This window comes from Periophthalmus magnuspinnatus, chromosome 9, assembly GCF_009829125.3.
Source record: "Periophthalmus magnuspinnatus isolate fPerMag1 chromosome 9, fPerMag1.2.pri, whole genome shotgun sequence".
NCBI classification, from domain to species: Eukaryota; Metazoa; Chordata; class Actinopteri; order Gobiiformes; family Gobiidae; genus Periophthalmus; species Periophthalmus magnuspinnatus.
Window position 1 is genome coordinate 11,188,972 of NC_047134.1, and position 119,308 is coordinate 11,308,279.

Sequence of the window (119,308 nt, forward strand, 5' to 3'; positions counted from 1 at the left end):
TTTTGAATCGGGACAAAGCGTCAGTCAAAGAAAAGAAAACAATTTAGATGCCTTCCCTCAAATGGCTGGACTCTCCCCTTTTTATAATGCTAGAGGAGGGGGGGGGGTCTTCTTTGTTCCAAAAGATGTTGTTTTAGAAACACAACTTTGAAAGCACATACCTATGTCTTGTAATTAGGTTAGCCATTCAGTGCAGTCTGGGGAGTTTCCGAGCCACTCCTCCACTGGGGAGCACATCTCTGCACAAAAATGCAAGTTAAAATGGTTTGTTTAAAGATATCTACTCATTTTTGAGACCATGAATCCCATGAATGCTGTAATCAAGGGCTTTTAGAACAATGGTGTTTGGACGAAATCATTACAATTATTTGTGGTGTCACTTTTGTTTTTCTTTGAAATATCTGACTTTCTTTGAAACAGAACAGCCCATTAGATGAAGAAGAAATCGACTTGGGTTTTGGAGTATTTTTAGTAATGATGTAATGTCACCAGTGCTTGTGAGTTCAGCATGAGTTGACCTTTCAGACGCCCTGTACCTGCTGCATGTGTATGGACATGTATGTTCCATCTTTCAGGGCCGGGTTGCGGGGGCAGCAGACTCCCAGATTTCCCTCACCCTGGATATTTTCTCCAGCTCCTCCAGGACCCAAGGCGTTCCCGGGCCAGCTGAGAGACAGTGTCCTGGGTCTTCTCCAGGGACTCCTTCCAGTGGGACATGCCTGGAACACCTCCCCAGGGAGGCACAGGGAGGCATCCTGCACAGATGCCCGAACCACCTCAGCTGTTCCTCTCGCCGTGGAGGAGCAGCGGCTCTACTCCAAGCTCCTCCTGTGTGACTGAGTTCCTCATCCTGTCTCTAAGTGAGGCCCAGTCATACTGTGGAAGAAATTCATTTCAACCGTGTCTTGTTCTTTTGGTAATTACCCAAAGCTCATGACCATAGGTGAGGGTAGGACTGTAGATTGACGGCAAATTGAGAGCCTTGCATTTTGACTCAGCTCCTTCTTAAACACAAGGTTCGATACTCTTGACTGCATCACTGCAGAAGCTGCACCGATCCAGCTGTCAGTCACACGCTCCATCCGTCCCTCACCCGTGAACAAGACCCCGAGATACTTAAACTCCTCCACTTGAGGCAGGGACTCTCCATCACCTGGAGAGGGCGCCTTTTTCCAGCCGAGGGCCATGGCCTCTGATTTGGAGCAGCTGATTTTCATCCCAACAGCTTCACACTCAGCTACAAACTGACTCTGCCTAGAAATTCTGTCCATAAATTCAATGAACAAAGGGCAGCCCTGGCAGAGTCCAACATGCACTGGGAACAAGTCTGACTTACTCCCGGCAATGAACACAGCTCCTGCTCCGGTCATAGAAGGACCAGACAGCCCTTAGCAAAGGGCCCCGGACCCCATAGTCCCACATGAACCCCCAAAGGACACCACGAGGGACATGGTCAAATGCCTTCTCCAGATCCACAAAGTGTCAGCTGGTTGGGCAAAGTTCCATGTATCCTTGAGCACTCGATGTGTGCTTTTTGACTTAAAACAGTGCTACATGTCACACACAAGAAGAGACTTTTCTAACTGTGAAATTTTGCCCTTAACCAAGAAAAGACTGACCCATTGTGCAGTCCAGTCACAGTAGAACATTTCAAACAATAGTGTGCTAGAATTGTAATAATTGGTTTTACTGTCGTCTTAATCAAAAGTTTTGCCATTTGAAATGAAACGCTACCACATAACAAAAGTATCCCAGACACAGACTGTTTTTGTCTGTTCTACAGCATTTTGAGGCTGAGATTTGAAAGCTCCACAAATGAAAAAGCATGTTAGAGTAGGATGCTGAGAGTTTTACAAGAAATGCTGAAAAAAACAGGAAATGAGTGCCCACTGCTAGCTTTATTGTCCAAGTAAAAAGTTGTAACAAAAACTTGCGTTATGAAAACAAGGAACACAATTAAAGAGTTGGGAATATTTAATTGATCTAGATTGAAATAAATAAAATAAAATCACACATACTCACCATGTGCACATATAGTCATTTATGGTGTAATGCTGTCTAAGCAAATGTTTTTTTTTGTTTTGTTTTTATTGCAGGTCTGTTTGTAATTAGCTGTGTGTGTTGCAGATTTGTCTGGATGTGAGCGGCGGAGGAAGTCCAGATGTTGTACTGAGAGATGAAGGGCGTCCATGTCTACAGCTGCTCAGGAACCAACAGGAAGTCAATATACTAACAAACCAGGAAACCATCAGTCCTGCTACACCTACATGGGCCTTGTACCTTCGTCACTCTGAACCTCTAACAATTATTTAGCAATTTCAGAGCTTTTCATGTCCTAACAAAGCGACTCTGGGACTTGTGCTTCTCCTTTGAGAGTTTGAAGAAGGGCTAATCTGTTCATTAAGGATTTTACCATTTCTGTTTTACTTCACCCTCTTTTCTGTTTTTCACACAGTCCTCCTAGAGTTCAGCAGAAACTGTCAAACAAATATAGACACCCACAGCAAACCCGGCCTCCCTGTGCCCTGCCTCTTATCAGATCTGTTTAACAAGCACTGCACACTTGTCCCCGCGCAGACTGGCAGACAGCGATACTGGACAGATGTGAGTGAACAAAATGTCTTGGCATAGAGCTCTTTGGTTGTGCCCAATACGGAGGTGATGTATGGCCACGCGCCTCCACAGCCAAAGTGTAGCTGCAGTACTGCGTCTCAGTGCTCCATCTAAGTGGCAGGGGATCAATGTGGGCCTTCAGCCACATTGTTTTGTTTACAAGCCTGTGCACAGTGAAGGCTATACACTTAACATCAACGTCTATAGGTCAACAAGATATTGGAAGGTCTTGAGAGGTTTTACAGAAATATAACTTGTGTTTTTTGCCAGTTTGGATTGCGTGCCATTTCGTTCAAATTTGGATCAATGGATCTCTAAGCCGCAAATGTTCAAATAGTGGACTTCATACCGGCTTTCCCCTGGTCGTACCTCTCCAAGGTTTCTGCAACACAAGCTGCCTGGAGACTACAATCGGCTGTGTGGTCTGTGCAGGTCGTGAAACCTTATTAATCTTGCAATACCAGTATAAAAATATTGAAAAGACCCGGTGTCGTGTCTGAAATGCACAAGAAACAAGGATCCAAACCCACGCTGCAGTGTTTTTTTACAGCATAAATCATACAGCTGACACTTTCCTAAAAGCAAAAAGAGGGTGATAGATCATGTTTTTCATCAACAACACCGTATATCTACTCAAGTAATGTGCAAAGTGAGAAAAGGCTTGAGCTAATTAACGATGCTGTTTTGAATTTTGGTTATATAATAAAATAATGTAATACAAATGTTCCCACAATGAGCGGACCAAAGAAAAGCATTTTTTTTTTTTTTGTACTGTGGTCCTGAACTCAAGATTTATAATGACTTGTAATTAGAGTGTAGATATTCCTGTCCAACCAAAACTAATAGATGTGTCCTAATTGAATCTTCCCACTCCAGAACCAAATGAACACCAGGGAAGAGAAGTGCTACAGAAAAAAGACAATTCATTAAAAGTTTTTTCGTAAAGAGACTTTATTATTTACTCCGCCAGCACCTGGAGCAAATTCAACTTTCTACGGTTCGACTTTATTCTTTAATTTGTAGAAATGACTCATTGTTAGAGAGTTATGGACCCTGCCTGTGCCATTCACGTACTCTAATTTCAGTAAGATTATATCATCTTGACTCTTGAGAATGCACTTGTTGGTCTGTACATTAATATGCAAATATCCCAGCAGTCTCCTGTTTTATGGCCAGGCGTTTATTGAGACGGAGCGGTGCAGAGATTGAAGGAAAGAGTCACTTGTACAGTCTGTAATGAGGCATAGAACAGTGGATGTTTTTGTAAATGCTGCCACCATAACTCCATGTTTCACTGCACAGCGCTCTTAAGCTCCGTGGGGAACTTTACGCTTTCAAAAAAGAAAAACATTCATGGGAAACAAATTCAGATGATTGAATATTTGTGAATATTAATGCAGAGTTATGACACAGATGTATCCATTGAGTGTATGGAGAGTAGAACCACCGCAACACTAAACTAATCATTGCATGTTTTTTTCAGGATTTGATTTACAGACGAAATCAAAGCGAGTAAATAACTGTATCATGCAATTCTTGGCTTTAATTGGGCTTTGCAGGTTGGATAAAGCCTACATCAGACACAAGTGGCGTACGTTGCACAACTTGGGCAGTGGAAAGTGGAACAAATGCATTCATTGAATTGTTAAGTTAAGGCAAAAGAAGCAGCACCAACCTGCACTCGCAAGTTAAAACGAGACTCGACGTAAGGCAAAGATGCACAAGTCTTTCATATAAATCATCCTCTCGTTTCTGCTCCACCCCTCCTCCAGTGTAGCAGCAAAATCAGAGCCTCCACAGCCATCTAAAACGCACCCACCTCCTCACTCGAGTCTAAGGGGAGACATCACCATCACCATCATCACGATCATGTATTCCATCACTGAAAAACAACCTACCAAGGTAACACGCCTGTGCGCAACTGTGAGACCAATGCTAATAAGTTTGCATTAATAATACATTAGCAATCATCACCTGCCTCACATTTTTCATGATTTTCTAGTTGTTGTTACTAGAGACCCATTTATGTTTCCATTAGTGCGCACAGGATGCAGATGCTGATGGAAATACGTTTTTAATCAGGAGACACACGCAGAGAACCCAAGCAGGCAGGTAAAGGTGACTTGGGGGGTATTTCCAAGTCATAATTGCGGCCCCCTCCTCTTTTATTCCAGGTGAGAAAAGACAGTTAAGTGCGTATTTCTATTCCTGTTGCTGTAATCTGTGCGCGTTGTTATTAATTAAACGGGAAATCATATGCTACTGCGGTTATTAGTCTATCTATGAGTCTGTCTCCATGTATCGCCACATTCTACATGTCTTTTTCTTTTTGTTCAGTTTCAGGCCGTCACTATAGGCACAGATAACGTCCCTTTACTCGTGACGTCTTACGCTGCTGTTATGATTTTCATTCGATTTCCACAGTGCAAAGAAGAGACAAAGCTGTGTCATCCTGAAACCAACCGGACAGAGCGGCGTTAAAGAAATGAGAGCTGTTCGTCCGGTGGGTCTGGGTCCCCCCGTCCTCACCCCCCTACCCTCTCCTTCCCTACTCAGGCTCCCTCTCCTCCTGTCCCCTCCCCTCCCCTGTCCTCTCACCCTCTCCCTTCTTCCAGTCCCCTCTCCCCCTCCTCTCCCCCCTCTCCTCTCCTATTCCCTTTCCTCCTCTCCTCTCTCCTCCCCTCTCCTCCTCCTGTCCCCCCTCTTCCTTCCTTCTCCTCTCCTCCTCCTGTCCCCTCTCTTCCTCCCCTCTCCTCCTCCCTTCTCCTCCTCTCCTCCCATCCCCTCTCCTCCTCCTGTCCCCTCTCCTTGCTTCCTGTCCCCTCTCTCTTTCTCTCCTCCTGTCCCCTCTCCACCTCCCCTCTTCTCCTCCTCCTGTCCCCTCTCTCCCTCGCCTCTTCTCCTCCTCCTCCTGTCCCCTCTCTCCTCCTCCCCTCTTCTCCTCCTCCTCCTGTCTCCTCTCCTCTCTTCCTGTCCCCTCTCTCTCCCTCTCCTCCTCCCCTCTCCTCCTGTCCCCTCTCTCTCCCTCTCCTCCTTCCCTTTCTCCTCCTCCTGTCCCCTCTCCTCTCTTCCTGTCCCCTCTCTCTCCCTCTTCTCCTCCTCCTGTCTGCTATCTCTCCCTGTCCTCCTCCTCCTGTCCCCTCTCCTCTCTTCCTGTCCCCTCTCTCTCCCTCTCCTCCTCCCCTCTCTCCTCCTCCTGTCCCCTCTCTTCCTGTCCCCTATCTCTTCCTCTCCTCCTCCCCTCTCTCCTCCTCCTGTCCCCTCTCCTCTCTTTCTGTCCCCTCTCTCTCCCTCTCCTCCTCCCCTCTTCTCCTCCTCCTCTTGTCCCACCAACTTCTTCAAACTTGGGCTAAGGGCCAGTGTGACGTCAGGCAGGGCTGGTCTTGCACTTTATTAGACAGGGCAGCCCAGTGCCAGGTTTCACGAGCTCCACACTGCAGCTCTGTCCGGCGGCGGCAGAGAGGGGATGACTGGGACTGACTTACCTCAAAGTAGCAACTCTATGAACCAAACTCCCCGCGGGTCACAGAGACGCCAGGTCTCCTCCTGAATCACACTTTACGCGCCTCGCTGCGTCTGGAGAGCTGCGTCTGGAGACTACACGGGGCACAGTGCACATCCACTCTCAACTTGGAAAACTTTTTTTGAATGAACCGGGTCACGCTTGCGTACAGAGCGCTTCTCCCTGGTGAACTTCTTCTTGATTTGAACTTTGTGTCGTTATTTAACGTTGGGATACAGTTTTCCTCTAAGAATAAAACTCGTGATGGCTCTCCTGTCACTAGCGTTTCTACTTTTAGGATTTAGTCTGACCACAGCTGCCAAGGTAAGGCTCTGTTTAAGTCTCTTTTGCCTTCAGAACACTTCTCATTAGGGGAATAACGGGCCGGTTTACGTTCACTGGACACGTTTAAACTGACTTCTGCCGCTAAAGTTTCCCAAATGCAAACGTTTGACTGAAGCCTTCTCTGCCTGTTACATAAGACGCGAAAAGAGAGACATTTTGTAAGCTCCTGTGCGTCTCCAGATGAGTAGGCGCTGCACATCACCGGGTCGACTCATAGCCTACAGCATAACGTTATTACTGGCACCAAATGAGCATGCATCGTGCGTAACGCGTCTCTTCTTCCTCTTTTGCAGGCTGGAGAAGTAGATAGAGAGGGTAAGTCCTGTTTAATTATTCTTTACACGTATTCAATGCTGCGCCTTGTTGGAGATTTTCCTCTTTGCGTTTGGAAACTAAAGAGGACAGCTTGGGCGCTCACTCAGATCAAAGTGGGAGGAGAGTTCGCGCTGGGCCTGTCTCTCCTCCTCGCGCCCTCCCCCCCTCTCTCCACAAACACACATACACACGGTTCTATTACATGAGTGAAGTGCATCAAGAGCTTTGTACCACCGGAAAGACGGGCTCTGAGCTAAATCTCACACATCTGGGCCCTATTGTGCTGCAGACACAAGAGAGCAGCTCAAGTCCCCACCGAGGAGCTCTCCTTTACGCACGACGTTATTCAGTGGACACCTCTGAGGCCTCGTGCATCAGCCTGAGGATTGACTTGGCTGTGGCTGTAGAGAGCACTGTGTGAAGGCTGTCTTTATGCTGTGTCACTGGTGCATTTTATAGGTTTATTTGACTGAACTTGTACATTATAGACTTATTGATCCATTCACTTTTGCGAATAGACACAATTTCTGCTATAATCGTGTCAAAAGCAGCAACACACAGAGACTAATCAATACCAAAACTAATATCACAACAAAATACTCAGTCTTTTAGAAAGGTCCTGATCTATATGAGACAATATTAAAGGTGCACTATGTCACTTTTCTGATGGAGGATCTGCTACGCGCTCGTCTCCATCAGATGTTATTGCTTTACCTCCATTGTTCCACAGCAATTGAGACAGATGCAATATAAATTTATCGTCGTACTGTGAAACATTCCGGGCAAAGCAATCATTAAAACTCCATAGAAACAAGCAGCGCCTAAATGTTACTTTGTGCACCTTTAAAAGAAGTTATTATTCATCATCGCGTCCAAATCAGTATCGAGACTTTTGTTTCGTGTCAAAAAAAAGATTTTGAAATATTAGCGTCCTGACAACACTAATATTTTCAGGACCAAAAGTGTTTCTCGTCCCCGCTTGTTCACTGTAGATTGGCTAAACCCTTAGAGATTCATGTACTGTATCTCTCTCCAAACTGCAATAGACCCAGGTTCATTTTGTTGAGGGCCAAATCTCATTTCAGCCTTGGTCCTTTTGGGGTTTCACAAATGAAAACGGCTCTATTATCATGAAACAACACATGTTGCAGAATGTGCAGAGAGAGCGTGCATTACTATATGGTTTACTTCTACATATGCCTCAGAAAGTGAAAACAAACCTCTTCAGATAGCGAAACGCATCTGTAGCTCTCTGCCAGACATCTTTGAAGCCCACCCTTTCCATTGTGCTTGCTACTTTAAATCATCGCGTGTATTCTTTCACTCTCAATCATACATCTATCAAGCGTAGCCACTCTGGACACAGTAAACACGCTATCTTCCCCTTGCTCTTTTAATAGCGTACAACGTATAGTTCGCTCTTCCATATTTATAAGATCTAACCACAGTCAAGAGGCAGAGAGTGCAGCTGGCTCTCGAACATCCAAGCGTCACGCAGATAGAGCGGTCTTTGTCCAGTGTTGTTTCTTTCTGACTTAACTCAACTTCAACTGAAGATATGAGAAAAAAAACAACTGTGCTTCTATTGTCTATACAAAATAACTGTGTTGCCCCTGTGAATTAGACCCGGAACTTCAATCCATAGTCCAGCAAACATTAAAAGCAGCTAAAATAAATCAAAAAAGAAAACTTCATCAAAGTTTTAGTAACAACCAGCTTGATTTGACGTACTTCCGCTACTATTTTGACGTCACACAGCGCACCTTTCAGCTACTGCTACCACTATTTCTGGTCCTCATTAACACCTTTCTGTATATTAACAGATATAGTGACTTTTTGTTTGTTTTACACATATGCATGAACTCATTTTTATGTGTCATGACTCTCTGAAAGCTGTTTGTGTACCTCTTTCATCAGTCACTTTACACCTGCCAACCCCTCACTCTTGTTGCTAATGTTGCAAACCCTTTTATTAAATTATTTGTAATACTCATATAAAAGAAAAGCTGTATGTTTATGGCTCAGTGGTTAGAGCTTTCACTCTCCTACCTGAAGGTTCATAGTGTGACTGCTCTATTTTTGTGTTTTTGGGCGATACAATTAAGTCGCCTTCCCTCTCTGCAGCTCTGGTGTGTGAGCGAGTGGGTTGGAGAGGCCAACGGTGCAGATTGGCGCTTCTGTCAGTTTTCCCTGTGTGTGCTACTACTTCTAGGCTACTGCTTCTTATTATTAAAATACAAAACCACCTTAACTTTACTTAGATGTGTTTATTTTATTCTAGATTTAAAGCAGCGGTGTCCAAACTTTTCTCATGAAGGGCCACACATAAAAACACACACAAAGCTGAGGGCCAAATTAGGGCCATAGACTGGTCGCCGGTACAGTGAATACTTCAAATTTGTGTTATTATTACAAGTTAGACTGAATCACTAGATCAGGCATGCCCAAACTGTGGCCCGGGGGTCAAATGCGGCCCTCAGACCAATTTTTCTTGGCCCATATTACCTTAAACAGTACTTTTTACTGTATATTTTGAAAAGTCTACTTTAACAAGCCCATATCAAATATTTAATGTGTCCCATTGACGATGTAAACGTGAATAAAGGTCTAGTGGTGAGAAAAGTTTGGACACGCCTGCAATCTTTTTTCACGCTTACATCCTCAGTGGGACACTTTAAATATTTGATATGGGCTTTGTAAAGTAGAATTTCGGAAATATACAGTAAAAAGCACTGTTTAAAATAATATGGGCCAATTCACCGGGAAGCTTGAGGCCCAAGAAATATTGGTCTGAGGGCCACATTTGGCCCCAGGGCCACAGTTTGGGCATGCCTGATTTAAAGGTGCACTATGTCAGTATCCAGTGGAGGGTCTGCAACCTGCATGTCTGCAAAGTATGGGATTAAAGTTATCCCTGTCCATAGAGACAAGCAGCATTAGATTTTTAATGTATTTTCGCAATAAAAAACACCTGTAATTGAATAATAGATACAGTGAAGCAGTTGGCAGATCCCCCAACAGAAAAGTTACATAATGCACTTTTAAATAATTCAGACTAGGGTTGCACCGATCCAGTTTTTTCTGTTCTGATGTCGATACATTGGCTTTAAGTATAATATGAGACATTTTGGACCAACATTGCCCAGTAAATTCTCTTATTACAGCAGTTTAAATGGCAAATCGACTGAACTGATATCTTGAAAAGGCACAGGTGCATTCCTACTGCAGACAAATTACCAAAAGATTATTTTTAGGTCAAATCATATACCATAACACAGAGATACCTTCCCTGTCTCTGTAGAGAGCTGCAGAATGGCTCTTTAAGATTAGTCATGGATGGGGCCCCCTGAGGATTAGGTGCCCAAAGCTCCGCGTTTACACTAAAGCTACTCACTCAGGCCTGTTCTTCTTCTTTTGGCTTTAATGATTTGTCACACAGCACCTTTTCCCTTTCTGCTCTCTGTGGGGAGCTGCTGTAGACCTTGGTAATACACGCTTATCTAAAATTACATCATTATTACGTGTTGTACAATCTCTCAAAGTGCGGCTCTCTCTGCATACGCACAGTCCCTTTTGCACAGCCTCAACAGTGACACATTTGACACCTTTCTGGGTATTTTGTAAATAGCAAAGCACAGTTCTATTTACAGAATCTCAACTGCTTACTAAGAGTACGCCAGAGATTCTAGATAGCACAAAATATGACCATAATTCAGGACTGAGTTTCTGTCTGGCATCAAGTGAAATGTATGAGTTGTTCTGTAATCACGAGATAAGATTTGATAAACTAGAGATTTGTTCGTGTGGGATGCCAATAGTTTAGAACCCAGAGCTGCTGATGGCCAATAAGATTTATATATTATCCGTCTCTGCCCTAGTATCGGTTGGTATCGGGTATCAGTGGACACTCAAAACCAGTATCGACATCGGTATCAGAACAGAAAGCTGAATCGGTGCAACTCTAGTCTGAATTTTCTTTAAAACTTTCCTGGTGGGGGATCTGTCAACTGCTTCACTAAATCTTTTATTCAATCACCAGTGTGAATTTGAAGGACTACAGACTCTATATACTCTATACACAGCGCACTGCTCAACATGATGAAGTATAATGGGGAAAAATAATATCCATTCTTCTGAGACAGCCCTGTTTTACTACTCACCTGAAGGGAGTTGTGTAATCACATTTTTTGCTCTGCGCACAAAGATATTGGAATAAATCACTGCTTATTTATTATACTTTACCGTTGAAAATTCAGCTAACAAGGAGAACAAAACTTTCCGAAATATAAATCTAAACCACAGTCAAATTATCACCAAATGACGATGTAGTGTTGCAGAATATTCTTAGGCTTTGTTTCCCCGTTCTCATAAAATTGCAAATGAGTTTTTCATCCAGTTCAAACACTTTATGACTAACCTTTTATTGTGAGAGGATATGGTCGAAGAAATGAGCAGACCTTTGCATGCCGTTTTTATTTACCTTATAAATAATGTCCCCGCTTGTTCAGTGCGGTGCTCCTTGAATAGAGGGCTTGTCTCAGAAGTATTACCAAAGCACATATTTCAGGTCACGTGTTCGCTTTATGCACACTGTGATTTTAAAACCATGTCATTTCCTCTGACTTGTAATTTCACTATTGACACCTGTTTGACTTTTGAAAATACACAGGGAAATGACATGCTTTTAAAGTCTTGTAACCAATGCATTTTAACCATCTCTGGTATTTTAAATATTATGTAAAGTAAAGCAATTCCGGGAAGAGAATTTCCTTGTACATTTGCGTTTGACCACAGATCTGTAGTTCATGCAGCGAGGACGAAGGAGCGTGCCGTGACCACTTTCTCCAGCACTTACCACAGGTCACAATATAAAGACGAGGTTTTCAAGTGCACACAGGTGTATTATAGGCCAGACTCTTATGAATGCCCTTCACACTGCCACTGTTAGTCCTTTCAGTTTGCTACTGCTTCTAGTTTAAAGGTGCACTTTGTAACTTTTCTAGTGGAGGGTCGGTCACCCACTTGTCTCCCTGGAGAAGTTATTGCTTTGCCACCTCACAAAACGTGTCTCTCCTGCAACGCTTCAATTACAGGTGTCATTACGGGGAACAGTCCAGGCGGTACCAAACCCTACGCCAGATACGTGTCGTGATGGATGGAACGCAATTCTCAGAAACACAACAAATATCCTTAGGGTTTGTACACTTTGGTAGCGCTCATTAATCTGAATCCAAAACAAAATAAACAGTATGTAATTGATTTATTATACAGAAAACAAAGAAATCATTTGGAACATTCATTCATTAATTTTACCACACGTTTGCTTTCACGCTGAGGCAAGGACTTAAATCTATTCCTGTCGGCTGCTGGCGTGATGCACTGCACAGGTTGGACAATCATCAGCTAATCGCATTGTTGACACACAGAGGCAGAGATAATCCTCTAAAGCCCAAACTAATGCATGTCTATGGACCGCAGAGTAGCCGGAGTACCACGTTTAAACTATCAAAGCGATTTAACGGGACAGAATCTATGTTGTAATTTGTGTAGAATCAGGATTTATCTAGTAACGACTGTAGCTCAATCTCTACATTGACTTGTCATTAAGAAACGTGCTTTGATTATCGGCATTAGCAGATGAGTTTATTGTGGTGCATTGATTGACGAGACGGGGATGTGGTCTTATCTTATCTGTGTTTGCTGTTGGGGCGACAGTCGCTCAGTGATTGAAGCAGTGATTCCCCAACCGGAAAGTTTGAAGACTGATTCTCGCTTGGACCAAGTTCTGTTGTTGTGTCCTTTCTTTCTTTCTTTCTTTCTTCTTTATCTGTCAAGGACCATGTACAAATTCATTAATCTTACAAAAGAAAAGATGATTTGTACCAGATTTAGCTCCTGCTGTTTTCTTTCTGCAGTCCCTGAGCAGGTGAGCACACGTTAAAACACACATTTCAATACGATTACATTATAAAACAGTTCATCACTAAAATTAGCAGGAAAATACAATAAAATGTCTCCATGTCCTATACGTGATGTTTCCTTCAGCCCAAACCAATATAAAAAAATCAATTAAGTGCAAGTTTTTACATTGAATACAGAACATTACAAATAAACTAGACTGACATTTGATGATCTAAAATGTGCTTTTTCACATTTCTAGTAAAATTATTCAAATCTACAGCCAATTTCAGACTGTTTAGAGCTGATTCCAGTGTCTGATGGTGTGAAATTAAATGCGACTGAGCAAAGGACGAGGATCTTTTTGGAATGATGCATTTTCAGAGGATGGGATAGTTTGTTCGGATGAAAGTTTAATACATTTTTTCAGTATAGGTGGAGCTGCATTATTGATAATTTTGAGTACATTTCTTAGGCAAGACACTTTCCTAGCATTGCCTAGTATGAATATGATGTGTGCATGAGGGATTGACGGTGATCAGATGGGCCGATGGTGCAGATTGTCAGCCTTAATAGCGTTCGTACCAACACTTTTTGCATGTTATCTATACAGTAACCCGCAATAGCAGGCGCAAATCTAAACAGCTACAACCACTACAACAACGCCTGGCAGGTTGTTCATGAATATATTAATCCGTGAATGGGATACGAGCTAAAATTTACCCAAATCTTCCTGCACAAATGTACTAAAATTCAACACGAGCACGTTCATTTGATGGGCGCGCCACTAAACCACACATTTTTTGTTTAGCTGTAAGTCTAGGGATTAATTAGGGCTGGTCATTTTATCAAATTTTAATTGAAATTGAGATGCATTTCGGTCTAATTGTTGTTTTTTTTAACTGAGATGTCTATTCCCAAGGCTTTTTTAGTAAAAGCATGTGACTTGGAGCAGTTCTGACTCAGTATAAAGAGGAATAGATGGGAAAAAGCTGTTATTTTGCCATATTGCTCATCCTGAATTGCATGTATTATATTGCACTAGCACTTTTCACGTACAGGTCCATTTGAAAGCTATTATTGACTGTTTACGTAGTCTTTATCTCACTATATCTTCTCTATTTCACAGACCAACTGAAGAAGCGGCTGAAGGAATACGGCCTTGTAACTCCGTTTAGCACAGACTCTCATGGACACTACCTCTCTCACCTGCTGTCTTCTATGCACAAACATCGCTATAAGAGAGACACAGAAACAGAACAGAACATTTTCTTCAACATTTCTGCCTTCGGGAAAGAGTTTCACCTGCGTCTGCGACCTAACCATCGCCTCGTTGCTCCGGGGGCCGTGGTAGAGTGGCACGAAGAGGAGGACGTTGGAAGCTTAACAACAGATTTGGAGCCCGGCGCGAACCAAACTGAACTCCGACGGGAACTACTGAAGACTGACTGCACATTCGTAGGCGACATCACCGACGTCCCCGGAGCCTCGGTTGCCATTAACAACTGCGATGGACTGGTGAGTGCATTGTGCTATTTTCTTTACATCCCTCTTTTTTTTCTCAAATCTTTGAATCTGAAGTGCCGTGACCTTACAACAAATGCTTTTTAGTCGTTGTAAATGTTGCCTCTGACCAAGTTTTACGTCAGCAAGCAGCAGTTTTATAGCGCTTTGTCACTTAAATATCTTTAGGCTGACAGTTTGAGGAGCTTTTTGTCACGGGTGAGTGGTCGTTCATTGGACCTGACCAGCGTAATGTCTTCACCCAAACTTCTTCCCAACATAAAACATTAGCCGCTATTGTGTGCTACAAAAGTGTCCGCACTGGTCCTCCCCATTACCCCTCATAAAACACTTCAGCAGTAATAAGGACTGACCTGAGCCAAAATGCGCTCTGAAAGCCAGCTCACATTCATCTTAGAGAGAATTAAACTAATGCTTGTGTGTTTTGTGTCTAACATAATCAAATATAAACTCAAAATGCGCTGATGTTGGGTTGCGAAAAAATGCATCTGACTTGATTGAAAACTCATCCTTTGTGATACAGTGGTCCATCGTTTTTCACGTGGGTTACGTTCTAAAAATAATCCGCTTTATTTTTTACAGTTATTCTATATGTTTTGCAGCTGTAAAACCCCTCACCACACACTTTATACACTTTTCTCACACTGGCTCTTGTTTAATTAAAAAAGCACGCAAAATTACACAAAAAAAATCCGCGAAACAGCGAGAATGCGAAAGGTTAACCACGTCATAGCGAAGGACAACTGTATACGTAAGTTCGTTATTGGATTTTTTAAACGGCGGTAATAAATGTGTGAAGGATGTATAATTTAATCTTAATCGAGGTTGAGATTTAGTCATGTCTAATCGTCTTGGGGCTCAATAAATTTGTATAAATCTAGATATTTCTTTAGATCTTTTTAAAGAGGACAAGCCTGTGTTTCCGAGAAATTTAACACGTTCACGGAATTAACACTAAACGCCATTTTAATTGTTTGAATCAGGACAAAAAAGTCTATCCCGAGCTCGTTGGAGTGGACTTTCAGCAATCACATCGTCAAACTGAAATGGTAACTTTGAAAAACAGATGGATGTGATCTTTGGAAGAATCATCCAGCTACAGCAAACAGATGCTTGGGAAAAGGAAATGACTAAATAAACTTTGTAAAGCTTTTGCAAATTATATCGAAAAAATATGGCTTTAAAATGACTCACTTCCAACAGAGACATGTTTTTGTGATTATAATTTTTACTTCATGTCCAAAAAAACAATTTGCCTTCCAGCTTTTCCTTAAATTGGCACTGTAAAAGTTTGACCCAGTTCTTCATGGTTCTCTATTAGTACCTGTGCAGCGGTTCTGTCTGGGCCCTGTGTAAAGAGGCACACGGAGAGGGGATGGTAATGACTGCCTCAGGGATTGGCACATCTGTGGCACCCAGCAGCGAGCAGCGTTAACCTTGTACCAGTGTGGTCCTTGTTAAGTGCGGTCGATAGCTCTGAGGCAAATCGTAAGGCTTCAGTTTCTTCTATCGTGTTTCAGCACATCACAGACACGAGGAGATGTAAAGGTGATGAACGTTGCAATTGTGATTAGTCGTAGGATTCTGTTCAGTGTTCACTTTTTAACCCTTGTGTCGTCCCGGGGTAATTTATGACCCCCCAAAAAATAACTCACTCACAGCAGAACTTGGACATTTCTTTATCAAATAGGTTGAAAATTGGGCCACTTGAAAAAATGTTGATTGTATAATAAGAACTGTCTGAAAAACAAGTTACGTTAAAGTCCAATTTGACCCTAATTTGTTTCTCTTATAACTCAAATCAACTTAATTTCCACCACTGTACTTGACAAACACAGTGCGGTGATGGAAATTAAGAGTTGCAGGAGATTTTGAAGTATGTTATGTTATGGCTGAATTATAAGAAAAATAAATTGGAGTCAAATTGAGCCCAGAGGAACTCTGGGCTCAATAACATAACTCTACTGGGAAGGGTTAAATGCATTTAGATAAAAAAAATAAAAATAAAAATTGAAGTATGAGCTGATGGACTAACACCAAAATCACATTTCAAAACATGTTTCTGCAGATTGAAATTACAGCGTTAACAGTTTTTATACAGTTAATGTTTGTGGTGGAAATGATGGTACTGCAAAAAAATCCCAGTCTTTTAATTATGTCCATTCAAACTGCAATTTCGCTTTGATTGGGCTTTTTCTTTCAGTCCAACTAGTTACCAGACGTGGATGTGCATAGGGTGCAAGTGGTTTTAATCTAGTTCACATGATAAATTCTGTTCAAACTGTGTGACATGCGGGGAGCCTTCTAATTAAGGAAAACATGGCCTTACAAAACAGAACTCCACCGCTTGACATTTTAAAAGATGAAACACTGCTCTTCAAGAATGCGTTTGTGTCTCTGTGAGGACATTTCACCAGCCGTGCTTTAGTCACAGTATGTCTGTGGCTGATTGTGACAGGAAGGGCATCCAGGGCACGGACCTGCCAAATTACTGTGGAAATATGGAGCGACTTTGGCAATGCAATTAAAGTTTGTGGTAGCTAAATGTTGTGGTGTTTAACCTGTACTTTTGATATTGTATTATTTTAAAATGACCTTTGTTTTCAGAATTGTAACTTATATATCTTGCGTTTATTCAATGACATTTTAAATACTTGATTAAAAACAGGCTTTTATTACTGTGGTTGGGCTTTTCTCAAAACCTCAACATTCCAGACAAGCTGATGGCAAACTCTACACTAGAAAAAAGTTACATAGTGCATCTTTAAATGATATACTTATTAACCAGTGTCCGTTCTTACTTTGTTGGCTTGGTGGCTCATGTTCTGTTCGTCATGTACGTCAATTGTTTGGAAAGGAACTCTATAACAGTGAAGACATACTGACGATTAATCAAAAGCTGCTCAGGTCGAGGTGTCTTTACTCCTAAAATAATTTTCAGGACAATGACAAGACAATGGTTGTGAATTGTGCCTTCTAAACAAAGACTGTGCACATCTGATCTGAGGGACAGTGCTTTCAGCTCAGGCCTTGGTCACTTCCTTTTATTGGAGTAGGAGGAAGCAGTTCATCATCAGGGAGGATTCAGCTGCTCCAAGAGACATTTATAGTTGTTGTTTGGAGGAGATTGAAGCACACGAGGGGGCCACACAGGATGTGAGCATTTTGCTTTCTAAATACTGTTGTGGCAGGATGTCATTTTCAAGACGCCAAGAGAAGGTCAGGCTGTGGCTCTAATGAGTGAGCGAAAAAGACCTTTTCTGCTGCCTACACTTCCATTTCAGACATATTTTTCCCTTTTAGACATCCACGAGGTATTGAAATGTGCTTTAAAATGTGTGGAGGCAGCCATGGGTAAAAAAATAATGGCATGTTTTTTGAAATAGGGTTGTTTTTTTGTAAAATGACAGTGTTTTTGACTACAAAGGACTTCAAAGATGTTTCAGTCTAAGACAAAAATAAGACATTGTTCATTTATCACAAGACTCGCAGACGCTAAAAGTTATGAGGCAATCTTCACTTGTTGATCGTTATCTAGTTCTTTCAAACTTAGAACGACAGAATAATTGACGAAAGTGGTTGTAATCTGTTCTGATATTGAGTTTTAATAAATAAAATGAGATGAGCCTAAAGGGAGCGCAGCAGGACATGGAGCAGTAGCTAAGGCAGAGGTTGGAGGTGGCAGATGAAAAAGGCACCTCTCTTTGATCTGGAGCGCTCGCACAAGCCCAGGGTAGGTGTGTGTTTTACTGTTGCTTAATTATAGCCACGCGGGCTGTCTGGAAGTCTTTACTGCACTCGGCAGGCGGGCAGCATCCACTGCTAAATGCTTATGAAGCACAACACCCCATCACCAGGAGCCCTGTGGAGAGGTGGGGGTTGAGTCCTGGCTTGTGTTCAAGATGCACTGAATGTCAAAGCAGCAGTCAGAAACAAGGAGTGAAACTTTTGAACGAATGTAATTTTATGATTTAATATCGTCATGATGGGGAAGGTCAAAAAAGAGCATCTCTAATGTTTTCCTCTCAGTTGTAATATCAAAAGTTGTCTACTAAAACATAATTACGTTTTTCATTTCATTCATTTTCGGTCAAAAGGGTCAACTTTCGATGCCATTACCATCTGTAACACAGTTTTGCTACGTAAATGAGAAATGTTCAGGGTTATTGTGAAACGTGGCAAAAATACTCATCACAACCCAAGAAAAAATAAGCTAAAATGTTGTAAAGTAGGAACACATCACTGGTACGAGACTATATCTGCAGCCATGGATATCAGAATAATGAAAATTAGAGCTGTTGCCATGGTGTTTAACAATTTATAATGAAAAAGTCCTTAAACAGGAAGCTGAAACTCAGAATCGTTCAAGTTCCAGACTGGACGACAGCTCGGGATACACATTTGACACTCCACAGAATTACATAAGAGAAGTCAATGACAAAATAACTGTTCGTGTTATGTGCGTATTTTTGCACATTTTTAGAGGCTCCATTGAAGTTTCCGGTCAAGGAATAATGACAGCATTCCCATAGCGTATACACCTGGACACAGCTGTTTTACTGTAGTTTAACAAGAGCAGCACATGCACAGTGAAGCAGATGACTAGGTACAGGCTGCAGTTAGGGACATTATTGTGTTTTTGCCATGTGGGTGAAGCCGGCAGCACGTGGCCTGGATGGAAATGAATTATGGGAGTAGTGTGACTGACCTTGATTACCTGTTTTTACTAAGAAGAACTGCAGCCTCACAATGGACTGAATTATGAATTTTATTTATGAAGGTATAAGGATCGCAGCAGATGGGGTGATGTTGAAAGGCGTTTTAAGGCGGTGATTGGCTCTCAGGCTTTGTGTCCTCCTTTCCCCTGAAACAATGGAGGGATGATAAAGGAGGGGTGGACAGAGGGGTCACGGAGACAAGAGGACCGAGAAGAAAGAGCGGGGTATGACTAGTATTTGGTGCAAGTGAGGTGTGAGGTGTGAGGCGTTGTCACAAACCAGTGACATTCAAACGTGTCTTAATTTGCCTTGAAAAAAATCACCCTGACTGTTCTAAATTTAATAAAACTAAACCGTAGAGACTTATTTATTAGTGCTACAAGGACAATACATGATGACCTAAATATAATGTAATGCACTGTAATGTTACATCGACCTAAATATGTCCTTAAAGCATCGCTGAAATATATTTCCTAGACCAAATTGGCTTGAATAGAACATTTTCCAGCTGCTTGTTCAGTGGAGTTGGTCTGACAAGTGAAACTAAAGCAAACATAAATTAAAATATACAAAAAATACCTGGTAGATTTATGTTTAATATAATAATATAAGAGATTGACTGATCCACAGCCCTTGTTTTTTACCACAAACCTTTGGTGCAGTCGTTTTGTCGTATTAAAGTGTTAAAATAAAGCTTTATGTGTATATTCTAAGCAGAAAATTGACCAAAATCAAATAACAGCCTGTGCTGGAGAGCCGACTGACATATATCTATCTCTTAATGTAAGTTTTAGTACGTTTGAAGACTTATGACATTACTCAGGGTTACTGAAGGACAGAGAGCGACATTATTTTGATTTTATTCTAGAAAAACAAATACACTCCGCTCTATTTCCTGTCTGCTGGCCATGTTTATCATTGTGTGGTTATTAAAATGATCACCGAAATGTTAAAGCGGCCAAATGATGCAATTTCAAAATACGCACAACAGAGAGATGTGATTGGTTAAAAGATCAAACCATGAATGGCATGCAGTGACTTCTGTTCTGGCCTCTACCCCAGATGACTTACTGACAGATTTAATTTGAGTCTGGGCTCTGACATGTCTTTGATATTCTTCCCTGCACGTAGAGCTCAAGTGAACGTCGGTTTTTCCATTTCTCGCTGATTATGGAACTTTCAGATCCGAAGACAAACAAGTCATATCCGTCTTCCTGATGTAAGTCCATGCACTAAAGAGGTATTTATTTCAGCACATCATGCAAACATACACAATATCTGGAGATGTCCAAAAGCAGCCATGAAATACTAGTAAAGTGTTCTCTTTTTTATATTAAACATTTAGAGAGGTTATTACATATTTATTTATTTATTTAATTACTTTTACCTGGGAGATATTTCCATTTGTATCCGCTGGTGCAAACAGATATGGTTTAACCTTTACCTCTGCAGGCTCTCAAGTCAGAAGTCATCCTGCTCCTTATATGTGTCATGTTGCATAATGGATTTTGCCAAACGGGTGAGGCCGTGCTGAGTGCTGCTGTAAGAGCAGGGAGTGTAAACTCAAGCTGATGGTTACTGCTTGACTTATGATCCTTTCAGAGCTAAATCCACCAGCTCCACAGTCATTTTACTCTGTCAGTCTTAGCAGAGTTTGAATGCACTGTCTTCTCATCCTGTTAGCATCACCACAGAGGAAACACTTACAAAGCTAATATTCATGAGAGGCACTGAAAAAGAAAATCAGATATGCTAATTATAAGCCAAAATGCCAATGTGCTCAGTCGATTCAACTTTTGGCCTTTAGGGTATAAAAAAAAAGAGTGTTTTGGAGATGCCGAGCCTCCGACATTTCTGGAGCAGATGTGCAGCAAAAATGCAAACAAAATATCCTTTTTGATTAGGGCAGGAACGTGAGCCAGCTGGGTCTGCCACGCTCTGCACACGGCACAAGAGTTTGATTCACTAATAGTTGTTAATGTTCCTTGTTGACTTAGCCAAGGCTTGTTGCAGCGCTGACCCCAGAGCTGTTTGGGTATATGGTTTGAGGCGCACCAACACGCAGCGTCCAAGTTTTCTGTGTGCACTTGAACATTCAGCTTTTATTGATATTTATGCGTTCAGACATTTTTAATCCTGACCTATATAAACCCAATAGAGTACTTTACAGACACATTGAGAGTTATTCAGGTTTTATTTTAGGCTGAGCAGAGACCGCTCAGTGCAGACGGTAAAGACTGTACACTGTGTTTGAGTGCCATTTACCAAAATAACTGCTGTATTGTTCTCAGGCTGATCACAAGCTATTGTATACATAACTCTCCATCTGTAAACTTTATAGTTTGATCCTTATGGAGTTTAAATCTGCTTATTGCTGAGATAATCACTTATTGGTTTCATAATAAAAAGTGGATCATGCTCCTGTCTGATATCTCATTAATCTGAATTATCATTAAATATCTGGATCTGTGTTTTTACTCTTGATTCTAAAAATGTTTTGGCTTGAAAATGCCTTTAAATGTTGGAGATGAAAATGGCAGGTAATGATGACGAAGGTTTGCTCACATTTTGAAAGCAAACACACCTTTGAACAACACACAGGGTGAAAGGTGGCAGTGTCCACGCTGAATCCAGACCTTTACTGCAGTACCTCAAGATTTTTTTTTCGAAGCGAAAGGACGTTCATAGCGACCTCCTTAAGAAGTTTAGACTGAAAGAGGCTGTTTTTGAAAAACTGGAGCCCTTCAGCTGAATCCCATATGTTTTCTTTGGCAGCACGCTGCTGTCTGCTTGGCCGTGCTGATGCGGGATATTAAACTGATGGAACACAGGACTCTTGATCCCTTTTGGAGGGTCGAACTCAGGTACCTCCTGGCTCTCTCTGTTTCCAACACCTGCCCACCATTGTCTTTTTAGTATCAGATAACTGCAGAACTCAACTGTGCTGTCTCATGAATCGGCTTTACCCAGGCTGAAGGTGGCAGAAAGGACGCTCAGAGCTTTTGGTCTTGCATAATACGACTGTGGCTTCTAGAGCCCTTGTTTCCACACTAATTATAGCAGAGTTGTGAAGCAGACATTCATCAGGCATGCCATCTCTGCAGCTTTGGATGTGTTTTTCTCATACTTGCTTTTCTTCATGGAGATGCTGAGAGAATAATTGGTGAACATATGAAAACAGTTCAAATGCAGCTCACTTTATAAAAACACTTCATATATTATTATCCTACTTCTAATGTACTAATCAATTCTATTCTCCATCAGTGTCACTTATATGAAAGCGAAGAGATTAAAAGTAAAACAGCCGTAAGGCAATAAAAACTAGAGCTTATTACATAAAATAAATTCAGATATATGTAGAAAATTCAAGCCAATAGAACAAACACAAATGATTATGTCAGCTTTACATTTGCACAGCATCTCCATGTATGATATACTAGGACAGCTCAGTAATTTATACACTGCAAAGAATAGATGTGCTGATTGAAGAACTGTGAAGGTATTCATCATTAAAATTGCAGGACATCATTGATTAAATAAGATCTGGAGCTGGAGAGAGAAGATAACACTGTCCTTAGTGTGAAGTATAGTGTAAAATTATTCATTTCATACATGTAAAGGATCTGAAACACTTCAGTCTTATTATGTCCTCATGTTGGAGTGCCCAATCTTTTAAAAAAATGGTTTAATGACATTTATTTCAATAGTTTATTAAAAAATATAGATTAAATACGTTGTAAGTGACCCCTGTCCCTCACTGTGGGGCCCTGAGCTGTCGTCATTCAGTCATTTAGTTGATTATCGGTCAATGGTGTCTTGGTTAACCACATTTTGTATTTGTCAGCTAATACGTGGCACATACAGAGTTTGTGCCAGCGCCAAGTCCCTTTTATTGGATTAATTGATGCAATATGCAGGTCTTTAGTCAACCAAGAATTTCATTTCATAGTCAGCTACAGCCCTGCCATGTTCTTATGATTCATAAACTAATATAAATCATTTTCTGAAATAAAATTGTGTTAGTATGCATGTAAATTGAAATAAAAAGAAGTAACATACAATAATTTACTTATAGAATAGTTTTTTGTTTTTTTTTTGTAATTATCTTTTCCATTACCACTGCTGTTTTCCTCTTAATACGTCCAACATGTGTAACCCTGAAATGTGCGGGTCAATAATCAGTCCATATCCCAAGGTCAGAGATGCACCTCATTATATAAAAGGCAGAGATAGTGTATAATTACAGCCCCATAGGTCAAAATAATTGTGTCTTTGTGATGCGAGCGACCTAAAATATGGAGAATATGATTGTCGGTGTGGGTTAAGTCTTAAGCTCTTAATCCTAAAGTCTTATACACGGTGCACGGTGGGGCTGACCATTGGGGGAGCAGTCCCATGAAATGAGAGGGAGATCGATATTTTCATGCTTATGTAGCTCTCTTTGTGCGCTGGGTGAAGGTCATTGTTGTTTGGTGAAAAAATCATGTGGCTAAATAATGGAGGTGCTATTGTGGTGTTGTACTGGCTCTGAGCTCAGTGTCTCTACAGTGTGACTGATCAAACTGGCAAATGAATATACGGCATATATGTGTGATATGACAAAACGTTATCACAATATTTCATCATTGATCGTTCACAGTTTTGTAAATGTAAATTAATGGCCAGTATTATTAAGAAAATATGTTTAAATCCTTCAGTTATGTTAATTCATATTTTAAAACATATTACTAGGCTGTAGATGTCCAGTTATAACTCAAAACAAATGTGCAAATGACCCAGAAAGCACAGCTGATCCTCACGTGGACTCATGTGCACTTAAGTTTCACTTAAGTTGCACTTTTGTTTTCTTTGTACAGGGCACTTTAGCTCAGAAGCAGCGTTTCAGAGCACATGATTTTTGTTTATGCTTTTATTACACGGTTACCTGAGCAGAGGACTGTGGCAGATTTTAGACAGACTTGCATGGACACATCTTTATGCACACGCTCTGGATATATTTACTACACTACATTTACTTGGATGATTTTTGTGGAGTTTGGTTCATAGTATCTGTTTAGCTTCAGCTTTATGTGGACACTGCAGACTGCAGATTTATTGTCACTTTGACTTTGTGGCACTGTAATGTCTCACTGTGCTTAAGTTAAGTGTTTGTGTGATTTGTTTGTGCAGAGCACATTCGTGACACGTGAGCTCTACTGATAAATCTGTGCAGTGTATGTACTGGCTCATTGACTCTAAAATTCAAAGCTGGTCATTTTACCAGTACTTACCAAACCTTTTTGGTCGGTTTTTAGTTTGAACCGAGTTTGGGTGCTGAGCTCTATGTGTGAGTCCATGGACTGGCCTTTGCCTCTGTCAGTCTGCTCCAAGGCAGGTTTAGCTCCCATCTGTAAGTGAAGGGAGTGGATAAATAATGACATTCACTTTAAGAGTCTAAGTTGTTTAACCATGTTTGAACAGACTTGAAACAGGCTGAAGATCATTGGAGATTCTACATGTTCAACCCCTTATGGCTGGAAAGATAGAAAGAATTCTCTTATGTAAATCCAGGCAAAAAATGTGCTTACAGGTGCATGTGTGTCAGGCCTGAGTGATAATATTTATGTAATATACGTTTAAATGTCTTGTTTGTTATCTTATCTTATGTCATGTCCTGTTTCTGTAATGCCACTGACCTCTGCTCCAAGCCAAATTTTTCTGTTACAAGACAATAAAAGAAACATGAACCTTAAAATGCAACTTAAACGCAGGGCATATATTATTTTCCCTTAAGCACAAAGATGAGTAAAGACCCCCACCGACTAATTACCAAACTTGCACTGAAAAAGAACCTTTATCCTGTTTTACTTGTGCCCCCTGCCATTGTTAAGAATGCACTAAAACTAGTCTTATGTTCATTTACTGACCTCTAATGGCCGGATTTGTAAAGGGAAAGTGCCTTGGGGATTTCAGATGCTCAGAAAAACGTTTTGTGAGTGCTGGAGGCTGGAGGCTGTGTTATCGGAGGCTGTGTTATTGTTAAGCCACCTTTTCAACCATGACTTTGAAACAAGAGAACTGCTCCTCTGCATACTGAAGTGAAGAGGAACGTAAGTGCAATTTACAGTCTTCAGGCACTACTAAAATAAAACCACGATTAAGAATTAGAGATTGATGTTTTTGTCGATACCGACTGTGTAAAATCCAGATCAACCGATGTCTGATATTTCTGAGCCAATATGTATATATAATTTTACTACAAACTCACCTACAGCTCTTTTTTAACCATAAATCCAGTCTACCTCTACTAAAGATGTGTAGATAAGTATACAGCTGTAAGATTTTATCAACCAGCTGCTCACATTTCTTCTTTATTGATGAAAAATCAGGGTTTTCTAAGAGTCACTTAACTGTAATTGGTCAAGTCTGTCTGTCTCTCATTCAGAGCATTTCTACAGAGCAGTAGGACGAGTAGATGGGGAAACGTGGCTTTGTTAGAGCTGTATTAAATATATAATGATATCAACAAATGTATCGCCACAGGATTCAGATCATAACAGGTGTTTTATTGCCATATCACCAGCGTAAATCAGAGCTGAAATGACAAACCAGCAGCACAGTTAGCACAGTTAGGGCGATCGTCCTTTAGCTGTTTAGTTGGTTTGACTAATTGTATCATATGAGTTTAAGGATTTTATTTTTTCTAATGGACAAAAGCAGAAAGGCGCAATCATTAAGTGAGTCAGCTGGAGTTTTGGGAGTGACTCAACGGTTTAATCTGCCTTTTTTCTTATGAAGATGCTGTTTACTCGTGCTTCATTTTATTGTATTTTTTGAGCAAGATTCTAATAATTGTGGGAGCGTTTTCCCAGCACCGTGTCACACCCCCTTTCAGTTGACTAATTGAAACACAGAGCATGTCTTCAATGGACAGTCTTACAGATGGAGTGAGGATTGAACCTGCCCCTGTGCTGAAGCTTTGTATTTAAAGCAGTAGTGTAGTACTGAACTACTGCAGCAGCCTCATGTGTTGAAAACATGGCAAGGACAGTGTCTCTCAAGTGCTTGTCTTTCTATCAGCTTGTGGTAAAGGATGCCCCGTGTGTCACTGAAATGTTAATAATCATGTATCATGTAATGAAGGACACGCACATGTCAGTAAAGACGATACTTCATGGTTAGAATGAATCACTGAGGCAGAGAAATAATTATCTGTTTTAACTCCAGTTAAGTGTATATATTATTAAAGACAGATTATGCTTTTCCCCCAGATATTATTACCCAGATAGTGTTGAACTTTACCATATATAGATCATTATTTTATATTTTTGCTCATTGTAAACAGTGTCACTGTTCAGAAAATAACTTCATAATGATCTTTCACCAAAGCAGCAGATTGTCATTTATGTGGTTTTATTTTAAAAGTGTGACATGTTAGAACCCTATGCCTCTTCATTTTCCTAAATATTCACAAAGAGAGCGTTATAGTTATGGCTTAAAGCTTATAAGAGTTGATTTAGCATAATACGTCCACCATATAACAATCCATTAAAAAAAAAGTGTGAATTATTATGACCTCCATGATTTTTTGCCAAATGATTTTCATTTACACAAATGCAACACTGCGTGATAATGTGAATAGCCTCTAAATTAGGATGTCATTGTTGTTTTGTTGTGTTCATCTTGTTTGGAGTATTGCCTGTTTATGGAGACTTCAAGAAACTGTTGTTCATTTACTGGAGCTTGTCAGCTTTGAAAACAGCATTAGAGACAAAGAGATAGGAGATTTTCTTACAGAGATCCAACAAGAACGACATAAAAGCTCGTGGCTTTGCATAGCCAAGTAGGGTAAAATAAGAGGTTTCCTTTTGCCTTCCTCATAAAGCCTCCTTCCGTCACTGTGGATCGGCTCAGAGGCCAAATTTCATCTGTTGTATTGCTGTTGTATTGATTTCATTTTGTTCTCCATTTTAGGGTTGTTATTGTTCTGGTTTTGGTTCAAAATCCATCAGACCGACTTCTATAAAGAGAAATCTCTAACAGTTGAGAGCAGCGTGTGATGAGGCGCTGTGATCAATATGAAAATGTCAGCTCTGTCTCATTATGGCCTGACAGGAGGTATTCTCTTCTCTGCTTCAAAGAAAGTGGCACTTCCAGCCCCTTAAGTTAAAAAACTGTGTACTCTACTCCCTCATTTCATGGTTCATACTCATCACAAAATCCCTGTTGTTGTTGTTTTAAATCATCTGTAGATGGGCAGTATCCAATTATTGACAACATTGTGAAAGTTGTTTTGAATTTGTGTAAAAAAAAAAGTGAATATAGGGCATTTCATGTATAATACAAAAATCTGATTAATATAAATAGAACCTGTGGGTACTTTTACAGCCATTTTACATTGGTTTGATACTGAAATATGAACTAATTTAACATTTAAAGGCACATTTTGGTGTTTTGGATTATCTTATATCAACGATATGCCAAAGTTTTAAGATGTTGTTTGCTGAACTTTCATAATTGATCAACTTTTACTTAATGACTGGGGTGTTATTTCCTTGTCTTTCTCTCTCTCTTTCACCATCTTATTTGTAGTAGACACTGAACTTAATGTCTGATGGAACAGCTGTGGTTGTTGTTCACAGACACATTATCTGTACGGAAAAGAAAACGTGAGAAAGCTCAGTGACTTCTAACATTTAAACAGGATGCAGTTTTGACACAATTCGCACCTGTCCTCATTCTCTCAGCAGTACGGTTTGATTATTAAGAGTAGTGTCGTTATTTCACAGAGTAAATGAAAATGATGTTATGTATTTGTGTTTTCATGGCTGGACCTTCAGTATTTAATAACTTTTTGATTGCTCTTTCGTATCAGTGAATATTGGACATGTTTACTTAGGATGACTTGTCTGCGTTTAAATGTCATCTGTTGTGTGAACCTGTAATTACTTAAAATTAAGGACTTTGAAACAGCTATAATTAATACAGCATACTTTCTGACATGTTTGAGCAGAGACTAATGAGCTGCTACCACAACACGTGCATGATAAGTATCACTTTGACTATTATGCAGATTCAATAATTGGCTCAAATCAAGTGGAATAATTGGGTGTGATGACTTTTTTGATACAAACCTTTTTTGCCACATTGAAACAAACAGCAAACTTGCCTTAGACATGATTTCTGCCTCATAATCATAAGGTGAGAGCTGCATCGGAGCTTACATTGATAGACAAAAAAACAGACCAAAAAGTGCAATGTTGTGATTTGGGGTGTGACGGCAGACTCACTCCAGGCCGGATAATCCATCGACCTTGGTGCTGAATAGTTGTGCAGAGGAGGCATTGACGTTGGCATTGGAAATGGCAAGACAACGTGACATTGTGTGCATAAGCATAGTGTTTACTGTTTAAGTGTCTAAGCTGGGCCTGCAGGAGCTAGATAAATACATTTGCACGGAATAAGCTGAAGAGCAAATCCAAGTTTGACAACCATTTTTAAGGATATTAAAAATAAGCCAGACAACAAGTGCAACAGCCATAGCGCCCATATCATGCATAATATTACGATGTTTTAATAGGTTTTGTGCGTAATGAACATCCGCTCTGAGTACTGGCCAACATATTACTCCATACAGGTACAGGTAGTGTTTTATGCTACAGAACTGCAATAACTTTTGATACTGACCACTGCCGACAATTATAATAATTGGCCGACCTAGTCTCTATCACATACTTATTCTTGACTTTTCCTCCTCCTCTAATACAGTAGCTTGATGCCTAATACTTCTCACATATGCTGTTGTAAGATAGTGTGTAATTATGTGAGGCCACTCCTGATTGGTGTCAGACAATCATCTGTCTATAAAATGCAAAACATGTCAAAGATCAGAATACTCATTTCATATTCTTCACACGCTGAATCTCAGGCTGTAAGACTGGCACCAGCTGTCACCCGCATGTCCTTTTGAATGTTCACATATACTATATAACACACCCACATGACTCACATGACCTTTTGATTATCTACACTGTGTGCACTCATATCACACATGCACATATATTAAAGCACAGGGCATGTCTCTCTGTCCACTCACACTGATGCTTCATTTGGGATTCATGCTCACTTTGCTTTATTGTACAAAATACAAATACATGGGTCAACTGGTATTTTTATGAATGCATTTATGTAGTATGTCTGTAAATGCATTCAAATTTGCTGTTTATTTAAGATCCGAAGTAGTGTCTGTATTTGCACACTGAGCTGTAAAAGCTCTTCTTATGTGAAAAAGAACGGTGTCTAGTCAGTATTAATTCATCGCTGAGGTCTTTTCATCCAGCACCTTTTCGTAAACAGTCTTCAGACTCATGCCTTTAGACAGATTTCATACCATGCTTCAAATACAAAATAGCATTTTTGCACCTCAGATGTCTTTATCATTATGCCAAAAACATGTGTGCACATTTCAAGTTAAAGCCTGTTTAGAGCGTGCTTCAGTGCATCAGCTAAGAAGCAGCTCTTTATGCTTGCCTGAATGCCACACGAGCCTCTCCAATGAATAAACATAATTGGAAATAAAATTACTGATGTCGCTTTAGCCATTTCCTGGAATAGCGTGACACACGTTGAGAATGCATCATTACATGGATAAGAGCACGTATAATTACATATATCTCCGTTTACATTCATATGTCAAGGATCGTCGGTATAGAAAAGGCGCTGGGTTAAAGTGAGAGGTTAGCTTCAGTACATGTTCCAATATCGTGGTGCTTGATACACCATATTGTTATTTTTGCCTTTGCACATGCCACCAGGCCATGCTCCATCATTTGCCGGAGATGAAATCCACAGTTAGTGACTTATTGTGTTACCTGGTCTTTTATCCGGTCTGAGGTAGACATGGCTATCCAGTGATTGCACAAAATCTGTGAGTTGCAGGTAGCCTTCAGAAAGCAATTTAGTTTCAGTGTATTGTTAACATTGTGAAGATATGGCCATTACCTCTTGTGGTTTGTCGGGAAATAGGCTTGTAATGGGCAAAATGGGCAAGAGTTTTGGTGGAAATGTGATGTTTTGTTACAATATTATCAATTTTTTTCCTCAGTGACAATGAAAAATGATATAATATGGGGACAAAGTAAAGGAAATCAAAGAAATCAAATGTGTTTTAATAAGGAAATAAGGTTGTCTGACTTGCATAGTAATGACTAAATGGAATGTAGCTTCATAACAAAGGAAATGCTAATGAAGCTACATGTGTATTTTGACCTCATCCTTGTGTAGAAATCATATGATGCCATGAATTTAATTAGCCTGAGGTTGTATAGACAGTTCCTTTCACTAACATGAGACCGTTGAATGAATATTTACAAAGAGCTTCTTATGTATAATAACTAGAATCAGACTGTATACGTGCAGATTTTGGGATCTGTTTGCAGTGTGGATGAAACAGGATTATGAGAAGAAAGAGACTCAAACTCAGGCATCTTACTCTGCATGTGTGCTGTGACCTAACCACAAGGCCACTCGGCAATATTCACCTCCAAATTTGATATTTCCTTTGGTTTTTTGAGTCAGAAACCTTCTGAACTACAGTTGTTCAGTACCACGATAAAGCGTTGAGTTTAAATCATGCATCAGTTTCCTCAGCTGTCTGTGGATGTTTCTGATACTTTGCTCTTGTGTTTCAGGCTGGGATGATCCGCACAGACTCCGATGAGTACTTCATAGAGCCGTTGGAGAGGGGGACTCAGGAGCTGGAAGATCAGGGAAGAGTCCATGTGGTTTATCGGAGGTCAGCCGTTCTCCAGGACAATGAAGCCTCTGCAGACCGTAAGCAAACAGGTACCACTGACAAAACAAAAGCTACGGTGCTCTTTTGTCTTTTAAGTCTGTTGTTTTTTTTCCACTCAGTTATTCAAGCTAGATGTCACTTTTGGCACTATAGACCCCATTAGGGAGAGGTAGTGCATGAGTGCTGCTTCAGACCCCCCAAAGCTTTGGCAGTTGGGGTCAGTCTGATGTGTAGACACTGCTGTGCACAAACTCCATGGAAAAGGGCGTTTTGTTATTACTGTGAACAAATGCTACTTATATAATAGTTCATTGTCCACTGTCAAGAAGCAGAGCATGTTGACAACTGTGTATAAACATCATTATTCTAGTATGATTATTCGTGTTTTGTATGAATAAAGTCAACATGTTGACTTGGCTCAAGAGGTGATGATGGAGCAAAACATATAAACATATGTATTAAAACTGCATGTGGGAATTACGGTCCAGTTGGTTCAAGAGATGGGAAGCTGCTATCACATATTGATCCAACAGTTCCTCACTTCCAAAATGTGTTCAAAAATGAATGAGTAAATTAAATGTTTACCAAAAAGATAATTGAACAGGAGTGACAAATGTCAAAGTACCAGTGGTTTTACAACCTCCAGGGGAGTAGAATAATTAGAGATAGCTTCTTTCATTAATATTTGCCACTAAAAGTCAACAGCCCAGAATTGACAGAGCTGTCAAAGACCAGTTATTTTCTGCTTCATCGGTTTCTTTGACAATGAAATGTTTGACTAATTACAAAAGCAAAACAACAATATAAAGCCTCAGTGATTCGCACCGATCACTGACGTCATTGAATCGGCCTGGTCCTGACGCAGGTGCCTCAAATATTACCTGTCAAATCTAAAATTGAAAGTCTAAAAGTGCGAGAGGATTGTGTGAGAATCGTCTAATAAGAACCAACAGTCGCATAATAAGAACATGGAGAATCAACACGGAAAATGAAACGTATTTTCTGGAGATGTGTTCTTGCTGTATCAAGTGGAAAACTATTACCTTTCAGGCTGATCCCTTGACCTCTGCTTTGATTTGCTTGTGATTAGAGTCGTTCTGTTCTGTCATATCAAAGGACAGATTGTGTTCTGCACTGGCCAGTGCTGTGTGGTGAGAGAAGTACAAAGATTGCTTCTTTTCCAGTTGACCGCTGCTGTGATGCCTTCAAGGATGTGTCCCGTGAGTGGCGTTCTGGTTGCAAGTACACTGACATTCTGAACGCCTCGTGGACACTCGGATAAATGTTATGACATACTTTTGACTAAAGGCTGTGTCCTGTGTCTTCTGAACTTTGTCTAACTGTTGTCAGTGTGGTAGAGATGTGCCTCAGTCAGGTTTCAGCCTTGATATAGTGTTTTTCAGAGTAACGAAAAAGTGGTTTGTGTAGGAAGAGAAAGAGCGTGCATGTTTGGTCTCTCAGATGTGCTAAATAGGTCAACATCTGAATAGGCTTCTTAGAGAGAGATCCAGGGGCCTCCACGAGAGGCATGCACTGTCTCCTGTGCTGATTAATACTGAGGAGGAAGAAGTAGTGTATTTGGCATATCAAAAATACTATAAGTTAAAAAAATATGTTAAAATTTGACTGCTTCAAATTAAAAAGATTAACTACTACTCCAAAGACAATGATATTTGATCTGTAGAGCCCCAGAGTATTAGCATGTACATTTAAGATTACGTACATTCAGCGACATATGGCTGTGTGGCTCAGAGCAGAGGCCCCCAGCCACCGAGCTGGGGCCCATCTAGTAACACTCCCCAGAGGAAAATTATATATATCTGTATCTATTTGCTTTTACTCTGAAAAATATGCAAATCAACCTTATAAATAGCAAGCATGAGAGTAATAGGACATTTAAAACAGAAATTGGATTTGACGTTTATGCATTTGGCATTGTTAGCAGCCTCGCCCCCTTCCACCAGTCCCTGAAGAAAATCTTACATTTAGTTCTGGTACTTATGAGAAAGAAGTACTGGCTCAGAGGATATAGAGTCTGATATAACATATGCTTGTAATAAGAACCAGCTTTTATTAAACTAAAGGTCACTTGGCTGTGCTAAGTTCCACTGTAGGACTGTTGCAAGTCCTTTACACCTTCTGCAGCGTGGCATTGGGGAACATCAAAGTACACATAGTTTCATTCAGTGCCAAGATGACAAGATCCTGTATTTCTTTGCCACAGATTTGTTCATATTCAGTGTCTCCAGATAAGACTCAGTCTTGGACAAGAAAAGAGAGAAAACGGCAAAAATCACTGAGGGATTTTTGATGTTTCAAAATCCCCCGGAATGGCATCATTGCTTGTTTACGAAGACACCCCCACTCACACGCTGCCATATGAATCACTCCATATTTTGTAACGTATATTGTATGACAGGAGGCCGCATAGATGTTCTCAGTGAAGAGAATGGCCAAGTGTGGGAACTGTGCCTTGATTCAACCTGGAGATTATCTTTGTTTATAAAATCCAATTCAGAAGAAATAATCTTCCAACTTTCTTAAAAATCCCATAGTTTGAATAATTGATCCTGAAGAAACTAAACCTCTGCTGACACAATGGGAATTCAAATTCCATCGATTGGTTCCTGTTTTTCTCTGGAACTAATGCCCATGGTAGAATATGCCAAAGAAAGCAAACACAAGCCAGTGGATTATACATGAAAACATGCTAATAATCAGCCACAGCTCTGTTTCTTTGTGCAGCTCCACTGGGTCAACAACATGGTGCAACAGAGAGAGTCAAAAGAACTCACTAATCAGGCCAGTACAAAATCTGATTGATCTCAAATCAAGTTATATGGCTAATATTCGTAAGGCAGAGTGACTAAATAAACTCTGAAGTATATTACTTTCCACCTACAATATGCTTCTGAGCTTCACACAAAATTGAGTTTGAGTGCAACAAACACAACATGCATACAGACTAGCCCACTTTAGGCTTCTGAGTGACCATGTGCTGGGCACACGTAATACAATAGTCCATTGCTAGTCAAGATGGATTTTTGACTCACTCCGAGCGAGGACACATTCACCCTCAAGCTCCTAACAGGCCGATCACACATAAATCCACACGCCCTGCCACATGCAGCAAAGGCTTGAGTAGGAGAAGCGTTCTGAGATGGATAACCTTGCTTCGTTTGCGTCATTACTGTGGATGTTTACCCTGTCTTTGCATAACCTCAATGAATCAGATTACCCCCTTTGACTATAACACCTATTTTCTGTTGGATATACTGAACATTTCAGTCGTAGCGGCCTGTGTCTTTAAATTATAGTTCAACCTAATTGGAAAATACAGGTGGTGCATGACTTTATCTGGGGGCTTGTATGTGCTTTCAAAATAAAGACTGTAGGGCCAAATCAAACTTGACCGAAGTGCCTGAACTCTGAGCCCTCTCCTGGATTCCTTTTCTTTTACCCATTGTGTTTTACATAGACAGAAAAAAAGCTGTTATTATCGAGTGAAGCTCACTGGCTCACTGTTACCCAGTTTGGGGCTGGCTCCTCTGCTGCTCCTCCAGCTCCAAATCCACCTTGAATTCACAAGTATCTCCAGATGCAGCCCTGTTATTGTTGACATTTAGGGGCTCAGCAAACACGGTGACCAAGTCATTCAGAAAGTGTTGGAGGAGTGAGCTTTCTGTTTACATCTGTCACATTTCTGACCTTGGCTTCACTTTGACATTTGATTGACTGGAGTGTTGTTTACTTTGAGATGTAATTACCTACACTGCCACGCTGAAATGTGTTAAGGATAAGAACTATTGTATCTCAGAAAACAATGCTAGTTCCATTGTACTGTTTAACGTTATTAATGTTGTGGTACAAGCTGAATGTACTTTATTATCTTGTTAATGTGACTGTTATTTAGTAAATCACATTACTCCGGCCTGGTTATCACAGATCTTCAAGTCTGTTTTTAGCATGCACAAAACAAATAGTACAGGTTGTCATTTCCTGTGTTTGAGGACATACGTAATTAATTTTGAACAATAGAAAGGTAGAAGAAATCTCTCGTGGGCTGTGTCGGAATTAGCTCTGCTGCTGGGTCTCGTCTGTGCAGGTGAGCGATCCTCTCTCAGGGTTCAAAGGCTCATGCAAACAAAAGGGAGTGCTGCTTTTCTCTGAGGGAAGAAAAAAACCTGCTCTGAAGCCCAAACACCTCTGATACAAACAAATGGAAAACGTGCCTGGAATTGGAAAAAGAACAACTGTTGATGAATTGTCATGTTTACTGTGCTGCTCATGCCAAGTATTTGTCACCTAAAGACATAGATTTTATTTTTTCAGGTACCAGATGCTTCTTTTTGGTTGCGTTTGTGATAATAATTTAACTTTACAAAGGTGGCGTACCGTCTCCAAGTCTGTGTGTGTTTGTGAATGCAGTGAGTGAATAAATATTAATGAAGCAATGAATAATGCAACGTAAAGCCATAAATTAAGTGCATTACGTGTGTGGCTTTAGATCGGTTAATTAATATGGTCTGTCTTGTTGCTCTTATCGCACACGTGGTTATTTCTGTTAATTTTGAGTCCCAATTAAGCATAGTTTGGAGAAAGAAATGAGTACACCGTTTAAGATATTGCACTTTTCCTTCAATTCTGCAAATCATCTGCTGTGCGCCAAATGCTACAGATTTGTGTGTCTTTTTTGAGCATATCCAAATTTAGTCTATGTTGTCTTGAGCCAATAATTCGCGGATGTAAAGTTTTTCGACTTTGACCTATTTTTTGGTGGTTACATTTTAAAATAAAACGATTGCAGCTGATGAGGCAAAGCGATATAAATCCTATACACCTGTTGGCTACGCACATCCGCTCCAGTCTTGTTTGAGCTCATTTAAGGACACACCTGCGGCCCTGGTTTTGTCCTGATTTCATTGGGATGATCGTGCCAGATGGTTAAAAGAGTCTTAGCCATCTGCTAACCCTTTAGTTTTTAGAGCTCTACAAACTTGTTCTGAATTGCACGGGATTCTTGCACTAGTTTTACGTGCATTATCTTCTCTCAAACGTTAAGAATAGTCATTTTTAAACACATATTGCAAAAAAAAGCAATGACCTGTCGTTTTTTTTCTTTTCAAAATCATGCAGCCCCATATAGAAATAGAATTGTATTTACATCTATAATTGAAACAGCCAAACACGGTTATTAGATAGCTGGCTGTTCTGTGATGGAACATGTTGGACTATGGCTCCCAGAGGCCCCCAAGCTGTGAGGACGATGACAGATACACACCTCCTGACACAAGCCTCTTTCTGACAGATGGTTCTGTATGATCTGGAGGAAATGGGACCCCCTTCACATCTCGCTCTCAAAGCTCAGGAGATGTGCAACCTCAATTTGCCACGGCCTTGACTTTCATTTTCACCACACAATAGGAGAGTGTATACGGTTCTATAGAGCCAAGTGAGGGCTGATGTCTCTGAAACTGCGAGTGAGCTTGAACGTGAGGGTTTTTTTCTACTGCGTTAACACACGGGTTCAATGTGAAGTACATTTTAGATCTAGTTTCAAAGCTGAACAAATGGGGGCAATTTATCTGCATGACAACAGATTGTTAGTTTGTTTATCATTGCAAGAAAAGGTGGATATTTCAGCTCGTTTCAGGCCGCAGCATAACACCATATGCTTGTCTAGAGAGCTCTTTAGATTCTTTTAAATTATTGCACCTTTAACATTTGGCCCAAACATTACATGTATGTGTATTTGGTTATTGGCAGGCAAAAACGGAGAGTTCAGTGGCATGAGGTCATTTGAGGACGGCCTGTACTTATAGAATAGAACTTTCCTATATTGCTGTATGTGACTTTGCCCTGGTTTATTTCATTTGGATCAAAACCTTGCATAACCCCATGCAACTGGCATTTATTACTGGACTGTAGGCAATCTGCTGTCTATACCACAACTACACTGCTCCAAATTGCCTGGGCACAAAATATTGACTCCGGTGCAGTTGGCTGTAAAACAAGTGAAGGGAGCTTTATACAGTCACTTTTTTTAAATTGTAATCTTCAACGATAGCCTGCCCCAGAGCAGTAATAGATTAGACAGATTAAGCTGTTGAAAACACATTTCCTATATCAGAATTTACTTTTAGTTTATTTTAATTTATTTTAGTTGATGTCATAATCTCTTGGTTGAATTGAACTATATGTGTGTTATTCAAGCAAGGACAAGACAAATTATTTCTTATAGGTTTAAAGTTAGAGCCTTGTTCCCTTTGTGGTAGTCTCATTGAAAGAAAGTTTTTATCGATTAAACTAAATGTTTACACAAATCCAACTTCCTGTGGTGAGACACAAGAGCATTAGTGATCCTTGCATGTAACAAAGTATAAGGCTCGATAACTCATACACCCCCTGTGGTGTCAAGTGTGCGGCTGATGGAGGTCCACGTGTTTTGTATGTGTGCACTGCCTGATGTGATGTAGCTTCTGTGTAAGGGGGAGCTCTACATTGGTTTTAGTTTTCTGTTGTTTTGTTTTTTGCAACATATGTATTACATTTTCTGTTTTGCACTTGCTGCTGAGAAACTCCTTTTGTTTCAGTTGGTCTATTTTTAGTAAATATTGGGCATACACTGACACTAATACTGGTATCAGCTTGATACTACAGGCTTGTACTCATACTCATCAGAGAAGAGCCGATACCTACGACCGATACCACTTTCTAGTCATTTTATGGCAGTGTCACAACAGAAGACATTTATGAACAGCAGCTCTCCATGGTGATGGGACGTCTCTGCCGTGTGGCAGAAAGCGACAAAAGCAAAGTAGACTGCAATATATGCAAAGCAAAGCTGTTAAGAGGAGGATCTACTGCAACAAAATTCAACACTAGCAATTTGATTAAACATTTGTTCATCCAGCACAATGCCGAATACAAGGTGTTTTTTCAAAAGCGGGAGCCAAAAACAACCCACAGATGCTCAGGTACTGGAGAAGCAGGAGAAACTGTCTAAGGACCGCTCGTATGTATTCAGAGTATCACGTCTGATTGCAGAGTATATTGCTCTTGATGACCAGCCACTTTCATGTGTTTAAAATGTGGGATTTAGGCGACTCTTAGGGCTGCTGGAGCCACGATATGAAATTCTCAGTCGCCGCTACATTACAGAGACTGTTTTTCCCAAGCTGCACGACAACGTGAAGAAAACATTCTCTCTTTACTGTGAGGAGTTTCTGCCTTAAGTTCCACGACAGATGTCCCTCATTAGCTTAACCGTGCAGTGGGTAGATGATGTTTTTACACTGCAAAGAGCAGTTCATACAAAACCATCATGGGGCTTGCACACAGCAGAGCCAGTCACCGATGTCTTCAATGATGCGTTACAGAAGTGGAGGATCCCAAACAGTCCTGTACATGTGTTGTTACATGACAATGTCAAGAACATGATCAAAGTCATGAATGATGGTGGATTCTCCAGCCTGTCCTGTGGTGCACACACGTTGCAACTAGTTGTGAACGAGGGTCTTCTGGCTCAGAGGAGCGTAGCTGACACTATCACGGTTGGGCAATGAATAGTGGGACATTTTAAACATTGGGCATTGTCCTACTCTCACCTGGAGGATATTCAAATGCAACTGAACCAGCTACTAAAGAGAAAACAAAAAGAGGTCCAAACGCACTGGAATAGCACATTCTACTTGATCCAGTCTCTTATCGAGCAGAAGAGGGTTCTGGACATATACAGTGATGAGGATGAACTTCCCGACAATCTCACAGTGAATCAGTGGATGCTGGTGCAGAAGAATGTAATTGTACTTGCTCCCTTTGAGGAACTAACCAGAAAAGTAACTTTTTATGATGCAATGGCATCAGATGTTGTTCCTGCTGTGACCGTGCTCCTAAGACTACGGAACAGAGAGACGGAAGAGAATAGTGGGATCAAAACAATGAAGAGAACCTTGGCTGCAGCTGTCAAGAAGCTCTTTCATGATGCAGAGATAAACTCCCTCTTCAGCATCACAGCTCTCCTAGATCTGAGGTAATGTGTGGGTCTGTTGATCAGCCTAATCACTACATAACACATATTTACATCTACGAAATACAATAAGAAAAACAAATACAGCATTATTAATTAAATAATAATACATAATAATTGCATTATTAATCTCATTACTATTATATTTTATGTATGGTATTCTTTCTTTTTTAGATATAAAGACTATTTTTCTCTGATGTGAGTGCTGCTGTACAGAACAAGGAAATGGTGAGGCTGAAGTTGGAGTATCCAGAGAAAAGGCAGAGGAGAAGGATGAGGGACAGCCACCTCCCACAAAGTTACACAAGGCACAGGGTTGTAGGAGTCTGGACACTGTGTTTAATGAGATTGTAATAAGTAGGAGCCTGTAGGCCATGCACCTGTGCTGTTGAGTCCTGCTTAGTGGAGCCCACAATTGGTAGAGATGAAACCCATGTCAGTACTGAAGGGTTAATAAAGTGCCTTTTCCTACTTTGGCTAAAATGTCCCAGAAATATCTGCCTCATGCAGCAGTGTGAAAAGTGACAGGCTTTTTACCTCAGTGTCAAACACTGTTAATGAAAAACAAAATAAAGTAATGGGTGATACTGCAGAGATGCTGCTTTTCATGAACAAAAACTTACCTCTCACATTTTCCTATTAGACATTGACACTTCAATACTATTTTAATAGGTCTGCTACCTCAGTTGCTCTGCCACTGTTTGATGTTATTAATACAGTTTTAGGAAGCATTTTATGTGACATTTATTTATATAAATTATGAGGCAGGATTTTTTGTCTTGCAGAGTTAATTGAAATGTCAGTGACACTGACAATAATTCTTGATGATGTATTTTTTTTTTCTTATTTGAAAAATGTCTCAATACCTTTTAAAGTTCACTGTTCAAATGTTATAAAACAGTTGATTGAAATGTCAGTCAGTGACAATATTTTTTTTAATAATTGTTCTTTCGTGCCATTGTGCCACTTTGACTCTTCTGACATAAGTAACTATAACTATTATTACGATATCGGTCCTCGATATCGGTACTTGATGTTGGTACTTGATACCAGCAAATACTCAATTGAAAGTACTTGTACTCGTTTTTTTTAAATAGTGTTATCAGTGTGTCTCTATTAAATACCATGCAAAAATGACAATAAATTTATCTTAGATGAAGACAGAACCAACTGTGCCATGGTTTTACTTTGATATCAACCATAGTTTGAATTCAGCTCTGTATGGTCTGGATTTTATTTTTATCAAACAATGCAGTTGTCCTGACAACCTGGTGCAGAACTTAGCTCAGATTCACTTTTCACTGGAGCCATTCACAGCTCAAGTAAACCAGCGTCTAGACTTTTCCTCTTTTACATCGAGGTAAAGTGATGGCTGCAGTGGCAGAAGTACAAACCACTGTGAATCTGCTTCTCTAAATCTCACTGGACATCTTGACCTTATCTTCTGCACTGTAATGCATCCCAATGCAATTATAAGGAGCAGAGGTTTATTCATTACTCGGCCTTTGTGAAACGGTCAAAGCACCACTCGTTTTGACGTACTTTTCCACTATAACGTTAAAACAAAACTTGACCATTTTTCACAGCCTTACGCAGCTTTAAAATACTTTTCTATTAATGTAACATTTTTAGAGATAAAGGAAAAGGGAGCCCACCAAGACTGTATTGTTCAGACAAGAGTAATTTGAGGAAAGTGCGAACAGTTCACAGCCCAGCATCCTTCTGCTCAGTCGTGTCCATGTATCATCTGTAGTGAGCACCTGCCCTCGTCCATTTGCTCCGAACAGCCGCACACATTTTTTCCACATTGCATTAAATAAACAGGCATCATCTGAAACCTGGCTGTAATTAGACGGCCCATTCCAAGCCAATGGAAGAATGGAAAAGACCTTGACTAGTATTTGACAACAGGGAAACTCTCGTGCTCTCTTCTGTAAATCATCTTTGTGGATCATAATGTTGTCATAATATTCCATGTAGTCTGCCCTTAAATGTCTAGACAAATGCCTCTCATTTTTGTTGCTTGGTCAAATACAAACTGTTCCCAATCTGATGTGTTATTAAATCCATTCATCATTATATTTTTCATCTTGATTTACTTTACTTTGTTATTTTGACTTTTGAATGTAATTTACACATGTGAACACAAACTTCTTTCTGTTTGTTTCTTTGCTGCTGAAGTTATGGTGGATGATTTGTGAATACCAACACTCACCCATATTTAGAAATGAGCATTGTGTAAAAAAAAAAATGTGTAATGCAAAGTTGAGTTAAAATCACAGCTCCCTCATCAAAAAACACATTTATGGAATTATGCTATTTTTATGCCTGGTTCAAAGGGTGGTCAGCGTGCCATAATAATAATAATGGGTCTCTTTCCCCATATTTCTCCCTATTTTCCTTTCCCTTTGTCTGATGCATAATAAAAAAGGCAATTACATATTGATAAGGCCGTAGGCATGTGATAATCATAGATGATTGTGTGTGATTGTGGCTGTGAGGATCTTTCCAGCACAGACGTTTTCTATCGTCAGTCAGGCTAGTTAAAGTGTAACACATGCTTATTCTGCAAGCAAGTATTCACTGTAACATTAAAAATAACTAACATAGCTTGAATTAATCAATAATGAATAAGAGTTTGATTAAAAAACAGCAAGTATCTGAGAAATTTAAAGTATCAATATGAAACTACCTTGCAATACCTCAGTCAGTATCGATTTATTAATAATTTCTTGTCAATCCGCGTATTCCTGCTCCACTGGGCTCCATAAAGTACACATGAGGACACCAACAGTTTCCGACTTAGTTCCGGTATAACTGAGGATTTAATAAGACGTATTGAAAGCGCCATATAGATAATTCATGACTGCGGGCTGGGATTTACGCTATGACTTCATACCGGTAGTTAAAGAGCGCTTTAGGTTTATTTCCAACTGCTTTTCAAAGTATTTGGCAAATCGATGTGTGTGTCTCATTCTAATTTGGATAACTGCCTTGAGAACCAAAACAAAAATGGAAGCATAAATCATTTAAACACCGTTAAAATTATCAATACATCATCAAGGTTGTCAGAAAAATAAGTATTTAATTAGTACAGATTCACATACCTGGCTCAGGATGTGTGGTAAAGAGATGCCAGGAGATGTTTTCAAAGTAATGATTAATCAAAACAAGATTAAATAAGTGCCAGTTTGTGTTATATGTTGTGGTGTGATTTGTGGTGTTCTGTAAGAATAAGACAAAAAAAGGGATGTCTTCATGTCCAAGGGTGCAAAGCGTGGGGGCAATAATACAGTGACGTTTACTTTTACCTGGAGAGACACGTACAGGTGATGTTTTTGAAAGATAAACATCACCTGTGCAGCATGATCTTTCAGGTTTATTTACTTTTATGTTTATTGATTTATTTAATGCTGCTTTTCTCAGATAAACGTTTCTTTTTTGGTTAAACTCTCCAGATTTGATTGTGTTCTGTGTTTGGGCTGGACCTGGTGAGAAGCAATTTGCCACTTGACCTTTCGGAGGATGACATTGGCATATTTGTTCTTGGAAGCAAAAAATACCACGAGAGAAGGAGGGAGCGAGGGAGGAGGGAGGGAGAAAGAAGTCAAACGGATGCTGGTCACCGAAACATATTGAACTGCCTGAAAGGAAATACAGTGTGTGTTTCTTCAGCCCCAAAAGGCCGCTCTCCCCCTATCATGAATGAGCTCTAAGTTTGTACCAGAGCGCTGCATGTTGTAGTTGACCGACTGTAACAAGGCACATCGTTGTTTGAGGCAAAAGCTCACAGCTCACAAACATTCATGAGCTTCTGGATTCTGCCTCACAGCTCAAAACCTAGAAACAGAAACAAAAAAAAAAACATATAAAGTGGGATAAATGTATGTGGGGTCCATGACTCATACATTCGTTTGTCATTTTGAATCACACTGACGTCACACTGCGTTTGCATATGTCTCGTCCGTAAACCTCATGTGGCGTCCTTGTCACTGTCCGCGCTCGTTTGATCTTGGTGGGTTAAGGTTGGGCCTGGTTGGTGTTGGTTAGTGGGAATATCAGGTGGTGCAGTGGAGCAGCAGTGGCTATAGTGCAAACTGTAATTGAGTCCTTAGGCAAGACACTTCACCCTAAGTATGACTGTGGTGTGTGGGTGGTGCAGACTCTGGCAGCCTTCGAAAAGTCTATAACCTTAAGGCAACCGTGGCTTCACCGAGGATGGAGTGAATGAATAATGCACAACTGTGTGAGCCATTGGACTTAATTTGTTTACCAAAAAGAGAGAAAAAAAAAAAAATAGTTGCACTGTAAAAGAAGTATGACATGTGCTGTACTCTGGAACCTCCACCTTCCACGCAGCACCACGCAGTGCTGTCTGAGTGTTAAGTTAACAGTGCAGTTATACCATGAACAGCAGTGAAAACACACTCATAAACTCAATATCTGTATTTGAATAGATTAGGGTTAATTAACTTTTAGGTTGCTACAGCCATACACCTGCTGTGCTACACATGAAAACATCAGCGATGTGATGTGTGACTCAGGTTGTTTTCACACATTAGTGTGTAGAGCGACCCCAGTGCACACTAGATTTAGTTCTGTTTACTTTACTTTTGGGTCGGCCTTGTTCACGTACACTGAGCATCATTCACCCCAAACACCATGAGCCACGTGAGACTCCATCAGCTGATCGCTAAACTTATTTCTATGTGACGACTGTAGGTGGAGGAGGTGTAGTGGAGGAGGAGAAAAGCGTGTAGCTGTGTAACGATGCACAGACAGACCCAGACTCACCTGCGCAGACAGAGGCAGGAGGAGTCTCCCTGATATTAAGTTAATCAAAATTGCCTCATCAGACAAACGTGTTTCTGCTGCGCCTATTCATAGAAATATATGTGATCCGAGCTCTTTTTTTGCTCAATTCCAAGCACTTTTAGTGTCAGGGTGGATTGCGTAAGTCGGCCCAAGGTCGGCGGTGTTCACACCCCACTCTCTCCGCTCCAGATTGGAGCCGCTGTGAGACCTCCTGTTTCAAGCGCTCTCGGACCAGCCATTTACCAGAGTGCGACTGTCAGACCGCACTGTTCTCAGAGCGAATGCTCTTTTACATCAACATAACTAGTGGCAGTGTGAAAACAACCTTAAAATGATGTTTACTTTTCACACATAAGTAATAAAGGGGCAGTATGAAATATCCAAAATATATAGTTGTTGACACCAGTCACTAGAAATACAAATAAGCTGATCTGCTTAGCTAGTATATTTAAAGGTGCACCGTGTACCTCTTCTAGTGGGGTTCTCCATCTGCTTGTCTCTATAAAGATGTTATAGCTTTGCCTGGAATGTTCCACCATGTTGCAAATGTATCTATCTCCAAGGATCTGAGCAGGTGGCTCTGACAGTTAGGAATGATTTTCAATGTATTTAGAACAATAAAAATGTAATTTAAATGCAAAATGCATTGGCCAAATGCCATGCTGTGGAACATTCCAGGAAAAGCAATAACATTTCTTTAAGTTTTAGATAAACTAGCAAGTGTTTATTTTGTATTCAACTGTTTCATAAGTGTTCATAAATTAGTAGCTATTGTTGATAAGGACTCCAGAGGGAGGAGCAGATGTGATTATGTTAGTTCTGATACTCCCTGGCTGCCAGGCTGCTCATAGTATTTAAGAGAACCAGGTGGTCCATAGAGAATACACAGAACATCAGAGCAGTGTGTTAGCGTAGGCTCTGTTACCTCTAAATTACCTTAGCTTAGTATTTATTTGCATTCTGCCACTAATTAAAATCTGTTTGCTATTGTCATGGCTTACACTCTTTAAGGCAGAAGATAAAAGGAATACTGCTCACTGTGAAAGTGTAATTATGGGGTGTTTTAGTGCCTCGATGAGAGACACGTGTCTGTTAAAGGTGCACCGTATTATTTTTCCTGTAATGTTCCACTGTATGGCATCTCGTATTTATTCAACTAGACGTGATAAACCGGTTGGTCAATATTTGCAATTTTTATTGTATCACTATCGGCCTTAAATCTCCAGAACCTCCACCTAAAAAGTTCCATAGTGCAGCTTTACATTATTTGGTTTGGAATATTTCAGTTTTGTGGCAGTAGTTTTTTATTATTTTCATTGATTTCAAGAATCCAGTAACACCAGACTCTCTCTATTGCACCTTTTAGTAGAAATGTGAAGCTGTAAATGTTTTTACAGATCAAACTAGTCGTGCTTCCCTTTGTTCTTTCCTCCTTTTACCTGTAACACTCCTAGATGAAGCCTGCATTTATAATGGTAAATCACTTCATAACGGATGCCTGTAAATCATCATGATAGAAGAAGACCAAGAGTCTCTGTTGTTTTTATGTGATTTTAAATTACTATACACAAAACCTGGAGCAGGTTAAGCTGCCAAAAAGCCAAAGTGAAAGAGTCTTGAGATCCTGCCAAACTTATAGCATTAACTAAAACACATTATGTGGTAAAGAGAAAGTACCTGGCACATTTACTTTGTTATATTTTAAACATTGGCTAGAATGCAAAACAACTGTGTTTACAGTACATTTATTGTCTCAATATCAATGCCATGTTGCAAAATATTTGGACACATTATTCACTTTTACTAAAGAGAACTGCCAAAGTTAAATCTGTCAACTGGACAAAAAGTTATAGGAGTGAAAACGTTTTGCTACTCGTCCAGTTCTGGTCAGTTACTGCTGGACACTGCCCTATATCTGAAGGGAGGGGATAATGACACTGAAACTGCAAACAGCTTTTGTTTACAGTGTCTGTCTGTAGACCAGGTCTATTGAGTTACACTAAGTGTGCACTGTGCCTGAGTCATAATTAACATATTCATACACTAATTGATGGGTGTTTTTCACACCTAGTGGCATACTGGCTAGTTCTATTGTTTTCTTTGTTTCCTTTGATTGCTTTGTCGTGTGTGAAATAATATGAATAAAAATGTAGAGATTTGTAAACAGAATAAAGCTATTTCTTCACAATACAAACTTGAGCTTGAATCTTGAAGTTGAGCATACGTAAAATCATTTGGGATGAACTAAAAATATGCTGAGCAGAATGTACAATGAGTGTAGAAGGAATTCACTCAAGTACTGAAGGAGAACGCTTCCCAAGGCTCCAGTGAGGTATGAGCAGAGTTGTCCATGATGTAGAGCAGTTTGTTCAGTGTCCTGCCCCCCGCCCCACAGTCAATCAGTTGTCCAGCTTTCAGGATCAGATTGGGGAGCTGACAAATGTCCCTTTTATTTCTGCTACCCCCTATTACAAGTACCCCTACTTCGAAAAAGCATCTTGTCTACATTCACAAGCAGATATTTTCCTCCAAATCCACTCCACAAACATGCACAGTCTGTGGATCAGCACCACTGTTTGTCAAATGTGTGAGATTTGTACTTCCAGATAAAGCGCTCTGTATGACTCCTGCTCTGTGTGATTGTGAATAATGCTGCATGGCTTCTGATGCCGTCACCACGGGGGATACTGTACATTTCCATTCCTCTCTCACATTTTACCTGTCGCCCACCTCTGTGCCGTTTTTAGCGTGTGGCTGGCATTGGCGGGCGCAGGCTGCTGGAGACACTGGCAGGCCTTCAGTTGCCCCAATGCCACGTGTTGCTTAGACTCTGAGTGGCTAGCTGCTCCCTCGGGAATGGCTTTTTGGGGTTGACATTGACTGAGGCACACTGGTGTTCTTAAGGTGCGCTACCGAGGGGAAGTCCAGCACGTTTGAAGTAGGGACCTTAGAAGGGCTGTTTACTCAACGTGGGGAGGGGTGCAGCGGGGGGCTCGCTTCACAAGAATGCCTGTGTCACGATGGGAGCGGCGGAGAGAAGGAATGTGGTCCACAATCCCAACACTGTAGCAGCCCGGACCCGCAGTTGAGGTGGCAACCAGTGCTGCCTGTTTACTTTAGCCCTCTCTCCACTCAATCACCAGGGCTGTCTGCGGCCCTAAGCATCTCTGGAAAAATGAGAAACGCTTGCCCACTTTTATTTCAGATTTCCTTGTATTTTTAAGCTTCTTGAGTTTAGAAAGTTTCTTTGGATGCGTTTTAATTGGTGATAGGATCCAGCTTTAGGGCACTAGACTGTGTTACTGTGTTTGTTTTGCCTGTTTTCTAAGCTCAGTAGATAAGTTAAAAAACAGGACATTTTGTTCAAGGACACTGCAACAGTATGCCTAGGTAAATATGTGTAGTACGTGTAAGTTTATGCTTACATATTACAAAACGTATAGCAAATTATAATGCATTCATCACTGCACATTGAAGAACACGGGATTTCCTGGAAGGTGCATTCTTGGCCATAGTTTCTCAGATGTTTACCCAGTTTATTTTATACTATACGTACTATTTTACTATATAGATACACTCAAACACATGCAGGTTTGGTTTCGGTAACATCCAGTGACCTTTGCTCCCAAACACGAATAGTCAGGAAGTTAATAAACCCGCGTTACTCCCAGTACATTGATATATGTTGATAGTGTACATCGTATTTCATTGTTGACATTCTTGTATCTGAAGCCCACTTGGATCCTCAGCTCTCACTCTATCCATCACCGAGCAGGAGGTTGCGGGCCAACAAGTGTTTTGCCTCAGTTCATTGGCAGTGCTCTTGACACGGTGGGATGATGACGGACTGCCAAAATGTCCTTCATAAACAGGCTTCTTGTGAGTCTATGTGACCTTTGTTTACCAACTCCGCTTTCTGCTAAATGGGGTGCATGGACTGACGTGAACTCATTTGGTTTGGAGACTGGTCTTGTTTTACTGGCATGCTTTACAAAAAGAAAATGACCTCCTTCTTGAGTGCACTTGGGTTTTTAAAGTTTGACGATGTTTTTTTTTATATATAGTATTCGATGTGTTTCAAAAATGTATTGTGTTTTTTCTCAAAAGTTTTAAAATATATACGTGGGCACTATTGTTGTACCATTGGAATACAAAATCCCCATTCAATTATCACAATGCTGTATACGCTTATTGGCTGGTGTAATAAAATAACACAGTTTGAGCAAAGTCAGACTCATGTTTCAAACTGGTGAATCAAAACCTGACCTGATTTCATTTCACATTCGCTGCCAGCCTTCATTTAGAGAACATTTACAAAAGCATTTAAACTGAAAACATTTCATTCTCGCTGAACAAAACATAAACTTGGACAACTTTAGTGAATGCTACTGTTTGCAAACACATTCTACCCATAATAATAGGTTTAGAAATCATGAAAATCCGGCATACAGTGTGTACCGTCAGTCATTATAAGTGTGTGTGTGTGTGTGTGTAAACCTGCATGTGTGATTCTGAGTGGACGCTGTAACAGTGTGAAGTCAGCGATATCTGTATCATCTCAGAGGATAAGCTTTGTTAAATCAGCAGCAGCTACACAATTAGCCCCCAAGGGGAAAGCTGAGTAATGTGATTTGGAAATGTTTTGCATTCAGATTGACGCTTTTTATTGTTTCTCTCTGTAATTTCAATGTTGAACCAAAAATATGTCATCGAACTCTCAAACACAATTTATGAGATGACATTTGTTACAGTAACTTAAAGTGCATAGGGTCAACTACTTATTTCATAACTCAGCTAACCTAACTCATCTTACATTAATGATGAAATATTGGCTTGTTTATACTTTATATGTTTATCTTTTTACTTCCTGATTGGACATGAGCAGCAGATATGGCATAGTGTTTATAAATGGTCTAGGATGGAATTTTGTGCATTCATTAAATGAGTAGAAGGGATTCTTCTTTAGAACTTTAAAAAAGCTAAACTTTTTTAACAAACTGAATATTTACCACAGGCACTATCCCACCAAACAAAATACAATCAGAAAAACATGAAAACGTCATCCTCTTTTAAAGATTACTGTAAAGTGTGTCGTGTGTGGCCGTACCTCATTATCAAAGCTTCAACTCGTCACTTCAGCAGGTCTGAGCCTGGGTAGTATTTGGATGGGAGACCACTGGGAATAGCAGGTACCATACTGGGAACTGTGGAAACTGTAGTTGTGTCCTTAAGCAAGACAACACACATTCACTAGGATGAATGTGGTGTGTGAGTGTTTGTGGTGGCCACAGGGGTCAATAGCACAGCCTGCAACCTCACGTCTACTATTATACCCAGCTGTGACTTCAATAACAGTTTAAAACTACTGTGTGTGGAGTGAATGAATGATGCACTTTTAAGCATTTTGAGTGTCAAAAAGTACTACATAAATCCAATGCATTTTTATTAGAATAAACTGGACAACAAATGTTTGTGTTTGTTTAGAGCGAGGTCTGGACGTGGCTGGCGCTCTGGACTCCGTGGCCCGACAGGTGAATAACACTGTGTATCAGCGGCACAGACGTGACGCCGGAGAGAGCAAATACAACATCGAGATCCTGCTGGGAGTGGATGACTCGGTGGTCCGCTTTCACGGAAAGGAGCATGTGCAGAACTATCTTCTGACACTGATGAACATAGTGAGTAACTGCAGTCTTATCCAGTCTTATTTTGTTATTCCGTGATTTTTATAACCATCACATCACCACATAGCACAGAACCGTGTGTGGACTTCATAAAGTATTTAGGCCCTTCCACAACTGGAATACAAATTCTCTGCGATGTATTAAATGGAAAACTTTAAAGTGAATAACTAGTAGCAAAGCCAAGTGCCCACTCTGTATTTGAGGGGCAAAGGTCAAGTTATGTCTGGCGTCTGGAGTGATTTTTAACCTCAGATTTACAATTGTACCATAGGAAGTACTGTCAACACTGCGGTAATCAGATGTATTTAAAACATGCAAGGTGAATGTGTCAAAACTCTGGTGTTAGAAAAAATCCATCACATTCCTTCACATTCTACCAAGTTTATACAAAGTGCACAAGAATTTCCAGCCTTCTCAGCGTGTGGATTATGACAAAATGACTCTGGATCAAGATTCAGTCTTTTCTGATCGTCAGTGATGATGATTGTGTTTGTTTTTTGTAGTGTTTTTTTAAATCAAGACGCGTATAGCCAATCCTTTACAGATAAAAGCCTGTGGTTTTAGTTCAGACTTTTGAAGAAGACCTTTGTTTACGTCAGGAAATTCATATCGAAAGCCATTTTTATGTAATGAAATATAATCAAAAATCATGACCTGATCATGATGAAAACAAATTTGACTGATTGAATTTTTGCCCAATCGCTCAGCCCTATTTTGAAAGTTGCAACCATTGAAAATATTTGATAAATGTACACTAAAGTACAACATCACTCACTGCCTGAAGAACCAAAATGGGACATGATCCAGATCCTCACTAAAGCTAATCTAAACCTGACATCTGCTGTGCCAGCCCTGCAGTCCAGTCACACTCTTTGGCAGCCTGAGTCACCACATAATTGTGATTTCCACTGCCAAGACAATACAGGACTTTTAATCAGCTGTAATTATCAGACGACCACCACTGGGTATGACACTGATGTCTCCATCTCCACTCAAATGTCAGGCTGATTGTGCCTGTCCCTGTAGCTTCTGTGCATGTGACGTACAGTCTAACATACCCAGGCAGTCCGTCCATCACTGGGCTAAAGAGACACATGAGGTTTGCAGCGTTTTTCATTAAACAGAAAATGAAACCATTTAGATGTAAAGATAAAAAATGTATATATAGTAAGACACTATATCGATGCTGGAATTGGACCTTGTGCTGATGTGAATGTTTCTGATCTACACAGTTATAGCGTAGATACATAGGCCGGTAATTCAAATGTGTCACCAATGATGAGTTTGTGTATAAACTGTGTGGCATGCTAGGAATGTACAAACCATATATCTGCAATAATGACATAGTTTCTCCGCGATTTATCTATTTAAATTATCGTGGTGATGGTGAAGAAATAACAAATGATCAGTTGTCTCTCTGTCGTCTTAGAAGTAAATGAAGGCTTGATTATTACTTAGTTGTGATTTTTTGCAATCAGTTTTTTGAGGTTCAGTGATTTTAATCAAAAGAAAAGCATGACGTGTTGTGTTGACATGGTGCTTTTGTTGAATTTATCCAAACAACAATTTACTGAATAGAATAGAATGCATTTATTGTCACTATACACATGCACAGTGAGATTAAAAACAACCCTCCAATACAGACATAACACAAACGAGCATCGAAGGGGAGAGCCGTGAGCCGCTGCGACCATGCGACCATGCCACCACGCACGCCACCTGAAGTCCTTAATCAGAGAAGACTTTAAATCTGACCACACGAAACAAACCATGTCGTGTACAGCAGCTGCCCATAGATCTGTAACTATAAGAGGAGGTAAATAAAATGAATAAAAGTCACTTAAAAGCTTGTGACAAATGCATTCTGCACTTGTCATGTAGAGCTCTCCGGTGGCTTTCATGCTGAGAGGGTTTATGCTCTGCAAATTGAAAGGATGTCATTACTCCTGTTTGAAATGTTTGTAAAGCACATTAACCCTTTAAGTTGGACTAGCTTTGATTTAGTGCTTTGATTTGGTTTGTCTTTTTCTACACATGTGATGTCAGATGACATGTGGCTGAAAAATAGAGTCACTGGAGAGTAACATAATCATCATTAGCCTTGCCCTCATTTTTATATAATCATAGCTATGTTCTCCTATGGCAATTAATTAATGTTGTATTAAGATATACCTTTATTAGTCCCACAGTGGGGAAATTCCAGAGAATGTGAACATAGTAAGAGCCAGTCTCAAAGTTTCATATTTTATGTGTATGCTAAGGGGACCAAAGGTGTGGTCACACGTGTAAAAGACAGAAAACAAAATAAATACATTAATGTTAACATCAGCAGTGCAGTGTGTGCACCTAAACTATACAAAAGACTAGAGTAAGTTTGAAATGATCTCAGCTCAAATATCAGGGAATATCGATCGAGCACCTCATCAATCCTCAGAAGCATAGTGTCCCTGTGAGTCCCTGTGAGCACGGGAACGTGAGCGGAAACATAAAAAACATAAGACACAGAGACTGATAAGACCCCAGAGCACCCACACAAACATGATCACAGCAGGGGATTTGTGTGCAGGAGTGGATGAGAGCGAAGGGGCGGGGCAACATGTCGTGTCCTGTTAGCTCTTCACCCTCAGACCAGGGCTCAGGGTTATAGGGATCAGCAGCATTTATCTGCTATAACAGGGCATCCATCTCACACAAAATACATATACACTCAAACACGGTGCACTGAGGCTGGGGATGTGCTGCTGTTATGTGCTTCCTCTTGCTGTACTTTGGCGAAACACAATCTCTGTGCAATGAGCCAGAGAAGTTCAGTGAAAACTCAGTGGCCCAAAGAAAATTAGATCCACTGCAATGGTGCTTAGCTTAAGCGCTTCGAGTCGCTAATTAACTCTAACTGTACAGGCATTTATTATAGGCCACAGTCATTGTACAGAAAGACTCTAAATGGACTGAAAGCCTGATGCATTTCCACTCTGATTAATATGTTACATTTAAACTATTTAAACCACCTGTGTTGTTGAAGGGCTTGTCCCATCCCAGTTGAACACATCAGAATGATGCTTCTGGACCTTCATTTCTCAGGGTTTGATTCCAATGCTTGGCTGCAGCCTGAAGGGGAAATTTGATCTTAGTAGCTGACAACAGATCGAGAGATCCAGCAAACATATTATCCTTGGGAAAATTAAATGTAAAGCCACACAATACAGAATAGACAAATATAGCAGCCCACCTGGAGTTGAGCTCTGACCGAAAAATCACTTGTAGATTTTCTCTGGTTTAATGTGATGGAAAACAGCAGGAAGGCCACCTGGGACGAGTCATTTAGTGTGGGGCTGCTGACTCAGTCATTTATCAGCGCGTTGCTTCTCAAGAGCAGAGAGTGGCTTTTCATTGGTGTGGGGCAGTTTAGTTCAGCTTAAATCAAGCTGGTCCCACTCCATTTTAAATTACAGTCAAACAGCAGGGGTCGGCAGCAGACTTGAGTCTGATTCTAGTACCATCAAATGTACCCAGTGGACAGCGTAATGCCCTCAATTACACAGAATGAGATTTCAAAAGTCCAGCTCTGAGCCTCTCTGCACCTTGTTCATACAATGTGCAAGGAAAGGCAGGCGTAGACTCAGACCTTTCCCTGCACATGTGCTGCACACACTCCTCACCTGTCCACTTTATCACAGAAGCAGGATTATGATCAGTTACTTTGAGTTTGGAATGTTCCAGGAGTTTTAAAGGCAGAGTTAGATCAGCCTCACAGAGCAGTAAAGTGTGTTCTTGTCTCTCGTTGCCTCACGTAGTTGCTCTTCGAAAGGGCAAAGAATCAAAATTCTAATACTGGGAGTGGAAAGTGACTGATAACAAACACTTGTCACTGTAATTGAGTAGATCGAACGTTTTTAGTAGATGTTTAAACCAGCACTTATAACAGACGAGGCTAACAATTTGAATGGACGCAATTAGTAAATCATGAAGGCTGCAATTTCCTCCGCAAACATTCTGCATAAAAATGACAACCCTGTAGTTTAGATCTGTGCAAACATAATCTGAAATGCGATGTTTGTATTACTTGGTCAGTTCTCATTACTGTCTTTTTTGTCAATTCTTCTGGATGTGTTAAAATGTGAACAGAATCCTATATTTAATCAGAAAAATCACTATTCAATATTCCCAAATCATTCATCCCTATAGTTGTAGTTACATTTTAAATTATAGATGTTACTATAGAGTACTGTACACATTGTCCTAATACACATCTGTCTCTGCTTCTTTCTAAAAACACACATAATAACACTGCTTTGCCTGCTCGAATTGGGCAGAGTTAAAAATATATACTGGCAAATAGTACTTTCAGCTGTATATTCTATGTGTTCTTTTTGCTTTAATAAACATTTGACAATAATTGCACTTGTAATTGAGTACAGTATTAGCCATGTCTGTACTGTCTTATACATTCAGACATTGTTTATTCTTGCTCTTGCTTATATCTTGAGTCTGTATTATTGTACGTATTATATAATATATGTATATTTGAAAACAAATGTTCACAGTAGCATGCTAACACAGGATACACCACCCACTCAGAGGTGCCGAGATGAAGAATGTTTTAAGCCTGTCTCGTTATCCACTATGTATTTCCCTCTTTGTATAACACCACGAGCCTAAATTAGTGCATGCTGTCTGTGTTTACTGAGGGTCCAAAAATAGTAGTAGCTGTGTGCTATAATAACAGTCATTTCTGGAGTAATAATTACAGAAAAGCCCCGTGCCCACAGCTCCAATGATTCAAATGAGAGAAGATGCACTTAAACAATGTAAGGCCTGTTCATGACACTAGTGCAGTGCTCGGTTTAGACTTAAGACTTAAGACCTGCTCGTGACACTGGGTTTAGACTTAAAACTTAAGACCTGCTCGTGACACTGGGTTTAGACTTGAGACTTAAGACCTGCTCGTGACACTGGGTTTAGACTTAAGACCTGCTCGTGACACTGGGTTTAGACTTAAGACTTAAGACCTGCTCGTGACACTGGGTTTAGACTTAAGACTTAAGACCTGCTCGTGACACTGGGTTTAGACTTAAGACTTAAGACCTGCTCGTGACACTGGGTTTAGACTTAAGACCTGCTCGTGACACTGGGTTTAGACTTGAGACTTAAGACCTGCTCGTGACACTGGGTTTAGACTTAAGACTTAAGACCTGCTCGTGACACTGGGTTTAGACTTAAGACCTGCTTGCGACACTGGGTTTAGACTTAAGACCTGCTCGTGACACTGGGTTTAGACTTAAAACTTAAGACCTGCTCGTGACACTGGGTTTAGACTTAAAACTTAAGACCTGCTCGTGACACTGGGTTTAGACTTAAGACCTGCTCATGACACTGGGTTTAGACTTAAGACTTAAGACCTGCTCATGACACTGGGTTTAGACTTAAACATTGTGACACTGGTGCAGTTCTGGGTTCACTCTATCATTACTTTATTTTCTCAGGTCAATGAAATTTATCACGATGAGTCTCTGGGAGTGCACATCAACGTGGTGCTGGTGAGGATGATCATGCTTGGATATGCCAAGGTAAGACAGTAAAAATTTATTTATTTTCAAGAACAGAGACTTTGAGCTCTTAAATATTTTATTCACTGGAAAGAAAACTTCATTGGTTTATGACTGTGTCTCAGTAAACTAGGTCATCAAGACTATATTAGAAATATTCTGTGTCAACTTAACATAACTCAGTTCTTTTGCATGATTTGTCTTTGTCAATATACAAAGTTTTTGTATTATATAAACATAAAAAATTACAAACATTACTATGAGTGGGTAGCTCTGGTCCTGCCTCTGTTACAGTCGACCTTCTGCATTGTTGCATAATATTGTGCCATTTCAGGGTCCCTTTATGTTATTTTTATTCTTGTGTTGGCTTACTGGAAGATCAAACTACTTACAAAGCCCTTCTATCTCTCGCCGTCTTTTTTCACAACAACTGCTTTTGTCCTCATTCTTCATCATTAAAAACTCCAACACAGAAGTGGTTGTTTTTACATGAGAAAATCTTTAAGCATGAATACTAAACATTCATTTTAGTGAGTGTAAATTACAGAGCGCTCTTGTTTTTAGCTGTATTCTTAACACGTCTTAGGTGGTAAATGTGGCCTGTCACTACATCCACAGCAGTGGGAGTGTGGATGTGCCATGGGGGAGGATAAGTGTGTATTACTCTGTCGGAAATAAAGATCAACAGAAATGATACTATGACATAATTTATGGGTATAGGTTTTCTCAAATGTATCAAAATTGGAAACATTTGGGGGAAATTAAATGTGAAATGGGATTTGAATTGACTGAAAACTAATTTTAGCTCAACCAAACCAATAACAGTGTCACAGTCCTTTGTGTTCAGTTCTTTTAGTCTTTATTCCTCAAGCAGCAGCACTTGACCACACATGTAACTAATAGCAGAACTAAAAATGGTTCTGGCTCCTCATTAGCATACTTTTGTAGGTGGAGTGACTTGTGTTTGAGTGAAGCTGAAATAGGGAATAGCTTTGAACAAGAAGTTATAAATGGACTGAGGCTAATACAGTATATTCAAGTGAATCAAATTCAAATGTGTGTTAATGTTCATTTGTGCCGGTATTTTTAATCCCCTAAATTGCCCTGGATCCCTTTTTATTATCAGATCATTTAAGGACAACACTGCAATTTACAATAAACAAAGTGTAACAGTTCAGTATCAGAACATCAGAAAAAGCACAAGACATATTATGCTGTTTAATTATAGAAAATAATTGTGTTGTGTTTTGTTTTTTTTGTTTTGTTTTTTTTTTAGAAATCAAGTATTTAACTTCTTTGTGGCTGTGTGAGGTATTTTTGAAGAGCTCATTAGTTAAACCCACTCACATGAAAACATATCCCGCTAATTAGACCGGCATTATGAAAATTAGCCCAGAATGAACTGTTTCTAAGCGAAAACTTCAAACCAAATGTCTCCGTTCTCTCCTCCCAAACCTCTGCAGCGACGTCTTTTTGAGATGCAGATAGAAAACATGCTCGAGCGGCAGGTTAGACGACTCATTTCAATAAAACATAGTTAACATATTTATATTTAAGACTTTACTAAAAATCTTTCCTGTAGATTTTTTTTTTTTTGTCTATTTTCTTTTCTCGTTTTATAATTTCTCTTAACTTTCTAAACAAAAAAAATAGTTATGATTAGTCTTGTAAAAATATATGAAAAATCCCTTCATTTTGTGTGGAATTTTCAGTATCGATGTCATAATAAGTCAAACTCAAACTATTTTTGAACTCACCACAGCTTTATACTCCTCCTTGTATTTTTGTACAGGCTTTTCCACAAACTGCCACTTAAATTATGTAAAATATTTCCCACAGGCACCCTCCCTCCAAACCAAGTAATAATAAGAAAAACATGAAAACCTGTCACATGCAGTTTAAGCATTTATCTTCTTTCTTGTGCTGTCAGTCTATCAGCCTGATTGAAAGAGGCAACCCATCGCGCAGCCTGGAGAACGTTTGCCGCTGGGCGTTTGGACAACAGAAGGGGGATGTGGACCACGCAGAACACCACGATCATGCAATCTTCCTCACTCGCCAAGGCTTCGGCCCCACGGGGATGCAGGGTAAGGGCCACGGCTGACCTCGCTCCTCTTATTGGGACATTTTACTCCATGCAGTTCACCAGATTAGATTCTCGGGAGTTGATCCAAAATAGTTTTTGTCTTAGCAAATGTGTCTTGTAGAAAGCAGCGATAGACCTGTTGGTTTAAAACTAATGCACCGTTGAGTTTGTCCAGGTAGAGTTAAGATTTGAATTACACAGATTATATAGAACATCCTACTCAATGCAAGTGTTGGGTTTTACTAGTGCGAAACGGTCTGTGTAATCCCTCAGTCGTCCTGGTCTGATCCATAACTTTTGGCTTTTACTAGTGCAAAACAGGTTGATCATAAATGTGATGCTAATATTTACATTGTGCTGTTCGTATAATATAGATGTAGGACTATTCTGAGAGTTACTTTTACAGTTTTGACCATTCATCTTCTGCCATAATGACTGACAGGGAGACCAAAGAGACAGAACTCAAGGAACAGTTTAACAATGTTTATTTACAGCTTGAAATGTGCAAATGAAGGTAGATTGATCAGATAGTTGAGAGCAGAGTTGTTTGCAGTAGTGTTTGAGTAGATCGTGGGCAGCGGGGGTCAGAAACGAGGTGAGCTGGGTCAGACGGTGTGAGGTTCAAATCAAAACTTTATTTCTATAGCGCCTTCCAATAACCAGAGCTGACCAAAGTGCTGTACAACATTAAAAACAAGACAAAAAACAATAAACATCATACAAATAGGTCAACAAAGCACATTCCACCATTAAAATACAGAAAGTATCACAGGGCTAAGTGTTAAAAGCCATTCTAAATAAGTAGGTTTTAAATTTGGCTTTGAACAAAGGCAGGCCAGTGATGGACGGTCCAGAGTTTTGGACCGGCCACTGCAAAAAGAACGATCACCCCACTGTTTGCACCGGGACCGGGGGACCTCCAGTGGATTTTGCCCGGCAGATTGTAGAGCTCTGCTGGGTTGGTGAGGAGTAAAAATCTCACACAAGTAGGAAGGTGCAAGAGCATTGACTGCATTAAAAACAAACATCAGGTTCGTACCGGTCGTGGAGAGCTGGGTCGGAGACGGAGGAGCTGAGCGGATCCAGGGAGTGGAGCAAAAACATCCAACTTTAAAAGAGTAGCAAATGCAAAAACATGAGACTGAGCCAAGCAGAGTTGTACCACTGTCTAGCGCGTCTGGAGTGTCAGGTCCTTGGTCCCTTTGTCCTCCCCAAGTGCAGTTTGATTAACAATTAGTTGCAGGTGTAGGAGTTGCACAGGAGGAGCAAGAATCTCTGCCCAGCTCCAGGCTCTGGCAAACAAAGGAGGGGAAAACAGCACAAAACACAAGGCAGACTGGGATTTTGACATCTTCAGAACTGAACGGGTCATGTCTTTATGTATCAAACAACAACAAAAATCAGATAAAAACTTTTTTTTTTTAATTACGAAATGATGAAAATATTCTGAGTAACACAATAATAACTACGCTTAAAGTTACTAGTTTTAGTAACACCCTAACCCCTTAATTAAAAGCTACAAAGCCTGAATAATTCTCTATAAACAATTAGTTCTATTGATCTGTTATGAATTCAGTCTACGTTCATCCTTTATTAAAGCTCATTAAAGTGTAGTAATTATAAAACAGCTCCATTTTCTGCTGCAGCAAAAGGAAGAAAGAACATAAAAGGTAAACAGCCTGTTAAAACATTAATAATGTATTTGAAATGTTTTAGGACTGTTGCCTCTGGAGCTTCTACTGAGGATTAAAGGACGTACCATTGAAAAAGTGCTCATTTAAAATGTATGACAATGAAATTTAAGTGGTTACATATTTTATACCAACATAGCACAGTGGCGTTGTGGTTCATATTAGATGCCAAGGACGCACAAAGACGCGATTTAGGAATAATGTGGAAGTGTTGCACGTTGTAATTGTGAAGGAAGCGATTGCAGAGCAGACATAGAGTTGAAAGAAGTTTTATCTTGTGAGATGAATGAAGGTACAGACAGCAGCGCATTACAAAGACGCCATCCAGTACTTATACTTAAATACATTTACATATCATCCGTACAATGTCATAAATGGATAGACCGTTAGCTGTTTAAATGAAGGTAGAATGCATCACTAAAAGATGCTGCAGTCACTAAAAAGATGCATTACCAGACATCTGTTCAACCTAAAGACGAAGAGCTGTGTCCTGTAACCAAAGCAGCAGGTTCCAGTGTAAACATCTTAAAATAAATATGTGTTCTTACTGAGAAACAAGTTCACCTCAATATTTGTAACGCACAGTTTTCAACACAAGGTTTAAGATTAAATAAATAAAACTAAAAAATGATGCTTTCACACGTGGTCAAACTGCAGATAATCTTTCTGTTTAGAGATTATTACAAAAAAAAAAAACTGTTTCCTTTTAAATTGTTTGTTTTAATAATGGCCTTTTTAACTGCAGCATTATTTGTTTTTGATTAGGATGTGAATATTGCTTGTTTGGGCTTGGGCTAATCCTCTTATTCCTCACATTGTACGCTGCTAAGAATTATCATAAAGAAGAGGCAGGGTGCATGTTTTCTATACATTCACATTCAGTTTATGACAGAGCTCATAATACGGAACAATATTTACATTTTAGGGACATGCTCAGGAATGTGTGAAGCAGTTTATGTGCTATCTGCAGCATTATAATGGTTGTTTTGGTGTTGAATAATGGAAAGAATAACTCCTGTATGATTAGACACGCATCGATAACACGTCCAAGCGAATATTGATGCTGTTCATTTCACTCAATAAATGCAGATTTCATAGAGATCTCAAACGTAGTCTTATTTAGTTTGATATATATTGAGTATAATACAGTATTTTAAGCTAACACTCCCATTTTTATTTGTTATTTAATGGCACATAATAGTACATTTTTGGTTGTGGGGTCCATGATTATGATGATTATTTTGAGGCACATGTGTCAAACTCAAGGCCCGGGGGCCAAATGCGGCCCGCCACGTCATTTTATGTGGCCCACGAGAAGGTAAATTAAGGCTTGACTGTCATTTTAAAATAAGTTTATACTGGTTTAATGTGTGCATTGACAATAAACTAATGAGATTTTCCCAACAAGTGACACTGAGAAATATTTGCAAATAAGCATCCCAAATTGATCAGGAAGAGAAAACTTGTCATTGTGGAAGGAAGTTTCAAGAAAGGTGCTAAAGGTGAATAGTTTAAGGTGAATAGTGAAAGTTTGTGCTTTAAGGAGAAAATCTGTATGTTTTTTGTGTTATGAGGCGGGGTTGGTACAATCTACGTCGACATTTTGACACCAAACATGGAGTACGCAAAAGTTAGCTTTCAAGAAAAACAACAAATTGTCCAATAATTAAAAGGCTGTTTTTGAAGCAGTGCTTAAGGTGTGCGCTGACCAGATACACACTTTTAAAAATGTCAGAAATACAGTTACACGGAGTTACACAGACATATAATATTTGCAACTTGAATAAGTAATAAACACAGAAACTGTTATTTAACAAGTTTAAAAGTAGTTGCATTTATTTTACATGGCATTTAGTGACATTTATCCTACCGCACTGTTACACCTGGCCCTTGATGGCAGCCATTTTGCTGATGTGGCCCTTGATGAAAATGAGTTTGACACCTCTTTTATTAGGTATGGTAACTATAGCTACCTTGCATTTATTTAATTACTGCAAGTGAGCTCACCTTTAATCAGATCTGACCTGTAACTTGCGCTGGTATGTTACACGTTCATGGAAATAGATGAGTTTTATGTTCTGTGAAATATTACAGGAAAAGCATTAACATCTCGAGAAAGACGAGCAGGTGGCGGAACGTCCACCTGAAAACTTACATTTTTAACCTTTTTTTAAAAGAATCCCTGCACTGCATCATGAGTTTAATTCAGGTGACTATAATGTACTTTCTAATGAGCCTAGAATACCGTGAAAGGAACAGACCATCAGCCATTTTCATTGTGCTGAAGATTCCAGTCTTTGAATCTCAGGCAGCACGAGGAGTTTTTTGCACTAATTAGACAGGCAACTGGTCGATTCAACAAAAGGAGAGTTTTCAAAATAGATGCTTTAGTATTACTGGGGTAATACTAATGGACAGTGTTCTTTAGAGCAGCGGCTCATTAAAAACGGCAAGATATTTCAAGCCAATAAGCAAAAAAAAGTATATGAGGATTGATTATATCAGACCCCGCTGCATAGGTTCGTTCTATTTTTGCACACGATAAGAAAAGATCATACAAAGAAACTGGAACACGGCTCGAATACAATAGATTCCTGTAATGTATGAATTGACCCTCCGCCGCATAAGGGGAGGTTGCAATATTCTGCACTATACGGCAGAAATTGAAACAAATTAAGCAGAAAGAAATCAAAGAAAAGGTCATATTGTTACCGGTCTCCATCTCAGTAAAGCTTTTTATTGATGGATTTTATACCCATTATTCTGTTATAGAAGAATGTAATTGAATGTTTTTATTTTATTTTTGCAGTTGCTTAGAAGCCCGTGGACAGCAATAATACGTTTAAGTTTGTCTGTGTAAAATGATAAGAAATGATAGGAAATCCAAAACACCACCTTTGCTCATTAGAATAGTTGAACAAGCAGACTATCTCGCACCAACAAATCCTATTTTTGTTAAGTTAAAACTAGTAAAATTGTCTGATCTTGTTGATTTGAGCACAGCCGTAATGATGTACAAGGCGTATAATTGTTTACAGATATTATTCGAACAGAGAGAAAGTCAATATCATCTCAGACGAACAGGTTTATTCAAAAAAATTAAGACTAGAACCAATAAAAAACATCATTGTGTTTGTGTTCGAGGGGTTAAATGTGTGGAACAACCTCAATGATAAATTAAAAAAGCTCCTACACAATAGAAGAGGTACACTATAAAACATTATTTTCATATTGAGTCATATGTTGTAGAACTGATGCTGCTTTTCCTTGAATTCTTGTGTGTTATTATTAAAATGTGTTAGGTGTTATAAGTTTTTTTTTTTTACTTCTGCCTAAACCCTTTCGGTCATGATAGAAATGTTATGTACAACCTTGTACAAGATGATTAATGTTTGATTTGAATGTAATGACCGAATAAAAAAAAAAAAAAAAAAAAAAAAAAAATATATATATATATATATATATATATATATATATATATATATATATATATATATATATATATATATATATATATATATATATATATATAATAAAAATAAATAATAATAATAAAACATTTATGCTACATGTTATATTTAAGTTGTTTAAAAAAAAAAATTAAAGCAGTAAACGTGAGTCACAGTATTTATATTGATTACAGCAAACACTGTACAGTGGAGTGCGCCAACATTGTCTATTCAAAATCTACTCTATTATTATCCGCAGTGCTCTAAAGTTACCCCTCACATACCTTTTGCATTTCAATTCTTCCACGTGATGAGTTTAAGTGCCTTTCACAACTTTGAGAGACGAGAGTGAAGTTTACTTTGACGGTAAAGTTAGCACCGATTGACTTGCTGGCAGTGCACTTCTGCGTATCAGACTTTAAAGCGCTTTATGCAGTAATTAGATGCAGACAAGTGCTGGTTGTACAGAAGAATAATTTTGCTCAAATACATGAAAGAAACTGGGTACGGGGTCATTAGTGTGGCATAAACAGCCGTATAAAAAGTCTTGTCATTCATATTGCTCAGATTTCATAACGTAGACACCCGTCCCTTTCCCCTGTAATGTTTAAGACAAATAAAACTATACTCGCTTTGCACAGAGGACTGATTACGTACTCACAAAGCAGCAGCTAGTGTTCCTGACACCATCAAGGACATTAGGAGCTGATTGGCTTCGTTGCATGCTGTAGAACTGGCAGTCTGCTGCAGAATATTTCCATCGCTGCCTGGAGAAAATGCCTCACAATTACTGGAGGCAGCTTTCTCTTGAACCGCTGCTGATAAGTGCAGTGCCGCGCCGTAAGCAAACTGTCATTAGGTCCCTCGGAAAGCCTGTGACATGATTTGAAATTGAGACATTTTCACAGGTGGGAATAACTCAATGGCCATATTTTATCCCATGGACAAGCGATATAAAGGGTGACTGAGGAGAGGTTTATGATAAAATTCACCTGTCATATGCAGCATGTCTTGTTCAATAGATAGTTGTTTACTTCGAGCGATAGTAAAGCACTTCCAATAGCATTCTGAGAAATCTATTTTGCAGCTGCAGGCGACGTGCGAGTACCAGTAATCAACAGTCCATTGAAATGAGTCAGTAGAGAGAGCTTACATGTGAGGATACGGATACAAGCTGTTCAATTGTGACAGTACCTGCGCGGAAAGTTTATGTTTAACTCACTGTATATCGAAAAAATATGACAACATTCAAGAAATACATTGAACTTTTAACATTTAGTTGTGCGATAATACATGTTCAGGCCTCACACATGATAAAAACGTTGCTTAGATGTTCCGACAGAGAGGATTAAACTCATAAACACCAGACGTAGTTGATCTCGTTGTGTTAGCTGATAAGGCTGCGTCATGTTGCGTTCATGTGCTCCTGATTTGCTCTGTTTAATCCAGCCTCAAGGGTAAAAATCCATATAATTCAAATAAAATAAATCACAAGAAGACATGCATTACTCTGCTAACTTATGGTAAATAAAAGCTAAACATAAGATTCAAGATGGAGTTGGTTTGACACTACACCTTTACATCTAAGTGTGAGATATTTAGTCGTTTGTTTATATGTTTAAGGCTAATTAGGTGCAGTTATTATAATGTTATTGACCCATTTAGAGCTATTCAACTGAACCTTCAAAGCGAGAACACACACTTCTTCAAAACTTTACGAAGATATGAGTCTAGTTAAAGGGCGTGGTTCACAGGTGGACACCAGACAGATATCAGGTATATTATTCTACATTTGCATTCTCTTTTCACATCCGCACTGGCACTATATCAACATCACAAGGACGGTTTATGCCTGACGGTCATTGAAAAACACAACAGGACTTTGGTAGAGATTGACTCTGCATCGCACATACACTCACTCGACGAGCAGACAACACCCAAGGGAGCGCAGCATCCTTGAGCACGTGCTTGTGTGATTCAGCCCTGACACATACACACACTGTTCTCACTTTCCTTTATTTAGATTGAGAAACACTTGAGTGGCATGTGGATTAGTCTCTGCTATATTTTCAACATATATCTGCTCTATTTATTGTTATTTTTGCATTTGTTTGTTTGGTATTAACTAGTTTGCGCTGTGATCGGTCATTCAAAGTGATGACTGAGGTTTGGTTTAGTTTAGTTAACGCATTAGCAGTAATTTAGCCAATAATATTTACTACAGATGTGTCTTAAAATGTAGATTTCTATTGTAATAACGGTGTAATGATGACAGCCAGATGAAATGGTTGTTTAAGTCTAATGTTTATAAGTTAGCTTTATTTCTACGTAAAGCCTTGAACAAGCGACACATGAGTTTGTTTAAATGAGTCTATTGTTTTGGGGTTTTTTTTGTAACACACGTCTGGACTTTTGTATTTTGTTAAAGGCATTTTATAAGCTCATTAAAGGGTTTCGGCGGTCTTTGTATGCAAGACACAATCATAAAATCAATCAATTATTCAATCAATCATGTAATCCTTGATAAATATGATCAGGTTCAGCGTATGTGAAATCACCTTTTGGATATTTCCTGGAAAATATCTTGGAATCAAAAGGAAAAACTGACTCTTGCCCCCCCCCCGTCTGGGAACATGACATCATCCACTGCTACTTGGACCTTTATCACTGTGTTGCTTTCACCATATCAATGTGCAATTACACGAGGCATATACTTTATATATATATTACCTGCATAATATACTGTAATTATACGTATGTGCTTTGTAAGGGGAGGTGGGGGGGGGTTCACTTCCTCCTAATCAACCTGCTGCGTGCGCTACATTTCCATTTCCTCCTTCACACCGTCCTGATCTATGACTCACTGACACTGTACTCCAAATATAAACCTGAACACATGATTACAAGACGCCGCAGCCATAGGAACATGTTTGGTTTTACAATGGTCACAGCATCCAACACATACAGATTTGAAATGTAAAGGTTTTGTCTTCTCATCTCCACTTTTCTCAGCGATTGTACAAATTGTCGTGCCCTTAGCGTTCTTCATTTGCTGTTGTTTTGACAGGTTACGCTCCAGTCACGGGGATGTGCCACCCAGTCCGGAGCTGCACACTCAACCATGAAGACGGATTCTCCTCCGCCTTTGTGGTGGCTCATGAAACTGGACATGTGTACGTGTTTACTACTTTTCACTACATTTCTCTTGTGATGTCTGTTTCTCCTGTACGATGTTGCCTTGAGTCAAAACAAAGTGTAATCTTACCTAACAATAAGCACATAGACGTACACCCAAGCATATCAGAAAGACAATAATTGCAATGATGAGCGTAATAACTCCTCACAGTAGTAATTCTTTGTTCATTTTCATTTTCATGTTCATTTTCACTATAACCAGCACCAATCACTTACTACGTTCATGCATCTGAAATCTGGGTCACATGGATCATCACAGTATAAGTATATTTTGTATATTTAACTTTAGGAAGAAAAATATATATAATGACATAGTTATAGGATTGCATACAATAATAGCTTGTCGTGTTATGTTATTCTTACCTGTATTACATAAGTTCATTGTTACAAACTAGTTTTTCCTCTACAAACCACTGGCCTTGAGTAATCACGCTGAAAGTATATTATCCAAGTGTTTTTGACTTACTGTATGTGACAAACTTTGCATGAAATTGACAAAAGAAGTTAAGTGGGATTTACAAAAGACTTTCATAAAAAACAAGGAAAAGGCTTTAAATCAGGGGTCAAAAGTGTGTGACTTTTTTAAATGCCACGTCTTGAGTTTTTTTTTTTTAATATTAGGCTGCACCACAGACGTGAAATAGGCTAATAGTCGGGGGTAGTGAGGTATTAAGTGAAATGCTTTTTACAGTGTAACCCTACAGTACAACAGCCTCCTACTACTGCAGAAATACTACATAATACTTCATTATTCAGACTACTAAAATAGAAATTACAATTGATTGGCTTCTACTGCTTTTAAAACTATCCCTGCGCTACAGATTTGTTCTCCATTTAAGTTTTAAAGTACGTGATTACAGTGAGGAAAACACATTTCCCTCAAAAATGTGCTATTAGGAGCTGAATTAAACACATACTATGTAATTTAATCTGCATTGTGTTTCAGTCTAACACTGACACACATCAAAAGGGAAACACAGTACAACAGCAAGCAGAATATAGACAGATTAAAGTTGATTAATGGGTCCAAATACTGTGCATTTTACATTAAATCTTGCTACAGGCTTTTTAAATAGACGTTTTGCTGGTGCAGTGGAGCCGTCAAAGATAAAAGCAAATTTGCAAAGCAAATTAAATAAAGACTTAATAATAATAAAGGGTTACTTAAGTCAGTTTTTTAAATAGCAAAAGTCAGAAAAATCTCTCTTATAAAGGCTTACTAACTGATTAATGATACACGGTGTCTATAAAGTCTTTTACACTTAAAAAATATGTACAAAGACAAAGACTGGCCTGGGAACGCCTTGGGGTCCCACTGGAGGAGCTGGAGGATGTGTCTGGGGTGAGGGATGTCAGAGAGTCCCTGCTTAGACTGCTGCCCCTGTGATAAGCAGAAGAAAATGGATGAATGGATAGATGTATTACAAAGACAATTGAAAAGACTTGTTCTATTGTACTCAGTGGTTTCCAAAGTTGTTTTTTTTTACCTCATTTAATCCACCTCTATATGGGCTCCATTAGTCGCATGAACCACATCAACACGGGACTGGATTTCGTGGCGTGTTTCGCTGTAGCCGAGCCCCATCAAAGGTTCAATCGCGTCTGTATCTTTTGCTTTAGTTCAAGAATGTCCCGTATGTTTGTTCGATTCACGATGTCATTAACATAACTCCACAGAAAGAAATCCAGAGGTGTGAAATCTGGTGAACAAAACCGGTCCATCGCTTCTAATCTGACGATCTGGAAACGTTTGATTGAGGAACTCACAAACGCAGACCCCACTGTGATTAAAAACTGTTATAACCACTGAGTACAATAGAACAAATTCATTTCATTTGTAATTAAATTTTAAAATTGTTACGAGACTTTATGGACACCCTGTATGTCATAAAACAGAAAAATGCCAAAAGACTCAAGTTCTATCATTTCTATTTTTTATTTTAAGGTCCTCTGCCTATTAAATTATTCACGATTCTGACAAAATTTGGGAGATGGTTTAGAGCGATGTCTTCTCTTGTCGACACGATCACAGAGCAGGAAGCAAGAGACGTACAATAGATGCCCAGCGCAGCACGGTGGTTGTTCTATTCAAAGCCTTGGAGGTGGTGAGGTTAGAGGGTAAAGGAAAATCAAGTTATATCTATCAACCGGTGTCAGGCTACAGCAGATTTTGAGGAAGTCCTATGAAAGTAATGTGGGGATTAAGAATAAAGCACATTCACAAACATCTCTATAAAAGCTTTGAAATGGTTGAGGCTTGTGAAGTTGGGAGATTAGCGCATCACACAGCTGGATTTATCTGGTGTTGCAAATATTATAGTGGTGGTGTGGTCCAGTGGAGCATAACAATCAAATATTAGTGTGTTTCAGCTGTTTATTGGAGAAATTTTGGAAACTTTTAATCATTTTGTTTTGGTTTGTTAATCACTGGTGACTATGGGAATAAATAACGGTTAAAATATCACGGGATAAGCATGAATATTTTGTTACCAAGGCTTTACAAAGACGTATTTGTAGTGAAATTGAACACAACAATTTTTACACGCATGAAATAGGCACAGATTTACGTTATAGTTGTGTTTGATGTTTTCTTTTAAGTCATTTCTACCTCCATTTATCCATTTTCTTCCGCTTATCCGGGAATGGGTCGCGGGGCAGCAGTCTAAGCAGGGATTCCCAGACTTCCCTCACACCAGACACGTCCTCCAGCTCCTCCACCGGGACCCCAAGGTGTTCCCAGGCCAGCCAAGAGACATAGTCCATCCAGCGTGTCCTCAGTCTTCCTTCTGGTCATTTCCACTTGAACATAATGATGGAAAAAACATGAAAAATGGTGTATATGATCACTGTGGTATCAGGTGTTTTGTCTGTTCTTTAAACTTCTTGTACACACGTCTTACTAATATAGACCACCTAAATATGTTCAGTTTTGCCGCCTCGAACAGCCTTTTGTACCACGCTCTTTCTGTCCTTTCATTCATGTTGAAACTTGAACATTTTTCACATTTTTCACCATCCTTTCTAACATGTTCACCTGCGTACAGAAGGAAACCATAGATACTTATTACATCTTATCTGTGCGCCAGGATTAATATTTCTACTCCAAAACATAACCTACATAACCTACACACATAACCTACACAACACTAACTTGGCACAGTGAATTCCTTTCTCACTGTCTATTTAATTTTTAAAGTAAGCAGCCAAAAATAAAATGGCATCTTTTGTGAGGCTCAGGACATGATGACAAATGATCCATGCTAATGAGAAAGACCCAAAGGAGCATATGCAGCGAGGCACAGTAAACAACGACACCATCTGCACTGTTCAGCCACATATATTTATGTTCACTTTTAATGATCCTGTCTTTTTCATGTTTCTTCTCTGTGCGACGTACTGGCCCGGGTGCAATGTTTGTTTCAAGAGCAACATGCATGTTAAAATAAGAAACACTGTATAATTTTTAAACTAAATAAATATGTTTGAAATGTTATAACTTTTAATTTGAGGCTGGTGCATTTCTATTATACGCACATGTTCAAATTAAAAATTAGATTTTAATAATAACTATGAAATGGGCTATTTCAGAAGTGTCTTGAAGGACAATATTAATATTCTTGTTGTGTGCGTTTCAATCTTTACTGATTTTAGTCAATCGGGAATTAATTTACTTTCATCTATAGAGGTGCAAAAAATTCAAAGAGCTGTTGGGGTAGGTGTGTCGTACGGCGTATCATGATTTAACACAAAGTGCTGAGATGAAAGTTCAGTGTGAGACACTTATAAGTCTGCTTTTTGCATAGCTTTAGAGATATGAAGAACCTTGGTGCAATGTTGAAATCAAACAACTGAGTGTCACCCTGTGGGACCTTATTAGCCCCGTGAATCTTATACTGCAATTCCAAATAATTTGCTTCTTAGCACTTCACAATAGTCACAATGCTAACATTTCAAACCTGATTTCAATACCAAGGAAAAGACTTGAAAGTAAAAATAATTTTGTACACATAATTTTGAATGAGTTTTCTGCTCTTATACTAATTCTACAACTATGTGTGAACGCCCCCGAACATGCAGGGCTCTGGGGTTTAAATATATTATCCAATATTTCCTGAACATCTCTACATCTTTGTACAAATCACATTGATTGCCCCATTCCTCCATTTTGAGGCTCTCACTCTTTTCTTTTTCTCTGTGTTTTCTGACAGGTTGGGCATGGAGCATGACGGTCAGGGGAATCGCTGTGGGGATGAGACAGCCATGGGCAGTGTGATGGCCCCTCTGGTGCAGGCGGCTTTCCACAGATATCACTGGTCCATGTGCAGCGGGCAGGAGCTCAGGCGATACATACAGTGAGTTCACATCTGTGCTACACTGTAATAGCACATCTCCATTCCCCCTGACCCCATTTTCATGGCACTGCAAGTCCCCAGGGTCGAAGGAACTGTATAATTTCCACATTGCTTTGAATTCATCCGATTCCAACACGAAATTCCCATAAAGGTTTGAACAATTCAAGTAACGCAGTTTTTGTATCATATTAAAGGTGTAAGTTTTCAGGTGGAGGGTCGTCCGCCGTACGGCATTAAACTGTGTCTCTATGGAAACAAGTGCCGCCCCCTCATCAATATTGCAAAATCTGTACAATTCGGACTGTATGCTGTCGATTGCATTGTCTGTTACATTTTTTCAGGGCCATAGAATCCAATTATCGTGGCATGCATAAGAAAAGACTTAAAAGCACACTATGCATGAGCCATGGAACGGTCCGTGGGTTTCAAATAGCCCCATGGGTCAATAGACGCACTACAGTGGATGGAAACAGCAGCCGATCAGCTTTATACTTTCACTCCATTGTAACATAATCAATCTTCTGTCAGAGAACAGGCTCATATTGACAGTGCATCAAAGGCGATGACAATAGCGCTGTGAAATCAATTGTCATCCAATGTAATGTTTTTAGAGCAGCTCGGGGCTATTGGAAGTTAGTCCATGCCACGGGAAAATCAATATCAAAATGTATAAAACTGTTACAGCAGTATTATGGGCCAGACTATAGGTGAGGACAGCTTTTCTGTTCTGTTGTTTACGTCTACAATAACGTAATGTCCCAACGCCAACATGAACTATAGTTTACTGCAGTTGAGATAGTTAACATGAGAGTACTGTAGTATTGTAGTATGACAACATAAGAAATAAAGCCTCTGTGGGGTGGAGATTAGTCTGAACATGAGGAGGCCCTCGTGTAATTGGTCAGAGTGAGGTCCCAGATCAAATAATAAAATACATGATGGAAATGACCCAAGGTTGGCTCATAAGTTCTGATTAGTTTTTCTACTTCATTATCAGATTGTGTTTCAGTAACTTTCTACCACAGACGAGCCCTGAATGTGTGCCATATCTAATGAAATAGGAAGTGAATGATGTATTCCAGCCTTGCAGCTAATTGGCCGATGTTCATGGTTCAGCCAACCTCAGGCTCGTGGTGTGGCTTCATTCTGCTGCTGCTGTAGGAAAATCAAAAGTAATAATGCAATAAATGAATGTAAACTCACAGAACATTTGTATAGGGCTTTTATCATAAAGACAGCAACATTATTAAATCAGAAGGGAAAAAGAATAAACACTTTTTTATGAATAGTACATCCATCCATCCATTTTCTTCCTCTTATCTGGGGCTGGGTGCATATTTTCAGCACATATATACCTTTAAAACCATAATTTACATGATACATAATTACTTGACTATTCGATTAACCAAACCAAAAGCTGACAAACTGACTACTAAAATAATTATTCACTGAAATCCTTTTGCATACATCGTATTTATCTGTTCTTTATCTGTTTGTAGAACGTATGACTGCCTGCTGGACGACCCGTTCAAACACGAATGGCCACAGCTTCCTGAACTCCCTGGAATCAATTACTCCATGGACGAGCAGTGTCGCTTTGACTTTGGGGTCGGCTACAAGATCTGCACATCTGTGAGTATGGCCTACACCGCTTGCTATTGAGAAACTGCCCAATCAGCTTGTCATGTTCAAAGAAATAAAACCTACGCTGAGAGAAATTCAATGCACGTTTCTGACCACACTCTGTTGAAATCGCACGTCAGATGTATGGGGAATTTATGGGTAATAGTGCTTTTGTTATGTCTTACAAACATCACTTTCATTAAGGCCATTACGCTATTGAGGTTCACTTTAAAAGACCGTTGTAGTTGTTGTTACTTGCTGGAAGCACGCCTGAAAAGCCCAGGGGTAGAATGAGAATAGACTCCGATGATTGACAGGGCTGCTTTGTGTCTTTCCTATAAAGGTCATTTGGTTTATTTGTTGCCAGTGTACAGCCATCTCTGATGTTTTCTTGTTTTGGTTTCACCCATGAGATAGAGGTCTTTTCTGCAGTTCTGTCCTCTGCATAGGTGGAATAACATCATTTGTGTTTGTGTGTAATATTAAGAGTGCATCATGGTTATTCCGCTTTTTACCACGGATTCATGCGTCCAAGAATTGATACTTTTTCCGCTTACGTTAAAACAGGGGAAATATTTTAAATCCCATGAAGCAAAATTTCATTTTTCTGACATATTTACTTCAGCGACTTTGCAGTGGACTATTGTTAAAGCTAAATTTAACCTAAGGAGCAGTGTGCAGCCTCACCAAAGCACCCAGGGACCCAGCTCCAGATCGTCGTTTTTTTCAGGCGGATTGGATGAGACACGGGGAGAAGTTCTACCCAGAAATACCTTTCTTTCACCTGACCTGAGATTATCCTGCTGACATTGTTCAGTACAGCTTGAAGCAAATGTGCATGGGGTGACGTGTTAAATTTACTCCAAATTCTATAATTAGCTTTAATGACTCCAAATATCTATTGTTGTCGGCTCTGATTGGGGTCACCTTTCTTGAGAAATATGAATAGTGTTGACTTTTGTGCATAAAATATTAAGTTTTGCCTTTTTTTTTGGCTTAATAAATCAAAATGTAACCTTGTCCACGTACATTAAAACATGGAGATTATATAGATGAGCTGATTATTCCTTTTGCAGTCTATTTTTAAATACTGCGTACCCAGACTTGAGGCAACTTTGTGAGAATATGTCAGCCTGAAAAGTGTTACTTTGCCGATAGTTTATGGATCATCGCCTTTTGCAGTCATTAGACCTTTTTTTTGTTCAAAGCAGATACTTATTTGGTATTATCTGGCAAAATTAAAACCTTTTATGCTAAGTAATCATATTGAGTAATGTATTTTCCAGACAATAAGTCATTTTTTTTATAGTTTGGCTGGGGGTGCGACTTACACTCAATTTATATGTGAAAGATGTGTTTTTTTAAATTAATTATTATGCATTTTTCGGCTGATGCGACCTATACTCCAGTGCAACTTATACACCAGTGCGACTTATTCTCGATTTACATGTGAAATATATGTTTTTTTCTTGATTATTATGCACTTTTTGGCTGATGTGACTTATACTCTGGAAAAATACTGTAATACACAAAATGCACATATATTTTGAGACATAACACAGGTCTGTTGTGTGTATTTTTTCACTGATAGCGATTCAGCTTTGCACGATATACCCTCTTTTCAACTTGTTAGTGCAAGAGCTCAGAGCGGTGGGAAATGCTGTATCTCAACATTAATCTATTTAAATGAGCCAAGTGGAATAGCTGGCAATCACAGCGCTCATTTGAGATTTGCCAGAGCTGACAGATTAACCAAACTGCAAGATGAAAATTGATTCCATCTTCTGGGTATATGCTGTACATTACTGTCCTCCCTCATTCACTCAGTTTGAAGACAGACACACGTTCTTAGAAGTGCTTTGACTATGCTCAGATTAATAAGGAGAATAATAAAGACAATGTTCCTCTGCAGTTGCTGAGCCAGACGCAGTGACCTGTTTTTTATTAATGCGTTAAATTACAAGTTCAAAATGTGGCAATTTGCATGTAGCAATTATTGTTCTTTGAAACGCTGCATTTACAATTGAGGTATTTACTTTTCTTAATTGTTGTTTGGGAACTTGACGTGTTTGGGATACAAAACACATAAGCAATACTCCGCTCAGAATGTTTCCAGCTTATTATCTTTCGGCAAATATTTTCTTTGGTGCGAAAAGCGAAACAATGGCGGACGTTTTTCTCAAGTTGTCAAAAGGTTTACTATCTTGACAATGCGAAAATAAACAGGGGTGGGCCTGGTTGGTAGTGCGATGAGAGACTGCTCGGGATACCAGGTGTTGTGGGGCAGCAGTGGTGCTAGTCCATACTGTCAGTGTGTCCTTTGGCAAGACACTTCAACCCAATATGAATTATATGAATCGAGAGTAATAGGTCAGTGTACCAAAGTGTAACAAAAGAAGCTTACCACCACAAAGTAGACAGATAAACAGGACAATGCACAAAACTGTAATCCAACTTTTTGTCGTAACGTCGGGCAGGAGGGACCAAAAAGACAGAGCTCGGGGAAGTTTTAACGGCGTTTTATTTACAAAAAGTGCAAAAATGACGTTAGATCAAACGGTGAGTTGGGAGCGGAGGGTGTGCCGTGGTCCAAGAGTAGAGCATGAGAAGCAGAGTCTGAGATGGGACGGACTGTACCGGTAGAGCTGAGCGGGTCCAGGGAGCGGGATCTGGTGAGGAGCAAAATATCCAGTTTAGCAAAGTCGAAAAGCGAAAAAAACATGAACGGAGCTAAGCAGTACCACAGAGATACACGGACGATCTGGCGCTGGGTGTCAGGTCCTGGCTCCTCTTGTCCTCCCGAGGTGCAGCTTGATTACCAATTAGTTGTAGGTGTGCATGGGCGGAGCCAAAATATCTGCCCAACTCCAGGCTCAGACACAGGAGGGAGGGGGGAAGATGCAAAAAAGGGCAGGACCGATGATCATGATTATTAAGAGCACGAGGAACAGCACCACATCAAGAATGAATCAAAATAGAACCAGGTCTATAAGGTGTTTTCTAGCAGTGCAGCTCTACGTCAAACTGGCGTCTTGATTTACTAACGCTAAGGTAAATAACACATGCACATCAGTGGATATGGAAGGCGTCGGGGATCACGAAACACTATGGAGACCAGCGGTGGCTTACAAGGACGTGTGGACAATATACGAAGGCAACATCTTCTTATCTCCCTCTGACTAAGGAATGTGTGACCCCCACTTTGAGAAGGTCATAAAACACTCACCTTGTTCGCACACACAGACAAACGCTGTCCTTTTCTGAGACTCCACTGCTTCATCGTTCACTTTACCCATTCTTTGTGTTTCAAACTCTTGTTCCTCTTTGACACTCACACCAGAAACGAACATTCGAAACATCTACACCTCGAGCTCAGCTAAACCACTTCTAAACCCATTTAAGCAATCATTTCTCATTCTTATCTGGTGTTAAAAAGTTTGGCGGCTGAAACAAGAGTATATATGTTTTAACAGACACTGGTAAAGAATGATGATTTGAATGATTGTAAATCTAAAACTAGGTGTGTTTTACATGGTCAAACGTTAAAGGGAAAGTGGAGATTCATTCTTGTGCCACTGCCAACCTTTAATGGTGAATAAAGTAGAGATAATAGCATCATTTTATTATATTGAAACAACTCTGACCACAAACTCAATCCTTGGCAGCTTCTGGATCATATTTTTATTGCAGGCAAATTAAACTGTTACAAATGACAAATAGACAAATAAAGATTGGAATGTATTATTAGGGCAGAGAGGTTGGTCTAAAGATGTCGGCCAAGCAGACTGAGCGAGCAATAAAGAGGCCGTTGCATCTGCTGTGAAACACTTAGGTCTGTCCAGTGGAGTGGACTGAATGGAAATATACCACACCACAGAATATTTTCAGAGAACAACAGTTTTGTTTTGTTTTTCTTTAAAGGAGAACCACACACCAACACTGCTCTTACTTCCTTTTTCTTTCTTTTGGACTTTATACTGTACGGCATTTTGAGCAGCGGTGGTTGTTTTTAAGTGCTTTATGAATAAATTTGACTTAACTTTGACTCTTTCTACCTATGATATTATGTATTATGTACACGTACAGTAGGTTTCAGCAGCTACACAGAGCCATTTTGCACAGCTGAAAAGTAAAATCCCTTGATTGCTGCATTCGCAGTCTGGCGGCGCCGTCCTTTGTTGTGATTGCGTTTATGGTGAAGCATCATGAAAGGGCAGGTAGAAATCACCTCTGCATTTGAAGGATTTATGAAGACCTGAAAGATATCACATTTTTATTTGAATAGCATTATTGCTATAACGATGGACAACCACTGCCATGTAATAATCCTTCATATCAGGAAGAAAACCCAAGAACAGCAGCCAAAAGCATGTGTTCTTTAAAACAGGAGTTATGACACGTTAGAATGTGATACTGAATCAGTTCATTTTTGTGTAGTTTGGTATTCATATTCAGACTTATTCCAGGGATATTACCTGTCTATTTGAAGTGTACACATCTCTCTATTAAACCATATCTTGTATGTATTTCCCTGTTGCAGTTCCGTACCTTTGATCCCTGCAAACAGCTTTGGTGCAGTCACCCGGACAACCCGTACTTCTGCAAAACCAAGAAGGGCCCACCGCTGGACGGGACTGAATGTGCTACTGGAAAAGTCAGTGAAATGCTCCTTTTCTTTGCCACATTGTTTTCCTGTCTTTTCTGAGCGATGTGCTCACTGTCTCTCCTCCATATTTCCTTCTCATCAGTGGTGTTACAAAGGTCACTGCATGTGGAAGAACCCTAATCAGGTCAAACAAGACGGAGCCTGGGCCTCATGGAGCAAATATGGTTCGTGCTCACGATCATGTGGAACTGGGGTTCGGTTCAGGACACGGCAGTGCAATAACCCCGCGTAAGTGACACGCACACTAGTCTGCATAATATATGAGCGCTTGTATAATACTGTGTGATGCGTCATTACATTGGAAATTAGAATGCAAGAGAGCTATTGTTTCTATTCTTTTTCAGCTTGTTCAAAATTGTCTCTGATAATGAAAAAAAAAACAACATGATGATAATTATTTTTGACAAGAAACTCATGGTAATCATTTAATGGTACAGTTCACATTTTCAAGAAAGTTCAGACGGGATAATGAAAGAAACTACAAAATGCATGCGAGAATTATTTATGCCTCTGCCTCCAATTATAAACATTGTCTTTATTATACTCTTTGGTCACATTGACAAAAACCAAATCATGGCTGTCAATATTACTGCCATTTCCAAACATAAACATAAATTTAACATATATTTTTAATCATTAGCCTCATTTAAGCCTAAACTCTGCTCTAAACCCTGTGCTTTTACTGAGAGATGTCTGGGTTTAGAGCTCTCAGTTAAAAAGACCCAAACAGATCATTGACCATTACGAAAGACTGAATTTTGTTCTCAATGCTTTTGTTCTCTGAGGTCTTCCAGTGTGTATATTTTAATTGCAAACTACCTGGTTGTTTACTCATTGTTTTCTTGGCCGTTGCAGAAGTTGCTTGGTCACCACATCCCATATGTTGTTTTTCTTTTTCAGGCCCTCGAATGGTGGCCAAGACTGCCAAGGACTCAACTATGAATTCCAGCTCTGCCACACGGAGGACTGCCCCAAGCACTTTGAGGATTTCCGTGCGCAGCAGTGCCAGTTGCGCAACCCCCATTTTGAATTTCAAAACGCCAAACACCACTGGCTTCCGTATGAACATCCAGACGGTGAGCTCCAGCATTGTCAATAGATTGTTATGTCGCGTTGCATAACTCGAGCATATATCTTGGAGAAAATACTGAAAAGCAAAGTTATCTCTATCCATTTAGAAGAAAAATACAAATATCAGGCTCGATCAGAAAAATGAACTCTTTTTCATGAGCAACAAAGGTCATGAGATGATCAGTGACTCCTCGCCTCTGCGTTTGTTTGCCTTTATAATAATTCTTCTTAAAAACAAATCTATTACATTATGACCTAATGTGAGGTGCAGGCTTTTTAGCTTTATTCTCTTCTCACCATACGCTACTCTTGCCCATCCTCTGTGCATAACCTTTCAGAAAAGACTTTGTTTAAACTCCTTATGTTTGTTGTAGTGAAACGAGATCACAGGTTATGCAAAAAAAACATGTCCGAAAGGTAAAAGCATTTCTAAACCGGTGGCAATTTTTAAACTCTTGTGTTTGCTTTTTATCTGCAATGATGATCAAAATGATAAAAGCAAAACTAATACAGCCAGCTTACTTCAGTGTAGTCTCCACGCACAGGATAAATGGAGCATGGACTGTACATAACCTTCAATAAGTGAATATGAGAGCAGCTACTTGTCTGTCAGTGTCTACGCAGTAAGATCTGACCACCAGCACTATCATCAAGGAATAAGGTTTACTGGGAATAAACAGTAGAAGATGAGCTGGTGTAGTTTTAATTACTTGAAAACATACACTGCCTGGCCAAAATAAAAAAGCCGCTGTTACAACCCAGCTCGTGTGGGGAAAAAAGAAAACCAAGATGGAAAAATGGTCAAATAAGAGGTAATTTACAGGAATGTAAGGGTGAACTAAACAAAAGGGAACTACACATATATAAACAAAGGTTCCTTGCAAGGGATTAAACCAAAAAACAAAGGTAAAGTAACTAAACACAAATTTTACAGTAACAAAATCTTACGCACAGACAAACACAGTCAGTACTGACAATCAAACTATCTCCTAAAACAAAAGCCACTACCCCTGTAGTGACTGAACTAAAGAGACCACACACACAAAGGCAGACTGGCCACTCCAGGCCAGCAGCCCCGAGCAGGTGTCCCCAATCTTCTTAAATGGGGAGGGAGGCGACTGGAGGTGGGCGAGGCTTGAAGACGGTCCTCCAATCACAGCCCAGGGATCCGGCAGCCATGTTTAAGGGGGAAAAAGAAGACTTGGGACACACGATAAACAAAATCCCAACACATCCCAAACAGTCTCAATGGGGTTAAGGTCTGGACTCTGTGGTGCACAATCCTTGTGTGAAAATGATGTCTCATGCTCCCTGAACCACTCACAATTTGAGCCCGATGAATCCTGGCATTGTCATCTTGGAATATGCCCGTGCCATCAGGGAAGAAAAAAATCTATTGATGGAATAACCTGGTCATTCAGTATATTCAGGTTTTTTAGCCAAACAGTGTGTCTTTCTCTGATATAACCTCACAATCTTTCTCTTCCCTTAGCCAATAAGAGGTGCCACCTGTACTGCCAGTCAAAGGAGACGGGGGATGTGGCGTACATGAAGCAGCTGGTGCATGATGGGACTCGTTGTTCATATAAAGACGCCTACAGTATCTGTGTGCGAGGGGAGTGTGTGGTAAGGACAATTATGTGTCTTTGTTATCTAAAATTTCTAAAGACGTATTACATAAAAAGTATAGGTCATTTTATCTTTGTTACTATTACTGTAATGGGTGTCATTTACAACTTCACAGAATATGATTTCAGATGGAGAGTACGATGTCTGGGCACAGTTCACTGTTTTCTGAAGAAATGTGCAAAGTAAAAATCCACAGATGCAGAACCTCATCGTTTTCTGTTAGCAATTGGCTCCACAGACTTAAACTTAATTAAGATTATGGCTTGAAGTTCTTACAGCTGACAACAGTGTGACTGAAAATGCCATTACTATTTGAAGCTATTTGGTATTTGTAAGAAAATGATTTAACTTTAGTTTATTTACACTACCAGAGAATGCACTCAAGCTTGTGCCAGTTTTTGTTTCATGTAGATTGGGCCAGTAATTACAGTAAAAGGCAAATTCTACAATAGATTTTTATTTATTTTTTTTAACTACAGTGGTATTCTATGTTTTAAGGCTGTAAAGCCTGTAAAAAACCTGTAAAACCTGGCTGTAAGGGTCAAGGGAATTCTTTTTACATAATTTAAATATTCTTTTGCAACATGGCATGCAAGGATTCAAGTTTATAGAGTCTGCATCACGCAAAACAGACTTTTTGACCTTTGCGTTTCAATATGGAGCTGATTCAGGTGTGTCGTTGTTGTAAGTACAGTGGTCCCTCATTTATCATGGGGGCTACGTTCTAAAAATAACCCGCAATAGGTGAAATCCGCAAAGTATCAGCTTTATTTTTTACAGTTATTCTATATGTTTTGCAGCTGTAAAACCCCCTCACTACACACTTTATACACTTTTCTCACACGGGCATTAACATTTTCTCACATTTCTCTTTTGTTTAATGAATTAATAGTGACTCACGTGTATTTCACAGTTCCTCTGACCGTGCTTTGTCCTGGCGTCCTCCACTGTAGTGTCGATCGAACATTTGTGTAAATTTGGCTGAACGCTTTCTGTAACACAGTGGTGTCAAACTCATTTTCACAAAGGGCCACGTCAACAAAATGGTCACTCTTAAAGGGCCAGATGTAACTAACTGTAAGATAAATGTCCCTAACTGTAACCAAATTTAATGTAAAATAAATGCAACTACTTTTGAGTCGTGTTAATTAACCGTTTCTATATTTATTATTTATTCAAGTTACAAATATTGCATATGGATCCGCATCAATATGAAAAAATGGCTGTTTAACTGTTTATCTAATGATAAACTAACATTTTAAAACAGTCATACCTTTTAATTTACTTTGTCGTGGGCCACATAAAATGATGTGGCGGGCTGCATTTGGCCCACGGGCCATGAGTACATGAGACATATGTGCTGTAGAGAGAGACACGGCACGGAGGAGACTGATGGACAATGGTCTACAGTCCCTTAGCCAATTCATACAGTGTAAGAAAAACATGTAAAATTGCACTAAAAAAATCCGCAAAACAGCAAGACCACGAAAGGTGAACCACGTAATAGCGAGAGACCACTGTACAGACACCGTAGAATGCGACAGTGTCAATCTATATTATGTGTAACTTGTATCTCTCACATAACTTTGACTTTTTATGCCCTGACCTTATATCTGGGGTTTGATATATATTACATATTTACATATTGCAGCACACTGAATGTTATCACCTCTATCATGAGTATGCAAATATGGCTTCACATTTTGAACTCTTGAGCCCATCTGCACCGGGAGATCAGCAGCCTTCAATGCATAATTTACATTTTCAGCATTCACTGACTAAACCGCAGGCATAAACACGTAGGGCGTCTCTGAGGTGAACTTTTACCAAGAACTTTCTATTATATTAAAATGAATTCATGCTGAAATATACCACTAGGCATCCCAAATAATATCCACAAATGCATTTTTCCCAGCAATAAACATCAATAAATATACAGTGTGTTGTTATGTAAATTATAAATGTCATGTATTTTGTCTTGTTTCCAGAAAGTTGGTTGTGACAGAGAGATTGGTTCCAACAAATTAGAAGACAAATGTGGTGTGTGTGGTGGGGACAACTCTCACTGTCGCACAGTTAAAGGGACCTTCACCAGAACGCCAAAGAAAGCAGGTAAGACAGGGTCCTAGTGTGTACGCATTTGTATTTTTTAAGCTTAATCATTCAATCATACACGTTGTTGTATAAAATGTGCAAACGATGTGTCTCTAAACTGTTTATTTACAGATGTTATATTTTATTAATGTTGTAAAACCTCTCTTTAATGATGATGTTCCTAAATGCCACTGGTATATTTTTCCATCCTTGAAGAAATCATTTAATCACAGACAAGACTGCACTGATTGCATTCCTAATTGTCCATTTCTAATTGATCTTTTACATTTAAGGGTTGATTACTCTTTACCTAACTTTATATCTTCCCATTTTACACGATTTCCAACAAATTTCAGCCAATTCACACGCTGGCTAGGCCCTCGCCGGCTGATGCTGAATGAGCTTGTCCAACTTCTTTTTATTCCCTCATATTATGAAAAATATAATTGTTTTAACCTTGGCTAAAAAGTGAAGTCTTTTCGGGTTATAAAATGCTTTTACAAATGGACCTGGAAGTCAAAGTCCTTCATCTTTTCAGTGATGTTCTTTGAAGGTGTGGAGGACAGTACACCTTTTACAAGTCTGTTTTTAAGTTTTAAGTTGTGTTCACGTGACATTATAACATTCAAGAACAAGTCGAATTTGATGTTTAACTGTCAGAATGCAGATTTGTTTACTTGGTTTATAGCAAAAGATGAAATTAAATCTGCCAACTGGGCAAATCTTTATAGGAGTAAAGATGTTTCGCTGCTCATCCAAGCCGCTTCATCATTTCTGATCAGAATGCTGGTGGCCGCTGCCTTATATCTGTCTGAAGTGTAGTGAAGAGTACAGTGAGAGTTACTCTGGAGAAACTAAACAGCCACTTCATAAGAGAATGTATCAACACCGGTGTGAGAGCAGCTCAGGACCCCAGTCTGCAGTACATCTCCATCTCAAAGACGCAAACCACTCCTTTGAAGATAGTGAAGTTAAGATCTGAGCCGGAGAAAATAAATGGTTTTAGAGAGGAGTTAAAGAAGATATTTTTGTTAGGAAAAACAATCCTTCCTTCAACAGGAATAGTGGACTGAGACATAATCTCTCACTGATCTACAACTCCATCCTCAAAGCCAAAACAAAGAGAACAATAGCAGGGACGTTAAGGGTTGAACAGGGTCGTTTAAGCTGAAACTCCTCCCTTCAGACAGATATAAGGCAGTGTCCAGCAGCAATCTGACCAGAACTGAAGAAGCGGCTTGGATGAGCAGCAAAACATCTTCACTCCTAGAACAATTTGTCCAGTTGACAGATTTAAACTTCGTCTTTTGCTCTGGACCAGACCTGGACGACTGAGGGATTACACAGTTTACTTGGTTTATGGTTAATGCTGGGCCCACATGGAACAAAAACTGGCACAAAGTTCATTGTCTTCTATGACGGCATAAATAAATAAAAGTGAAGTGAAAAATGAAAAGGCATACCCCAAAAGACTTGCAGCTGTAATTGCAGCAAAAGGCGGTTCCACAAAGTATTGCTAAGTTCTTTCTACTTCACACTTATGCACCATTTTGTATTATTTATTCACATCAAATGCAAATTAAAAAATATTTAAATTTGTGGTTATGACTTGCCAAATTTGAAAAAGTTCCAGGGGGATGAATACTTTTGCAAGCCACTGTAGAAAATGCTTCAAAGGTCGTCACCTGGACCTGTGGGTTCAGCATTTGTGGATCATTGGATATTTCTTCCTAAATAAACCTCCCATAGAGCTACACAAGCATCAGCCCTTTATCTGAACATGAATACAACCTATTTCCTGTTTGGTTTTTCCCACATATATACAAAAAAGTATTATAATAGCACCCCTAGAGCCATTTGGAACATAATAATCCATTGGACGTGTCAAAATAAAACCATAATGACCCAAACCGAGCTGTTAGAATCTGTCATTCTGAACTTACTGTGTGACCTCACTGTTTCCACAAGTCAATACACTTTAACCCTACAAACACATAGCTTGTCTATAGTCCATTACACATAAGAACCTTTCCTCAGACACTCTAGACCACATGTGTCAAACTCCCGCCACGTTGTTTTATGTGGCCCGCGAGAAGGTAAATTAAAAGGCATAACTATCATTTAAGTCCATGCTGCGTTACTGTGTGCATTAACCATAAACTACTGAGATTTTCCCAACAAGTGGAAATGAGAAATATTTGCAAACAATGATCCCAAAATGTTCAGGAAGAGGAAATGGTCGGCGTGGGGCGCAGTTTCAAGAAAGGTGAAGGTGAAGACAAAAAAAAAACTGTATATTTTTGTGTTTCGAGGTGGGGTCGGTTGTAAAAGACACCAAACATGGAGCTAAGTATTCAAAAGTTAGTCAGTTTATCAGGAGATATGCAGTTACAGAAATATGTAATATTTGCAACTTGAATAAGTAATAAATACAGAAACAGTTATTTAACAAGTTTAAAAGTAGTTACATTTATTTTACGTGACATTTGGTTGCATTTAGTGACATTTATACTACTGCACAGTCACATTTCGACCTTGATGGCGGCCATTTTGCTGATGTGGCCCTCAGTGAAAATGCGTTTGATGCCCCTGCTCTAGACCTATATCAAATAAAAACGTGAATCATGCAATCGTGGGAGAAGTCTAGATAGAATAGGTTTCACTTTAAAATATTGAAACTAATCATTCGTTAAAGATTGCATTATGGCATAACCAGGCTTTGTACTGTAAGTTTCCCAAAGTCTGGCACATAAACAGGAACCTGGACTCTTGAAATGTGATGCATCAGTTATTTGAACAAGGCGGTATATAAGTCTGCACCTCTGAGTCCACGAAACAATGTGCACTATTCCCTCGCAGACTTATTCGCTGAACGTAGAGTTAAATAAGATCACATTAGGGTCTGTTTTCATACGCTTTATAGAGCTTATTATAGTTTTAACAGTTGCACAGAGCTACACCAACATTGTTTCCTAATGCACTGATTCAGGAGTGTTGTAATTAATGTAGTAGCTGTGCATTGGGCCACAACACACCCCTCCAGTCACTTCTCATTTGTTTCCAGCTGCATTTGCGTTGAGAGGCAATAACTGAGCATGCAGTGGAGTCTGTCGGTGCTGTCTCTCCAAAATGCATCAGATTAAGAGCCCATTAATCAGTAATAATTAAACCACACACTAATTTATGAATTAATTTGAGACCATGTTCTTCCGGATGTGTTTTAATTAAAATGGCTATCTTAAGGTTGGTACTTTCAGTTCAATAACCTGCATTCATCTGACAAATTAAAAAAGTTAAATTGAGTAAGAATTTTTGGACATTGATTTGTATATTCATGGGTATAGCACAAAAACAATACTCACCTATGAACTGTCTTTATATATATTTTATTTTCAATTCATAATATGTTTAAATGTAAAAGCCCGGAGGTGACGCTGAGGGAGACGGTGAATAGATTCTGATTTATTTTACATTTTAAGTGGTTGATCGTGAGTCATAATTCATACTAACTTTGTTTTTCCTGCTTATTTAAATGCTACATAATGAGGACTATACTAACAAAAACTTTTAATGAATAGTTAGAGATGAACACAAGTGTTTTTTTTAATCCGGACCTTCTGGCCTTGTTTTGTTTAAACCAGCAGCTTCCAGCCATTACATGGATTATGATTCATATCTATTTAACTGCAAAACACCCTGTAGTTTCCATTCATGTCATAAAATGTCAAACTAAATTCCATTCTCTTCTAAAAAAACAAGCTTAATAGTCGATGTGTCATCTCTTTAACATCTACAATCATTCTCTTTCCCCCATTCATCTTTTTTAACAGGGAAACAGTTAAGCAAGCGAGCCCAAAAAGAGCCCTCAGTACTGGAGAATACTATATGCAAGTATCCAGTGTTCCTGATGTACTAGAGTTAGTTTTCTGTGGGCAGCTGACGGCTTGTAGTGCGGTTGAATGCCTAACCCCGTAGAAGCCTTTACAGTAGACACATGAGTGATTCCAGCCGCTGTTTTCTTGCTCAATGTTACTAATTAAGTGTCTATTTAGGTCGGACGCCACGCTCCATTACTCTGTCAAGTGTCCGAAGTTTTCCAACAAACTATCTAAGGTCACTGATCCTGATGCTTTGTGATGGAAAACCCTTTTGATGTAAACTGAACTGTGTATGAGATGGGATTTAAAGGTTGTGAGCAAAGAAAGGTGGATAAAAGTAGTGAAATCAAAGAAGACCTCTGCCAAGGCACTAGCTCTAACAATCTCCCGTCCATTAGAAAACCAACATTTCCAGTTCCAGATTTGGTTTCATCTCAATTTAGTTCTTGTTTGGCTAAAGTTTAGTTCTTTATGTGTGCAGGTGTCATCATTGTTTGTCATGGGTTAGACCTGGCTTTCCTGTGATCCCGTTTTTATTATTGCATTTGCTCAGTACGTGTTGGTAGAGAAATAACTGGTTTTCCTTGCCAAAGTCTGATTTCTGCTTTGAGACGAGACATATTATGCAAACTTTTATCCTTTCTGACAGTGATTTATTCATGTTTGACCAATTATCTCCTTTAATCGAGGCGCTAGTTCATCCAAAAGTCCAGTTTTTCCCTGTCCGCCGTACATTCTCACTGATTTTTTTTCGTAAATGGTTAAAAAACGCAGGATTCAGTGGCACCGCTTAATGTAACCCTGTAGAAGCAGACATGAAGAAGCAGTGGAGTCAGTGGAGCTTTCCTGCGATGTGTTTTATGTCATTTAAATCGATATTACGATCCGAGACGTCTGAAATATAACATAATGATCTGCAGGTGTCATAGATTACATAAACCGCAGACAAAAGCACAATATTTCTTCTGCCTTTTCACTCCTATTTGTTGTGAGTCACCCTCTGCATGTAAATCAATGCACTGATTGCGTGAAGTCCCAGGGCAAGCAGAGCAAATGTCATTAGCGAGATGAAAAATATCTGTATTGGAAAAGCCGCCGTTTTAGCTGTAGTTGGTCTCAAAGGGAATAACCAGAAAATACAAAATAATGAGAAGTCTGCCGATAAAGTTGAAGACAATAATATAGATTTTTTAACCTTATGTACGTCGTTTATATAATCCATAGCAACATCAAGCGTTTTTTGCAGTTTGTTAATGAATACGTTGTTGCGTTTAGTACCAGTGCTGCAGCAGAGGTCTTTCAAAGTTGTTCTAATTTGAGTTTATTTCTCTTTGTTTGAATGTTTTTCCTTGCTCACAGCCTTTGCGCACTACTTAAGCTGTCAAGAGGACACACCTTTCCTCAAAACAAGACAACTCTGGCCCAAATCGCCCGCTGTCATAAGTTGTTTTTTTATCCAAAATAGAGATTGTCCTTTGTGCCATTGTTCTGCCCCCTGTTGCTGCCTTCTATAACCTGACAGCATCACAGAGGCAGGCATAATGAGTGACTATTCACATATGCTCCAGGAGGGGATGAGCTGTTGGGTCTGCCTGTCAAATGTAAAGCCAGTCATTATCTCTCTCCTATACCGAATCTTAATTAGAAAGATTTTTTTCTTGTTTGCCATGCCACCCAGAGACAATTACTCTTGTTCCTATGACACCAATTAAACGTGCACTCGTCTTGTTATAGGTGATGTTTTGTTTTTTTTTTGTGACAAGTTCTGAAGCCGAGTTTTTCCACGCAAACTAATGAATGTATTTCATTTTCAAGGGAAGATCAGAGGAGCCTTTTTCTTGCCTAAAGGAGCTCGTAATGTGTTTTTAAATGAAACAGAAGATTCTAGAAACTTGCTCGGTGAGTCCTGTTGGGTTTGCAAGCGGCGGACATCCCAGATTGATGCAGAACTTTGCGACCATGTAGTTAACTTTTTCCCCATTCTGCGTTGAAACATTGCTAACGGCTGTTTTCATTCATTTCTAGATATTGTATAAAAAGACAAAAAGTCGAAAATTTGAAGATACAGTTCATGTGTTTTTTGAAGTTGTTAAAAATAGCTTGGGGTTAGCTTGATATCTGGATGTGAATGAAAAAAAAAAAAAAGGCTTTGCAGCATGTTTCAATATAACCACGTCCTGGAGGCTTGTAGACAGAGCGAGACGACCACTTACACGTAATGTTTTTCTTCCTGGAACTTTTTAGAGCAAAGTAAAGAGAATCTGTGAGATGTCCACCTCTGCAAACACTGAAGTATCGACATGCTTAACCTGCTTCTGTCTTATCTCCCCTAACCCTCCCCCTCCTCCTCCTCATCCTCCTCCGCCACCTGCACCTCCTCCCACTGCTCCTGCTGCTGCTGCAAACTTGGCAAAAGGTGTGGTTAAGATGTTTGACATTCCCCCGGGAGCTAGACATGTGACCCTCCAAGAGCACGAGTCCTCTCCTCAGATTCTGGGTAAGTGTGGCCACGTAAAAATAGATTTGTACTCTTTTTCAACACTTCCTGCCAAAGTGGGTTCCAGATCATGCTAATTTATGATGTATCTCACATATATGGTAGACTGAGGAAATGTGTTATCAGGACACAGAGCTTATTCGGCATTGAATCTTTGGCAATCTCAGGTAATTAATCAGCCAAATATGTCCATTTAGAGCTGAAAGTCTCATATTTAAAAGTGCATGATGTATCTTTTCTGGTGTATATACAGTTAGTGGACATCCAGCACCTGCTTGTCCCATGGAAATGTTATTACTTTGCATAAAATGTTCCACAGTAAGGCACTAAATATACAGATTAATTGCAAAAAATTACTTTGAAAACCACCTACAAACACTTTAAGACAGAAACTGGTTCAGCCAAAAGACAAAACCCTGAGCCATAAGCAAAGTAATGTGGTCTACTCCATTCAGTGTAGTGAAGAGTGCAGTGAGAGTTACACTGGAGAAACAAAACAGCCACTTTATAAGAGAATGGACCAACACCGTTGAGAGAGCAGCTCAGGACCACAGTCCGCTGTTTATCTTCATCTCAAAGACACTAAACACTCCTTTGAGGTACAGATCTGAGCCAGAGAAAAGAAAGACAACTTTGAGAGGAGAGTTAAAAAATCTATTTTTGTTAGGAAAGACAATCAACAACTCCATCCTCAGACCCAAAACAGACAGGGACAAAGAGAACAACAGACAAATGTAGTGTCAGTGTAGTTAGCTCCTCCCTTGAGACAGATATAAGGCACTGTCCAGCAGTAAAATGACCAGAACTGAAGAAGAAGTGGCTTGGACGAGCAGCAAAACGTCTTCACTCCTACAACAATTTAAATGCCGTCTTTTGCTATAAAAACCAAACCTTCACACATTGGACTATTGACTTTTCTTTGTGAGATTGATACATTTTTAATGGCACACTGTGGATCATCCCAGGACAAGCAGGCAGCATATCCTCTACCAGAAAAAGTTATGTGGTTCACCTTTAAATTAGGTACTTTTTAATTCGATTTTTTTGAATATAAATATCAACAGAAAGACTTTTTTTTCTAAACTGAGTGGTCTCTGTTTGACTGGATTTTAGACGTAACAAAAACAGCCATACACATTATCATATTTGTTATTCACAGAAGGTTTAGATCAATACAAAGACTCTTTTATTTTGTTAATGAAAATGTAAGTCATTAAGTTAAAGTCATTTTATGCAGCACTTTCTGCCCCATGTTGAATTAAATCACCAACAAAACTTTTATCCTGAAACAACCCATAAGCGCAGGGAGAACGACAAAAACAACTCTTTATTTAACCAATAATATTTGACAAAATGAAAGAAAATCAGAAAAATGCCTTTATTCCTTTTAAACAATAAAGTGTGACAGCCGGTGATTGAAGACGTGACGGCGTTGGTTAATCTTTATTGTGCTTGTTATATTACTGGCCTAAAGAAAGAATGATTTATTCAGTGTGTGGAGGTTAGACAGGTCACCATCGATCGCTCCGATGCAGTTTTCAAAGACTTCTACCAGATAAAAGCAAGTCCTGTATATGTTTCCCACACATTGTGTCTGCAAATGAGGAGAAAATAGAAGAAAGGAAAAGATGGCACATGTTGCATCCCATTTTACTAACAAAAGAGGAGCGTGTCTGTGCACCAAATCGGGGACGCACTTTTGCAGTAATGATAGTAATTATGTGTCACTTTTGGTGGCATTTTGATTTCAAGTTTAGAGGAACCTCTGTGTTCATTATGTCATTTCTATTTTTAATTTTTCCTAAGTTAAGATATTCTAATGATACGGTGGCATTGTGATGGGATCCCCACTGTATCCGCTCAGGGGTTGGAATTATAATACCTAAAATACCTACAGCTTTGGAAGAAAAAGAAAGAAAAAATAAAGAGACCACTGAGATGTATTTGAACATCAGCTTTACCCTTGCAGATCGTGGTCAGTTAAACGTGCACTGTGTAACTTTTCTGATGGAGGGTCTAGCACATCTCCATCATAATGTTGTTTCTTTCCCTAGAATGTCCCACAGTATGTCTTTAAAGTAATCAGTTATCTTGTATTCATTCAAAGATGTCGTTTATTCTTACTGTGAGTGGGGTAACCTCTCCACAGATCTGAAGAATCATTTACAAAGTTTGTGCATGTCCAAACATTTTACGCGCTTTTCACGTTGTATTTGTGAGCTACAAACAACTTTACATAGAAATGAAAAATTTCAGGGCCTTCAGAGATGAGGCAGGAGGAGATCTGAGCTCACGTAAAAGTTTTATAAATGAAAAACCTGACTTGTAAACTGGCCTTGTTGTCGTCGGCTGCTTGTCTCCGTAGATAAATTTAATTATATTCTGTGACCAGAGAAAACAATAACATTTCTATGAAGACAAGCAGATGGCTCCTCCACCACAAAAGATATAAAGATATACAGTGCACCTTTACGTTAAAACTTTGAATAATTCTTTTTTGTGAGATAAAAGACGAAGTTTAACAATGTAAAAAAAAAATGTAAAAAGAAATGCTGTGACTACAATACAAAGTTAGATTAGATTTTCTTATGGCTACAAACGTATGAATGTATTAAGTATCACCAATCAATCACATTTTGAACAGTGGCATTCCCCAGTAGCACTTTAAGTCAGATCCATAAGTCTATCTATTCTATTTCGGTGTATGTCACACTGAGCAGGGAGACAAGAAAGTGTCCGTTATAAATCATCTATCAAAGACGAGATGTGCCTCTGTGTCACGGTTCCATCGGAGTAATGACCAACTACTGCACGTCTCTGGCATCCGTCTTTCCTTTGCCAAATGACATGCCAATAGAAGACGCCTTTTCATCAAGATTAACCATGACAAACTGCGTAATATTTTAAAATGCAAACGTTCCGGCCTGTTCATGTCACTAAAACAAAGCGATATATTAAGTGAATATTTGAAAAGTATTTAAATATTCTTAAATTCTATTCAGTTCCCCTGCAAAATATATGTCTATTTTATCACTCAGGAAAATAAGAAAACATGACATGGTTATTCCCAGCTCTAAACAGTCAACAGTGCATCTATTTGTATGTACATCAGCTTGTCAACGACTGCATGTGATGATTGATTTGGGATATTGAATTTTCTATGAGCTCGTTGTGGCAGCTGCAGCACCGCACACACGCACAGGAGTAATGGGTTTACATCCAACCTGACACATGATCAGTGTTGGGTGCAATGTGTTACAAAGTTTTATTGTAACTCACCATTATGTCATCAAAGGCCCTGTACCTGATTTTTTTTCCCAAATTGGTGAAAAGTGCTTTATAAACTCATTGCAGTAAACAAAGAAGATGCTTGAAATATATAAGGACAGTGAGGAATAACCACTGCAAATCATATATGTGTGGTTTTTTATGTTTTAACACTGTAAAAATCAGGTACAGCGCCTTAAACTCTTTGAATGTCTCTATAGAAAGTGTATTTTGACATTTGAACAATGCTTCCTTCAAAGTATTTGTGAGTGCAGTGATATTCTATTACGTGGTCATCTTGTAGGTGTTATTACAAGGTGAAAGTGTGTGACAATACTGTGCATTTGACTAATATAACACCTTTCTCCACACAAAGGCACTGCATTAGTCCTCTGTAGGTAAGCCCCAATTACTACACTGTGCATCACAAAGTACACAGTATGTGCCTATAGAAAGAGTGCACGCATGAATGAGCACGTTATTCCATCCGTGGATTTTTATGTTTTCGTTCCTGGTGGGAGACGTATATTTCAGGATGTCAGTGTCAAGAGTCAAAATGTATAAGAGAAGACCAAGGATTATAGGACCAGAGATGGATAGAGAAGCCAAAAAACTGTAAATTGTAAAGAAAGTTACAGTAGTCCCTCGTATTACGTTCTAAAAATAACCCGCGATAGGAAAAATATACAAAGTATCAGCTTTATTTTTACATTATTCTATAAGTTTTGCAGCTGTAAAACCCCTCACCACACACTTTATACACTTTTCTCACAAAGGCATTAACATTTTCTCACATTTCTCTCTTGTTTAGACACTCTCAAAGTTCAAACTATCATAGATTTTAAAAATAAGTACAGTATTATAGAATGAAATCGTTTATTTTCCTCCTTCTTTACGTAAACTACCAAAGATTAATTTATTCCGTAATGGCGCCCTACAGCCGCGTAACTTCTCCCTTCCTTCAGCATGTCCAGAAGTCCAACATTTTCTACAATTTTTAGCATATTCCTCGACCTTTTGGGTGCGACCGCAGGTGTCTTTGTCGGTGCAGAACGTTTCATCGACACTGTGGGTTTTGTCGGGGAGAAAACAAATTGCAAACATAACAGCACTTCAGGACGTAGAACACAATGCATGTTCATACACGGTAAAAAATCATGTCAAATTGGACAAAAAAAATCGGCGGAACAGCAAGACCGCAAAAGGTGAGGGTCAACTGTACTTCAAAATAATATAGTTGAAGTAGAAGTACAGATTGTAGTCGCAGAAATGACTACTCAAGTAAGAGTAATGTGAAGTAACTGTCTGAGCATAAACGACTGATTTATAATTTGATTTATAAAGTTAATGTAATTGAAAAAAAACAACAAAAAAAAACAAACATTAAATAAAGCCCAAAATCTGGAGTTTTTAAAGGATAGACCACAAAAATTATATATATATATAAAAGAAAAAAAATCATATCTTAAGGAGAGATTAATATTGTCAGACTGTGAAAACTTTTGTCACTTGTGGATATGCAGTAGGACGAGTAAGTATAAGTTACACTGTGAAATACTTGACTAAAAGTATGCTACTATGTAAATGTAACTGAGTACAGCCCACCTCTGCATGGGACACACGAGTATTTGCCAGACGTTGACGCCGTGTAGGCCACAGCACGTCCAAAAAAAAATCCTACACTTCACTATTCCAGCCTTAAGCTTTGACTAAAACACAAATTATTGTCTTACTCTTTTACCTGTTTCTGTGCTGCGTTTCAATAATATCTCCAAAATGATGATGATGTGGATTTCTTCAGCACATTTCAAAGACTCTCGATAATGTCTGGACTTCAATATTTGGAAATTACGCCTCATTTTCCGTGAAGCAGTCTTTCACAAGTCGAGCCTGGAGAATGCTAGCTTTGTAAACGGTCACATTTATATAGCACTTTTCTACCTCCAATGGGCACTTGAAACTTTTTATGCGAAGAAACCACTTACATCCAAACATCCAAACACCCATTTACGCAGATGGTTAGTCAGTAATATATTCTAGTGCTATTAGGGAAGGGGAAAAATCCATTGACAAAATAACCTGCTCAATAAACGTCCCATATTATGCAAAATTGACTCTTGCGAGCCTTTAGCCATGTTATAACGTAAACCTATTCAAAAACGTACCAAGAGCTTTGTTTTGCTTCATTCATATACTGTGTCTAAATCTCTAAAGCTAAAAATGCTCTGTTTCACCGTATGATCTCATGAAGTGGTAGTTTTCAGTTTAACAGCTGCAGCCACTTCATGAGAGGATGTACCAAAACCAGCGTGAGAGCAGCTCAGGACCTCAGTCTTCTATTCATCTCCATCTCAAAGACGCTAACCACTCCTTTGAAGAGAGTGAGGTTCAGATCTGAGCCAGAGAAAAGAAATGGTTTGAGACGGGAGTTAAAGAAGCTATTTGTGTTAGGAAAGAGAATCCTTCCTTAAACACATACCCAAAACAAACAGGAACAAAGAGAACAATCGGCGTCCATTACAGGTTGAATAGGGTCGCTATGGCTGAAACTGGAGACAGTAGCTCTTTACAGTTTCAGTGTAGTTAGCCCCTCCCTTCAGACAGATATAAGGCAGTGTCCAGCAGCAACTGACCACAACTGAAGATGAGCAGCGCAACGTCTTCATTCCTACAACGGTTTATCCAATTGACAGATTTAAATTTCGTCTTTTGCTAACAACTATCTTTTACCTTTTGGAAATTCCAAAACTGAAACTATCCAAATGATTATTTATCACAAGGTGGAACAGCATTTTCAGTTTGAGAGGAACACAGCTTAAATTTGTAGGGTTTGTGTGTTAAACATGTGTGAATGAAACAAAAAAAACCCCACAACTCCGGGTCTGTTTTTGATGAGGAAACATTATAACATAGATCAGAAAAGAGCGTAAAACGGGCTCTTTAAGTGTATTACTCTACCTGCCGTAGTCATAATGGAGAAGGAACAGAATCACCACCTTTTGTTTAATGGTGCTGCTAAATTGATGCTAACTTTAGACAGACAAATCCATTAAGCACAATACTTTGAAGGATTACATTTTCAAACGCTCTCCTTTCACTTTCTGAGCAGACATTTGCTCTTTATTTCCTGCGTCCTGTTATTATCCATGCATTCCGTGGTATTTCTAAATCATGCGTATGTGAATGTTGCATCTTTCTGCTACGTGACTCATGCTAAGTGACTCATTGCAGCCATCAAGAATCAGGCGACGGGGCACTACATCTTGAATGGGAAAGGCGATGAGGTTAAATCGAGGAGTTTCATTGACTTGGGTGTGGAGTGGCACTACATTATGGAGGACGAAGTGGAGACTCTGCACACAGACGGACCCCTGCATGACCCTGTGGTAGTTCTGGTAAAATCCAACTCTCATTTTGAACAAACTCAGGGCCAGATAAGCAGCACTTCACACAGAGATCTGTAAACTCTCTGAGCGAAGTGAGAGTTTACAGATCTCTTTCTGAAGAGATAATTTCCTTATTGTAAAAAAAGGTTAAATCAATTCAGCTGGGCCAAGCATCGAACGAAAACATCCAATAGGCTTCATCTTAAAGTTGAGGTGCTCTGGGGATTATTTTGGCGTCTATGTTGGTGTATAACAGATAATCCACTAAATAAACAACAACGTGGGGTTTGTTTCTGTTTGAGTAAAAGACTAAACTCCTTTTTCTTTCTAAAACTCGGTGCAGTTGTCTTAAATCTATAGCATCGAATGATATCACCGCCGATAGACTCGCGCTTGCAGACTTTCCATTATCGTAACTCCGCAACCAATTGTGCTTCATGTAAATTCAAACGGCGTCTCAAAGCAGCGACATGGGGCTCTTTAAATATGTTACTGTCATCACGGTAATGTGCTTACGTCGTCCCTCGAAGACGACCAATCAGAGCGCAGGAGCCGCCAGGATTCTCCCAGTCGGTTATTTAATGCATCAAAGGAAAAATAAGAAAGGATAGAGGTGTAAAATAGATGTAGTTGTGTGAAAAAAAGGCAAAAGTACAAGCTGATACTTCCTTTAACATGATTTTTATGGCTTAAAAAAATAAAAAATATCATGTGCTCAGTCCTTAAAGGGTTAACGTCATCGCTTTATTCCTCTTTAGTTCATTTAAAGGGGACACGCTGCCTCCAATTGACTTTTATGAACTTTAAACCATGTTAGAACAGTGTTTCCTCATCAATAGTTTACTCAGATTTGTATTTTTGAGTGATTCATGCATGCTTGAGTCATTTTCCAGCGTTCAAAGCGTGAGTGCTCAGAAAAATTATACACCTTCACCTTCCCCCGCCACATTTCTGTACGTACACGTGATTATTCCAAACATCATAATTCTCCAGATCAAACACGTAGGGTTTAAAAATAGTGTACAACTATTTTTGACGATAAAAACACATCGGCAAAAGGATGAGGAAGGTCAGAGGCAGTGTTATCTTTGAATTTAGCTTTATTTTCCGCTAATGTATTTACTTTGCCACAGTGATCTAGTATCTACTCTTTAAGGACTCAGTATAACGTCTGCGACCTGGATGAGCACTCCCAGTAGCTTTTTCTCTCAAAAAAAACAACATGTAATTGAAAAGCAAATGCGTTTTTTCGGTGAAATGACAAAATGAAGCGGCTGTTTGAACTGTTTTAATCGAAATTAGACCTGATTTTATTCTTCTACAGTGGACAAAATGTAATATCGCACGTTTGTTATACTTTAATACGAGATATTCCCCACAAAAAATGTCCTCTTTAGCATATCTACATTGCATTTATTAAATTTCTTTTTTTAGTGCTGAAAAATAAGGCGTCCCTGGCTGAAAACAGATAAGTTAATGCTAATGTAATTCAAGTATTCTATGTGTGAATCAATTCAATTCATTTTATTTTTGTAACACCCAAAATCACAAGAACAGTTATCTCGAAGGGCGTTCATGTTTTGGTTGATCACTGTAGAGCTTAGTCATACGCAACTATTTGGCTTATATTTGCAGAGCCTTGACATAAAAAAAACACATCTAAGCCTCGCGTGAACCCATGGCCACTCAAAAGTGTTCATTTAACACAGCAGAAATGTCAGCCTTAACACACACTTTGACTCGCGACATCAAAACGCTCCAAGATTTTGTATTGTGTCTTTGAGTTTGGGAAGGGAGTTTTAGATGCCATGCCCTTAACTGTCAAAAAACACTATCAAAGACGGAGCAATACAACCTCTCTGCTCTGAAGGTAACACTGCACATCCCTGGTTAAGTTTAACTCGAAGCTGAAGTCAGAAAGGTGCCAATTTCCCAAAGAAATTAAGGCACGATTAAAGTTATGAACGTTTTATGAAAGGGCGGATAAACAAGGACGGAGTTTAAACCAACACAAGACCAATCAAAAACTTTAATTGGAACCAATCTGCCAAAACAGACTAGTGAGCAGTCATTCATATAATAACGGTACAGTAAAGACGACACACTGATAGTAAAACAGCATTTTAAAAAGAATTATGCAAATGTATGTTAAAAAGGTAAAGGCATATCATGTTTCATTTTGTTGGTTCCTATGACTGGCTGCACACTGGATTTTGTGTCCAATTTCAAGCCAGATTTGCTGCTCCATAAAGGTGAGGCATCACCCGGGTGGCACTTTGCACCGTGGCTGTGTGTTTTGGCACATGTCTCTGGGATCAGTGCATTTCAGGTCCAAACCTCAAACAGTAAGATTCTAACACACTGGGTATTTATCACTGTCTCTTACCCACTTCCGGTGCCTCACAATGGCTCTGAAATTAGAAATAGCAGCAACGAGTTTGTGATCATGTGACACTTTTGTAGCCTTCTGCTTTTTGTCACTGTTTCTTTAATGGCAAATGTGTGTTGTTGCTGTTCTTCAGGTAAGTGAGAGACAATTGTAGTAAAAAGGTATGTTATTGTCTGTGGCTTGCACAACATATGGTGTATATATATGGTTTTGCATTTGACCATGTGGTTCTTTTGTCAGTGAAGTTAATATAATAAGTAAATAAACTACAATTAAGTATATATTTTTAGATGTAATACAGTGAATATATTTTTCAGTAATAAAAGTGTACAAATTGCACTATATTCCATTATGTTTTGTTACTGTTGTTCAGTAATCAACAGTTTTTAAAATGTATTTAACACTTATAATTGGTTACAACACTAGAAAATCCCCCTGGAGCCTGATATGCACATTCTTTCAGCCACATCCAAAGTACATTATATATGATGTGTAAGCCATGGGGGATTTAGGTAGTAAAGGTCAAGGAGGATTCTCATCAAATTTAAAATCTCATCAGCTCCTCTAAGTCTGCATGACATTGAGATGGCTTGTATAATATTTATAAAGATTACAAACATATGTCTGCTCTCACATTCAGCACATAAATGTCAGGCATCAGTTGTTTCCATGAAAACTACTAACAAGGAAACCATGAAGCAGTTTGTGGAGCAAAAAAACAACAACCCATAAATAGAAAAAGGGGAGAAATACAGTTCCTGTTGTGCCATTTTGTTCTGATCGTTGTGGTTCATGTTTTTCAGTCTTATAATATCTAATGATCTGAATCCATTAGCATACAAATACACATGGAATTAAATGGCTATCAGTTCAGAATAATGACTGTTGTTTTTGAAAGCAGTGCTCTTGAGCTCACAGTTTAAAGGGAGCTAGCGAAACAATGACATAATTACGTTATAACAATAGTGTTTCACATGATGGATCAGTTTTATGTAGAACACAAAAGGTTCAAAATGTATTCAATGAAAGTCGATTTACTACAAAACAAAGCAAGTTAATCATAGCATCTTAGAAGTATTTTAATCATAAAATAAAGTAAAACATAATTTCAGTAGTAAAGTCAGTGTGTGTCGTCCTTCTGCTGTTTACAGAACTTTGAACTTTAACATCATTGAACCCACTTGAACTCACTCCTGCTGCTTAAGGTCAAAGTTCTTACAAAAACAGCCTAAATTGCAAAAGGAGGAGAAACTGTTGACTTGAAAATACTTAGTCTGGGAGTCTTATTTGCATAGAGAGAATATAGAGAAGTACTGAAGTCATAGTACGGCTGAACTCTCCAGCTCTGGCTCGTTTGTGATGTACATTCATCAGACTGGATCAGTGATAGATGGACTGAAGGTCACTGTAAAGATAATGCAGATAATTTGTTAATTTCCCTTCAAATTACATATCTGATATTAAATTCATGAGGCTTTAATTCAAAATGTTCCAGGGCAAGATCCAACCTGAACTGGAGTGTAAAATGTGAGTGTAGAGCATATATCGATGTAATTACATGAGGAAGTGTATCTGAGTGAACGAATCGTAATTAGTGAAGTATTTCTAATTTATAAGTTGAATCATAAACATTTAGACTTCATCACACTGGAAATATATTCACTATGCATTTCCACCTATTTAATAATTTAAGTGAATGTTAATGTCTTGTAAATTGCTGTTCAGTTTAATGTTCTTGATGTAAATACGGTAATATTATCACCACATCTCATTTGACTGTATAAATCCCCACTACCTCTTTTCATGATTGACAAAGATTTCTTTTATGTGCTCCTTTTTGTCCAGGGTGGTATTTAAATGCAAATCTGTGGTCTTGTGTCTTTAATCGTGTTCTCTCTGACTTGTCCTGTCCCACAGATTATACCAAAGAACAATGACACTCGCTCTACATTAATGTACAAGTACATCATCCATGAAGATTCAGTTCCTATTAACAACAACAACGTGATTCAGGAGGACACGTACGAGTGGGCACTGAAGAGCTGGTCTCAGTGTTCTAAGGCCTGTGCCGGAGGTAATAAGCAAATTATCATCAAATTAGAGATGAACAGAGGGGAGTCATTCTGTCTAATAATAGAGGCGTTTGCATCACTGTTTTGTGGCTTTTGTTTTGTTTGTTAAGTCATGTGACGGCACATTTGGACTTCTAAGCAACTATTACAATCAATTAGACTACAATCATCAGACTCAGCAAAGACATCTGGTGAAATATTCAGTCCAGTCTTTTGCAAAACAATGGAACAAAACTGAGGTCGCAGGTTGGCATCGTGGTTACACCTCCTGCTGTTCACCCCTGATTCTTGATTCTTTCTAGATCAGGCATGACGTGGGAAAATGTCTAATTTCGATTTTTCTGACATTATGATTGATTTTTAATACTAGGATTCTGTTCAAAGTTTGCAATTAAAACGTGGTCAGGATAATTGACAAAAAGAATGAAATATGAACTGACAAATTAATCCAAGAATCATGTTTTTGAACACGTTTGTGCAGCTCTAAATGAAATGGTTAGCAGTTTATGCAGAATAAGTGGAGGGAATTATGTTACGTCAAAAATTGCAGTAAAATTCAAATTGCAGTTTCGATTTGATTGTGATTAATCCATGGAGAAAAAAACCCTCATTTGAAATTATACACCACCTTTAAACCTTGATCATAATGGGGTTTTAATTATTACAAAGTCTGTATACATATGATATTATGTTCGTATATGAGATTTCAAAGTGTTTGTCTGTGTTGCCAGGTTATCAGTACACCAAATACGGCTGCAGAAAGAAGGGTGACACCAAGATGGTTCACAGAGGATACTGCGATGCCAGTAAGAAGCCCAAGCCCATCAGACGAATGTGCAACCTCCAGGACTGCAGCCAGCCTCAGTGAGTACCACTAGTGACGTGCGGGTCAGTCCATTACCCCCGGTGGATCAGATTGGTCAGCGCGCGTGTAGTGGGTGCGGAGGGGTTTTGTCTTAACGTTCCACGACTTAAATATATTGTGGCATAAACATCTGCACAGTAAGCCTCACCTGTGTGGCACGTTCTAATAAACTATAGACAGTTCTAGTTTGTAAACACAGAGGCATGAAGCTCCAGACATCACAAATATGACGAACCTGTTTGGTGACTGACAGCTGTCAAAACTGAGCAGAATACTCATATATACTTGTTTTCATACATACTCCCATAGTTTTATTGTTGTTTTATGAGTAAGTTGTTGTGATCAGGCTATGTAGAAGTTCTCAGACGGTAAAGCAGCAAATGGATAATTAAATTAGTCTTGAGTAAATTATTGTCTGCATTAATTTATCCCAAAGCCTTGAATAAATAGCCATTTGTAATGCCTGTGTTGTAATTACCTCCTAAAGCACAAAGAGGAGATATAAAATGTGCAGACTGATTTCACTGAGGTATTTGTGGCGTTATGTTTGTTTTACGCTTCATAAACAGCAGGATGGACTTAAAGCCTTGGACGCTGAGCCATAGACAATAAACTGGGTGTGTTTTAGTGTGATGTACCTCTGTGTCTCCTGAGACAAGGTCCAGACAGGTGCTATGTTCATCAATATGTTCTTTCACTGCGCAGCTATAAAGCCACAGATTTGTCAAACTAGATTGATAAACTGTCTGCTTGTCCTTACCAAATCATTGTAAGTCATATCTTGATAGTATTGTATCGGATACTGTGGTCAGCCTCGTACAAATGCACAACGTGGACGACATAATGCAAAATTCTGCTGCAGCTGAAGCCATGAGCGAGTACAGGCTTCTGGTGAAGTAATACAGTAATACCCAAAAGTCACTGACACTTTTAAATCTTCAACAGCTCCTATAATTCTTAAGTTATACTCACCAAATTTTAGCAGGAGGTAAACTGAACCTTCCGAGAGTTTTGGCAATATATACAGTTATAATTGTTCATTTACACTTGAACTTATCACTATTAAACTAGGGGAAGTAAAAATGACCTAATTTTTTAAAATAATGTGACTCAAATTTCCACTGTACAATGAGGGTTCGTTCCTCGGTGCTGTATTTGCTCAGATTAACGTCAGAAGTGTCGTTCTAAATGCTCTGGAAAAATGAAAGAAAAATATTTAGAAACAAAAGAGTTATGGATATTTTTTTAACTGTCAGTGACTTTTGGACAACCTTGTACAATGACAACACGGTAATTCAGCAAACTCTGTCATTTCCTTGTGTTTCAGCTCACTGTTTAAGCCAATATTTTGAGAATTTTCATCATTCAAAACGTATAAGATTTTGTTTCACAGTTTCACGGTAATTGCTACGACTTGGGTCCTACTTTTTCATCATTCTGAAACTCATGGATGAGCAGAAGGGGCATGGTGTTTTCTCCGCTTTTGCAGCTTTTTGTGTAGCTCTCAAGTCCATTTTGCTGGCCCATTGCAGTGAGTGGATAAAGCAGCACACCTTCATAAAGCCGTCCCACACAGAATTGCGAAAGGATATTTCATTTTCGACAACAGTTTCGACAACTTGAGATGAAAAGGAAGTGTGGCTGTTCTCATGCCAAAAGTGTGAAAGTATTGTGGATTATTAAGCCGTTTTAGGTAACAGAGCTGAAAGACGGGGTCATGTAAGAAAAATGGATTCGTGGAAGTCCGTGACATGACAAAGGTTTTCTGTGAAATGAAAATGGGTCAGATTTAAATATATGGTCAAACTGATCAGGGGTAGCATACTAATCAAGTGAAACTGAACATATTCCTCTACTTTCCATCCGTGATCGTGGATTTTGGAAACATTGTCATGATTTTTTTAACATACAAAACCATCACATCCTTTGTCTAAGTGCTTTCTCTCAGTTTTTGTCTGGACATTTCAAAGTAAAAGCCAAGTCCCTCTATACCTGGCCTCATTTTCACATCTTTGACTTTTTGTTTTTGTCAGTTCATCGCCAGAGCAGCCTCCTTGAGTACCATAAAAATGATTGAAGATTGACTCAACCTCAGAATATTCATAGTGGTGTGATAACAACCGTCAAAAAGAGGCTAAGGGGAGTTTGTTTAATCATGATGTTCTCACAACCTTCATTCCATTTCAGGCACCTGTTCAAAAACATCCCAAATGAGTTCAAGTGTGAAATACACAAAGAAAGAGAACTCATGGTTTAAGTTGCAACCGAGCTGACTTTTCTGGTGAAGGGTACAGTTGTCCTTCACTACTCACCTCACTGTTTCGTGGATTTTTTGAACGTGCATTATGTTCTGCGTCCTGATTGGCTAAGGGACTGTTCAGACAAATTTAGATAAATGTTGGATCGCAGTGTGACTCTGAAGTGCTGTATGTTTGCTCCTCGACAAAACCCACAATCTCGATGAAACGTTCTGCACCGACAAAGATACCTGCGGTCGCACCCAAAAGGTCGAGGAAGACGCTAATTATCGCTGAAAAAGTTGGATTTCTGGACGTGCTGAAGGAAGGGAGAAGTTTACGAGGATGAGGAATAAATGAATCTTTGGTTTGTTACGTAAAGGAGAAAAATAATGTGGTTTCATTCTATAAAACAGCTCTTATTTTTTTAATCTACGAAGGTTTGAACTTTGAGAGAGTTTAAACAATAAACGAGGGACCACTGTAGGGAGATTTATTGAGCATCACCTATCCACAGACCTGATCTGTAACTTTGATGCATCATTTGCTTGTCTTAAATGCTGTAAAACTTTTATAATTCCAGGCATAACCAAAACCAACGCAACAATCCACCTGTAACTAATCACCTTTTTAACCAACTTGCGTCACCCAATTTTACCGGAATTCACTCAAGTGCCATCCTTCAGAATGTTTTTTTTTATTATTATTGGAACACTCATCTCAACAATAATTACTTTTATATTTTGAAAATGCAATAATTCAAAACGCTGAAATTCACCGACAAAACTAAATCATATAAAAGCACTTGTACAGATGTTTATTAAAGAGACTGCATATGTAGAAGTGTGTGGAAATATACATAAAGTAATACAATGAAAGAGTCTTCTATATTTTCAGATGTAATGAATATTTAACATGTTGAAATAGTAGTACATGGACGGAAAGTAAATAGTTTTTTCCTCTTTAATAATACCTGACACCGCTGCACCGAGGTAGACTGACTGAATCATTGTGTTCATACATTATATAAAGGCCTAAATGACTTATAAGATCTTTTGGGGATACAGTTTCATACTGGCATTCAAGCTCAAATGTTCATACGCTGATAGACAAAGATTGTGTGTGAACGTTTCGTCTAAGGGACTGGTGCGTCATGCCGTGTCTCATCCCTGCACCTCCTTTATCTGCAGGTTTGAAGGTCAATAAGACGCCTTCTACTTCATAAAAATGCAGATACGCCCACAAAAATCTGATAAAATGCACTATCCTTTGTTTAGCCTAATAATAAAACCACCAGTTGCATGTACGGTTGTGTTATTTTAGCAACCGTAGATGTCACAGCACAAATCTATACGAGTTCTGGTGTGGAGACATTTCATCTTCCTCAGCGATAGGAAATGTCATTGCTTTAGTAATAAACATGACGGTGGATGTTGCCTTCGATGTTATTAGTGGGAATCTTATCGAATATTGAGCCATAATCCACTGCGGCTGCTAGGGTAAATATTATTATTAAAAGAAAACTGTAAAAAACAACACGAGGTAACTGTAGCAGGGCTGAAGATGTTGGGATTCTCTTTGGAGGATGTTGAAGTAGTCGGAGAGTTGTCTTGCATTTAACCAGGGACTTGTGCCCTCAAACATTGTGGTGTTGTCCGTTCAAGTCTGGCTATGCGGCAGTGTGTACCTGTGGGAACTTATGCCGAGATAATAAGGGCTGAGCTTGCAGTACTGTCGCGTTCATCATTACTTCAGTGTCACCCCATCCTTCGAGTCCACGTTTCAATCTGTTTAATGAAATGAAGATTGATTAAAAATGAAAATACAACCACTTAATTGTAATTTGTCTTGCGAATCTCCACTCCCCATTAAACAACTCACAATCTCACGTGTATATAAGTCGTGTAAATAATTTTAATGCTGGAACTTTTGCTTCAAAATACATTGGGGATATTTTAGAACTGCTGTTTCCAACTAATTTCGCCGTGTTTCAGTAAAGTTGGCCTAAGGATTTGGCTGAATGTTCCACTTCCTCCCTAATGCTTTTCTGTTTATATATGATATTCCAAATGCAGTTTTAAGGGGAATAATTTGAAAATGTACTGAATAACTGCATCATATTGTCGTATTTCTGCATTTTCATGATTCAAAACATTCATATTCATATATTTAGTTTTATAGTTTTAATTGCTACAGCTCGGGTCCTATTTTTCATCATTCTCAAACAAACCTGTGGATAAACAAAGGAGGATAATGTATTCTCTCCTTTCTTGTGCAGCGTTTTAGTTCATTTTGTGTACTTATTGCAGTGGATAAAGCAGTACGACTTCATAAATCTGTCCCACGCAGAATTGCAAAAAGGATATTTCATTTTTTGATTTGAATGACTTGAGATAAAAAGGATCTGTGGCTGTTCTCATGCCAAAAGTGTGAAAGTATTGTGGAGTATAAGGCGGCTAATAATGTGCAGTTTGACACCTGATTTGCATGAAATAGCACAGTGTATTTTTTTTATTTTAGGAGAGACATTGCATACAAACAACTGAATACCACCAAATGAAAGAGTATATTATTCTGAAATGGGACTGGACTAAGAATGTAGTCGTGTCAGGTCCTAAAGTTCAGTGGAAAAAGCACACCCAAAGAGTGTTTGCCTGCCAAAGTATTTTATCCCATCAATGCTCACTCGTCCCTTCTTTATTGATCTGTGCAGATGGACTTACGACGAGTGGGAGCACTGTACCAAAACGTGTGGCAGCCTGGGCTTTCAGATTCGGACTGTGCGCTGTATTCAGTACCTCCACGATGGCACCAACCGCTCCATCCACACTAAGTACTGCAGCGGAGAGAAGCCTGAGAGCCGTAGAGCGTGCAACCGCAACCCCTGCCCCTCTCAGTGGAGGACAGGGCCCTGGTCTGAGGTCAGTGCACATGACAACCTCCGCCCACGAGACAAAGACAGTTGACAGCTTAAAGTTGTGATAGTCGCTCTTTCTCACTTTCTGAAGGAGATACTTTTGCAGTAATCAATGTCACATTGTTTTGGTTCATATCCCAGGGCTGCACACTGTTTCCAAAATACTAGACAGAAATCTTAAGCACCACTGTTTTCCACTGTACAATAGGTTGTCAAATGTAGAGGCGAGATGTGAGAATGAATATGGAAAAAGGAAATAGTGGGCGACAGTGGCTCAGCGGTTAGAGTGTTGGTCCCCTGAAGGTCGGAGGATTGAGTCCCGCTCGGACCAAGTTCTGTCCTTGTGTCCTTAGGCAAGACACTTCACCCACTTTGCCTAGTATGAAAGTGGTGTGTGCGCGAATGATAGGTGGTGGTCGGAGTGGCCGATGGCGCAGATTGGCTGCCTCGCTTCCGTCAGTCTGCCCCAGGGCAGCTGTGGTTACAATAGTAGCTTACCATCACCAAGTGTGGAAATGAATGAATAATGACTACAGTGAGTTATAGTGAGTTACAAGTGTAAGGCATTATTATTATTATAGTGTAAGAAATAATTGCATACATGAAACAGCTAATTTTATTATAACAAGCTTCAAGGCTGCAGCTTGCTCAGGCTTTGTGAAAGAAAAAATGAAAAATAGTTTAATCTGTTCAGCTCACCAAGCAGTACTACCACACAAAGCTTATCTACTGCCTCCTGGACAAGGTTTCATAAATGTTTACTGCTGGACATCGTGTTTAATCCACTGAAACAAACCTACGTGCTCAATGTAGCTGTTCTATCAAATAACCTTTGCATAGACCTACAATTAATTAAAATAGCCGTTAGCTATACTTACTCTCTGCATGAGCGTTATAATTAATTATAGTTTATTTGCTTAATTCATGCTCTACAGCCCAACAAGTTTATCACACCACAGATGTACTCCAGCAAATGTACCGTGAGCAAGCCACACTTTATAAATACCACCAGAGGCAGTTCCACTCTGTAAGATCAATACTTTTTTCATGAATTTGATTTATTTGATATGGATTTTAAGATGTCCTTCTTGGCATAACCCTGTATGTACATGTTACTTCTCTCCAACAGTACATTGGCTCAGTATATGCACAATAGTGTCAGTGGCTGTGAATCCCCATGTGGTAAATACATGAACAATGGTTAGTGAAAAATATGCAAATATTGTAAATTTTAAATTTGAATAACAAAATCAATAATTTATTGATGCACAGTTGAACCCATTTTAATTTTAAATGACTATAAAATAGCATCTTTCTTACTGATTTGAATCCGGCCCACAGTCTCTTACTTTAAAAAGCTTGGGCAACCTTTGAACAATCCAATAAATCTGACATCCAGCTGTGAGCAGAGCCAATACATCAACTAATTAGATGCTGGGTTGTATGTCAAACTGTGATTTGTTTGGCAGTTTATTTGAACAGATTCCTTTTAGAAGCTTAGACATAGCTCCTCTTTAATCCTATAGCGTGTCCATTTTCAGGATGTTGACGTCGTAAATCAGCTGCACGGTGATGCTAGATTTTTACACTGAATGCATATTCATTCATCCGCTTAAGTGAACTGTATTTTAAGTAGACAAAGTGACGTTATGCACTGGAGCGAGGTTTGAACCACTCACCCTCTGGTTGGTGGGCACCTTGTTACAAATTCTTATACTGTAGGATTCTTAAAAAATAGTAGTACTTGTATTAGTTGATACTGAAGCGAGTCTTCAAACTAGATAGTATTGATACTGAAACAAACATAAATAGGACATAATATTTTTTAAAGGCCTTGGTGCGTATCAAAAGTTGTAAATGACTGTGCTGTGATGTTAAATAATTTACTATGAATTATGCTGAAAATAACATTATCATAGTGGGATCTAAATCAATATCCAGTATCGAGCCATTTCCTTGGTATAACAATCTCATTTGAAAATATTAGTATGTGAAATCATCATGGTGATTTTTGGAATATTATTTTGTGTATAAATTCTTTCTTACCTAAAGTCCCTGGGTTGGCTTAAACAAACACTGTCAACAGTGTGAACCAATGTAAAATGTGTTTTTCATGATAGTATTTAACAGTGGTGCCATTATAAAAAAAAAACACAGGTACGACTTTTATCCACAAGATTAATGTGTCTGCATTTACACGTGTCCTGGTTTTATCCTGGTTTAGTCCCAGTCTCGTCCAGCTTTATTTTTGGATTTCTTGATAGTTTGGTCTTAAATATAATTGTGTTGACCCTGTTTTGGTTAAATCAGTAGTCCAACCGTCATAACACTTGAGAGCTTATCCATCGTGTCGTGTGTTCGTGTTTCCGTTTGTAGTGCTCTGTGACGTGTGGCGAGGGCTGGGAGCGGCGCATGGTCACCTGTCGCATTGGAGACCAGTGTTCAGGAGACAAACCGGAGACTTTGCGGCAGTGTAGACCCAGGATCTGTCACGGTGAGCTGTCTGTCAGCATCTCATCACATCAAACTTTTCGCCATCATTTAGCGGAGAGTTCTCAAAATGGCAGCCAATGTAACAGTGTGTAGAACGAGGATAGAGATGATGATTTAATGCCATAAAATTAAAGTTATTCACAAAGTCTGCGGTGTTTGTTTTAAGCATACAGCGACTCTGCGGAGTTAACATGAACCGTAATGATTTAAAAAAGTAAACGAGCGCTGTGAGTGAAGACACAGGACTGGGGAACACATCAAACTGACTGTGATCTCCAGGTTCTTCTTGTTTTTTACATCTTTAAAATCGCTAATGATTAACTTCACTTTTAACATGTAAACAGCCATTAGTTGTGTGAAGCGTGATGATATAATCCAAATGTTTTATAAGTAGTAATTTAACAAGTATCTGTGTGGGGTTTAGGGCAATTATTACACATTTCTTTTCATAATAAAATAGAAATTCAAATGTCAAGAAATGTGACAGCAACCATTTCACACATCAGGTTGTTTGTTGGATAAAGTTATTTATTGATATTCCATGGCATGACTTTTATGTATGAACTTATTTGACTTTCAGATGAACCCTGTAATGGAGACAAATCCATATTTTGCCAAATGGAGGTCCTCGCCCGCTACTGCTCTATTCCTGGATACAACAAACTGTGCTGTGAGTCGTGCAGGCTGCGCAGCGGAGCAGTTTCTTTGTTCTCCGAGGCAGCAGAGGCCGACGAGCATTTACGCTTCGGATCAGCCTCGCAACTCCTGGAGACCCTCACAGCCGCGGCCGCTAATAACACTCGCGGGGGTAAGCAAGGATCTAGCAGAACATCAGCCACGACCGGCAGAGTAGCGAGCACATCAGGCAGCGCGACCAAAGCCCGAACAACCTCTGCCCCGCTCAAGAAGGGCACATCAAAAAGCACCACTGCTCCGAGGAGGCTTCCACGGCAGCTACGCCCCACTGCAGCCCCCCCTCATGGACAAGCAGCCCTCCGTCAAAGCTCCACTGGCTCCAGTCGATGGCCCACGGCTTATTCTCAAGTGGAGAGATGAAAGTGGAACCCAGCGCTGGAGGACTTTGATGTACACTAGAAAATCCAACTTCATCCCCAATCTTCTAACGTCATATGTCACACAGCAGACAAATACAGAGAAAGAGAAAAGTGCTGGTTCACTTTGTTTAGCCCCTGACATGAGACTGACCGTCTTCACTCCTCAGCATTTGAACTGAAGCAAACATATTTATTCATTCACTGGTTTATAGTAGCATCAGGTAGGGGCACAAAGTCCAAAGGGAATTTTCCTTTATGTCAGATGAAAGAATCACAGCTCTTTCCACAGCTCATGCTTTTTATAGGTTGCGTTCACAGTGTCAAGATTTCAGATGGAGGGCAGGGCTCTGAAAACACCTACACTTTTGATTCACATTGAACCATGTTATTATTTATTAGGGATTGGCTCCACAAACTTGTTCAGAACAATCACATCTTTGGTATTGATTAATGGCATCATTTTCTGAAATGAGTTGGCCCAGTAATTGCAGAGATATTAAGCATAAATCAGGACAGCAAATCTGACTGTTAAACAGCAAATAAAGTCGACCATAAATTTCTGACCTGTCCCCCCAGCTCAGATTTAAATTATAGAGATTAGAATGTTTTGATGTGAACACAGCCTATAGAGCTCGGGACCAAACGTCTAAACGCTCATTTTATTATTTGTGTTGCAGCAGTGAAAACATCCACTGAGACATGTAGTAGCAAAACAATTAAGTTAAAAAGAGAACAAAAGCATCGTTACAAACCTGATGAGCTGCTGGATCATTACTGGTGAAATGTATCACTGGGTGAGAAGATGTTTATGCAAAACATACAACGACAATGTTTATAGAACTTATTCAAGGATGATAAACCATCTGACACATTTGAAACTCTCTTTACTGTTCACAACTTTACAGTGCTGTTTCTATCAGCAGTTACTGTGAACTGCAAGTATTTGTACAATTTCCCAAGTACAACAAGCCAATATAAATGTTACCAAAGAATATGTACTCCACTCTTACCCGACAGATTACAGTAATAACTCATTAAGAACAGAATGATATTCAAAAAAATGAGATGCATTTATTCTGTAATCTCAGGTTTTCACATGCTGCTCTCTCGAGCTGTGTGTTAAAATCTGAACATACTTGGATGGAAACTATTTAATATTTATGTGCTGATGGAACTGAAAAGGGACGACATATGTGGATTTGTAGGTTCAGCTTGGTTTTGTACTGAAAATTCTGGTATAAAACTAGACGATAACGCCAGATTCTCCTGATTTTTATCATTAGACTAGAATTTCTTTTCAGTCGTATAAAACATGTCAAGCTTATAAAACAAACATCTTTGTATTCAACAAAAGTGAAACACAACTTCATCAGATCATCACCAAAGGCAGTTTTGTGCAGCTCATAAAGTCTGGAATTTGGCTTTGGTGCAAACAGAACTGATATTCACCCAAACAAAGCTTGATTTTAGCACCTTTCAGTCTCCTTCTGATTTGATTTCATGTGAGCCGCTACAATGCCGAACTGACAGCACCCAAAGCTGGACTTCTATGTAAAAAGTGTTTTTCCCAAACTATTTTGAAATAGCTTTTTTAAAGCGTGAGGGACACTTTGGAGAGTAAACATTATTTATTTAAAAAGGATATTCTCTCAACCACCATGCATCTGACTGCAATAGAAAAAAGCATTTTTAGTAGTTCAAACTCACACTCCAGTGTGCCAGTGTATAGTTCCTGTATATAGCATTGAGTGCATATATTTATTGAAAGTAAGGCTATGCTCTGTTCCTCCGTGTGTTCAGTACCAGTTGGGCAATAAGCTGTTAACCAGGAGTAAAGTTCTGTTTCATCATAATTCAAAATGGACTTCTGCTTTTATAGAAATAACATTGTTTTAGCAAACAATTAGATGTAAATATACAAGCTCAATTTTGAGATGTTTAACTTTTTGTAAGAAAGCTGTTTTTTTACAGCTGTTTTGTAGCTGACTGGTTACTTACATGATCAAACCAATGTCTTATTGTAACCAATAAATCAGAATAGTATTACCAGTGAGTCCATAACATTGTTTTTATGGTGTTCGTAGTTGTCAGTATTATTTCCTTCCTTCATCTCCTCACTGCCTTAACAACACTGCTGCTAATGCTACGCAGAGCGAGTTAGGAGACATAGGTTAGCTGTAGATCCTTGACAATCCCTGAGCCTCAGACAGACGTGCTGCGTGGCCGATCCTTGTACTGTATCACCCTGTGCTGCTGCCGGTGTATCGCGACAGCACACGCTCTCATGCTTTCCTTTGTTTTTGTCTAGATCCAAGTGTACACTACTGATGCTGTTTGTTGTTATGGGGAGCACATAGTAATAAATTACATAATTAAATATACCATTGCCTGTTTTTTATGCTATAGCTGGAAGTAATAGACTTTGCATTTTAGCCAGCACAAGTTCTGATGTCAGTGTATGTGAACTCTAGACTGGGAAGATATTAAATTGTACATTAGACGGCAACTTCTTTGATTTACTGTGCCATTTTATGGAGATGGTTCATATATGATTGACTTTGCTGTTGCATTAACCATAAGATGTGTAACAGGAAGAGAGAAAACCTCCAGAAAAATGCCAGATTCAAAGTATAAACAGCTGCAAGCACAACAAATAAACACAGGGACATGCACATAAAAGAGACAAAATGAGACACAATCAGCCGACAGTAGATATATCCAAGCATTACTCTGCTTTTATTGTAATAGTTACTGATGCGCTGAAAGATAAACAGAAAGACAACAATCAAATAAACACTGCATATATAAATCAGTAAAACCCAATAAAAAGTTTGATTCCACAAAATAAACACAACAGCTCAAAAGTCTATCAGGTCCAAAGTTGTGTTAGACAGTTTGACAGGGGGTTAAAGGTCTGTGAGACGTTGTCCATAATCACGCTGACAATGTTCAAATGTGAAGCTCGCCCAGGGGTGGGCAAACTTTTTGACACACGGCCCACAGTGGGGTCTAAAATCTGACAGAGGAGCCAGGCCAGGATATATATGTGTATATATATATATGTGTGTGTGTATGTATATATATATATATATATATATATATATATATATATATATATATATATATATATATATATATATATATATATATATATATATATATATATATATATATATATATATATATATATATATATATATATGAGATTTGGCCTGTAACGTAATGTAGCAAAGCCTGAATATGCAAGGCACATCATACAAATGGTTTTCCAAATGCATTATTTAATTTAAAAATTAATTTATTACATTTCAGTTAAATAAACACAGCAGAAAAACTCACATTCAGTTTAATCAAGTGCCAAAAGATCAACAACTGAACTGAATTGAACAAGTTTTACTCTTATTTTAATATAATTTGGTCATGTTTGACAGGCCAGATTAATAAGACCAAAGGGCCGTGTGTGGCCCCCGGGTCGTAGTTTGCCCATGTCTGAGCTCATCTCAGCCTCAGTTCCATCTCAATGATTTTATGCAGACGGTTGTTTTTTCCCTTGTGCATTAGCAGCAGAGCTCTGCTTATAGCCGGCACTTGCATCAGTCTAATATATTCAGGAGCTTTGTGTTTGTGTTAAAAGATGCCTGTGCCCTGATGTTTGGGTGGAGAAAATTGCTGTTTTCAGTCCAGTCCTGTTTGTTGTCGTATAAGACTCCCAGGTACTTATGGGGCCACCCTGGCACCATTTGTATTTCCCAGCATTTCTGCACCATTTGTGCAGAAATACTGGGAGAAGGTCTTTATGTTGAAATCCAGGACCACCAGCCAACAAATACTGCACCAGCTGCCTGTGCTCCCTCTTCTCACCCTCAACACATTAACATGCACAGAAAACAACCAGATTCAATCTCTCCCATAAAGACCCTCTTATCTGAGTCTACATGCAGGTTAAAATAACTAATGATAATAAAGTAATAATAATAAAAATAAGTACAAGCAGAGGGAGACGTTCGGGTGTCTAGTAATTTAGCATTACCACCAAAACACTGCAGCTACAGAAGCCAACAAAATTATAATAAAGATATTATAAATATAACCGCAGTCTTGGCAGAAATAAATAAGCGACATCTCATTTAAGTTGAATTTCAGAAATGCTAGGAACTGCATTACTCACAAGTTATGACACGAGCATCCAAGTAAGTACCAGCTTCTCCAGGTGTGTTATTGGGATCTGGGAGAACAACAACACCTCAGCTGTCGTCCTCAGATTTACATGGATTGTGTTAAATCTGTTAAATTGGACTAGGTGAGTTACCACAGGCATAATGTGAACAGAACAGGAGAAAGCACTGTGCCCTGTGGTCCTCCTCTGCAACTGGTTATAAAGGATGGAAGGAAGATTAAATAATAATTAAATAATAGTGAACGCACAGAAATCAAAGAACGTCACTCAAATTCCTCCTTCATCCAGGTAAGAGAGCGTGCGATGGTGAAGATACCTCGTCCACGTCTCGTCTCCTTTAGCACTATTGAAGATCTCACCAGAAAATGAATGATAAAAAACATGTTTTCTTCTTTTTTTATTTATTTTTATTTCTTTATTAATCTATTTTGATGTGCCAGGTCACTTGATTGCCTTGAGGTATTCACAGTTGGGCCTTGAAAGAAATTTGAGTTAACAGATTCAAAAACTGATTTAATATTTTATCATCTTAGTAAAAGGGCAAACTGCTGATCTATAAAAAAGAAAAAGCAAAAAAAAGTCACTATTTCCGATTTGAAAGAAACAAACACAGTGGCATGAACAGTGTTTGCTTTATTTTACTTTATATACTACTTTTTTTTTTTTCTAAAAGTTCTGATTTGTCATATGTTTGCTGTTAAACTAATTTAGGAATAGGCCGTTTAGAATTAAACCATCAGTATAAAGGCGGGTATCTAAGAACTAGTGTCAAAAAGCTGTGAACCATAATCATAAGAGAAAACTCAATGAAACGATTCTGTCCAGCGTGACATGACTGTCAGTAAAAATGTCATCCATGAGGATTATATACATAACAATTACAGGAGATCTTGTGACATAACATTGCTCACGTATGTTCAAATTACTGTCATCAGTGTAAATGCAAATCTAGTGTCCGTTTACAGCGTGGACATTACCATAATTACATTGTATACATTTATTTATATGTAACATATTATTATCCTGGCAAGTGATTCCTGGTGAAATTGTATTCTTTTCTAGCTCTGGGCTCGTTGTTGTTGTTGTTGTTGTCGTTGTGCACATTTTAATGCTCACCTGGATAAATCTGATGTCTGTTCTCTTCTGTCTTCTCTCTCATCTGTAGAGCTATGCCATTTGCAGTTTTAATCTTTGCTCTTAAGACTTAATTTACAATCAGTCATGCTTTGTGTGGAACTAATTAACATCGACTCAGGCACAGGAAATGTGCATCATTTGCAGCATTACTAGCAATCCTAATCTCCATATTACGGCTCATTGTTGATAAGTAGCACAAACATCTAACCAATTTGCTAAATCTGCAATAAGACAGTATAGGGCCTCTCCCCGACTTCTGTTTCTTCTAATTCAGTGAAATACTCTTTATGTCTTAAAGTACGTTATAGAAGATGGTAATTATGAACATCAGAGCAAGTTTCCCATTTCTGTAGAGACATTTTTATGGATGATCACCACATGGAAACAGGATGATGTATAAAGCTTAAATGCTGAATGAGAAACAAGTGGAAACAATTGTCCCAGACTCTCATAGAGCAATAAAAAAGTGAGAGAAAGGTAGAAGTAGGAGGAGCTAACGAAACTGAAAACATTTTTGTTGGTTCCGAGTCAAGTTCAGGTCCTTTTTTCTAGGCACACTGGACAACTCAAAGCTAAGAAAATGAATTAATCGGAGCAAATATGAACGATTCAGGCCATGTAATACCTAACCGCTCAATTAAGAAGTTACCAAGACTGTTTGCTCATTATGAATTAAGTCTTAAGCGTTAATTAGCCTTTAACAAAGCATGAACACAGGTGTAGTTATCATGGAATGTTGCACATATGAAGCTCAACACACATTTGTATGCACCGTGCACACTAAAATCAATATGCAGCACCATTTTATCCAATAATTTATTCATTCAAAAGCTTCTGTATCTTCAAAGTACAAAGTTAAATTTGATTTGACTGACGTGCGTTACCTGATGTGCATTGTATCCTTGTATCCTTGAAGCTAGACTGGGCAGTTTTATTCACGATATGGTTTCAGATGTTTGGAAAAGCACCACTTCTTTCAATTTTTGTGAAATAGCTTCCGATAAATAGATATAAACACTGCTATAGCGGACAACACTAATCCAAAAAACAGATTACTTTGGTTCGCTATTTCAACCTTATAATATGGCTTTGCGGTAGCCTGAACTGAAAATATAGCATTTTGCACATTTTAGCTGCAGACTGGATGAATGCAGATGGATTTTCTACTTTAACTGAGACTGATAAGATTATAATAGCTGTGTTATTTCATTCAACATACTGCGGGGAACATTTATTTAAAAAAGGGCTCTGCATTGACCAACTCACATCCAAATGTCACCCTCATTCCGGTGTACTAAAGGTCCTCCATTTTTTGCCATACGGGGAAGAAGATTGAGGGGGCACTGGCAATTTCATGCAGAAAATATTCAAATCCGTCCCAGTGCGTGATAAAAGAGGACAGCTGATGTAAGAGGACTCCGAGCTGTCTTGAGAAATGTGATGAGACCGAGCTGCCGTAAATCCACGAGCACAGGCGGAGAGGACGGCACGCTGAACACAAAGGTTTGTAAATCGCACTTTAATTCACCATCAGAAATGAGCAGTAATGACATTAATAACTTATAATATGAAAGGGTAAAGGCATTCAGCGTAGAGTTGCACATCAGTCTTCTCGTCTCTCGGAAAGAAGATGATATTTGAAGGTGAATCGATTCAAAACAGCACATTTCAAGTGAACATTGTACAGGAAACTACAGGATGTTGTTAATCAGGGTGACAGGGAAGGTGACACAGCAGAGTTTCCAGTTATATTAATGGGACTTTCAGCTTTTTTACGCGATCTGAATCTTTTGGAGCTGTTCGTTTTAAAGAGCCGTTCAAAATACTGGCTGTTTTACTGTTTATTTATATGAGAGACGCCAATGTGAGAACTCATTTTATACAAACTGATCGCAGAGAAAAACAGCCAAAGCTCAGATCTGTTTAAAACGGTTCAAACTGAGAGTGAGAGCGGGTTTAACCTACAGAATTATGGACGTTTCACTGCAATAATAATGTTAAAACTAGGCCTAAACTGTTATTTTGTTTTTGTTTTTTGTGCACAAAGCTCTCACTCATGTCACCTTCTCTGCTTCTGTGCTGGTTCTTGATCAGCATTAATTAATGTAAAAATGCATAAAAACGAGAAAGAAAAAGAGAAATGAGAGCCAATTCTCACAGTTAACGTTGAGGAACCATTCCAAAGATCACTGGTCATTTGCGCTCTCACCTCACAGCAAGAAGGTGCTGTCACATTGTGCTCAAAATAGAAACAGAAGTCACAGATAAAAGTCACAGATAGAAGTCACAGATAACAATTAGCGCAAGGACTTCTGCTAAATATGTGCAAAGGGCATGGACAACAATCACCTCACCCTTTCAACTTTGCGTCATTACTGCACAGCGGTGTTGTTGCAGGGTTTGTGACTCTTTCCTGTGGCATAAGTCCGCTGCTCTGCGCCTGTAGCCGCCCTGTGTGGTGCATAACTGATGAGAGCTTATCCTCAGAGCTGACACACTGTAAACTACTTTGCACTTGGGTGGCTGCTTTTGGCGTCGCTGCAGAAATGTGACGTAAGAAGACTACCGTACAAAGTGCCACGGGCGGATGCTATCATGCATCACCCACTTTTCTCTTCTCTGACATACTGACATGACAACACAGAGAGCCTTTTGGTGTCTTTGTTTATTGTGGGTTATCAGCCGGGCAGCCAGCCACCCCCAGTGAAGATGTCAGCAGAGAAAATTACAAGTGTTTGTCTGTATAATTAGACCTATAGATCGGGCGACGTGCGTGAGTGTCTGGGGACGCGTGCCAACATGTTCCAAGCACGTGTGTTTCAGAGGAAGCTACAATAACAAATAGCCTCTGATTGGAATTTAGCAGCTATCCAGGGAATCTTCAGAAGTGAACAGCAGTAGAGTCGTGATTTGTGCGGCTTGGCAAGTACGTGGGCTGGACATTGATGTTTAGTCGGCAACGATTGTGACCACTTTAATATAATCACTTTTTATACAAACACCATTGCATTTTTTTACATATAATAATTATTGATCTATTTTGTTAAATTAGAAAACCCTTGAAAATTAGCCTGTATTTGACCAGCTTTAGGTTCAAGTTTGAGGGCTATGTTTGTCTTTTTACAAATGTGTCCTACTCAGTTACTTTATGAAGCACCTGAGGGTTTACTGCTATCGTCACTGATGGTAAAAATACTTTGAAAGTGTATTTAGTTACAAAATACTGAATATCTGTAATGTATTCCGTATTTACAGAGGCTAAGAGTACGTTATTCTGAACACCTTTACACTGAGTTGCATTATATCAGATGTGTCAAACTCAAGGTTCCTGGACCAAATGAAGCCCGGCTCGTCATTTTTTGTGGCCCGCGACAAAGTAAATTAAAAGGTAAGACTGTCTTAAAATGTGAGTTTATCCGGAAATACACAGCTAAACAGCCATTTTTCCATATCTATGCAAATTCATATGTAATATTTGTAACTTGAATAAGGAATAAATATAGAAAATGAGTATGACACCTCTGCATTATATTATAGTATATATGACATGTAATTACCATCCATCCATCCATTTTCTTCCTCTTATCCGGGGCCGGGTCGCGGGGGCAGCAGTCTAAGCAGGGACTTCCAGACTTCCCTCACCCCAGACACGTCCTCCAGCTCCTCCGGTGGGACCCCAAGGCGTTCCCAGGCCAGCCCAGAGACATAGTCCCTCCAGCGTGTCCTGAGTCTTCCTCCCATATAATTACAATACATATAATTAGTTTGTTACGTATTAATTTATGTCTAATTTGAGAAGGAAAAAAATGCACATGTACTCACCACAAACACAGTATTTTCGTTTTTTCCTCATCAATACTGTGCAGTTCAAAGCCAAACTCGCACGGTGAAGTACTGCCGTGTATTTCTATTAATGCAAGTAACTATATTCTGTATTCTTACTTCCCAACACTGAATATTGTCATGCATTTTACTAAAGCGGCAGTGTGATTCTGCACGTGAGACTGCTCTCTGTGGAGTTTATACGTGAAGGTTTTCTGTTGTTTCATTGCTGAGCGGTGGAGAGTGAAACAGTCGATTCCCAGATGGAGAAGCCAAATAAGATGAGTGAAAATCTGATGGAAAAAAAAAATCTATGAATAGAGATGGAGCTTAAAAAACTGTGAATGGGATCAGATGATACAGAGTGTTTGTGTATTTACCTTTTGCACACATACATACACCATTGATTGAACTGTTTGTCAATACAATTTTTCCACTTGAGAAATAATAATAATAATAATAATACATTTTATTTGAAAGCGCCTTTCAGGACACTCAAGGACACTGTGCAAGACAAAGTTAAAACACATATTTACAGATAAAACAGAGATACAAAACTGGAAGATGGTAAGAGTGACTGATTATGTGGTGTAGGATAAAATAGAAAGAAGTGAACTGTTTGACCCTTGGAAGTTAATCATTGCAGGTCTAGCTCTTGAGATTAACGCAGTACTTCATATTGATTGTTTTGGTCTTGAATCGTGGTCATTAGTTAATTTGCTGTATTACACAAGCATCAAACAGAGGCTTGTGTAATACATTCTGTCAGCTATGAATGTTGCAGGGCAAAAATCCAAGAGGGCTTAGTTTAGTGGGGCATTTAGGCTACTTACACTTAAAAAATCTGATTATTATCGAATTTCCGGAGCAGTCAGATTGTTGAAGTGGCATGTAAACAGCAAAATCTGATGGAAGTAATCTAATTATTTCACATCTGTGCATACATTTATGACAAAAATAGAGTAAGCGTAAAAGAAATGATTATATTTCGACTTTTAAATACCTGTCATGTGCATGTAAATGTGACAAATCTGATTATTGACTTTGGTTCTGTGATTTTTTTCATGCTGTTTCATGTCAACTGCAAATGTAACAGGAGAAAACAGACTTATTTGTTAAAGCGAAACAGATTTAGACCCAAAAATAAACTTAAAAATCATTGAGTTTATTGTCCCGGGGCCAGGAGAGTTGGAAGGTTTCCAGGAGAAGTCGCCATCAGCTGAAATCCGAGAGTCTTCACAGCAGAATCTAGCAGAACACACGAGACAAAATTAAGTAAAGTGTTTGAACAAAGTTAGTTAGCTTGATTGCAGACGGAGTGGAGGTGAGAGAAAGGGAAGACTGGAGTCACAACTAGGGCCATAACATCATTTATATCATTTATTTGTGTGTCTACATTGCAAAAAACACACTTTTGTACAAAATAATGCAGTCATCTCTTTATATTTATTTGACACAAGGACAGAGTTGTATTGAATCGTAAAAAAGTTGCAGTTAAGGTTAATAAATCCTTTAGTGTTATGTTGATATACGACAAAAGGCACATATGCAGTGTCTGTGTTTACATTCACACCGGCGCTGTGGTCATTATCTGGTTTCTGAAATGATTGAGATTATCCAAATGTCATGTAAACAGTTATGTCTGAGGGAGTAATCTGATTTCTCTCAGGTTCTGTCTGGAAAAAAAAGGCAAACTATGAGGTAAAGGCTAAAATGAAGATTGGAAAAACTCAAAAATCTATCGTTTAACTCGCCTGTGACTAGATGTTTCAGTCAGTAACTCCTATGTGCATGAAAACACACATCTAAAAATCTAATTATCTGGATCTAATCTGGATTATTGTGTTGTATCGTCATCTGATTTGTCCTGACTATGTAAATATATAAAATTTTTTCTCCAGAGTTGAACCGACTTCGCATCTCAGACAACGCGCTGCAGTTTTACCCCAGGTTTGTCCAGTTTATCTCAGGATAGCAGCTCTGACGTCGCACATTACATCCAGCTGAACATCACCAGTATGTCTATTTATACAGCCCAAATAGCACAGTGCTGTATGACGCTAATCTGTGCTACAAATGGTACACTACTTGTCTGCGCTACATTGTGCACATAATGGAACTGCTGAAAGGGTCTTACCTACTTTGAGATGCTGTTTTTCATTGTTATAATCTAAAGAAGCCCTCAAGTATTGACCACGCCGCAGATGCTCTCACAAATGTGGGGGTGAAATTGGATAGCGGTCTAAAATTTGATAAACAAATAGATTCTGTGGTCAGAGCAAGCTTCTTTCAGCTTCTCCTCCCGGCAAAGGTTAAACCCTTCTTAAACCGTGGTGACCTGGAGAAAGCTATCCATGCCTTTGTAATTTCCCGCATAGACTTCTGTAACGCACTCTATGTGGGGATTAATCAAGCTGGTCTTCACCGTTTGCAGCTCGTGCAAAATGCTGCAGCTCGCCCTGACCACATCACCCCTGTCCTGTCCTTGCACTGGCTCC

General features: G+C 39.2%; 1 protein-coding gene across 2 annotated transcripts; it reads left to right on the forward strand.

Annotated features, from left to right (window-relative positions):
* Positions 1 to 6,048: 6,048 nt before the first annotated feature.
* Positions 6,049 to 110,055, forward strand: adamts3 (ADAM metallopeptidase with thrombospondin type 1 motif, 3). 2 transcript variants are annotated; one of them, XM_055224284.1, is made up of 22 exons: positions 6,049 to 6,439; positions 6,754 to 6,775; positions 13,803 to 14,191; positions 30,585 to 30,738; positions 49,017 to 49,210; positions 54,700 to 54,783; positions 56,693 to 56,849; positions 65,056 to 65,161; positions 69,392 to 69,535; positions 71,035 to 71,167; positions 75,699 to 75,812; positions 75,907 to 76,052; positions 76,725 to 76,900; positions 78,388 to 78,521; positions 80,513 to 80,636; positions 86,913 to 86,993; positions 93,492 to 93,655; positions 97,953 to 98,109; positions 98,839 to 98,971; positions 103,923 to 104,130; positions 106,503 to 106,620; positions 107,200 to 110,055. In XM_055224284.1, the coding sequence occupies exons 1-22, from the start codon at positions 6,380 to 6,382 to the stop codon at positions 107,673 to 107,675; spliced, it is 3,474 nt and encodes a 1,157-aa protein (XP_055080259.1). In that variant the 5' UTR covers positions 6,049 to 6,379; the 3' UTR covers positions 107,676 to 110,055. The 2 variants fall into 2 exon arrangements, with proteins under 2 accessions (XP_055080259.1, XP_055080258.1); XM_055224283.1 differs by lacking the exon at positions 86,913 to 86,993 and adding an exon at positions 86,312 to 86,395 and having other exon boundaries at positions 107,200 to 108,307.
* The last annotated feature ends 9,253 nt before the right edge of the window (positions 110,056 to 119,308 follow it).

Coding starts and splice junctions, on each gene's coding strand:
- adamts3 (XM_055224283.1), top strand. CDS start 6,380: ATGGCTCTCCTGTCACTAGCGTTTCTACTTTTAGGATTTAGTCTGACC. Junction 76,053..76,724: donor CGGCAGTGCAATAACCCCGC/GTAAGTGACACG, acceptor TTTCTTTTTCAG/GCCCTCGAATGGTGGCCAAG. Junction 104,131..106,502: donor GGACAGGGCCCTGGTCTGAG/GTCAGTGCACAT, acceptor TTCCGTTTGTAG/TGCTCTGTGACGTGTGGCGA.